Source organism: Xyrauchen texanus, chromosome 41 (assembly GCF_025860055.1).
Source record: "Xyrauchen texanus isolate HMW12.3.18 chromosome 41, RBS_HiC_50CHRs, whole genome shotgun sequence".
Classification (NCBI taxonomy): Eukaryota; Metazoa; Chordata; class Actinopteri; order Cypriniformes; family Catostomidae; genus Xyrauchen; species Xyrauchen texanus.
In genome coordinates this window covers 19568037-19712215 of record NC_068316.1, presented here as the reverse complement: position 1 = coordinate 19712215, position 144179 = coordinate 19568037, and the positions used below count along the sequence as shown (strand labels likewise).

The 144179-nt window shown below is 39.1% G+C and overlaps 1 protein-coding gene and 1 long non-coding RNA gene across 11 annotated transcripts; both read left to right on the top strand.

Annotated features, from left to right (window-relative positions):
* The first annotated feature begins 62281 nt into the window (after positions 1-62281).
* On the top strand, positions 62282-122427 carry LOC127634639 (eyes absent homolog 1). Of its 10 annotated transcripts, none has more exons than XM_052114262.1 (18): positions 62431-62550; positions 69938-70065; positions 71098-71163; positions 73288-73365; positions 75151-75217; positions 76612-76757; positions 78867-79004; positions 86517-86599; positions 87006-87192; positions 87760-87902; positions 90140-90223; positions 96585-96674; positions 109445-109503; positions 110207-110367; positions 110545-110659; positions 116582-116703; positions 117391-117491; positions 121221-122427. In XM_052114262.1, exons 2-18 carry the CDS (start codon positions 69942-69944, stop codon positions 121299-121301), a joined length of 1845 nt encoding a protein of 614 aa, XP_051970222.1. In that variant the 5' UTR covers positions 62431-62550; positions 69938-69941; the 3' UTR covers positions 121302-122427. The 10 variants fall into 10 exon arrangements, with proteins under 10 accessions (XP_051970226.1, XP_051970222.1, XP_051970223.1 ...); XM_052114263.1 differs by lacking the exon at positions 62431-62550 and adding an exon at positions 67750-68013; XM_052114264.1 differs by lacking the exon at positions 62431-62550 and adding an exon at positions 67750-68419 and having other exon boundaries at positions 76615-76757.
* Positions 122428-129951: 7524 nt separating this feature from the next.
* On the top strand, positions 129952-130479 carry LOC127634573 (uncharacterized). Its single transcript, XR_007969353.1, has 3 exons — positions 129952-130213; positions 130290-130392; positions 130464-130479. It is a non-coding gene; the product is annotated as an uncharacterized LOC127634573 (long non-coding RNA).
* Positions 130480-144179: the final 13700 nt, after the last annotated feature.

The window sequence follows — 144179 nt, the reverse complement described above, 5'->3', positions numbered from 1 at the left end:
TTTATATTGCCTCCTCTTTTCCATTGAACTGCTTTACACTGGTGCCGAAAACCCGGGAAGGAGGAGGGATACACCGTAGTAGAGTTCTCACTGCTAACATCCACCAGGAGAACGACTGCCAGGTGCGGGGGAGACCCCCTCTCTTCCCCGAGAACGCGGCGGAACATTCCATCCGCCAGGGGCTGGAGGACTGCCTCCAATCCACCCAGGGAGGTGCGGCTGTCATCCGTTAGAGAGTGGAGGAGTGGCCGAGAACCAAGTTACGGCTTATCGGAGAACTCTCTCCTCTGTCTATCCCACTGCCGCTCCTACTCAAGAACTGGAGATATTTCTTCTGCATCAGACACTTTTCTGATGAAAGCTATTTCAAAAAGTGGTGGGGACAAAATTGGCAATGCAAAAAGTTGTACTTTTGTACTTGGGAATATACTGAGTGCACCTGTATGAAGTAGGCACACGTTCCCGTAGGGCCTACACTATGCGATATCCGCTTCAGGACAACCTTGCGAGGCTGTGACGTATGTATTTATTGTTCATGAGGTTAGCGTGAGGAAAAAGCACATCACTCACTGTAGTATAAAGTCATTACGACCCTCATTGGTATGCTCAACATCACAAGCTCCAGCCACCCCTTATCCCTCTTTCATATTTACCCTGCATCTGGAGTCAGAGCTTTGTTGATAAATGAGGAGAGGGTGGCCAGGGACTCTCTCCGTTAAGGACAGAGCCATGCGATTTATGATGGCGCTCTCATAGACTTCATGATGATTAATATGGCTCCTCTGTCCAACGCAGCTGATCGGGTGCATGGGCTGCACTCCGTGAGCGCCACATGGGCTGTTTGGACAGGCAGATAACATCAAAGCGGCCTGCTGCTAGTGTTAAGAAAATACTGCATTCTGGGTCAGCGCAAATGAATCCACAAGGAGCCCGAAACTCTTTTTAATGGCAGTCCCATCTATATATTATCACTTTTGAGCAGATTGGAACAGAGAGGCAGGTTTGCGGCCTGATGATGATGATTTCACTTCAGGTTTAAGATGAATGTGCTGTGAACTTCAGGTGCAGACATATCTGCCATATTTAAAAACTTGTTCATTATTCCTGTAATGTAATAATGCCATAGCTGAATGGACTAGCTGATTTTTCAGTTTTAAAGCTACTAGTCATTTGGTGTTTGCCAGTAGCTCTAGATAATTACTAAATAATTATTACAGAAGTAGGATATACAGTATGTAATTTCAAATGAGTTTGCAATTTACAGTACATGCCGCTTTTAATGAATTGGCAGGCTTACATGGCTGAGAATGGCCACCCAGCCAACATGTATACGTGGGCCCCACATGGTTTATGCTTGGGCTACGTGGGTACCAAATGGGCATGGTCCCAAAATGGGTATCTTATCTGGGACCCACTTGGGTCAGCTAAGTAGTTCCCACATGGGCAAAAACAGGTGGGCTCCCTATGTGGGTTCTAGTTGGGTCACTAATGGGAAATGAGTGCATGGGCTCAAAATGGGCAACGCAAATGGGGCCCATTTGGGTTTTTCAAATGGGCCAGAAATGGGAAAACACAATCAGTCCCATATAGGCTGCCTACATGGGCCCAATGTAGTACCCAAATAGGTAATCTCTATATGGGTTATGAATGGGAAAAAAACATGGAGCCCACTTTGTTAAACCATATGGGTCAGACATGGGCAAACACAATCAGTCCCATATAGGCTGCCTACATGGGCCCATTTCCAATTTAATCTATTAAATCAAAATGTGCTTCTCGATATTTTTTACTATTGTTTGTTTTACACAATTGCTTCATTCACTACTACAAGTAAAATAGCAATAATTTCTTAATTTTAGAGTTACTACTACTTTTATCAATGGCCTCGGATGTAAACAAAAATTCAAAATGTCAAGTGTCAGTGAATGGCGTAATGGTGTATGGTCAGTGTATGGCGTACAGCCCTTGCCTCATAGACAGTTGATTGGAGAACAGAAAATTTGGTAAACATTTTATATTCAGACAAAATAAAACATTTAAATGTATATTTTTACACAGAGCATCTATTATCACATATTTCTAAACACATGTATGGACACCTGCTACATTTATTTAAGTTCCACTGGCAAGACTGCAGGCAAACAAGCTCTAGAAACATCCATGCTCACATTCACATTGTCCCATTGATGTTGTGTTTCACTTGTGTTTCTGACAGATGTCAACAGTGGTGATAGCACCTGTGTTTGATCTCACCATGCTGGTCAAGTGAACAACCATAGACTGAGGCCATGCTGTCAATATTACAGCATAAAAACCTTACCATTTCTCAGGTGAGCTCATTCCCAATCACCACATCACCCACCTTGCCCATGAATGACTTTGTATTCAGAAATCCTCAACCAATATTACATTTGTGTAGCTGTTTATAGTTACTTTTTAAATTTACTCCAAAGATGGTTAGGTAAAATCCATAAATACTTCCTTAATGGTCATATTTGAAATTCTTGATACTGAAGAAAAAGGAAAAAACAAAGGAGGGTGGGAGTCTGTGCGGCATGCTTTCACTCAAGCTCTGGTATGTCATTAAAAGCAACACACACTTCCTAAAGCTACTGATGGGAGACTTCTCTTTTCCACTTTTTTACCACTACTTATAGCCTCTACTTAAGTATGCCAATTTAGCTGAGTTCATGAAATCAATGGCTCACTGTTAGCTGCCCATTGATGTAGAACTATGGTGGTGACTGCCCTTTCCCATGCTTCCATTCCGGGACCTCTGCGGCCCACAAACAGAGGGAACACCTGTTTCCAGCTAGCCCAGTCCCCCAGCACCTGAAATCTTAGCAATGGCTTGGCTATTGAGAGGCAGCCTCATGATAAGCCCGCCCCAGAGATGGCCAGCAGAAACTCAATAATGAAAGGGGATGCCTAATAGATGAATCTGGTGCAATTTGCCAAAAACACGCCCTGCCTGTCTCTTGAAAATTATCCACACTTGCAATAGGAAGGCCATTGTCTTGGGAGAGTTTGTGCTTTATCTGTGTATTCATTATCTGTATTACAACAGCATAATGGGCCACTGACTGAATTAAAAGTAGCTCTGCTGTCATTGGCATAAATCAGTGTTATTATATCTTGTGGGAAACCCCATTGTTTCCTGCTGAAATACCTTTAGTTTGAAACAATAAATCTCTTTTGCAAAAATAATCAGATGCCTTGAGCTTGCCTTGTGGAGTGGTCTGTGCGTTTGTACATACCTCTGTTTGGTAGTGCATGGTAAACCTCCAAAGTGAAAGGAAATTGATTCAGACATTAAAATCTAAAGTGGTTTAGTGTACGCATTTCTTCAGTTTTGGGTAATCAGAATATCAGAAATCATACTGACAAAGTCAAAGCTAGCATTAAACTTTTTTGTTCCTTTCAATTTTGCTTTAGCTTTTTACAGATAATCCAGTGACATTTGTCAGGAGGAAGTTCTTATAATTAGTTCAATCTTTGCAAAATTAAACACTTTTACTGGCTTTATCATGGAAGTGTATCACATGGAGATGTTTCAGGGTAGTTTGCCCAACAGTGGTTTTATTCTTTTGACATTTACTCACCCTTACGTCATTCCAAACCTGCATTCTTTCTTCCATGGAACATGAGGACAAATGTTGACGCTGCTCTTTTTTCTATACAATGACACTGCTATTGTTTTTAACAATCATTTCTGCTCTCAATAAATCTAGTTTTGGTATCTTTGGAGGTCTGGGTTTTGGAAAGTGTTATGTATACTTTGCCTTGTCTCACGTTTGCCCTTTGTTTGTCATTTTTGTCACTTTCGTAGTTTCGTAGTTTTCATTTTGTCCCTTTTGTAGTTCCATAGTTTTCTTGTTAGCCTCGTGTTCTCTGTTCATTGTTTTCACCTGCCCTTGTTAATTTCCCATTGGTTTCTGTTTATTACCGTTATCTTGTTTGAGTTCTGTTTGTTCATTGGCTCCTCTGTTTCCTTGTCCATGTATTTTAACCCGGTTGTTTTCATTCCCCTTGGTGAATCGTTGAATGTAGATGAATGATTAATGTTATCATGCCTGGTATGTGTTCCCTGCCCGAGTTCTCAGTTTTATGTCATCGTGTTTAGTTTCCTGTTTGCCCATTGTGGCTGTTTTCTTTGTGTTTATTTATTTGTTTGTTTGTTTTAATAAAGTTAAGCTGCATTTAGATCCACTCTCCTCGTCTGCTTCCAAGCCTCCCATTGGTTACAGAATGATTCACCACAAATGGATCTAGCAGCTTATCCGGCGAATTACCGGCTCCTTTGCCTCAAGCAGGGGGACCGCCCTTTGGAGGACCACGTCCAAGATTTTCTGGAGCTGGCACAAATCTCTGAGTTCCCCAACCATGCCCTGGTGGTATTCTTCCGGGGTAGCTTGAACAAGTCTCTGAGGGAGCGATTGCCGTCGACGAATCGTTGCTGGACACTCCTCAATTATGTGGAGGAGACCCTACGAGTCAGCGGATCGCCGCCCACTATGGACGATCTGGAGGATGACGCTACCGCTCTTCCCACGAAGGTACTCCCCCTGTCTGCCACGATTCGTCTCTCCACGCCCGTCCTGACTTACAGGCTGCCAACCTCATCCGCTTCAGAGCCGGTGTGCCCCGCTTCCGTGATCCTCGAGCCGGCGCGCTCAACTTCGTCCGCCCGGAGGAGGAAGAGAAGACGGGTTTCCGCCTCCCGGCCCACGCCTGCCCCGGTCTGCGAGCCAGAGCCCACGCCTGCCCCGGTCTGCGAGCCAGAGCCCACGCCTGTCACTGTGAGCGAGCCAGAGCCTGCGCCCACGTCAGCCACGGTGAGCGAGCCTGCGCCCACGTCAGCCATGGTGAGCAAGCCTGCGCCCACGTCAGCCACGGTCTGCCACGGTCTGCGAGCCTGAGCCCTCGTCAGCCCCGGTCAACCAGCCAGAGCCATTAGCCTCAGCCGTCAGTGAGCCAGCGCCTGACGCCTCCGATGTCAGGGAGCCAGCGCCTGACGCCTCCGATGTCAGGGAGCCAGCGCCTGTCGCCTCCGATGTCAGGGAGCCAGCGCCTGTCGCCTCCGATGTCAGGGAGCCAGCGCCCGTAGCCTCTGACCACAGTGAGCCAGCGCCTGTAGCCTCCGACCGCAGTGAGCCAGCGCCCGTAGTCTCCGACCGCAGTGAGCCAGCGCCCGTAGCCTCGACCGTCCCTGAGCCAGCGCCCGTAGCCTGGACCGTCCCTGAGCCAGCGCCCGTAGCCTGGACCGTCCCTGAGCCAGCGCCCGTAGCCTGGACCGTCCCTGAGCCAGCGCCAGCAGCCTGGACCGTCCCTGAGCCAGCGCCAGCAGCCATGGCCGTCCAAAAGCCAGCACCAGCAGCCATGGCCATCCAAAAGCCAGCGCCAGTGGTCGTGCCCGTCCAAGAGTCAGCGCCTCTCGAGCCTCCCAGGGCTCCTCCTCTTGAGCCTCCCGAGCCTCCTACGGCTCTGTCCCCAGAGACTCCAGAACCTTCTTGGGCTCCGCCGCGGCCCCGCCGTCCGCGGATCATCCTCGTACAGCGTCAGCCTCTCGACGCCCCTGAGCCTGCTAGGGCTCCTCTTCCAGAGTTTCCCAGGGCCCCCTCCTCAAGTCCCTCGAGCCTTCCAGGGCTCCGCCCCTCAAGCCCCTCGAGCCTTCCAGGGCTCCGCCCCTCAAGCCCCTCGAGCCTTCCAGGGCTCCGCCCCTCAAGCCTTCCTGTGCTCTGACTCCCTAGCCTCCTACGGCTCTTCTCCCCGAGCCTCCTATGGCTCTGCCCCCCGAGCCACCTACGGCTCTGCCCCCCGAGACTCCTACGGCTCCGCCTCCAGAGCCTCCCGAGCCAAAGTGACGTCACTTTGTACAGGTCCTGCCCACGACTTTTGACAGACACTACCGACGGACATGTTTGTTTGTGTGTGTTGTGTGTAGCACATAGATAATATTGTAACAGTGTGTGTGTGTGTGTGTGTGTGTGTGTGTGTGTGTGTGTGTGTGTGTGTTTGTGTGTTGCTCATCCATCATTGCAAAACTGCTGAAAAAACTCTACAACAAATAAATAGATTTATCAAATAACCATTCGGAAACTTCCTCATTCTAAAAGTTGTCTGCATCTCTCCCTCATCAGTGTCTGACTCCAGTTCAAACATATAGGGCTGAACATAACTATTTTTGCTGTAGATTGGTATATACAACATTGTTATTGGGAAAAATACAAACAAATTAATGATGATGGCATACCTTACTATGGGCAGATGTTTGAATGGCTTTCACTGCAGACAGCACATGAGTAAAGCAGCATATAAAACAAAAGAATGAATGTGCACTTATGAGTATTTGAGTAGATTTTATTAGTTTTTTAGACTAATAAAAAAAATGCGTGGCAAATTCTTGGAAAATGTGTATACACGAACAATCATACAGATGTAGGTAAATTTGCACCAGCTCACTAACAACTGCACACCGGTGTGTTCATATTGACTGATCCTGACTGAACGCCGTGTACGGGAATTGGCTGCCTGCCTCAAGGTAGGTAGAGCTTCAGGTCACACCTACCGAGGCCACAGACATTTTGGGGGGCAGGGGCTCAAGTGGAAAAAATGGGCACGTCTCATAATTATTTATTTATTTATTAACAAAACATTAAATATATTAACACAACTCTGACTTCCTTACCAATTTATTTGAATTCCCTCACACACATGCAATTGTTTCATACTCAACAGATACAAAATAATCAGTTCACACAGAGACCATGGTCTTCTTTAGTATTCACTAGGTTTATCACAAGACAGGCAACATCAAAGAAAACTATGCCACAATGTGAATGTTTTCTATGCTACTAGTTTCAAGTATATATTTAGACTAAATGACTGCACCAAGGAGAGGGACATAGTTTCACAAATAAATTGTTTCTTTAGCACAAGCCAATTAATCATTTTAATTATTTTGGGATTATTGGAATACATAACACTTCAATGTATGCAAATTAGTGCATTTTAATTAGTTCATGCCTAATTTGGATATCAATGTGGCAAATGTGATGATGTTATTAGACACATATTTTACTGTATTCACCTGTAGTGTCTCCATAAAGTACAGTATATTAGCCTGCATGGCCATGATATATTGCCTTAGCTAAACTTTAGCTAAATTATTACATTAGCTAGTAGCTCATGAGTCAAGCATGTTAGCTATATTTGTCTTTTGGTTTTTGGCTAATTAGCTGTAAAGTCGAGGCACTGGTAGCTTAGTTTTTTGTTCATCACCACTCACCTCCACACAAGCCAAGAAAAACACAACTGGGATAGGAGCTGGGAGGGGCTGCTGCCTGCCTGTCTGTGTGTCTGATGTGCCAATGTGTGCTGCACTGCTGCGCGGAGACATGGAAGGAGGGCATCGGAACTTCCGGATCTCCCAACCTGATATTTTGATTTTTTATTCAATAAATATATTTGTTTTACAGGGATGCTGTATGCAAACAGGAATATATATATATATATATATATATATATATATATATATATATATATATATATATATATTCATTTATTTAAAAAAAAACAAAGCACTTCAGAATATAGGCCATTTTCTCTCGAGGAAGAAAAAGGGCAGGTGCTCAAGCCCTCTTTAATGTCTATGTGTACATGTGCCTGTGGACCAATGGCAGTGAGAGGGTGTTTAACAAACGGTAAGAATTTTTACTAAAAGTTTGCCAAGGCGAGCTGTTAACGAACCACCTAAATTAATGCAAAAGCACCTTCTTTTTGGCCATATTTTGTTCTAAATTATGTTACACCTGTTCGTTCTTCCTTTTCATATGTAGTATATTGGGACCTTGAGGCTGTCAGTCCTCTAACATTCCTGCATAACATCTTTTTTGTTCCACACAAGAAAGAGAGTCATATGGGTCTGAAACCCCTCATGATGTTTCAAGTAAATGATGATCGAATTTTAATTTTTGGGTGAGCTTTACCTTATGTTCATAACTTGTATTTTAAAAATACTAACAACAGAAATTGAGAGCTGCCAAGGGTTTCTGTGTAATTCCTATGTCGTATTGTGTATATGAAGGGCATACTGAATTATTCTCTCAAGAATATTAAGTAGCAGGCTATAATGACAATAGTTTAGACCAAGGCAGTCACATCTGTACAGTCCCATACTATACAATGGCTGGATTGTATAGTACACATAAAAGCCATAGTTTAAATTTTGAAAATGTTCTATTTGACAAGAAACACAAATAGCCTCATATCGTAAGTCATTTCTTTATTGGCCATATTTCTCTAACCCCCTGCTAAGGGTGAGTAACCTTCCTCTTACCTGCTTTGATGTCTACGGGATGTTGAAGCACTTTTTGTAATTATCGCTGAGCCAACCTCTACACATTCAGACTCCCAACAGGCAGCAACTGCACTCTCAAACTCAGATCTTAAGGGTGAACTTTACAACATCCATTACTGTAATGTCAGAAAGGGAGGCTCCCTTGACGACACAGTTGTGTAAATTGCAGTTTAAAAACATGTTTGTCTTCATGATCACTCCTCTTCCACACTCAGTAGTGTGTGCTTAAGAAGAAACGGCTGTTGAGGGGCTCATCACTCACAGATAGTTCAAGTGTTCCCCGACACCTACAGAGCAGAGCAATGATGTTTCAGGCACTATTGAAACCACTGCTTAAGAGAATTGACAACAAATGTTGATTTGGTGATTTTTCTTTTTTTACTCCACCCATTTATTTTTTAACCTCAACTGTCGCAAATAATCAGTTTGGCACTTGAAAATTTGAGATTCAAGAATAAAGCTGTAAACAATTAGATGCCCAACATTATTGTGATTTTACCATAGTTAAGGGATGTTGTTGGGTATTTTGTGAAGTGGAGTGCTTAATACTTTTATACCATGGTAAAATCACTTTAACACACAGCCTCTAGAGGCATAGCATTGCTATGCTGCTGCTAAAGAGTTCTGAGTGGTTTTTATTGCATTATTTGCTTACTGGCAAGTATTTAAAAAAATACACCCCAAGTCTCTATATTCTGGTCCCTTTATATGACTTGGCTCCCTCCTTCAATGTAAGTCTATGGTATTTAGCCATCAACTTCATCTTTATATGTCTGATTGTTAGAAAAATAATAGCACAATGTCCTTCAGCAGGCTCAAATGTATCACAAATGGTGCTGGAGTAAAGCAGATCTGTTCAAAACATAAAAAAAAAAAAAACTCTTTAAATTTAATTTACAAATGACTTGATTGCCATGATTTTTGGGTGATAGCTTAATGTTCTAATAATTAATGTTGTAATTTATTCTCCTTCTCCTAAAAAAACTATTAGTCTGATTTTGTGAGGCATTGAGCTCTTGAGGGGGGAAATCTTGTTGAAGATGACCCTGTCCTCGCATTTCCACATGCCTCTGCTTTAGGGTAAAGACTTTTGTTTGCCCTCTGAAGCACCCTTCCCTGCTGGAATGACTGTTGGTCTGCTGCATGTGTGAATGTGTTGAAGGGCAACTTTAAGGGCATATTCTGAGATATATTGATCAAGAGAATCAATTAAAGAGAGAGAGAGTGATAACCTTTTAACACTGCAGGCACACAGTCATGATAGGACTCATCAGGAGTAGAGGAACAATGTCTAATACATTCACTTGAGAAGACAGAACAGTTTCCCTCTCATTCTCAATATCCTTCCTGTTTCCTACCCAATTAGTCCCTGGGGCTACTATCACTAAGGATACTAACACTCTATACAGATCTCTACATCAAATTCTGCCACCTCTGTACTCTCTCACACTCGTAGATACACTACTAGGCTCTTTATACCTCTATATAAGTATTGTAGATATACATGCTATAGAGGCAGGGCTCCCACGGGACAATACAAAGCTTTAAAATATCTTAAACTCTTTTTTCTCAAATTTAAAGTCATAAAAAGTCTTAAATATTTTAAATGGTATAACAAAAGTCTAAATTATAATTTAAAGATGTATTAATTGTGTGGACACAATTAATTTAGATTAGATGACTGTTCAATGTAGCCTATTGAATATCAGGAATGTATCATATATGTAAACCCTGATATTACACCGCATCATTTGTTTTCTTTAATAGCTGTGCACACAGCATATACACATCGATTGATGGTCCTTATACTGAGACAGAAAGTTCCCCCCACTACTTTTGCCAGCAGGTTGCCAGCTTGAACAGGACCATGACGATCCACTTTCGGGTCAAACCTGCGATATGCACAACATCAGGACCAATAATACAGTCCTATCAGAAGGGCAACTGCTCCCTTTTGATTGCAATTCCTCCTCTTCTGAATGCTTTTATTTGTTAATTAAAATTACAGTAAGCTGGTTATTTTCAATGAATTGTCTCAATAATCTCCCCATTTAACTCAAATATCAGAGGAAAAAAATTAAGGACATCTGGAAGGCGAATTATCGATTAACAGACATTTCTGAATGGAAACGGCTTCAGGGCAGATTTCTTTTGCGATAAACCAAAACCTATGCGACAAAGTGTTTTTTTTAGGCATGACGTCATCATGCAAATCATTTTTATCGATAAAAGGCTATTTGAATGGAAACAGGCATTTTCACTTTGTCGATAACAAAATAGCGTGAAAGGTGTATGGAAACTAGGCTAATGTTGCACATTCTTGAAGCACATGGGGGGCTCATGAGTGTTTGCTTTGGTTGCAGAGCAGATCCCAATATATTTTAGTCTTGTTTTTAGTTAAAAGTTTCGCGTTATGTCTTTTTTCTGGATATTATTGGCATTTTAGATGCACAATAAACAGCATCTGGGATTTAATTTAATTTGGACTCTTGTATCCTCTGTTTGACCCACCATGTCAATGGAAAATAAAACTAAGAACATTTTTAACATTTAATATTGGCTATTACTTAAAAAAAACTATTGGCAGATTAATGTGTTATTGTTATAAAGTAATGGAGCAACAGGATTAAAGTCAATTCTGCTTTACTATGAAAGTTAAATCTGGATCAAACGATGATTTAAATGTAACCCTGATTATTTTTAAACAAAGTTTAAAGTTTGGTGCAACAGAATTATCCGATAAATCTTGATTTTATCCAAATTTAAGATTAATCCTGGTTGGTGCAACCCATATAGTCTACCTTTAATTACTCTTTTAATACACTTTGAATGATTAATATTTATGCGGCTCCCTCTGGTGGACAAACAGTACTGCCTTATATGCCTATAAAAGCTTTAAATACGGTTGAGAAATTAGGTATTTCTTATGTTACAGCCATGCCAAATTGATGAAATTGTGCGTGTTACCTCAGAATGTTTTTTTTTTTTTCAACCATAAAATATGGTCAATATGCCATACCCAAAAACCTATTGGCTCATATCTTCTATACGATTTACCAATTTTTTTTTTTTTTTTTGATGACTTTTTGTCAGGGCGATCTGTAGATGATGTATACCTAATTTTGTTCCGATCGGACTAACGGTCTATAAAAGGAGTTAGAAAAAGTATTTTTTTTATACAAAGTCCAATAAACATAAAAAAGCGAAATCTATATTTGATATCCACCTTTGCCTTTAAAACGCATCAATTCTCCTAGGTACACCTGGACACAGTTTTCAAGATTCTTGGAGAATTAGCAACAGTTTTTCAAACTATTTAGGCAGTCTCGATTGCTTCTGTATCTTCATGTAATCCCAGACTTCCATCTGTTGCAGGGCTCCCTGTTCTTCTTTTCTATTTATTTGCAAAAGGAATGATTTAAGTCTAAAATTTATATTTCCTGTTGACACACTAAAGCTGAACATATTAATAACTATCTTAAGACAAATGTTTTTGTGAAACATTTTATGTGCCTTAGAAATTCATGTGCACATTGACAGGTCAACGTGTACCCACTATCACAACTTCCAAAACAAAATGTATGCATCTCTTTTAAATCTACACCTGCATTAAACAACCTATCATAGGCTTTTTAGCAAAATGTAAAAAGTAAAACAATTATGAGGCACAAAATTATTCATGAAGCAACAGAAATGTAAATAATAACATATGAAAACATATGAAATAATTTTTTGCTAACAAACATTCTAATTGATAAATTGTTTTATAATTACATTATTAATTTATGACAAGAGGTCATGAAATGGATAATACATTTTTCCTTGATATTTAGACGTATAAGATGTAACTGTACTATAAAAACATACTGTACATTTCAGAACTCAAATCTACCTCCCCAGTCTAAAAAGAGCATTTATAGTTGCCACCCTGCTGAAATGTCTCGTTTTGAAATTTGTCAAATTTTTTTGACATCACAAAACATTGCTCATTTGTGTTTACTCATCCCACAACATGCATCATCGCACCCTTGGCCCCGCCCACTGACACATATCAAATCAAGAGAGCAGGCCTCGTGTGGCTAACTATTCCTAACAAAGGGCCTATTAAAATATGCAGTGTCAAGTTACAACTCTGAAAGTGAGAAGCAATTCTCTTTCATTCAGCTGCTGCCTCTTGTTCATCATGGACTTGTTCTTTCACCAATCTGCAATATCTTTAGTTGTTGGTGAATGAAAACATGATGGAATGATACTGGAAAATGGATGTGGATGTGTCTTCAGCATATTTTAGCATGGATTGCATGTTCGGCTCATATCATACCAGTCATAAAATCAATTCAAGCTTTGCAAAGGAACTGTTATTGAAGGTGTTAAAAACACTTGGACCCAATTGCAAAAACTGAAAGTAAACCTTTTCATTCATGAATATTTCATATGTCATGACTGTTTGATAGTTTATGGTGCTGACACCCTGTTTACAATGGGTGTGTCCACTGACGCAACACAGCGGCTTGAGACTCTCTACAACGGGTGCTTCAACACAAACTTTATTGATTTTAATAGGTTGGATGTGAGTGTTAACAGTTGTGCTTGAGATAAACAGTTTAATGTATCCGGATGCAATGTGTTGGATGCGCTTTATGTGTATACCCTGGAATTTTGTTTTATAATGTTTTGGTGCTTATGAATTTACTTCCAAATGAGTTTCAAAAATGGTACTATTTGAGGGGCTGCACAATGTTAGCCAAACATAACAGTGGGCATTTACATTAAAAAAAGCTTTGTCCAAAACCGAGCATTTCAGACAGAGGGCCAGAGACAAAATTATCTTATATTACTAAATTATGACAGATTTAATGCAAAAAAACAACAAACTTTACTAACATTATCAGTGGATCTCAAAGAAGATAATGTAAATATCAAAAAGAGCATTCCATGACCCCTTTAAAACACGTGCCTAGATAGAAATGAGATTTGACTTTCATCAAATATCTTTGTTCTAAGAACACATTTAAACCTTTTGGTAAATATCTGCCTACATAATATAGCTAACCATTGTCTAAATGAATGCCATGTGGTTTGCTTGATTACCCAAGAACTATGACAAAAAAAATTATGATAGTGTAAATTTACTGGGGAGGGTAGAATTGACAAAAATTCTAATCAGTATTGTTTTGATGAAGATTACTGTAGAATTGGAATGACCATCATTCGTAAAGTTCTACACATACTTTGCCTAATTTGATGATGCTTTCAGCTTCCACTACAACTGTAGTCTCAGCTCTGTTTAACACTTTTACCACGTTTAAATAAATTCCAGAGAGTTCTGACATTTTTCCACAAAATCAGCATAGAAAATGTGAAAAAAATAATAATTATCATGGCCTGGATGTGGGTCTTTTAAATGTAAAAAAAAAAAAATGCACCTGTAGATTATGTCTAGCCTAGCAAATGAGACTGGGCCAATTCAGCATTGAACTCTACTTCTTGTTCATAAGCAGACTATGATGCACAAGTGTCTGCTTGAGTGGATAACCATATGCTGTCACAAAAGGCCAACAGAGCCTTGTATTGAGTACTGAGCTGAGCTGGGAGTTTTGTGGGAGTCGGTGAGTGGGAGGATGGGGAGAGATGAGGGACGTCTGGGGTGTGGGAGGGCTTGTCGAGGTTTTTCAGGAAAGTTACAAATCAAGGATTTCTGAAACAAGCCTTCTTTTTGGGTTCACTATCTGGGGTGGAAGTGTGTGTGAGAAGAGAGCATGTTAACTGGGCCGTCCTGCTCTTTATTGCAGCACTCAAATCAATGGCATATGTTGAGGGTGACTGTCTTGCTGAGCTGTCAGAATCTATGCTGCGCCTTCTTCAACTGGCACCAGTCCATTCAGCCACACTCCATCCACCACAACCAGCCAAGAGGTAAACAAAATCACCCCTGCAAATGTCAGAGATGTCAAAGGATGAAAAACTTGTGGGCTACTCAATGATCACAAGAGATTATGACCCAAATAAGAGATAAAGACTTAAAATGTATTTTTATTGTCGCTTGTGTGCTCCAGAGCATTGAAATACTTTATACACATTTTAAACCCCTCATAACTTGTCCATGTAATTATAATGGAGTACCACCGTGTTGGAACCACAAAGCAAGCCAGTGACCAAATCTCATGTGGCGTTGTTTCACAAGAGTAGCATTTCCATTCATTTATTTTTATAATTTTAGGACTTATTTTAGCACAATAATGTTGTCAATCTAAGCTTTAACCTTTTTAAGAATAATGCAAAATTCTGAGACATCCAGTTACCTCAGAAATGAGCACTAATCAATTTTACCCTGTAGATGATGCACTCACTGTAATGATGATGATTTGTACTTTTGGTTTGCCAATTTATGTCTCAATGGATTGATTATCATTTGGGGAGATAACCATATAATTCTAACTTGTTTATGGAAAGACAGAGGGAACACAAATTGAATTTTTTCATTTTTTTCAAATCATGATTAGATCTCAATGAAATACAGCCCTTGATTTTTCACTTCTCATGACTATGATTTTGTTAAAGAAGTAAAAGTAGATTTTTTTTGGTGTGTGTGCTGCATATTTGGACCCAACAGCCTAAATGTTGTTCAGTTAGTTCTGCACAGCTCTTTTCGATGGATAGGCCTCCAGCCTGATTACATTGAATGGTGGGTATTTCCTGTGTTTAAACCCACATATGGGAAGACTAAGAAAGGCAGTGGCTGTAAAAGTACTGTTTTTCTCCACAACATCTTAATTTCTCATTCAAAAAGCAAGAAAGTAATCTGCTCTCTATCTTTATTTTATTTCGCCATGTCTGCTGTCCAACAATAGTGAGATGCTTTGGGCTACAGGCAGTTGTAGGGTGCAGCCAATGCAAATTTCAAGAGACAAGTGTGGCTAAATGTAGTTTTTCCCTCAGGATCCCCATTGATTGAGTCTCTGAGCCACACCTACTGACCCATGGCTTGCAGTATCTTTTACATTATCTTATTCTAATTTGAAGAAAAGAAAATTGTGTGAAACATAAAAGGGGTCTGTTGGAAATCCTCCTTTCCGCAACCAGAAGCGTCACTATCCAACCAGAAGCATCACTATAAAGTTTGTCATGCAGCATGTGCTGACATTGGGTTTTATGACTTGATTGATAAATACTGTGCCTATCCCATGAGTCAGTAGTCTAGGAACAGCCCACCATAAATTTAGCTGTAACCAGAACAGATTAAAAATGATGGTACATATTTAAAAAATTTTGCAAAAGGCAAAATATGTGTTTTGGACAGAGAGAGGCGAACATGACGTGTATGGTAACACTTTAGCCACAATTCACCTGTAGGCTTTGTGATTCTAGGTAGATCATGTTTACATTGTTTTTCATATGTTGTACACACATAATGCAAATGGATGGTAGAGTGAAATGAGAGATTGAGGGTGGGTGGTAGAGCCATTTTGGTTGCACAAACCTCCACAAGGTCATTCAGAAGTAAAATTGATTTACACACACAGCCACACATACTGTCCCAATATTTCAAGATTATTTTATTTATAGTATTTTTGAAATACTGAATTTCACTGTTGAAATGGTCCGAACATTAATGAGCTATTAATTGCCAACATGTTTAATTGTATCTGTATTTCTGTTTGAATAAGCTGCACTCAAAGCCTTTGTAGAGTTCAACAGTCTGGTTCCAGAAGTAAAAATCCCAATATTTTATTTCCATAATGCAATTGATTACTAACAATAACATATAAACTCCTAAAGATAGACATACCGTGAGCTTGTTCCTTGGTAGTATATTCTTCTGCTGATGCAATCAATATGTGATATTTAACTAAGAATTTGCATTTACCGTAATTTCCGGACTATTGAGCGCACCTGAATATAAGCCGCACCCACTGATTTTTAAATAAAATATTATTTTGAACATAAATAAGCCGCACCTGTCTATAAGCCGCAGGTGCCTACCGGTACATTGAAACAAGTTAACTTTACTCAGGCTTTAATGAAACACGGCTTGTAACAAAAATAAATAGGCTTTAATGAAACACGGTGTGGCAGCGGGGGCGTGGTCAAGCGCCGGTCCGGGAGAGAAAAGTGGTAAGGGTGCTTACACCTGAGCTAAATTATGTCTAACACCGGTGTCTAATTTCAGTAAGCATGGGGAGAGCGGCATAAAAAGGCAGCAGCCACAGAGCTGAGAAAGTGACACACGTCAGTCTAGTGTTGGCGCATAGAAGAATTGAGAAACTTTATAAAATTGATTGTAAACATTGCTGTGGCCATTAAAAGCCTTACCTGGAACGTCAAGTGCCCTGCTGAAAACTGTCACACTGGTGCCCGTGTGACAGTTTTCCCAAGAAGGACACGTGAAGCAGGTCACTTGAAATTAGACACCAGTGTTAGACATAAATTAGCGCAGGTGTAAGCGCCCTTACAACTTTTCTCTCACGGACAGGCGCTTGACCACGCCCCCGCTGCCACACACGGCTTGTAATAAAATATTTGCAGTAAATAGTAGCCTACCAAGAAAGTCATTGGTCACTATCTTCCTCCTCTTGTGCACATGAAACCACTGAAGTCATCTCCTTCGGTGTCGGAGTTGAATAGCCTCAGATTTAGTTGTCTTTTTGCACTGAGTCAATTCCTCACGCTGCTGTTTCCAACGTCTTACCATCGACTCATTAAGACCAAGCTCCCGTGCAGCAGCCAGCTCAATCGTCTTCAACTTGAAAGCAGCACCATATTCGTTTCTCCATGTCTTTGCCATGGTGAGGTTGACAAAATTACTACCGTAATCAGAATGATGGGAAGTTTGAGCGCGCTGGATTTAATCTAAACAGTAAACAAAAAAAGTTGTTTTGACCTTAACCCGTTCGGCAATTTCATTGGTCTAATGAAAGCTTCAAGCCACCAAAAAACTGAGCACGTCACAGAATGTTTTTTTTTTATTTTTTTTTATAAAATTTGAAAGCGGGAAAAAATCCATATATTAGCCGCGTCATTGTATAAGCCGCGAGGTTCAAAGCGTGGGAAAAAAGTTGCGGCTTATAGTCCGGAAATTACGGTAATAGAATTTCTGGTGGACAACTACACTACCGATGATCCTGTTGAGAAAGCTCCATCAATCAGAAAATTGCGGCACACAATGCGCCAACAGAGCTGTGCAACGGTGACACTTCCAACATACATTGTGAATGGAGCAATCTAAAAACAAATCTAAATACTCTCAAACTCCTTATACATACAGTATATATATGAATATTTTGCATTAAAATTCAAATATAGATTCAATACTTACTGTAACTGAGCACTTTATAAGGAACACCTTTACACTACTTATTTATGTGATTATTTAATCAGCCAATCATGTGACAGCAGTGCAATGCATAAAGTCATATAGATATGGGTCAGGAGCTTCAGTTCATGTTCACATCAACAATCAGAATGGGGAAAAAATGTGTTTTCTCAATGCATTTTAAGAAGGAATGAACTACAATCTCATGAAACGTTCTGAATGATGTAATCGCATTAATGTGATGATATATAAAATTATAGATTTAAAGTTAATTTAATTTCTGCACCACTAGCGCCACTGAATAGAATTGCAAAAAATAAATACAAAATCATTTTAAAAACAGCGTTCCAAATACTGCCCTTGATTGCAGTTGTTCAAACAATCAGATAGTCCTGCCCCCAACTCATGCCATTGGTTGAGTAAAGTTGTTTGGCCGGATCTAAGCTGGTCACTCAAAACAAACACACAATTTTTTATAGTGCCATAGAAACACAATGTTTACAGTTTTCAAGGAAATCAACCTATTTATGGTTTACTTATAGTTGTCTCTGCATATTAGGCTAGGATAGAAAGCATTTTAACACTGAAAAAATGACATACGTTAGCTTTAAAGATGTTGATTATACACTCACAGAGCACTTAATTAGGAACACTATGGTCCTAATAAATTGCCCAACGTGGTATTCTGCTGTTGTTGCCCATCTGCCTCAAGGTTTAACATGTTGTGGATTATTAGATGCTGTTCTGCTTACTACAATTGTACAGAGTGGTTATCTGAGTTACCATAGCCTTTCTGTCAGCTTGTACCAGTCTCTGTGGATCTCTCTCATCAACAAGGCATTTCCGTCCACAGAACTGCAATCACTGGATGTTTTTTGTTTTTAGCTCCATTTTGAGTAAACTCATGAACTGTTGTGTGAAAATCCCAGGAGATCAGCAGTTACTATCAGCACTACTCAAACCAGCCCATCTGGCACAACAATCATGCCACAGTCGAAATCACTGAGATCTTGTCTTTGTCTTCTTGTTAAATGTTCAAATACTATACTTTTTTGCTTCAAATAAAAGTTTTTGATGTTGTGATTCACCTCAGAGGTGGTTGGTTTGGTTCATTTCTTGGAACACATTAATGAAGGTGTTTAGGAAATCTCTATGGTAAAAATGAGTAGGAAAAATACTACCGGAAACCAAGATGACTGACAAAGTGGGCGAGCTCTGTTGCGCTCTAACTTTGCTGCATTACTCCAGGCTAATGAATTATTATAATACTTGAGGTATACTGAAGAATTGTTTATTATGATCATTATTAATATTATTATTATTATTATTAATAATAATAAAAGTATATCTAAAATTGTAAAATAATAATTTGCATTGTGCCTTCAAACCTTTGTGTTAAAATCACTAAAATGCACAGCCTCTCATGGATTTTAAACTGATACATATACAATTCCAATAGTATTAGCTCTTGGATAGATATAGTATGTCTTCAGGGTAAAAAGTGTAATCATTTTTTAGCAACTAAAGAACATTAATGTTCTTCAGTCAGTATGTCAATATGGTTGGGTTAGGATGCAAACGTCACTGTCTGCTGTCTCCCATGCTATCTAAATGAGACATTGTTAGCTAAGGGTTGGGCTCATGAACATTGCCAGTCAATGCCTGGCTGTTTTTTTCATCACTTTATTGTGGTAAACAGGAACAAGGGGAAGGGTCAAACACAGTTCACTTCTGACTCATCAAGACTTTATAATGGAGCAGAATTCTTAGGTAGATTCTTAAAATTGTAAAGAGTTTTTCTATTGTCTTTTTGATTGTGTTATTTCATTGCTTTGCACACTGCAAAGGAGACTCACTGCTCAATTTAGCAAAGATTATACTTAAACAGCACCCTGTTATTATTTTTCTCTGGGCCAAACAATTATGACACTATTTAATTTGTGGAAAGGAACCTGCTGAATGCAATGCATATTTTATAGATGACATTTCCTAAAAAACACATGTTTATTGCATAATAATGATGATTTAAAGCATATACTGCAGGAGTGATATTTGGTTAAAGTTTGCAGCTCTTTATTTTCCAGTATGGGCCTTGATGAGGTCTAAACTGAAGCACACTTTCTGCTGTGTTTTTCCCTTACCTGTGAAAGTATTTACTTTGGCTCTCAACCCTTACACCACATCTCAAAACCCAAACTAACAGAGTATTTGGATAGGCAAAGCAACTTATTAACATTTCTCAGTGACCTCAACCGTCCAAATGTTCTATGTTACCATTTTTAGCAAATTCCTAACATAGAAATAACATGCTCAGCAATTGAAAATACATCTTAATTATTCTATAAATTAAAGGCAGCACAACATACATTACATGAGAGCAACCGGTTATGATTTTTACATTCAATTAAGAAATGCATGTTTTGCTAATTTTGTATTTTTGTATTGTAATTAGTCTGTTGTTTGTTTGTTTTTTTCCCTCTTATTAAGTCATTGTGTTACAAAGAAATGTATAAACATTTTGATGTTACATATCAGCCTGTGACAAATACACCTTTATTTTATTTTTCATCTACATCAGCCGTTATCTTATGTCCAATCTTGAGATAACATTATCACAAGATTTGCAATTTATGTTTATATCCTTAGGTTGCTGGCAGGTATCCTGGTACGATACACGTGCATGTTTAATAAAAAAATAATAGACTGAAACAGGACAAAATAACAAGGAGTGCTGAAATGTCAAGCGGATTTATCCCTTTTGTGTATGGAAAGAAAATATTCTTGTTGCCAGGTGTATTTTATATGTTCAGAAATTCGATAGATCACTAATTTAAAACACATGCATTGAAAATAATATACAGCATAAAAAGTTATAACTGTGTTGTCTGATTAGTTATGGTAATTGCTCTATTTAGCCACAATAACTCAGGAATCTTTGCTACAAATGTAAACAAAGTAAAAAAAAAAACAGATGGTGCTTCATATTCCCAAATTTAAAAATGAAAAATGCATGTTACTGAAAAAGGCATGTCCAAAACTGTCCCTATCCACTGAAATATATATTGCCATAACTTTGTTATATTTTTACAATTTCACATAAATCAAAAGTTATAGACAAGCTGAGACTAAAAGCGTTCAATCCTCCAGTGCTCCATTTAAGTAGCAGTCAGAGCACTGGGTGATACTTCAGTCAATGTGACTACCTTCTGGTCTCCTCCCATTGAAAAGACCTGATTCAGCTGCAGGAAACAACAAGATCCACACCAGATCAACAAGGACGAGGGAAATTCCCAAGTCTTTTTCTTCTTTACTCACACTCACACTCTCTCTATCTCTTTCCTTTTCTCTCTCGAACGTCTTTTGACTTTGACACATCTGTATATCAACACACAGTAGCAGCGCATAGGAGTATTGCAGACTCATAGGAGTATTGCAGACTCATAGGAGTATTGCAGACTCATAGGAGTATTGCAGACTCGGAGGCCCATAAGCGATTTAAAAGCACTAGATCAGTCATCTAACACTAAGAGGATGGTCTGCAACCGGATACCCGAACATCTCTGAGAACATGCAAACATGCCCACTGATCACATCAATAACAAAGTTATTGATCATAAAGTTCAGACTAATCAAATCGAGCCTTGCTTTGTTTGAAGTTAAATATGTGCTGCAGCGCCGATTATCTGTTCCACTTTTGGACTTTGCTGCTGGCCACCCACTCAAAAGTACATGGAGGGAAAGTGTTATTTGTATTGTTAAATTTACATTAAGCCCATTTTAATTGTATCAGCTGCTAAACAGATCTCACAATAATGGCCCCAACCGAGAAAATAGCGATGATCTGTGGAATGGCCTGCAGTATAATGGACAAACCCAATTAATCTAATCTTGTTGTGTTCCATTATGGCTGCACTTTATCATTTCAACAGATGGAGCATGAAGAAATTAAGAATGTGCTCCTGCCAAGCAGTGCTCACTCATAGACACATTTATTTCTCATGGTACAGTGTATGCTTCTGAGGCTGTCTGTATATCCTCCTAAAGAAGTGATCCCCTTACAGATGAATAATGCAATCTTAACTGATTCTTTGACAAGAGATTAATTGAAGAAAACTTTTTGTTGGATAAGGCAATGGTAGAAAGTTTTGGATCTATGATAAAAAATGACTGGAACTGCTGGGTTCATGCCAGGTCATCCAAGCAGCACTAGCTGTAACTGATGAGGTCTGTTTGAATCGTGATGTTCACAAATAACAATTTTCCTAAAATGAAAACAAAATGATAGATCTGTGTTGATGAAGTTCAACTTTTGGGCCCTTGAATTTGTTTCTTGCAATGAAGATTTTATTTTTAACTTAATGAATGATAAAAACAACTAAACACTTAGAAATAGGTCAGTTATGAGACCATCATAGTTGCATAGGTTACATATTTTGTAACACATTTTAAAGGAACAATCTCTAGGGGGAAAATTTAATTCAATGTTACACACAGTACTGTGGATGGGCAATAGCTTGAAAGCAAGTAGGATACAAGTAGGATATTTTAGCAGTTAGAAACATTTTTGCAATTATTTGAAGTCCCAAAGCCATAACTTTAGATTTTGATTCAATAATATTTAAAGCATAAATAAAATAGCTTTTTGTTTCTAAGACTCTACACATGCATGTAAGGAGCAAATTGGTAAATTTAATTCAATTAATAAAAACCAATCAGAATTACTATAGGATCGGCATGTCTGAATAAAAAAAAATTATAAGCAACAAGATACAACAAATCTGCCTGCTCTCAAAACACTAACCATAACCACTTTACCACAACATGAATAATTAAGAAATAAACATTGGAAGTTGAGTAACAATCTGGCTGAAAATCGTATCACATGCAATTAATTAAGCGAGTAAGGGAACCACTTATATAAAGCACAAATTAAGACTTTTTTTAATCTTATGAAGCAACTCTTCTCAGTAGTACTGCCTGGAATTTCCTGCCATGTTCTTTGAACAACCCCTCAATTTCCAGCTTCCCTTGGTAGTTTGTACTGACATGCTATTGAAATTATAATTTCACCAAGAAGTGTAGTTCTTTTCTCTTTTTTAAAATAGCAAATCACCCTCCCTAAAGCAACGTACCGTTTTAACATAATACTAAACAAGTCACCCTGAAACCTATTTCTACATCTCTTGACAGAGAAAATTGACTTATGTTCTCATTTTGAAAGATACATTTGAGCAGTCTTTGAGTCACCTGAAAAACCTTTTGCAGTGGTAATAAGATGAGTAAACGGTTTTAGATGAGCACTAATAACTCAGACCCCTTATGGAAAAACTTTTAATCATGACCATTGAATTTAGGTTATTTGTAGAAAACATTTGGAAAACAAGGCCTATAGTTTCACACCAGACAATATATCATGAGCCTGAACATAGAGTAGTATAAAATTAAATATTCAAATTGCTAACTAAAAGCATAAATAAAGGGGGAAATGGGAATCTGTGAATGCTGTTTTTAAAACATAGTTGTAGTTATTCCAAGACCAACTGTTCCAGTCTACCTTTATGTTCCGTTTACTTAACTGACAGCTTTATCAATGTATAAATGTAAGTCTTCAATTTAAAAAGTCATAAAAAGCCAAATTTTTAATGAATTTTGAGTAAATATTGTGTAACAAATGTTCATTAAAATGTTTTGGTGTGTAGCTCAATTGCTATCATTTAATTGTAATGCATATTAAAATTATATCAGTCATCAGCCATCCTTCTCTCTAAACATTGCATTGCTCATTGAAAAAAATGGCAGTCAACAGCTATTTTCAGCATTTTTATTTGACTTTACTTACAACATTGAAGGACCTCAGGTTAAAAACAGTTCCATTCACCTGGTTCTTTAGATAATTTTGCCATGTGAACTAACTGGTAATTTGTGCTAGAATATTTGTGTTCTCTCAGATTAGTATGGCATAGGAAGATTGAATTCATGGTATCAGTTTAACTAAACATGTTTTGTCCCACTGTTGCAGTGGTCACTGGGTTTGGTCTCACTGTACCATGTGTGGTTGACACTCTAGCCCTCCTTCTGGTTAGGCGTGTAGCGTCATCAAGGCTATGTGGTCTCATTACCCGGGTGGTGTCATGATATTGAGTTCAAGGTTGGGCTGCAGTAGAAAAGGAAATGTGCAATAATTTAAATTAAGAAGTGAAAGGCCTGGTTTTCTACTTGATCAAACTCAATATATTACTGTAATTTTACTGTTTTTGGTTTGTTTGGTAATACAAATGTCAGGCATAACAAAATTCATAGACTTTGCAAATGTTACAAGTAAAAGACTTTTAGAGTATATTGGGAATTGGTGATATTGTTAAATCAATAATTATTTATTATTTGTTTATAGCCATAAAACACAGTATTTAAGACCTCAGTATTACAGAGTAATCACAATGGGACAACATTTGTATCTCCAAAAGAGCTCAAATCATAGCGAAACATATTTCGATTATCCATGTCAGCTATTAAAGCATTGCAAGTTTTACATTTGGTTTAAATTTAAATACAGTATATTCCAAAATTGTATTTACTTTTCATCCCTTTATCTGTATATGAACCATTATGTTACATTATCATTAAGGGTAATATATGGTGTTATTCTCTATCGGTGTGTAGTTCTGTGTTGGAGAGGGATATACTTGAAGCGCTCAGAGTGATAACTGCATCAATTCCAAGACCCACAAAGCATTTCATCAAATGAATGATCCTAAATCAAACTGTGTTTTGGTACTACTTTGAAGTTTCTTCTTTTTACGCTATTACTGGCTTGCTCTGTTCTCTCTTTCAGAGCAGTGTCCTTGGGCAGCCTTTCATGTACTGTGAAAATAGCATGCTCAATTTATCTTGAACTGTCTTCATATGTTGGGTCTAGGCCTCCATTCTTAAAGACCTCTTCTCTATGAAGACAATGGTTAGCCATTTTCATCCACTTCTGTTGTCAAGAACTGATACAATTTAGAGTTTTTCATGAGCACTTGTCTGAGCTCATTAGAGGACAGATATGTTTGTTACTCATTGATATGATGTGATACTGCGTCATAATGTCAATCACAATTCACATCAAATTGAAGCAAGTTTTGTTATACAGTGGCCCCAAAAGCAACCTTGTCTCATAGAATGAATGTTACTATAACTACATTTTGCAAACTGCCTTTTTACATGCCGTGTTCCATGTTTAGCTGCAGTTTCCTAGTGAAATTAACACTAGAATCATTACAACAACTGTGCGTTTTATCCACTTTCACACAAATCACGACTACAATGGCTAATTATGACTTTATAAACACTTATATTTCACTATATTATTCACACCTGCTATTTTATTAAATCAATTCAGTTTTGAAAAAACAATATATTTTAACACTTGTATTACAGATAGGGTCACCTACATTTACACACTTATTTGATTAGCTACTGTGGTAGCTCACCTGATAGAGTAGTGGACTTTAGACTCACGTTTCGACACCAGTCAAGCACATAAGCTAACACTTGAGATGAAAGTGTCATTGAAGAGTCACAAGATGACGTGTGTGCCATTCATTTCTCATTTTGTTTTGGACACTATTGGTTAAATTATGTGACTGTCGCAACATTTTTGCACAACGAAATTCCGTGCTTCTTACACGTTTGGCTGCAGTTTTTCAGATTGTCCAGTGGGGTGCGCCAAAAGTGAGTGAAATGCTGTGGTAATCAGATGATGTTGTTAAGGTGAATATTAGATGGAGGCTTTAATGAGTAAAACATACTTCCCTTACCTAAAACTTTAACCTAAACCTAACCAATAGTGAAATGAGAGGTAGATACAAAACAGACTTACCATTATACAATAACTAAATGGTTAAGGGTAAGAATGTCTGTATTGTGTCTACCTCTCATTCCATAAAAGATCACTTTTGGGTAGGTTTAGTTTAAAGTTTTATATTAAGGTTTGTTTTAAGCAAAATATCAAACCAAGTTGCATCTGATACTAGATCTTTTCCCAAAACCAACATCGCTTTTCTGAGCCATTTTTGCAATGTCTTTTAACCAACTCAAGGAGTTGTATCCAAATGTCAAGGTGATTTTTAGAGGATGTATGAAGTCAGTTCCCCTTAAGTTCACACAAGAGTCCCTGTAGAGTAACCACAGGTGTTGTTCATCACATTAACCATAGGCATGTTTCACCAACGTTTAACATCTAGACATTTTCCAGAATGTTTATCTTCATTTTGAACAGTATTTTGTAAAATATTTTGCTTGAAAATTGTGTTTGTGTTATCTTTCTTTAAAATAAATGCCACTTTGATGTTTTGTTATCTAATGCAATGGCATTCATACATTTGAAGTGTGACTTAAATGTCCAGATACAGTTTTTTGTGATCACTGTATGTAGCCTGTGAGAGGTTTATAGTAATGTGGCGTTTATGGCAATTTTCTAATTTGGGGTGAGATCAGAGCATTGGCACTGGGCGAAGGAAACTCAGTGTCCATTACATGTCATGGTTTATTCTTACACCCATGTGATCAGCAATAATTCCCTCAAACTACTATTATGATGTTCAGTATGGAAAACTATATACCAAACACCAGATGTATGTTTCAATATTGTGTTATATCTCAATTCGTAGTATTGTCCACGCAATCTTTCATCCATGGTGTTTTCTTTCAGTCTTAAAGTCTGTTGGTTCAGTGAGACTAATTTGCTGTCAGACATGCAATGCTTTTGCAAAAGCAGGCAGACTCCAAAAATTATTTTATCCAAATAACCAAGCCCTCCTGGGCCATTGAGATGGGGACACAGAATGGCCTGGGAAGACAAAGCCCTCTTTTGAAGTCTGGAATGTTTTGACTGACTTAAAGCAGGCAACTGGAATGAACAGATCATTTTTACTGACCCTTGGGATTTTTAACCATTACAGACTCTACGAACAAAACAGAGAAAATGCCTTGACTGATATGTGTAGGGTTGGCAATCATAAGGCAATGAGAGCAATGTGAAATTGATTTGGAGTGGAGAGTTGAGGATATGTTTTGGGGGGTTTGTCAAAAACTGGGGTATAAAAATAATTTTGTGTGGAGATAATGTGGTCTGTAGAACTTTTCTGGAAACATTACATTTGCTTAAACCTCAGTAGAGAAAGTATCGCGCGAATTTAAAATTGACAAACAATTTCTGACACTTGATATATACTATGGATAGCACATATTATCAACTATATTTTGGAATACTTTCCTGTGGTTTGTTTATTCGTGATCTAGTTCTAGTACTGCACTGTAACTGCCAGTCTTCAGGCTCTTTTCCACCATTGGTCTGAACATTTACCATTGTTGAATTGTGCCATTCTGTAACGATCTGTTCTTGTTGACAGTTATAGATTATTTTTTCCATTGTGGTACTGCGAAATCTGGATTAGAATGGACTGACTGAGCAAGTGACCAATCAAGGGTCGCCGCATCACTAAAGCGGTACAACCAGCATGGCTATCTGTCCTGAGTCTGGTTAGCTAACTGTGCCTAGTACTCCCGCTTGGCAGTCACATGACAAGTAATCATACTGTACATACCGAATCATGCTAAAGGGAAAATGCTACTGGAACCGTTTGCTATATTTTTGCAATTAATTTGTCATTTTTAACTTTTAGTTAGTTTTGTTTTAATCTTAGTAGTTAACTTTTATCCTTATCTGCCTGTTTAGTAGTTGTCGAAAATGCATTAAATACAATCTCTGTATTGTAGTTGCTTTTGCAAGAAAGCATCTGCCAAGAAAACAAACTTTTAAAAGAAAACTAAACTAAAATAAAGCGTAGCACTAGTTCAGACAGGTCTTGTACGTCAAGCTCAATGAGGTCTACCAATACAATTCAGACGTTTATTACAGCGGTCCTATTAAATTCCTCCATTTATGTATTGCCTTAGCTGCCTTTCCATTGCATGGATTCAACTGAACTTAACACCTTCCTCCATCCCCAGCTCCTCATCTTGTATGGCAGCTTTACTTTTGAGTTTTCTCTACATCTGTCTTGTTATTCTACACTCTAAGACTACAATTGTTCACCAGTTTGGAATTCCTATCTCCTATGTTTTATTGTGCATTGTTCCTGATTTATTAACTTGATTTAAAGTATTTAAAGTTCTTTAAGTGTCCCTTTAATCTATTATGCAGTAAATGAATGTGCCATTTTGCACTTTCAGAATGTTTAAAAATGGAACAATGTTGTAATAATTCTGCTGTATCTGTTCTGCTACCCCTGGGGGGTTTTATTTGCTGCTCTTCCTGCTCTGTCTTTACATGGCTGTATGGATGGGAGGAGAGTTTACCAGAACAGAACCAACACCAACAGATTGCTTTAATTGTCTATAAGTGTATAAATGGTTTATTCAAGTCAATTGTTGATTTGACAGAAGTGGTCCTGACAGAACATAACTTAATGTTGTTAGAGTTTTTTTGAAGATAATTAATTTCTATTATTTGTTCATTTAAGAAACTTTTGGAAATTTGCACATACCATATTTCCTAATGATAATCAACTGTGTTCAGCAATGTGAAAGCATACTTTCTAAAGGTATTCATTTATTATTTTTATTTAACAGAATTTGTTGGCAGCAAAGGAATAACAGTGAATGTCATGCTAATAAATCATCCTTATTAAATCCTTGTATATGTGACAATTATTGGCAGAGCAGTTTAAACAAGCTTGAAGAGAAAAAAAAAAGACACAAAAAAATAGGCAGCCTTGAGTTAGGGGCACTTAAGTTTCCACCTTAATAAATAATTCACTACTCTACTGTCATGAGTTGCAGTGGGTTGAAATCCCTAATGACAGCTTTTTATAACCTATGACTCAGCTAGCCATTATGCTCCTGACATCTCGACACAGACCACATCCCTTCAGCCAGATCACTATTCTCCCTTTCTCACTACACAGCTCCTTATTCTTGTGTGCATCAATAAATTAGCTAAGCACTCCACTCTGTATATGAACTGAGTGTGAACACTTGCCATTAACGCAGTGAATGATTAAGATGGATGTTTACAGGTTACCAGTACTCTGAGGTATGAGGTATCAACTTTATTTTTGGTCTGAAACCTGAAATGTTAAAAATTAATTATACAATATTAATCACTTGTTTTAATCTACAACAGAAAGCCAAAAGACTAATTTTGACCAAATTGTCATCTTGCTCTTTTAGTTTGTTTCACATAAAGGGTTGTAAGTCTTCCAACAGGACATTTTCATTGTTTAGATCATAGCTAAGGAGACTTATGCAGATCTTTTTCAATTAAGGATCAACTTTGTCTCAGATGTTTCTTTTAAAATTGCTCAGGACAGTTAATAATTGACTCAAATGAGACAACTGTTGACAGTAAAAGTAGAGCTACTAATTTAAAGTGGATAGTATAGCTCAGATAGTTTGGTCTTGGAAGAATTTTATGTGAAATGTTTGAGAGTGTCTTTACCTACTGATTGCAGACTTTGGTATCTTGGCTAATCTGAGCACAGTTTGAGACCACTTCTGAAACTCTAGAGGAGACACAAGAGATAACCGGGGTTTGAAGTTGTTCTCTATTTAACCTAATTTCTGTCTAGGACAATTAATTGAAATTTTAAAGAGATCTCATTTGTTCATTTTATTTGCATGTGTTCTACCCGTACTGAAGTCACTTTGAGGTAAGACTAAAATACTTCCCTGAATAGGTTTGTGTAAATCTTTTCTCTGTTCTCTATTGTGCCATAAAGTTGTTTTTACTTCCCAGTGTTTAATTTATATTTGATGCATATCAACATAAATAATGTATCAAATGAATTATAGTAAAGTTTTAAATGTGATAACCCAATGTTGGTACATCACTGTTAGTTTCCACATTTTTGCCCTTGTAAACAAATAGTGAAATAATTGCCTATGAAAAGAACAAATAACTCTGAGCGTAATTAAGTCATTCCCACAAGTTAACCCTAGGACATAAATCTGGTGGTGGCAATTAAGCTTTTGACAATAAAGTTAGCACAGTGTAGCAGACATGGGCAAATTGGCCTGCAGAGTAATTTACTGTACAGTTTGCAGGTGTGGTCTCCTACTGAGCAGGAGACCACCGTAGGACCTGACAAAACTATTTGCTAGCATAACAGTTCTGGGAGAAGTCTACGGTCAAAGCAATCACTGCTACCGTGCCTGGGTATATATACCGCTCCTGGCTATTACTGATTTTATCCAGTTTATTATTATCTCATTTTTTCATACAAGAGATTGATGACTATTTTTTCAACTTTTTATTGTTGACCTATTTACGTCATTGACCTCTTTCCCTCGCTGCTAACTATTAATTATGAAATACTGTAGGTCTCGGCTATTTCGTTTTACAGCCTCTTCCTGTTAAACTTGGTGTGAAGGGCTGCTGTTTTTAAATAGGTGTGTAAAGTCAATGTGGACATAGTGCCCCCAGCCTCCAATGTCTTGCCCATTATGTCATATAGGGGTGTTAAAAGTAATACGCTCCTGCAGTTTTGTTGTTTACTTGCATTTGTGTGATATCAATGTTCAATTAAAAAAATTATAGAATTATCAGCAACCGTTGGCAAGTTTGTTTCCTTTTCCTAAATCGTATTGTTCATTTTATGCCATAGTTTTTATTGTTTTCTTTTCAGATATTTAAATTATATTTTAAATCCCAGATTTTCAGTGTAGATTAATTTGCCATCTCTTATGGAGTGTGTATTTTGCCCACTGAAAAAATTGTCCCCGAGCACACTGCCCCCTCTGCTGCCCCCCAGTGCCTTTCATGGAGCAGTCAGCTCGCGCAGATGAATATATTGCTGGAGGTAGAGCAGGGATTGTTTCCCTGGATGTCACAGGTTTATCAGCTTCTTGTTTAGGTCACTTCATTTGCTATCCTGCTGAGACCTCTGGAATAATTTATGCAGCCTTGATCCCTACTGTCAGCACCTCTCTTAAAGTGTGAAGTGATTCCAGCAAGGACTCTCACAACTAGAAATGCCTGTGTTTCTCTTTACATTTATTCTTTAAAATGAGAGCGTGAAAATAATAAATGTCATTTCCACCTACTGAGTAGCAAAGAACATTTTCAGCAAGCTGTGTACAAATACGTTGTGGGTACAGTGAAGTCAGAACAAAGGCAGAGCATGAATAAGTGTGTGGTACTTTGCTGTTACCACTTTTAGCTGTCAAGCTGTAATGTTGATGTGAAGCATTTCACCCCTTTCATTTCAGCCGTGTGTGTGTGTGTATACAGGTTTGGGTGGTTTACGTGGAATTATGTGTCCCCATAATTGAAAATGCTTAAAAACATACTAAACAATGTTTTTTGAAAATGTAAAAATGCAGAAAGTTTTTTGTGAGGGTTAGTTTGAAAGTTCTAGGTTCATGAGCAATGGAGGATTCAGAAGGCAGCAAACAGTTCAGACCAGTGTCTTTATTTTTCAGTGGAATAATAGCTGATAGCCAACTCAAACAAAGGGACATTTGGTAGCAGCTTTCTTGCTCGTTCTTGGTGCTCTCTCTCACTGTTTTGATGCCCTGGCATGCCTTTTCAGTTCTCCCTCTGCCATCACTATAATCAGAGACAGGTGTTAGAGTAATCATAACCCAGGTGACGACCTGGTACCTGAGAATTTCCAGAAAATCCAGAATATCAAATAAATAATAAAATGTTTTCCTGCATCGCTTTTCACACCATTCGAAAGAAGCTTTACAGAGAATAGTGAGCAAGCCAAAGTGAGCAAAGTGAGCAGTGACCAAGCCAAAGGTGAATAGTCAGTGGCAAGGAAAACTTTCTTTGTTTTCCATTTAAAACATTTTTGGTTTATATTGATGATATCTCATTTTCATCCAGATGGAACATGTCTGAATCTGGATCAGTCTGTTTATTGGTAACCTCTGATATTAGCATTGTGCACACAGATTTAGCCTAAATCTCCACTTTAACTTTTACATCTGAAAGTCACATGTGATGCCTGTTTAGTTTCACTTTCACATCTTAAAGTGAAAGTAGAGATTTGAAGTAAACAATTACTTAAATATATATATTTCTCACCCACATCTATCATATCTCTTCTGACGATATGGATTTACCCACTAGAGGCATAGAGATTAATTGATGTTTCCTTTATGTGATTTTCTTACATTGTATGGACCAACAAAGCTTATATATTTGTATAAAAATCTTTGTTTGAGTTTTGCTGAAGAAATAAAGTCATATACATCTAGGATGACATGAGGGTTAGTTAATGATGTGAGAATATTTTATTTTTGGGTGAGCTAGCCCTTTAAGATTAACATAAGACATAATAGTAGAGGTGGAATTATCACTGTGCAACATTCTCACTAAAACCCATGTCTCATGTTTGATCTTTATGGTTGTTTGAGTTGTGTAAATCATGTTATTATCATCCAATCGTTCAAATTTATATGGGTGGATCCTTAGAATCTTAAATCTCACAACACATAAGATTATCTTTAACACTAAACTGTAGTTGCATAAGGAGTTGAAACATGGAAGAACTATTGACATAACTGTTTTGCATCTTCACCATGAGTGTTTGTGTTCTCATTAGCTCTTAAATTGGGCTAATACCACAACAAGCCTTTTCTACACCATAATGTTGACTGACAAGTGCAGAGTCTATTTATCCCTTTTGCAACCCCTCTGACCACACTCACACACATAGAGTGGCAGTTGCTGCCTGCTTACTCACAAATCAGGGACCAAAGGCAGCAGTTTAGAAGTTCACTCTTTGGATGCCAGCCGGAACTGCTTAAGGGTGATGTTGTTTATCAGGAACAGGTGGTCAAAGTGACATCATTTTGGCCCAGTTTTGAGATCCTGAGATATTACAACCACATCATGTTGCCAAAAACACTACCATCCTGTCAATACTGTATATGTGAATAATCTGTTATTTAAACACTTTCTAATGTGTGCTTTTAGAATGGGGACAAAATCATCTCTTCAACCATTAATAACTCATTTATTTTGAAAGTTGCACTTCCGCAGTTGAAGACCCAGCTCAGTTGTGAAAAATGCTTTAGCTGAGATAACTATTTATGATCATACACTGTTAACTACAGGCACGTATGTTTTGGACTGGAATGCCATTCAGAATGCAGAAAATATATTTAGTTCTCACCAACAGACAGCAAAAGGCACCAGTGGGTCTAGCTCAACTTGAGAACAGTTATTTTTACCACAGTATGGACTTTCAATTATAGTAATGTGTTTTCTAGCCCCTTTAAGAACACTTAATGTCTCGCCATTTGCTGAAATGAAACATGACTGAAGATGTTCTGACAGATGCAAACACAAATCAAAGACAGAAATCATCAGAGCTACAATGTTGCATTTTACTGCGACAGACAGGATAATACTGTAGGCCATTATTTGAAAATGAAATTAAAGGAATATTCAGAGTTCAATAGAAGTTAAGCTCAAACAACATCATTTGTGGAATAATACTGATTACCATAAAGATACATTTTTATATGTTTTAAAGCAAACATCTTGGTTCCAGTGAGGTGCTCACAATGGAAGTCAATGGGGGTCAATCCGTTAACGTGAACAAACACACTATTTCAAAAGTATAGCAACAAGACAAACAATATGTGTGATAACATTATTTTAGTGTGATAACATTGCTTACTTACCTTTTCTGTGTAAAGTAATAGGCAATTTTACAACGTTGTTGCCATGATGATGTAATGTCATCAAACACTAAAATGACTGTAAAAATTAGGATTTAAACAAATTTACAGCTCAAAGTATACATGAGATTTAACAGAAGAATGAATGTAAGTGCTTTTATAAAATGATCAGAAATTGGCTCCATTCACTTCCACTCTAAGTGTCTAACTGACCTCAATTTCTTCTTTTTTTTAAGAAAAGTAGGGACGAGTCAAAATGACTTTTTTGTGGTAATCAATATTATGCCACAAAATGCTGTTGATTGAGTGTAACTTGTATTGAACTAGGAATATTCCTTTAAAACATTCTAATGTGTATCTATATTCTATTACAGGAGACTTCAACCCCAAGGGGATCCACCAGTTATTGATATCAAACATATTTTGGTAAATAAAGTGTTAAACAATAATGAAATATAATTTGAAATATAACAAAGCTAAAGAAGCTTATTCAGATCACTTTTCCTCCCTCATTATAATGTATTAAGTAAAAAATAAAAGGCATGTTTTAGTCTTTGTACATTTAATAAAGATTATTTTAATGGCTTGCAATGTAAGCATCTTAACAAAGCAATTGTAAATGCATTATGGTTCACATGTTATTATAGGCCAGGCTTAAAATGCAACACTCCATTTTATACCTGTAACAAGGGGTCCCTGCTTTGTTTCTCTATCCTTGTTCATGAAAGGGTTGAAGACCCTTTATATATAAAAATGTAAATAAATGACATTTGTGCATATACAAGCTGTTTTATAAGAGATGTTCATTGATTAGAGGCAGAACGAGGAACAGGAACTAGAATGATGTGGAAATACACAGCAAACTAAAACGAGGGTTATGCTCAGCTGCTGCCAGTCTGAATGTACTGTACAGTATCAGGTGCATTTACTGCCCATTACCTTAAGGTGCAAAGGTCTGATCGAGACTTCACAAGGTGGATTAAGTCATCATTATTGCAAAATACACTGTCATGATATAAAGGGCTTGTCAGGTGTTATATCACCCTGACCCCTCTGCCTCAAATCACCCTTTCTCCAGTACATTATCCCTCTTATTGCATTGAATACTTACCAAATAATAGATGAACATTATTCTAATATGAATTTATCTTATTATGTGAGAAGAAATAGACTACAGAATGATAAGACATGGAAGAAGCACAACAATGTCAGAAATTGGTTGTACAACAATCAATTATACAGTTTAGTGGTCAATATAAAACAATATTATACCATAGAATGCTGTGATTAACCAATTAAAATCAAGTATTTCAGAGGGTCATGTGAAAGAATGTCTGATATTTCTGTTCTTACAATTGACACATGCAGTGCTTTTAGCTATTTCTGTTAGCATATTTCAGTTCATTCTCTTTTTGTATGTCATTGTTCCTTATTTTCATCCTTTCTAATAAAATTTTTAGTGAACTCGCATCTGCAGACAGGGCGACAACAGCAAAACAACAAATCCTTGCGTATTTTAACTGCACCTGTAAAAGTGCTGTCAGTTCTCTCTGTTCTATTCTCCAAAGCCTAGCAAGACCACATGTCAAACATGGATAAATGTGAACAATGCACAGACTAACCTGAATGGCAGGAACACACTACCGCGTAATGTGTACCTAAGCAACTGAAATCCCTGTGTTTGTATTTACTCACACTAAAGCTGTTCTCAAACGTCAGTCATTCTATTTATTTGCTGTAGTAATTGCTTTAGACTTGTCATATTGGCCTGTTTGGTTTGTGTCAATGAGTGGCAGGGCAAGTAGACAACAGAGATCTACAGATTTCATTCACAAGTTCTCACAAAGTCTAGCAACCTAATATCAATCTTAAAGGGATATTTCACCCTAAAAGGTAAGTCATACATACCTGTAAACCAGTATGATTTTCTTCCATGGAGCAAAAAAGGAGAAATTCAGCAGAATGACAGTCTCAGTCACCATTCACTTTGATAGCATGGAAATGAAAGGGGATGGTGACTGTGGCTAAGGCTAAGGCCACGTCCACACTAATGCGTTTTCATCTTAGTCCACACTAATAATTTTATCTAAGTTTTGGCCTTCCATCCACATTGAGACAGCATTTTTGACAGAGAAACTGAGCTTTTTGAAAACGCTCTCCCAAGTGGATACATTTGAAAACGTCATCTTCACGTTGTAGTGTGGACAGGGAAAATGGAGATAACTGAAAACGGTTATGTATTTATTGTCATGTGATGCAGTCATCTGATCCATTCACCCAAAACAATCAAGATGGGGGCCCTTGTTGTAGCCGCATTGTTGTGCCTTCTTTTCACTTTGATAGCATTATTGAAGATAATTGGTACTTTGTACAACCTTCACATTGCGGAATTGCTTTCCGGCGATGGAACACAAGGACAATTGCGTTTCAGACCGTACATGGAATGGTGATTTTTCGCATATGCAGTAAGGGGATTTAATAGTTTTCATACAGTTTCAGTGTGGATGAGCAACTTTTGGAAAATGGTTGAATATGGCAGGGTGGTTGGAGAGCGTTTCGAAAACGCAGTTTTCAAATGTGTCGGATTAATGTGTGCATAGCCTAACATTCTGCCTATCATCTGCTTTTGTGTTCCATGGAAGAAAGTCATAATGGTTTGAAACAACATGAGGGTTAGTACAAGACAACATTTTATGTTAATATTATATTATGTTAATATATATATATATATATATATATATATATATATATATATATATATATATATATATATATATATATATTTATTTATTTTTTTTTTTGTATTACTTTCTCCCCTTTTCTCCCCAATTTGTAATGTCCAATTCCCACACAGGAAAAAAAAAAAAAAAAATAGGTAACCTACAACACTTAAATGGTGGTGTAGGTTACAAGTATTTCAAACTTTTAGAAATCGAATCAACTTCATAAATAATGACACTCAAGGCGAACACTAATTACCCAAGAGCAAAAAATTATTAAAAACACATAAAGAGCAAAAACATCTATTAATTCAAATCAGATTTTATATATATATCTATCTATCTATCTATCTATCTATCTATATATATATATATATATATATATATATATGTCAGCACGCTTTGACCAAACACACTTAAATAAATTCAAGAGCAGGGGATTGTGTGTAGTGTCTTCAGCCACAATGCTTCTCCAGTGTGCATGCTCAGTAGCAGACGCAATAATGTGAAGGTTCCCCAGATTTTGACCCATGAATTTTCAAGACCTTTCCATGACTTTAACAAATCGATAACATCATTAAAGATATGAGTCGAAATCAAAGATTTAAAATCCTATATATTTCCTGATTTTCTGTGGTAGAGCCTGGATTTATAGACTTACAATAGTGAAATTAAAAAGTCAGTTTCACAGAGGTGCACAAAGTTTCAAATAGGGGGATGTTGGAGGGTCAGTGATCAAAGTGAGCATGCTCTAAAGCCTCTATGTTCTACCTTCACCACCAAACATGATATTGCATGTGCTTACTGTTTAAAAATGTAAGGTGCTCTGACTTGAATGGCATGAAAGTTGACTTAATTGATTGTTTTAAGTAAACCACTTTTTGCAAAATGAGATAGTAAAATCAACTTTTAAAATTTGAGCTTGTCTGACAAATCTGAAGTTGGATTTTTTACAGTGCCATGCACTCTAGGTCCTCTTGGTGGTGTAGTGATTCACCTCAATCCGGGTGGCAGAGGACAAATCTCAGCTGAGACAGTCAATCCACACATTTTATCACGTGGCTTGTTGAGCTGAGTTACTGTGGAATCCTAGTGCATGTGGAGGCTCAGGCTCTTCTCTGCGGCATCCACACCCTCCACCGAGTGCGAGAACTACATTATAGTGACAACGAGGATGTTAATCCAACGTGACTCTACCCACCCTAGCAACCGGGCCATTTGGTTGCTTAGGAAGCCTGACTGGAATCACTCAGCATGCCCTGGATTCGAACTTGAGACTCCAGGTGTGGTAGTCAGTGGCTTTATTGCTGAGCTACCCAGGCCCCTAATCTATCAATCTAAAAGCTGCATTTCAGATTAGTGTAGAGGAATTACCAAATTGCCAAAGAAAATACCAACTTTTGGACAGTTCCTTGAGAAACAGAGGCAATGCAATACTGTCACAACCTGAAACAATAAAAGGGTTTTATTAAACACATCGAGAAGTCATACAGACTAACTGCCCGATGAGTTTAAATATAGTATCAAGATTCAGAAAGCCTTCATGCAAGTTAGATCAATTTCCTGTGATTTATTTTCAAGTTTTAATTGTCTTGGTGGAGCCTCCTTATTAGACTTCCAAACCCATTGAGATAATGAAACCTTTACCCTCCAGGCAGGAATCTTTTTTCCAATGACAGTAATTTACATATGATTTATTTAGAGAACAAGAGGCTCGGCTAATTTTATTTGGAGATTTTCCTTTGTTTTAAGAGTCATTAGCAGCTCAGCCTAATCTAATTTTGAAAATTTCATCAGGCCATTTTGGAAAACCTCTCTGAGCTCATCAGAAAGATGCATTTATTGCTAAGTGTGCTCTATTGCATTAGCTCACAATAAAGCGACCAGGGACTGCTACAGACGTTTGAGTGGAATTCAGTTAACACTCTGCCAATTCGTTTTTTATTGGGACGCAATCAATTTTTATTCATTTTAAAACCAAAAGGCCTTCTTTCATTGTATGCCATCTCCAGCTTATTATGAGGCTAAACAAATTACGCTGTTGTTTGGACAAAATGCTAATGTTTATGGCCATGATTTCCTCTTTTAAATTGAAGCATATGCTTGAATATACATTGTGCTGTAATGAGATTCAAAGGCTTATTGCTTAATGTGAAAATTATAATAAATTTGTATATCACACGTACATAAATAAGCTTATACTTACTATATACTTATACAATATACTTAAACTGATTGAGCACTTATAAAGAGATGGCCCAAACCCTTTGCATTGTTGTTTTCTCTTCAACCATGTGCTCAATTAAAACATTACCTGTAACATTATCCAGGTATTGTAATGTGTCATGGCGTGACATTCTCAAACAGTCATGCATGAGTCATTTAAACATTCCTCTATTTGAGCAGCGGTACTGTGACTCGACGTAAATCCACCTGTGTTATGATATAATTTCTTATGGGGTGAGCATGTGTGTGAGTGTGTGAAAAACCTTTAACATTTGATATCTGGAAGGCACAAAATGGCTTCAGCCGGAACATTACCTAGATGTGTATCACAGGCTCAGAGGAATTCTTCGGCTTCTTAAGTGCTCCTGAAGACAAGAGACATGAAAAAAGCTCCCCGCAAAGAAAGCTTCCTAATGGCTCCCACAAGACTGTGATATCATTTATTTTTCGGATCAGATGTACAAGTTGTACCCTTCATAATTTGTACAAAGCCACATTTGACCTCGGTGGAAAAGTAGTCCTATCATAGTATAGTCGTCCTTTTTGTTAATGTTGTTTTTCTTTGTTTTTTTGTTTTTTCAGCATAGCACGCATGTTGGTATTCAACCCTGATTCATTGCTGTTTCATTCCATAGAACAATAGTATTCATATATTATAAGTGGTTCTCAACTGGTTTTGCTTCAGCACTCAAATGTTACAGTACATTTGACATCAAGTCCAAAATAAATGTTATATTATTTGAGTTGTATGTTATTTTACTATGCATAGTTTTGTGGCTTGTTTTTAAATGGATAGTTCATCCAATAATGAAAATTATCTCATAATTTTCTCAGCCTCATACCATCCCAGATGTTTGTGACTTTCTTTCTGCTGAACACAAATTAATATTTTTACAAGAATATTTCAGTTCTGTAGGTCTGTAGGTCCATACAATGCAAGTGAATGGTGACCAGACCTCTCAAGCTCTACACAAAGGCAGAATAAAAGTAAACCATAAGACAAAAAACATAAGACAAAACATAAGATAAAAAATGTGTGTCTTCAAAAGTGACATAAAAGGTGTGAGTGAGAAACAGATCAATATTTAAGTCCTTTTTTCCTATAAATCTCCACTTTCACTTTCACATTCTGAAATGTATAAAAAGTATTGAAATATTGATCTGTTTCTCACCCATTTCAATTAAGTGATTGCATTGTTTCAAATAGATATATTAAACCACTGGATTTGATTGGATAACTTTTATGCTGCCTTTATGTAATTTATATGGAGCTTCAAAGGTCTGGTCACCATTCACTTGCATTGTAAAGACCTACAGAGACCTACAATATTGTTCAGCAGAAGAAAGAAAGTCACATCTGGGGTGTCAAGAACCTGTTCATATTGGCATCTATCTAATTTGGCTAGCTTCTACCAAGTAACAAATACATTTTAGTTTTTTTTAAGTTATATTGGCCTTTGACGTCAGCAACAAAATGTGTTTTCTGTTTAAATATTTTAATTATTTTACAACAATTATATATAATAAGATTTTTAGCTACAGTATTTAGTTACACAATTAAATATTTAATTGCATTTTATTATTTGCATTTAGCATTGTTTTTCCTCTTCACAACAGACCAATGACCAATGTTTGGGTCGCGACCCACCATTTGAGAACTACTGTTTTAAATTTGACGTAGCCTGCCTGATAAGCCATGGCTTTGGAATGCTTTTAATACACTGATGAGATGACAAGTTATTATTGATTTGTTCTTATTCAGAAGAATCCATTAAATAATGTATGTGCCCATGTGTATAACCTCCCACTTGTGTGCCCCCTCGGCCCATTAGCAAGCACAAGTATCTCACAGACCTTCGAGGTCCTTGAGCTTTCATTTAATTAAATTATCTCATAATGAAATCTCCTGTAATGTGATTAATTTTAATTATTCAACAAGGGCTGATCTGAGTGAGAGACAGCTTGAATAATTGATTACGCCTCTAAACATTTTTCAATTCATCACCTTTTGCTTTTGTAAAATGTACAATTTATTATTAAACAGCTGACGGAGCTTGGGGTCACAGAGGCTGGGTGTAGGTGCCTTAAGGGTCAAACAGACCCTTTTAAACAAAATGTAATGTTGTACAACTTAAACTGTGTTTGATTATGTGTTCAAGAGCTACATCAATACATTGAGTTATAGGCTTAGTTTTTGTAAGGTGGCATGGCTCAGTAATCTTTAATTCAGTGTTTATTATTTTGTTTTGGGATCTATCTGTTTGAATGAGCTTTTATGAAAAAGGGGGTAGTAAACATATTTGTAAATCATTTAAAAAAAAAAAATGGGAAAAGTTTGTTTTGATATCTCTGCATTATGTTGTTTACAGTATGTCATAAATATGCTGTTTTGTGTTGATCATGTTACTCCATGTGGCAGGGAGCTCTAACTAGTTGGCACTGGAACCGGTTGGGCGTGTTCCCTTTGCATGATAGATTGCGCCAAGGTAACCTAATATTATATTTCAAATTCTGCTCTCCTAAAGGGATAAAAAATAAGAAACAACTTTTGCACTCTTCTGCCTAATCAGCCACTTTCCTTCATGTATTAGAGATGTGCCTATGGTGGCCATAGACAAGAATGTTGACTGCATAGCAGGCTGCCTCCTTTTATTAGAGGTTTTCAATATCTGTTCAATTATTCAGGCCCAAAGCAGCCGTTCGGTGGGACAGGATTTCAGCTAGCTTGTAATTTTGTAAATAGCATTGTCATCATGTGATGGGTCATTCGTCATGGTGGTAAATGCAGAAGAACCTCAGGAGACAGAGAATTGAGAGAGTGAGGTGTCACTTTGTCAAAGACTTGATTGTGTATGGTCACAATACTTTATAATACTTTATAATAATGCTATATTTGAAATAAGGGATAGTTCACCCACAAATGACAAGTCTGTCATCATTTACTCACCCATATGTCTTTCCAAACCTTTATGAATTTCTTTCCTCTGTGAAACACAAAAGGAGAAGTTAAGCAGAATGTTGACACATCTCTTTTCCATACAATGAAAGTGAAAAGTGACCAGGGGCTGTCAAGCTCCAAAACTGATGAAAAGCTCGATAAAAGAAGTCCACGTGATTTCTGTGCTATGACAAGGTCCCATTCAAGGAAAGTCAGTCCACTTAGCCGCCATCTTGTGAGTGCTCCCAGGGCAGCTATTTTCTATGGTGTCACGAACCCCGCTCCCTCGCTCGTTTTGCTCCCTCGGGCTACCACGCCCGTTTTGCTCGCTCGAGCTTGCACGCTTGTTTTTGCTCCTACGAGCTCACATGCTCATACACTATCTCCCCCCTCGGGCTCACATGCACGCTCCTATGGCCAGAACATTATGACCACCTGCACTCGTCTCAATCCCCCTTTATTCGTTACACCTGTACTAGTCCCATCACCTGTCATTCGTTTCACCTGCACCACTCGTTTGTTCCTCTATAAATATCACAGCACATTCGTCTCCCGCTTGTTGGTTATTGTATTTAGTTTCCCGTGTCTTTGCCCCCCGCTAGTCTCGTCTAGTTCTGAAACTCCTCTCGTTTACCCCTTAGCTTGCCAGCTCCCCTTGTTCCCCTGTCTTTTGCTCCCTCTAGTCCCGTCTCGCTGATTCTGATTACCCCGGCTTTGACCCTACGCTTTCCACGACCTCTCTCTTTGGATTTGCCCCTTTTATATTCTCCGATTCCCCGGCTTCGACCTTGACTACTCTTCACTGGATTTGCCCTTGTTTTGTACTGTTGCCTGCTTTTATTTAATAAAGCAGTTTTTCCCCGACATTGTGACTGTCTCAACTTGTGTTCGCTACAGAATAACCAACCTCACCGTAGACAGTCACAATGGAAACCGCTGAGGATTTCCGCAGCTCATTAGAGCGGATTTACACGGCACTTTCCGCCCAGGGATCTACGGTCGGCCAACACGATCAAACAATCGTGGCTCAGGGACAGCAGATACAGGAGATCCTGCAGACGGTACGTGCGATTTCTAATCAGTTTTTACCTGTTCTGCCTGCGCCTGTCCCTGTGTCCATTGATGTTCCACTGTATTTCCCAGCGCCGCGAGCTTTCAAACCCCCGAGCGGTTTGACGGTTCATCGGAAGCTCGCCTAGGGGTTTTGATGCAGGACAGCGTATATAGTACGAGAGACCCTACCCTTCATGTTGTGGACCCAGTGGCCCAGCTCTTGGTTCTTCGTCAGGGGAACCAACCCATTGAGGCTTTTGTTGTTGATTTTTGTGCCCTGGCTAACCAGGTGAATTTTGATGAGGTGGCTCTAAAAGACATTTTTCAATTTGGACTGAATGAGCCAGCCTCATCATTCATGCCTGGTGGTCGCTGCTCTCTCAACCTGGCTCAGTTTATTGACCTCGACCTACTGTACGCTGGTTCCTCATTTACTGTGGGGGAGGCAGACACTGAACCAGCGCTCCATACCACGGCCCCCATCTTGAAGCCTACCACGGCCCCCGTCTTGAAGCCTACCACGGCCCCCGTCTTGAAGCCTGACACGGCCCACGTCTTGAAGCCTGACACGGCCCCCGTCTTGAAGCCTGACATGGCCCCCGTCTTGAAGCCTGTCACGGCCCCAGTCCTGAAGCCTGTCACGGCCCCAGTCCCGAAGCCTGTCACGGCCCCAGTCCCGAAGCCTGACACGGCCCCAGCCCCGAAGCCTGACACGGCTCCAGCCCCGAAGCCTGACACGGCCCCAGCCCCGAAGCCTGTCACGGCCCCAGTCCCGAAGCCTGTCACGGCCAGCGAGTCAACGCCCATGCCCGCCACGGCCAGAGAGCCAGCGCCCATGCCCGCCACGGCCAACGAGCCAGCGCCCATGCCCGCCACGGCCAACGAGCCAGCGCCCATGCCCGCCACGGCCAACGAGCCAGCGCCCATGCCCGCCACGGCCGGCGAGCCAGCGCCCATGTCTGCCACGGCCGGCGAGCCAGCGCCCATGTCTGCCACGGTCAGCGAGCCAGCGCCTGTAGCCTCGACCGCCCCAGAGCCAGGGCCTGTAGCCTCGACCGTCCCCATGGCCACGTCCCCTGTTGGCCGAAGACGTAAGAGAAGGAAGAGGGCCCCTTCTCCCCAGTCTCGTCTTGTGCTCAAGACCGCAGAGGTTCCCTCAGAGTCTTCCACGGCTCTGCCGGGTTCTGCTCCGCCCTCAGAGTCTTCCACGGCTCTGCCGGGTTCTGCTCCGCCCTCAGAGTCTTCCACGGCTCTGCCGGATTCTGCTCCGCCCTCAGAGTCTTCCACGGCTCTGCCGGATTCTGCTCCGCCCCAGAGTCTTCCACGGCTCTGCCGGGTTCTGCTCCGCCCCCAGAGTCTTCCACGGCTCTGCCGGGTTCTGCTCCACCCCCAGAGTCTTCCACGGCTCTGCCAGCCTCTGCTCGCCCCTCAGAGCCCTCGCGGCCTCCGCCTCATGAGCCTCCCAAGGCTCCTCCTCCCAAGCCTCCCAAGGCTCCTCCTCCCAAGTCTTTCAAGGCTCCTCCTCCCAAGCCTCCCAGAGCTCTGCCTCCCAAGCCCCCCAGGGTTCTGCCTTTCAAATCTCTCGAGCCTCCCAGAGCTCTACCCCTCGAGCCTCCCAGAGCTCCGCCTCTCAAGCCTCCCAGGGCTTCTCTCGAGTCTTTCAGGGCTCCTTCTAAGCCTCTCAGGGCTTCTCCTATCGAGTCTTTCATGGCTCCACCCCTCAAACCTCTCACGGCTTCGCCTCTTGAGACTCTCAGGGCTCCTCCCCCTCTCAAGCCTCTCAGGGCTTCCCCTCTCAAGTCTCTCAGGGCTCCTCCCCCCTCAAGCCTCTCAGGGCTTCTCCTCTCGAGTCTTTCAGGGCTCCACCTCCTTTCAAGCCTCTCAGGGCTTCTCCTCTCGAGTCTTTCAGGGCTCCTCCTCCCCTTGAGCCTCTCAGGGCTTCTCCTCTCGAGTCTTTCAGGGCTCCACCCCTCAAGCCTCTCACGGCTTCGCCTCTCGAGTCTCTCAGGGCTCCTCCTCCCCTCAAGCCTCTCAGGGCTTCTCCTCTCGAGTCTTTCAGGGCTCCTCCTCCCCTCGAGCCTCTCAGGGCTCCGTCCCTCGAGTCTCTCAGGGCTCCTCCTCCTCTCCGGCCTCTCGGGGCTTCATCTCTCGAGTCTTCCAGGGCTCCTCCTCCTCCCGAGCCTCTCGAGCCTTCCAGAGCCCCACCTCTAGAGCCTCTCGAGTCTTCCACGACCTGTTTCCCCGAGCCTCTCACGGCTGTACTCCTAGAGACTCTAGAGCTTCCTAGAGCTCCACCTCCCGAGCCTCCTACGGCTCCACCTCCAGAGCCTTCTACGGCTCCACCTCCCGAGCCTCCTACGGCTCCACCTCCAGAGTCTCCCACGGCGCTACCTCCCTTGGCTCCACCTCCAGAGCCTTCCAGGCCTACCTCGCTAGAGCCTCCCATGGCGCCACCGTCATTGGCTCCACCTCCTGAGCCTTCCAGGCCTTCGCCCCTAAAGCCTCCTGCGGCACCACCTCCCTCTGCCCTGTCTCTTGGGCTCGCCATGGCGCCGCCTCCTCAGCCTCTCAGTGCCCCGCCTGCCGAGTCTCTCACGGCTCCGTCTTCCAAGGCTCCGTCTCCCAAGTCCTCCACGGCTCCGCCTTTCACGGCTCTTCCCTGGCCCCCTGACCCTGTCCGGTGGCCCCCTGACACTCTCCCTGTCCTGTGGCCTCTTCCCTGGCCTCCGGTCCCTATTCCTGTCCGGTGGTCACCTTCCAGACCCCCGGACCCAGTCCCTGTCCTCCAGTCGCCTTCCAGACCCCCTGACCCTGTCTCTGCCCTACGGCTGCCCCCTAGATCTCCCGACCACCCGCCTGTCCGCTATGTTCCCCCTGACCTTGCCTTGAAACTGCCCATTGACCCCATGGACTGTCTCATTTCCCTCTGTGCCCCTTGGACTGCCCTCAATTTTGTTTGTGTGTTTTGTGGGTTGTCTGTTCAGGAGTTTTTTTGTTTGTTGGGATCGTCCAGCACCACTTCCCAGAGGTCGCGCTCCTTGCAACCGAGCGCGGCTGTCAGGAGCCGTCCGTTATAGAGGGGGGAGTACTGTCACGAACCCCGCTCCCTCGCTCGTTTTACTCCCTCGGGCTACCACGCCCGTTTTGCTCGCTCGAGCTTGCACGCTCGTTTTTGCTCCTACGAGCTCACACGCTCGTACACTATCTCCCCCCTCGGGCTCACATGCACGCTCCTATGGCCAGAACATTATGACCACCTGCACTCGTCTCAATCCCCATTTATTCGTTACACCTGTACTAGTCCCATCACCTGTCATTCGTTTCACCTGCACCACTCGTTTTTTCCTCTATAAATATCACAGCACATTCGTCTCCCGCTTGTTGGTTATTGTATTTAGTTTCCCGTGTCTTTGCCCCCCGCTAGTCTCGTCTAGTTCTGAAACTCCTCTCGTTTACCCCTTAGCTTGCCAGCTCCCCTTGTTCCCCTGTCTTTTGCTCCCTCTAGTCCCGTCTCGCTGATTCTGATTACCCCGGCTTTGACCCTACGCTTTCCACGACCTCTCTCTTTGGATTTGTCCCTTTCATATTCTCCGATTCCCCGGCTTCGACCTTGACTACTCTTCACTGGATTTGCCCTTGTTTTGTACTGTTGCCTGCTTTTATTTAATAAAGCAGTTTTTCCCCGACATTGTGACTGTCTCAACTTGTGTTCGCTACATATGGATACAAGTGGCATAAAAGTACAGCTCCTATATACTTGAATAGGGAAAGGCTGAAATCTCCATTGGCTCTTTAATGTAAGAGTCCTTTTCTACATCCACCATTTTCGGTGTTCCCATTTATTTGAATATAAGTGCTCCATCTCAGGCTAAATTATCTCTGGCCACAGTAGCTGTTTGTGAAGAAAAGGCTGAAAATGTAATTGTTATTCACTGATAATCCAACCTGGTCTCAAAGAGTCACATTACTATACCCTTCTGTTTCTGCATAATTTGAGCAACACATTGTACGTATTGTGGCAGTATATTGGTGAAGTAAACACTAGAGTCTCTACAAAAACAATTAATTTTATTGCACACAAGTAAAACGGCAGATTATCAGTTCATAAACACGTACTTTACAGCCTGTTCCTTACACAATACTATTTTATGATATCAAAGCACTTTTACTGTAGCACTTGACTTATAAGGTGATACATTTTATAATTTGCATTACATAACAAAACTACATTTACAAGCTTATTCTAGTTCAGTCAAGTTGTGCGGTAGCTCAACTGGTAGAATGTTGCACTAGCAATGCGAAGGACGAGTCATGAAGTGCATAAGAGTGCACACATGAGACGAAAGTGATATAGAAGCACCACAAAATCGCTTTAGTTCACATTTGCTTGTAATTACATTGTTAGGTTTCTGTTTAAGGTTTAAGGTAGGGAGGTAGGTTTTGTTAAACGAGATAAAACTCGATAAAGGATTAACTTTAACTTTGTCTATTCGGGAGAAAAATTACATTAAACGCCAATCAGTGCACATTTCACCTCATAATTCTTGGAATGAACCACATAATGCCATTTTGCAAAAATGGAACCTAGTCATGTCATTTTACATTTATGCATTTGGCAGACCCTTTTATCCAAAAGCAACTTACAGTGCACTTATTACAGGGACAATCCCCCCAGAGCAACCTGGAGTTAAGGGCCTTGCTCAACTGCCCAACAGTGGCATCTTCTTGAGGCTTGAACCCCGACCTTCTGCCCCACCATCTTCAGGCAAAGGGCAATATGTTCCATGAATAACGGCTTAAGTTTTGGTCTGTTCCTCACAAAAAGCTATGAAACAATTCAGAAGACCTGGAATATAGCCCACAAGTTATATGAACTCACATGGTCATCATTCATTTTCATTGTAATCACCATTTTACCTTTCATCTCACTTTGTGGTCAATTGAAGAAAGAAATTGGATTTTCATGTTGAATTTGGAACAACACGAGGGTGAGTAAATTACATAATTTTCATTATTGAGTGAACAGTCACTTTAATACAATTCTGTTTGGATGGCACTATGTAAGAGGTAATATTTGCACATAGGTATGGTCCAGCAACAGCTTGATATAATGTTATTGTCTGAAATAGAATTAATCCATTTCATCATTCAAAATGTATTTCCAATCTCAAAATGGGCCTTACCTCACTAATCTACTATACTGATATGCTTCTAAAGACAGAAATGACAGCTGAGTACCCATTAACATTAAAGCTGGATGTCATTTCCATTCTTCTTGCGAGTCTAAGCCAGGTGCGGCCAAGAAAGAGAACAATTCCAGTTCAGTGAATGAAAAAACCCTCAATTATCCTGAATGTCCCACTGGTAGCTTTCATTCAAGCAAATGGCTCCTCTAATTGGCCTGACCAGTCCTACCTGTTTCACATCCAAAGCCTGGACTATTCTTCTGCATTGTATCCACAGCAACAGGAAGTTTTGCAACCTATAAAAAGTTGCGAGTCATGTAACCGAGACTTGGCAGGGAGTGTTACCATGGTTCACTTCTCTATTTATAGACCAATGTAGCAGGGAGCACCGACTTAGGCATATACCTCTCAGTTGCTCAAAGACGACACTTTGAATAACCGTTTTCTCAGCATTTGTTTAAAAATGAACTGTTTTGCAGTGTTTTGTTGTTAAGGATTAGACAATGCTAATGCAATGTAACATTAAACGATTACACAAAGAATAAGATGACACAGTTTATTACACAGTTAAGTCCCTCACTTGACTTGTTTGTATAGAATATGATATTTGTGACAAATACATTTTTCCTGTTGGCCTTAAATGTCTTTTTAGGTGTTGGTGGCTATGAGTGTATGCTTAGTGGTACGGATTCATATGTTAGCCATCTGAGTGCACAGTTAGTCATCCTTCTCCACGTTTATCTTCATTTATGAAAGCCAAACTATCGGCATGCGGACAGGCTGTTTATGTTATTGGATGCAGGAGATTTTATAACCATGTCTGAAGGCATTCAAGTTGGCCAGGCATCATCCTTATTCTCTTTTTATTTCCTGTGTTTTTCCCCAAAATGAAAAGTGTGACTCAATGTCTCCAATAAACATTTTACCCACAATAAATCAAATGAAGAGCAGCAGGGATTCTGTGAGCCCCATTATTCAACCTCCAAAAAAACGTTTTGTTGTATTGTAATGGAAGTGTTCATAGTGTCTCTCAGTCATGTTGAACCATAAGGGGGATCTTCAGTCGACAGCTTTTACTTATTTATTTTTTATGTTCGTGAAAAGGTGAAAAAATTAAGCTTCTTTAATCTTAGTTTTTTCCATGTTCAAATATTTCTCACATGCCCTCAAGATAAGATCATGGCCTTCATTAGTTTTCCAGTAGATTTTGGTATAATGTGTGATGGTGTGAATGCTGGTGTGATGCTAATGGCAGCAGGATTGCAGACAATAATTATTTGGTATAAAATGATTAAATAGTACACATACTGTATATACCAAATGAATTTGAAATCTGGGGACACATTCACAGAGATATTAAGAAAACAAATTATTGGCATGAATTATAAGAAGTTTGTAAGAAGGTGTCTAGCAATAAATGTTGATGGTTCATAAACATCAAGTCTTGAACATCATGAACATCAAATCTTTTTAGGAGTACAAAAATATTTTAAAAACTTTTTTAATTAGAAAATAAGAAGAAAATAGTTGTTAAGAAGAATTTGTATAATAAATCTGAATTTCTCTAGAAAATGTAAAGTAGAATTTCCCTGTTTTTAATACTTTTTTATACATTTGTTATAGAGAAGATTAAGAAGTCTGGCTATGGCACAAGCCCAAAATTCTGAAAATGTAACATTTTAAAGAATTATGTAAAATTCACAAATTATGTAAACACTTCTTGCAGAAAATAAATTATGACTGAATGCATTTCAATTTCCATTACATTTAGTAGACGTTTTTATCCAAAGACTTGAAAAATTAGGAAACATTCATAGCAGCCAACAAAGCAGATCTTTTTTTTCTCCAATTTGGAATTCTCCATTCCCAATGCTCTCTAGGTCCTTGTGGTGGCATATTGACTCGCCTCAATCCAGGTGGCGGAGGACGAATCTCAGTTGCCTCCACGTCTGAGACCACCAATCTGCGCATTTTATCACGTGACTTGTTGAGCGTGTTACTGCGTAAGGCTTCACGCTTTTCTTCGTGGCATCCACGCACAACTCACCACATACCCCCCAGAGAGCGAGAACCACATCATAGCGACCACAAGGAGGTTACCCCATGTGACTCTACCCTCCCTAGCAACCGGGCCAATTTGGTTGCTTAGGAGACCTGGCTGGAGTCACTCAGCACGCCCTGGATTCAAACTCACGACTCCAGGTGTAGTAGGCGGCGTCTTTACTCCCAAAGTCTATGTAGGAGTAGGAATTAAAAGAACTAGTCTCCCCATAGGTTGCATATTCACTGCAATGGGCATTAAATCTCATTTAATTTAAAGGGGTCATATAATGGTACATGCACTTTTTCAAGTTGATTGTACTGAAATGTGTGTTGGCTGTGCCTGTACACAACCATCCTATTATGATAAAAATCCATCCAGTGTTTTTGTTTTAATCTCCTTATATATTTTCCCCTGCCTCAAATCGAGCCGTTCGACCGTGTGACGTCACACGGTCAGACGCCCCTCCCAGGATTGTTGATTGACAGCAGTGTTTCAACACAGACCGCCCTCGCTCGTGAGCGAGCTGTCAATCATAGTCCGTCATCATTGTTGATACACTGGAGCAGAATGGCGCCTAAGCGATTGTGGTGTCCTGTTCTTCGGTGTAATAATGAACACAGCAGTCATTTTGATGTTCCTAAATCTGAACCGCTGAAGACACAGTGGCTGAGTTTTGTTTACGATGGGAATATTCCCCACGAGCAACGTCAATGCGTTCATGTTTGCGCGAATCATTTTTCACCAGACTGCTTTATAAACGAGGGTCAGTATAAAGCTGGTTTTGCTAAGAAGCTGCTGCTGAAAAAAGATTCGGTACCAACTATTTATATTCCCTCTGCACCTCCAGAAGAAGTAGGTGTAACGTTTTATTAACCTTTATATTAATCTTTGCAAATCGCTTGCACGCTTCACAATGAATGTGGCTAATGTTTACACTCAGGGTACATTACGGCATGTTTTCCATAACGTTACGACGTTCTCAATATAATTCATAATCCCACGTTTATAATGAACAACGCGTTATGGTTATTGTGTTATTAAAAACTGTGTACGCAGGTGTTACAGTTAACATGGTAACACTAAGTTACACCTGGTTTACTTGTATGTTACTGATTAAGAAGTAATGTCAAAAAAACTGTTATACGGAGAATAACTCCAGAACGGAGGGGCGGGATGACCAAAGCTCATTATTATTTAAAGTCATATGCACTTAAAAGGCGTGATGAAAACAGAGCTGTTTTTGAGCAGGTAAAATTAGTGTTTTCTTAAAATACTAATGAGAATTTTTAATAAAAGTATATTACAAAGCTTTCATATAGACCCTAAAGATTCATATTAACTTGTACAAAAATGGCATTATATGACCCCTTTAAACTCCCATCCTCACAAAATAATAATATGCCGGTTGACTGTTGCTATTCATTTTCCTACAGCAATCGTGAAGCTGCATTCATGATTCGCATCAGAGCGTCAACACCAGTGTCAATCATTGCTTCGAAATACACATGACAAGTGCTTGCAGACAAAAATGTCTCATTCTGCATTTTGGTGATGGTTAAGAAATGATGTGCTTCTGTGGTAATTAAAATGTGCCTTACATATACTGAAAAATACTTGATTTCTATCACAAGTCCCATCTGGGCTTGTTTTGTACATCAGAGCTCCTTTCTCCATCATTTTATCACTGACAGGGCAGAGTGACTCCAAGCGACACACAACAAAGGTTCCGCTCTCCCAACCAGTGTTTATGCTGATTTATGCTGTATTATTGGTAAATTGATTCATTGTGATTAAGAACATTTTATGTGTTAAACTTTTAAAATTAATGGATTACATTAACACATTACTGCCGACAGCTATAATAATTAGATATCCCTTTAAAATGCTTTCTTTCCCTTTTAAAATCATATTAGGGTACAGGAATGTTTCCCCAAATTGAAGAACAAACATTTCATATAGTTAGCATGACCCCTAAATGATGTGTTTTCCATGACGTTTGTCACTTTCCCCCACCCTGATGACTGCTTCCTGTCAGCATTTTGTTGTTATATTTCCATAAGCTGACAATCAGAGTACAGTAGGAAATGTTCAGTTTAAGTTCAATAGGGCCTGTGAAGAGGATGTGTCATCAGGTAACTTCAAAACTGTTTTGAAACAACTTTTCCTCTTTGGTGTATCCATTACGAGGAATCCACCCTGAACATCCCATTCAGACGCTGTGATCTGATACACCCCAGTGAAGTCATAGAGCAAGTATACTACATGCAACTGAGCAATAAAACCCCTTTCCCTGTGGTTTAGAAGCCCAAAAAGAAATTTTATGTGATCATTTGTGATTGTAAAGAAAGTTCAGTTGATATGGACATCTGGAAAATGAACATCTCCGCTTTATTTGAACCTTGCTATAGGTGCTCTACTTTTAAGTTTGTTACTCTTCAGAGTATGTCCGTGGCACCCCACTGGTGTTGCAGTGGGATTTGGGCCATTATTTCAATCATTGGGGGGTCTGCATATATAAGACGTGGTTTGACATATTTGAGAAGAGTTCAAAGAGTGTTGGCCTGAAATCCCACAGTGCTATTTCCATTTCCTCATAGAGGAAATCACCTTTGGAGCGCTGCGGCAGCTATGCTGAACACGCGAAGGGGAAATATGGAAAGTCGGCACGACAATCCGAGATCTCACAAAAACAGTAGAGGGAATTCACTAAGAATTAATTGTGTCTGCTGATAGCGTTGTTTATTTGCATGCACTGGCTGCATTGTTTTAGCGCCTGATTCCTTAAAGTAACGTTGCAAACATGCCCAATAACGTTTTAGCAAATGTCATTTTTGCAGTGTAATTCCAGATCTTGCTGGTCAGTTCAGAGTACTAGCTTGTGGAGAATGCAGCAGATTACTGTAATCGGTTCTAAAATGCAAAAAGTGTGCTCAATACATCTCTTTTTTCTAGAATATTCTGTTGTTAAAGGAGGCATGTTCGCACTGAAAAGGATGACAATGAATATTCATGGCACAGTGCTATCGCAAAGCTTTTAGTGACTGGTGAGAACATCTATTTTTTTCGACTGCTGGCTATTAATGAAAAATGTGTGCAATTTTTTTTTGTTTTGTTTTTGCACAAAAGTGGCACAACTGTCTCTATAATTTTTTATGTAACATGTTTGGTGCACTTGCCCTTGCAAATTGCTGGGTGCTAGATTTTTATTCTAACTAAAGGCAGCAGTCTCAAGTTTTGCCAATTAAGTAGACAAGACCCAGAGCAGTTTACGAAGTCACGAAGAGTTAGGCCACATTGGGGGATGCTATTAGCATGTGTCTTAGCTCTCTCATGCATAGTCCTAAACTGTTATTAACCTTTGGTTATTTTTGAACTTCTGGTCATGCTTCAAGTCACTTTATATGACGCCAGCATGATGGGAGACAACCGCTGGCCAGGCGAGCTGCTAATAGTTCACAAACTTCAGGGGCCGCTGCAGCATCTTGCTTGTCCTATAAAATGAATAGCATTCCATTTCCAGATGATCCAAGTGTTATTTGAAATGCATCTTCATAAGGATAAAGAGGCAGGGAAGATCAGCTGTTAAATGTCTAACATAGAGTTAAAAATGATCCGAAATCTACTATCCGATAGCAACACGCCCAGCCATTATATATGGTAAACAGCACTGAGTGATTTAATTATACTTCCTATATAGCCTACTGATGAGCAAGTGTGGGATTCTTTTTTATTTTTGTATTTTTTAGTACAGATTGTTTCCAGTTGGTTTCTGGATTTGGTAGGCCAAAGACACTTCCTATAGTAGTCCTTGAACAAATAAATGTTTGAAGTTTTTATTATTATTATTATTATTATTATTATTATTATTATTATTACCACAGAGGTGTGGTTGAAAAAATAAAATATTACTGTACCTCACGATACTCTATCTCACTCTGTATCTAAAGGCCAACATTAAAATGTAAAAAGGTTAATCATACAGTGGCGTTAGGTCAACACAAACTCTATTATCTTTATTTGACCAAAATTACATTTGTCAAAAAGCTAATAATATAAATGCACAAAGCACAATGCAGATGAATGAGAAACAATACATAAAGATTGAAATATACTGTATATTACAGTTTTAAACCAATACACTAAACATAAAAAATTACAATGTTACACTGTAAAATCTAATTAGTTAATCTTACTTAAAAATGCATGTAAACCGATTGCCTTAAAAAATCAAACTAAATGTGCTTATCTGGCTGAAGTAAAGTGAACAGTGAATAGTCCACTTTACTTGAGCCAAATAAGTGTATTTACTTGATTAATTGGTTTCCTCACTTTCTTTAAGTAAAGTCAACTTATTACATTTTACAGTGTATAATATCATGGCTCAGATATTGATATCATTTTGCCATAAAGTACAATATTATTACCATGTTATTCTTTGAAGTACCATGTAAATACCATGCTTTATAAATATGCTAATTATCAGTATCATGGTATATAGATAATTAACATGTCGATAGACTTCTTTTTTTTATCAACATCAAAATTTTAGGTTATAGAAAAAATTATTTTAATTTATAAATATGTATCTTAGGTCCGAAGTATCCAAGTTTTCCCAAATATTTAGTCACCTATTTGAGTTTGATATTTTCTTTTAAATTGTTCTGCAGTGGGACATACATTAAATCAGCCACAAAATTAAAACCACCTGCCTAATATTGTGTAGGTCCACCTCGTGCCAAAACAGCGCTAACCTGCATCTCAGAATAGCATTCTGAGATTATATTCTTCTCACCATAATTGTACAGAACTGTTATCTGAGTTACTGTAGACTTTGTCAGTTCGAACCAGTCTTGCCATTCTCTGATGACCTCTCTCATCAACAAGACATTTCTGTCAGCAGAACTACTCCTCACTGAATGTTTTTTGTTTTTGTCTCCATTCAGCTATAGACTGTTTTGTGTGAAAATCCCAGGAGATCAGCGGTTACAGAAATACTCAAACCAGCCCATCTGGCACCAACAATCATCCATGCGATTATCTAATCAGCCAATCGTGTGACAGCAGTGCTGTGCATAACATCATGCAGATATGGGTCATGAGCTTCAGTTAATGTTCACATCAACATCAGAATGGTGTAAAATGTGATCTCAGTGATTTGGAGCGTGGCATGATTGTTGGTGCCAGATGGGCTGTTTTGAGTATTATTGTGACTGCTGATCTACTGGGATTTTCACGCCCAACAGGCTCTAGAAATCACTCAGAATTGTGCCAAAAACAAACAAACAAAAACAGCCAGTGAGTGGCAGTTCTGTGGACAGAAATGCTTTGATGATGAGAGGGGTCAACAGAGATTGGCCATACTGGTTGAACTGACAAAGTCTACAGTAACTCAGATAACCGCTCTGTACAATTGTGGTGAGAAGAATATCATCTCAGAATGTACAAATGCGTTGGTGCTGTTTTGGTGGCACGAGGGGGGCCTACACAGTATTAGTCAGGTGTTTTTAATGTTTTGACTGATCGGTGTACAGTACATTTTTAAAGGTAGAAATATTCGTCATGAATATTAATTCTAAAAGAATTAGCAAAATACTGATTAGAATAGTTTCAAAGGGAGTATTCTATGTCAAACCACATGGCATGTCAACTTCCCTTAAGTATTTCATCAGCTAACCACATATTAAATTACCCTAGTATTACCATCTGATATCATCACTGTACCATAGTACTGGCTCAGTACCTTTTTTTAAAGGGAAGTGTAATCAAACGTCAAACATTTGTTTATACAGACAGATTGATTATTTTGTTCATAGAAGGTCTTTCTTAGTTTCAAAATGCCTGCGTTGCTTTAACCTATATGACTACATATCAATGAGGCAGTTTTCTAAGCTGTGGTATCATCTAGCAAATTTACACTACCCGCTGGGGCACACACAAATTAAGTTCTCCCTTACGCCAAGATGCAGTCATAGTCTCCCTTGTATTCCTCCCATGTGCCTTCCCCTTCCTTGGAACTGCTTACTGCCATTGTGCCCCAATCAAAATGGCTTTCATCTGGCCATTTTAAACAGACAGCCCAAACCAGACATATGCCTAATGTGTTTTTGTTATGTGGGCTCCGGGTTTCACAAATGTCAGCCGGCTGGGAGGAAGCAGTGGCTCTAACCTCTGTAGTTCCAGCGCCCTTGCCCCGCTGGGAGTTCTGCTGGGCTGAAACTAATCCAACCGTCGGAGAGCCGAAGTGTCCTCTCTGCAGGGGGAGAACCCATTTCGGGGGCCAGGGAGCGGCGGTCTGGCCACGACACTCTGCTGACCTAGACCCAACTGGGGGAGGCAGCTGTGAAGGCTGGGAGTGCCACATTTTTGACCATGTCAATTGAGAGAGAGCTAGAAAAAGTAAGGAAACTTAGACAGTTGGGCCAGCACTGACAAATGTTCCTATGGACGTTGAGGCACATGCTTGCGTAGAGTCATTAGAAAGGGGGCTTGAAAATGTATTATGAAATGTACTGGTATTTCAGGGTGCAGCTGATTTAAATTTAGTAGTCCAACAGTCTCTCTCTTGCAGGAATTCATGATTTCAGTTATGCTTTACCCGGGGATGAGTTTAAAAGGTTCAGTTAGTGGAGGAAATCAATAAATTATTCACTTTTATGTCTGTGCTCTATGCTCGATATGCATTCTAAAGAAGTCAATAGGTTAACATGCTGTCTGTTATTTTAACCCACATGTTCTGTTGAGATCGACTTTATGTTCTTTATTTCTTGGGGTTCCAGAGATCCCAATGTTGTACATTTAAAAATGATCATAGTATTTTTTTTTTTTTTTAATTAAGCAAATCTAACTATCAGGAGTGTCATAGTCTGCACATCTAGAAAAATGTTAGCACGTGGAAATGTATTACATTTATTCATGTATTATATGTGGAATTTCTGAGTAACCAAATATGAACAAATACATGGTCATTTAGATTTTCCATGGAGGATGATTTACTGATGATATAACACTGACATTTCTTTTTTTAAACAGGATTTTTACATATGCATATGACAAATGTAGTGCCATATCCAATAGTTGTGTTGTTGTACAGATAAACTGCAGGATACTATTATGTTGTGCTTGTGTAGAAATTGCTCAATAAGAAGCTACTCATGAAGGCAGTCTTTTTGTTGTTGTAGACACAGCTTGATTCCTACACTGATGCATTGTGGGGTTTCATATGTCTGTGAGCACATTTGGTAGTTTAGTTTGTCAACAACATCAGCTCTTCCAATAACAGTGGAAATATGATCAGAACATTGTAACTATAAAAGACAAATGTTTTTTTTTTCAAATGCATAGTCTAGGATTGTCTTAATTGTAAAAAAAATAAATAAAAGATGTCAAGGAGGCTACTTCACTCCTAGCCATTTTCCCATTTCTCTTTAACATCAGCCAATGGCCCTTGTACGGCATTTAAATAAACACTCTCCAATAGGGACTATGTCCTGTATATCACCAAGATCCTCTGTGATGTTTCATTTTGAGTAATAGGTCTCTGTAGTTTGCTTGTTTAGCCTTTTTTCAGAGCCCTGGAGAGTAATAAACTGCCTTCTTAAGGATCAGAGGGCCCTCATAGAACTTCACCAGGTGTGCTTGAATCCTCATAAAGAGCAGCCTGCAGTGCACTCATGGCTAGAAGTGTCCTTTGTGCTGCTCTTAATCAAATGCTCTTATGCTGCTGGCTTTGACTGATTCTGCGTGTCACAGTTGTATAACCAAACCAGCCTAATCTGGTTTGCTGGTCATGGCTGGCCTTCCAACGTAGTCAAGCTGGTCCATTTCCTGATTTTAAAGGGGTTTTGTGCACTTGTCAGGCTGGGAGACCAGCTAGCCCAGCTGATCCCAGCAAACCAGGCATTTTTTGTTAAACGGAACCTCTCCATATTCAAGATGTACAAAACATCAATGCATTTTGAAAGTCATACTCATGAGTTTACAAAAGAATAAATGTAACTCACATAATACAAAACATATGTAGTATAATCTTTTGGGTATCTCTCCAGTTTGTCTTGTCTGTGATTGCAAATGTTGAATTATTCCATGTCCTTGTGAGGTTAACCGGCTGAAATATTGTAATGAGGAAAAATCCAGTTGTATTTCTGCAGCATAAGTATGAACATACTTTCAACAAACCTAGCATACAAGACAGACAAACCTGATGTTTGTTTATAGAATAAAAGGGCTTCACTGCAGCTTTCATTCACCACTTGAAAGCTCTTTGCTTGCTACTAATTTACCTTCAGGGGCTTTAAAATTATCTGTCTGTTCTGTCAAAATCTTTATTGTGGTGACAACTTGTCATCATCATCAAAGATTGCCCCCGAGTGAAATGAAGACAGTATTTGAAAAGCGGGCATGGTGCTCAGCGAGCTGATTTCATCTGATTGGTTCTCCTTTCTTCCAGTGAAATGAATCTCTGCAGGTTGGATCAGCAAATGGAGTTTTGGAGATTGATGGTGCAGTCTGTGAAATCAGACAGGAGAAGAGAAAAACACCCACTGATGAGGCTGTGTAATCCATAAACCTTCTTGTACATCGTGTTCAAATTTAGCCGTGCCCATTACTTATGAATGCAATGGTACAGGATTGGGTTTTTCGATTAAGAGTTAGAATCCTTTTTGTTTTTCATCCCAATGCATGATATAGAAATGATACACGCTATATGTCATGATGCAAGATGCTCTGAATCGAAATTACACAACACTGCAAAATGCATATATGTAAAGTGGGATCTGCAAACATCCACAACGTCCATATCACAAAGTGCCATAGAACAGGGTTCTTCAACAGGGGGTGCACCAACTCATTTTTTATTAAAATATACAAATACAAGTTGAACCAAAATACAAAATAAGAATGCTAACATTTAAAATCTAATGTTATGCTAAATGTTTTATTGTCCCTTTCATAATAATATGTTAATGGTTTTGAAATGTAAGCATCATAATAAAGAATGTTATGGGCCAGGCTTAAAATGCAACACTTTATTTTATACTGTACCATGTGCAATACAAGAACTGTGAGGGTAAAACTTATTATAATACTGTAGACAGTATTGCATTTCACAGTTTATCTCAACTGTAATATTCAGATACTATTACATATATGACAAAGTACATGGCATCATACACTCTTTCTGATTATATAAAAAATGGTCTGTGGTTTGTGTTTCATTGAAACTACAGGCACCATCAGTTGTGCTGTAAGCAGAAGGGTTATTGTTTCTCAATACTGAATTATCTGAAATATTGCAATACATAATGTTGTTCCTCGCGCCTGGTCACACACGCTCATTTGTAAGTGTTGATTTTAACTTAGGTGCCATTAGCCTGATCTTCTGCGTGAGATTATCATATAACGATTGTAATCCAGTTCTCTCCTGTTTCACCTATAGTTGTCTTTCTTACATTGTTGAGAATGAAGTTGCACTCAAGGGAGTTGTTTGTGCCTTGGTTATTCAGTGCAACAACAAAAAAAATCACTATGATAGATGAACCAATAGCTTCTCAACTGATTGAAAAATCACCTCTCAGCAACCTCTCCCAACTTCAACCTGTTAGAGGCCCTGAAACTTGTTTTCTTCTCATCAATAGCAAAACATTTCACCTGTATTTTTTTTTTAGGTAAAATGTGTAAAACTTGTTTTCATTAGACAAAGCCTGGAGTTCAAGTTTCCTATCTTGGGGGAAGCATTAGAGTGTTATGTTCTGGGACTGCAGGCAGAAAAAGGAACTCGATCTTCCCCAAAGTGTGACATTGTGTAAACACTTTTGTAGCAGTATGCAAACAAATGTATGGAATATACACGTTAAAATATAGGAACTGTGATGCTGTGGTACTAGTTTGTTCTTTTAATAACAGTGTAAGATCTCTGATCACAAAATAATCACTGTGTATTTTATTACAAAGTTTTGTCAGCTTGCTCTAAACACATATTGTCAATAATCTGAAGAAGTATAACCAGGCCCAGACAGAATCTACATATTTTTCACATTTTCTGCACTGATTTGGGGGGGATATGTGTTATGTTTGTAGCTTAGAGAGAGTGCTACACATTTATTGGTGTCTAAAAACCTAATCCAATTAGCCAAAGTATTTCATAAACATAATCGCAATAGGCAGGGGATGTGAGAACTTTGTTAATGGTATTTTAATTCTGCGGAAATCTGCGGAGCTTTCTGCACAATGATTCAATGTGGGCCTGAGTATAACTGAATGCACATAGAATCTGCTATACAACAGCAATAATGACATTCCAACAGGGCATCCGTTTATTGTCCTTCAGTTGAAGTACTTTAGTGAGTAATGAGTAGCTCATCTTCTGGCAGTTGGTTTTAGTGGCTCAGCTGTGGGCAATGCATGAATCATAGCATAATTATGTATTTGTGACATAATTTCTTGATAAACCCTGTACAATACAGGACACAGTAGATCCCCCATGTGTCTACATTTCAAATAGGCATCTCTGCAGCCTCCCAGCAAGACTGCAGGGTCCCATCAAGATAATCCTTAATAAAGAATGGCTTCACTTTTAATCTCACCCACTTCTCATATTTCTAGCTTGATATAGTGTTTGGCAAGTAATGTTTTAGCACTGATGTCAGTCTAGGACTATCAATGCATCTTTGTTAAATTAATCATAGGCACATAGTAGGAACATTTCAAGCCTGATTGTCTTATTCTAAAGGGCCATTTTGCTAAGCTTATTTTTCTAGGGGAAAAATAAGTCTGCTAAGAAGTGATATCTAGAAGTGATATAGCTCTTACAGGTGGAAACTAAATCAACAGTTACATTTTCACACACACACACACACAAAAATACAATTACAAAATGTTTGTGCTTAATAGTTTAATTTCTAAAAATGTATATATTTATAAAACATGTATTATTGTTTTATTACCATTTAATAAATGTATGCTCTCACACAAAGCACACCTCTTCTCCCCCAGTCCATATTAAGTATTATAGAGTGATAAACAGTATATGAGAACTTTATTATTTATACCTATAAACTAACAACTTATTTTTCCAAGATTTAAATTTACTTTGAATTTAGATATGTTTTTTTATGGTAATTCACACTTTTAATGAGTCTATATATCTTTCAGAATTTTTATCTCAGTCTTATTGAATATGTGCTATTTATAGTTTATACGGTACAGTAATGTGAAACATACCTTTCAACATCTTTCTGTTGATGAAGATGACTTTGCTTGAGGGAAAATGAAAATGTTTGCTTGGGAGACATAAATAACTTGGGCTAATTATTCTGTGCAATTTCAAAATAACTGCAAAATTACATTGAAAGTTAATTTTATATGAGAGAGAGAGGGGGCTATAACTCGATTGGTGTATACACCCCTCAGCTACGGCAAATAGTTACTTGAGATTCCCTCTGCATTTATTAGACTATTGAGTTATCAAGAGCCTCTTCAAAATGCAATATATTTAATTTTCAGAGGCTGAAACGTGAAACTCTGGGTTTTACCTGTAGGCACATCTGTAGCGTAATCGCGTGTGCATTTGCATCTCAACTGCTTTAGTAGCACAGCCCATCAAGACGTGCAAAAGTCAAGCTTGGGTCTATTTATACTGAGGTGAGAACAGCAAAGGTTTGCTCGTGTTGACCTGCTGTCCCTTATAAGGCTGCTGTTTAATTGTGGCAAACCGACATCTTCAGTGTGTGTGTGTGTGAGCATGTTACCACAACCACCAATTGCAAATTTTGTTATTTTTATTATAGCCCCATAAATATACTAAAGCACATACTGTCTTTGTACAATATTGTTTTGGCACTTTATTTAAGTTATTATAATATTTTCTCCTAAATGTCTGTCCCTTTGAAACTTTTTGATAGGTAACTTTGAAATACTATACCACAAGGTTTTATACATTTTTTCTTCAATTTAATCTTTATTTATTTTGATGTTACATTTGCAGTCCTTTTTTTCAGAAGAAAAACATTTGCATTTTGTATTTAAATGCACAGCACATCCGCAATAGTAATATCTGTCTTACAGAATGTGATAGATTGCATTTTATAGTATTCCATTGTGTGGGACTAGAGAAGGTAAACTTTTGAAACAAATGAAGTAATAAGCTGGAGCAGACAGACGGCAGTCATTACCTTGCAAACAGCAGTGAGCAGTCTACTTGTTGATGGAGGGCTTCCACTATAACACTGATCGGACAAGCCAGTTTGTTCCAATAAAACAAACTCCATCATTTACCAACTACATTTACTGAATGCATACCTACTGGGAATCTTTGTCAGGGACAAAACAGAAAGAATCAGCCACAAAAAAAGAACTGAACTGAGTTGTGGCAGAAAAAGGAAAATAAAATTAAAATTAAGGGGAGAGGAAAAAAGCTATGCCCTGGGGTTGTGTGTGTGCGCGGAGCCACAAGATCCAGAAGACTATCAGAGATGCATAAAGGCTCTGCCATTTCATTGTCTTAGGATCACTGATACAATCTGGGGAAGAGCTATATTGCTTAAAGCTGTGATTGAATGACATATGGAGGGCTAGTGTGAAGAAAACTCCCCAGTGCGTCCTCCAAACTAAAGTCTTCCTGTGAGAGAGAGCAGCAAGCAACTTTTTGCGCTTTCAAACTGCAAGATCACTCCCTCCCTCTCTCTCTCTCTCTCTCTCTCTCTCTCTCTCACACACACACACACACACACACACTCCCTACCGGCTCTCTCTCTCGTTCACTCTTTTTTTCTCTTCCTCAGACACAAGCTAGTCACTGCCTGCAGCAGTAATCGGACAACTCTGTCTCTTGAGATATAGCATGGGGCTCCATGGCTTTTTACCCTTAAAATGAAAAAGAAAAAAGTTATCTTCTATCTGTAATCTATGTGTTTCGAGTCAGAGAGAAGTTTTTTCAAAAGTTCTTCATTTGCTTTGGAACACACAGACGCTCAAAAGAAGATTGGGAAAAAAGGAGGAATAAAAGAAAAAGTGCAAGGATTCTACCATAATTGTAGTGAGTACCTTTTTGATCATTTACTTACAGTGTTTTTACTTTTATATTTGGCACTTTGAGTTTCCAGTCTTGTTTCACTTTTAAACTTTCTCTGTCATTTGCAAACTTTGTACTTAGGCAAATATAGCTCAGAGTATTGAAACTGCCCATAATCAGAGTGCTTTAAAATTGATATATTTTTGAAAGCATATTTTTATGCACATCAAATATCAAGATGACAGTGATTTTAAACCACTAATAACTTATCAGATAGACAGAGCAAATTGTTATTAGTGATCTCTCAGCAAAATATATACATCTAAAAACCCTGCTTAATCAATCTGATGTATAGTTTGGACCTAAATTGTGTAAATTTACTACAATAATTTATAAAAATATTGTTTAATAATAATAAAGAAAAATCTGGTTCTGACAACCCTGTCAATAACACCAATACCAGAAAAGTAAAGAAAAATGAATATATATATATATTGCCGAAGTGTCTTTTAAAAGATCATTTATTAAAGGTTTTTTATAATTAATATTATTATTATAGCTATGTTTACATATAAATTATATAATAATAATAAATATATATTTTAATAGGACTGGTATTTTATGGTATACCGAGTTCACATTCCCACAGTTATAATATTTTTAACACTTTATTTGTAATTTTCTGATAAAGTAGGCACATGTGTTCTATTTAAGAATTAATTTTACTGCAAACACTTTTGATTATAAAGTGTTTTAGAGTGTAAGACAACATGTTTCTGTCACAGTTTGCCGCTCAAATTTAAATCCCCAGTGACCCTCTCTCACCAGAGAGTTCACGCACCTGATTCACACCTTCAACCGTTTCGAATTAAAAAAATGTCCCTCTCCTTGGCCTTCAGGTGAGGAGTGTCTTTTTTTAATACTTTAAAACAGGTGAATGAGTCCCTGCAATTATACATTTTGGCCCTCCTTTGTAGTCTGAAAATCCTTCTGCTTAATAATTTTCAGTTTTTACATCCAACAAGCAAAACACAACAGGCTACCCACAGAAGACCCCATTCAGCTGGCAGAATAAACAAAACCAGTTCAGTTTTAGCAGTTGACATGTAATGCCATCTGGTGCAGGCAGGAATGCTTTAGGGTAGACAGACCGGCAGGCCAGGGTGCAGATTGGTGTCTTGTAAGATATCGGCAGACGGCCACCGCAATACCAACAAAACTGTACATTTTAGAAAGAGTCTTGTTTTCTATACAAGTCTGTACATTAGTTTCTATGAAAATGTAATGTAATGTTTTTTTTTTTTGTATTATGGTGAAATGTGTAATTAAGCTTTGCTTGCACATTTTTTTCAAAGCTAAAATAGAATAATTCTATATTTTATTTGGTAGTTTTGACATAGTGACATAGTGTGCACTAATTAAGTAAAAATCACTTTGTCAAAAAGTCCCCTTTTTAAACATGCTTTTATTGTCATTTTAAAAATAAAATCTTACTGTGGCAGCTGCTTTCAAACTCGCAATGTGTTAACAGTGTTGCCTTAAGCTACCCCTTTCATTTTCTTTTCACACAATAACCCTGTTTATCTAATTACCTCATAATGGGTTGCTTGATTCGGATTGTTTACACACTGTATTTGTTTTAATAAGGCATAAGTCTGACTGCATTAAGCTCTTCCTGATAAGCCCCCATTTGTTCAGCTCCACAATGTGCCAATGTTTGCCGAAGGCCCAATGTTTTCCGTATGTGTGCGGCCGGAGCCTGTTTCCGAGCTGGAAATAGAGTGTGGTGAAATACACAGGGTTAGTTAAAACTGCTACGTTCCACTGTTTATGAGATAGAGACAGCGGAAACCGATTGTGGCAATTAGCTGTTTGCTTAATGCAGGAAAGTGTTATTTTGCTAACATGCCACTGTTTGTCTCAGGAAAACGTCGCTCAGGGAGAAGGAAATAAGGGCTGTGAAGCTCAATTGATTATGGCTCTTCCACATTCACAAATTCCTTTGTGTTTGTTTACATGTAATCAAGGAGTTTGTTTAGTTAAGCAGGGGAGCAGAGGATGAGCTAAACCTGGACATCATTTTTTCTCTCGCTTTTAGGATGTTTGTGTAGATGAAGATTTTTGTAGTAAATTTAAAAAGCAATAGAAAAATATTTTTACCATTACATATTAATTTGTGCTTTCAAACATATCCACTTTTTAGTCACTGACATTCCAATCTGATTATATTTGTGCCTGTTTTGTTTTAAAAATGTATACAATTAAATAGGCTTTCTTCATATCGTATTGTATTAAGCAGTATTTATTTAGTATCTAAAAGGAAAAAACAAGAAATGTATATAATACTACATTAAAAGTTAATGCTTTATCAATACAAATGTACGTGTTTGCAGTTACATAGAGGTCAAGTATTTTCCCCCGTGCGCTGCGGTGGGGAGAACATGATCAGATGTGTATCTTAAATCTTCTCTGATGGACACTCAAAGCGAATGAACTTCTGGAAATAATTTAGCAGGTTGAAGAGCTCCGAATTAACAGATTTAATGTAGCTGCGCTTTCCATCGCTCGAGCTCCATGTCAGATTGAACAAAATGGAAGAGACAAATTGCGCATCAACAAACCGCATCACACATGTTAAGAATTAGCATTTTAATTATATATACATTTCAAAAAAATTTTTATGTGATATTACATTTTAAGTTAAAAAATAAACGTAGTAATTTTTCTGAGTTTGTGTTAAAGTGTGCTTTTTGGATATATGTGATAAATATGTGTCCTTGGCTTTGGGATTATAATATCTTAGTGCAAGTCCTGTTTACGAACCTCATACAGCATCTATGGGTGTGTCAAAATGTATTGATTGTCTTGAGTGGATACTTTTCATGTCATAATTTAATTACATTTTGTCAGTATTTTAGTACATTCATATTTTAAATCCATAATCCAGTTATGTTTGGGGGGGGGGGTGGGTAAGGACATGAATGCATGTACCTGCAATAAAATGATCTCCGATGTTACAGTCACACATTTATAGTTCTTTCTCAAATGTCCATTTTTTGAATAATCGAATCAGTGTTTTGATGGTGGTGCACATTTCTTTGCTACATACTCTTGAGTCAAGTGAAGTGTAGCATTTTGTAGACTGTGTCTAATTCTCGTGACATCTGTGTTCAATTGTTGTCTACATCGACATTCTTTGCAAGTGGATTTATTTTTCCTGGGCCACCATGTGGATTCAGCTGACCAGCTTAAGTTAGGATTAGTTGTTTTATAGTTATTTTGATTAAAGCATTGATTTTCAAAACAAGTAACTTGCAACACATGGTTGGCATAGTCTACATAAAAAAAGGAATATTCATGTCTTGCCCTATAAAATGAAAATCTCATAAACTGTGCTGGAAAGCAAGCAGGAAAATTAGAATAAACACTAAGATTTAATTAATAATTTTAGAGTTTTGAAAAAAATTATTCTGCTTTTAATATATATATATATATATATATATATATATATATATATATATATATATATATATATATATATATATAAATAAATTCCAATTTAATCCTAAAATGGTGTCATAAAGGAGTGTCATAAAGTTTTCCAATGAAGTGCACAAATATTTGTGCCCTACTTGTTATTGACTGTTGTAAGAATTAAAGGATTCAGGACAGCCCGTCTGCTCTATAATGATCAGTATTAAAAGCCCAGCAGTGTTTGCCGATGGAAACGCAGTGCTTGAAATAAGCAAAGCGAGACAAAAAGCCGTGCAAACAGTTGTGAGTGAAGCGTGTTTGGCTTTTTTGATGACACTTCCAATGCTCTCCTTTATTCTGAGATCATCAAAGGCAGCTCGGTTCAGGTTGAATTAAAAAGAACATCAAAGATGCTGAATGCAGTCGTCTTTCTGTTTAAACAATAAATATGTAGCAGTACAGGAGAAGGGCTTGTTTTTGCTTTTAAAAGCCCCCCTCAAAACCCTCCCCTACCTTTCCTGTTCACCTGGCGAAATCACCTGCTGGATGAGAGGCTCTGCCATGAGACCAGCATGCATAATGCTTCAAAACTTCTCAGCTCAGAATACAGGTGCACCACAATCCACTAAAAAGTCCCTGTTTCTTTATCCTGCGCTGTTTCCTTAATCTTTCTTTCCTGAAATGTATGCTGTACTTTTTATACAATTTCAGAAGTTTTGCTTTCAAGCTTTGGACTACGTTGGGAATATACTGTATGTAGACTATAAAAGTGTGTTGATATGTTTGGACAGGGTTGAAAGATAAAGAAGAAAGGATGAGGGAGAAATTCTAAAACTTGACCATTATTCATCATGGCTCAGCCATAGTGGGAAGAGCTGGGGGCGAAAAAACACACCAAGACCAAACATCTCAGGTTACTACATCTCATGAAAACAGTCCACCATTAAAAATTCATCCAGGGATTTTTCAGACTTCTAATATTTTTGGTGGAAAAGAAGAATAAGCGTGACCTAGATCCATCCGTAGAGCAAACATTTTGGCCCTGGTCTGGTCTAGTCTGATATTGAGTTTTAGCGCTTCAGTTATACAGCTTTTCTGATGTGCATTGCTGTGGTTGGAGTGGAGGAGGACAGCAGAATGTAATCGTGAACTAAAAAGAGTAATAGTGCCATTTAAAGTGCATATAAAACATATGTGTTGCCATATGTTTGCATTGTTCTTTTTCCCAGCCTTACTGTAAGAGATGAACAGAGTGGTGTCTATAGTGGTTCTGTTGTTGCGTTCTCACTGGTCGCCCCCTGCATCACTCAAAGCCTCAGGCAAAGTCACAATCATCCCCCCTGACCAACATTAAGAACTGTCAGTGTGCCAGGAGAGGGGGAGCAGTTAAATTTCAGATAGTGTCAATTGCAGATGAAAGATCTTCTGAAGATGCTAGGGGTGTCATGCTTGACTAGCTTCTGTTCAACAAACTCCCATCTCCCCCCCAGTGGCAGTGACCTCAAGCAGGCGCCCCCACCTCACTCACCCAAAACTCAAACTCCTGGAACCATACCCCCCTTGTTTTCCTGCTTACCTTGGCTAAGCTGCTTTGCATGTTGATTGGGGGAGGACTAATCCAGTTTGCAGCTGTCGTAGACCAATGATGAATCACCTTTCCGTCATTCGGCTGTTCTCTCTCTCTCTCTCTCTCTCTGAGGGAGGAGGGAAGACATGTAGTAGGAAACAGCGGTGGAGGGGGTGAGCCTACACACAATCTGCCTTTCTGTTTCACCAGCTTCTCTCTTCCCATTCTGCGCGAGAATAACCGAAATGTTTTCTCAGACAACGTATATTGTGTGACGGATGGCTCTTCACAATGACAACGAGCTGAAATAACAAGGAGTGATATTGGTTTTTAGGGTCCTGGCAGTTGGACATAAAAATAATAGAGAGGGAGAGAGAGAAATAGAGAGAGAGAAAAGAGAAAAAGACATTATTTGACACAGATGGTTCAGGCCTATCCAGTTTCAGGTAAGAAGGGAGCTGATTTGCCGCCAGAAGCATCACTGAGAAACAGTCACTTGTTTAGCAAAGTCCTGCCGTTTTCCAGAGGCGAATCAGGTGAATTTAGTGTTTAAATCCTCGGGACATGTAGGAAGTGTCTGGAAGTTTTTGTAAACTGCTGTAAGTGTAAAAAAGTCAAGAATTAAGGAAGAGAGATGTCGAAAAATATTGCTAAAGGGGAACCCACTCCGTTGGGGAAATGTTAGCAGTCAATGCACCAATTTAGGCAAAACATTTGACAGTTCTCGGACAGGGGCGTTTTTTTGAAGTTCTGTTTTACAATCTCCATGGCTTGGATTCTTCTTTTACTAATTTTAGCTGCTACGATGTAACGGATATGTTATAGCGGATTAAGAACAACTGTTAAAAAGAGGTATGATAATCTACACTGATAAAATGTTGCTTATTTCCTCCTCTTTGTGAAAGTTAACAGGTTTGTTGATAGCAGCGACATAACCGTTTCTAATTGACTCTGGCAGAGTAGCGTGCAGGGCATTGTGTTTGTGGCGTAATTAGCACAATAATGCTTTTCTGGAGACTAATGTGTGTTTTAGTTTTGCGGCTGTGCTAACAACACACACAAACACGCATGCATTCATCTGACCGCAAACACACACTGGCCTGACCTTCCATTTGCTATGCATAATAAAATCCTGTGAGTGTACAATGGAGCCAATAGAATAATGTTTTCAGTGGCGTGGCTCTTAGTACATAAACAAAGAAACAATTAAGACGCTTGCCAGAGCAAACAGCATGCTTTAGTGAACTCTTCATTCTGTCTCATTGAGGTTTAAGGCCTCACAATCACACCGCGATCGCTTGAGAATATGATTGTATGAAAATTGCACTGCACGCTATGGGGCCAGTGGTGGTTAATTTTAAATGCTTAAAATGAGAAAGTCAATCAATCATCAGATGTCTCATTAATTGTTAAATTTGTGTCAAATGTTGTTTGATGTGCCTCAGGGGAAAGCATATTTCTCTGAGGAGCCACTGGAATGCTCACATTAAATGTAGTTTATGTCTTTGTAAAAAATATTTTTTGAGTTAATTACCTAATTAACGCCCTCATGATTTGTGATGCTCTGTAAAATTATGATTATTTTGTGGTTAGTAATTGCTTCTCTGTCTCTGAAATATTTTTATATTTTAAACTACATGAGTATAATTATGAATTATAATTATATATATATATATATATATATATATATATATATATACACACACAGTGTGGTTCAAAAGTCTGAGTCCACACGGCAAATCTGGGATTCAAAATCGAATTTAAAACTTGAAATTAACATAGTTTAATGATTTTAAAAACATTAAAACAAAGAAATGTTATAATGTTAAAAGAAGAAGAAATCATAAAGATTCTGCACTATTTATAGGTCATTGAGCAAAAAAAAATCTAATTTGTTACACTGACATTTTGCTGGAATAACATAATCAGGTTATGCACAAATGTGTGGAGCTAAAGACAGCACGAGTGAATTTTGTCATTAAAGTAAAACGTGGACATACCAAATACTAAGACATAAATAAAAAAAATTCAAATCCAAATGTCCCTCAAACTGTTATGCTGATAATATAATTTATAAAGAAATAGCTGTATAATATTTTAAGCCTAGCCAAATACTGTAATGTACAAACATACATAATTCCTTTCTTCTTCTTTTTTTATTTAACTTTTAAAAAATAAATGCAGTATCAAAATCACTATTTATGATAAAATAATTTACTGTAAATTAGCATTATATTTCATACACCTGGTTGTGAGGCTAAATGTTAGTTTTCAGTAGTGTGTGTGTGTATGTGTGTGTGAGTGTGTGTCATTCAGTGCTAATGTCTGCTGGTCTGTGTATGACCGTATCTGTGTCTGTCTTCCTCCCAGGTCTATGGAAATGCAGGATCTAGCTAGTCCACACAGTCGAGTAAGTGGAAGCAGTGAGTCCCCTAACTGTCCCAGCATCGACAACTCGCATATAAATAACAATTCCATGACACCTAATGGCACTGAAGGTACGTCCCTCCTGCCTCTTGCAGGCCGTATACCTTCATGATTAATAAGTGCTATAGCACACGGTTTCTCTCAAGTTGAGCACTTTTTAACCCGCACATTCCCTCTTTGTATCGTTTATGCCCCTGTTAACATTTATAAAGTTGAATCTGGCTTGTAACTTAACTACAATGTAAAATGTAGAAAATGTGCAGTTGTTACCTTAAGGAGGTTTTTATTTTTTATCTAATCCTTAAAATGGTTTTGTTGGCATAACCTAAAGTATTAAAGCATATTTTTGAACTGAACAAAATTTTAGCCTAATGAAATGTGCTTCACGTGGTTATATGTAAATTTATTGGTTTGATTAAAGTCAAAAATATTATTTAACATGTCTGAAACAACCTAAATTGGTATTAGGTTACACCAACAAAAGTCATTTTAAATTGCACTTTTTACCGTGCAGGTTACCTGACAAATATTTTTTACAGTGTACTTAGCTTTTTTTCCCTCAGCAGGTTACACATTATTGTTATATTTGAGTGAAAATGTATTGTATATTTTCAAATTACACAGAATTTTTTTTTACATAAAAATGTGCTTCATTCATCTAAATTAACTGGTTTGAATCAAGTCAAAAATATTACTTAACATAATTGAACCAGTGATCAACCTGAATAAATTGAGTTACACTTACAAAACTAATTTTAAGGGTTAGATCAAGTTACTATGTCTCTTTAAGGTAACAACTGAATGTTACTACTTTTGACATTGTATACATTAACTAAATTCTTTTATACATTTAATGTTTTAGAATCTCTTTACCAGTGCGCTATAGCATTGCATAAATACACTTCTTTATGTTTGGACTATATAAACTATACATTTCATAATTTTTAGAGATCATTTTGCAGGCTAAATGATTTTTAATCAGTTCCGAAGTAGTTTACATCATGTAATCTTGACTGTGGTTTTGTTCCATTTCTTTAGTGGTAAGACCCAAACTGTGACAGTACAGATTGTCATGTGTTCTGTCCAATTCTTTCTCCCTATAGGTGATAACATCACTATGCTTACCACAGCTGACTGGTTGTTAAGTTCTAGTTCACAGTCCGCTGCAGGTTTGTGCAGTTCTGGTGCAACAATGAAAGGACAATACTTGGCGTTATATCTGAATTTAGCACTTGTTATGCATTCATTTTGCCCTATGGCAAACACAATTTTATTTAATTATATTCACAATTGTGAAAACCCAATTCAATCTACGTACTCTGCTTCAACTATTGTGCCTTTCATTCGGAGTCTTGTTTGGCATTTTGTGTTGTGCTCTGGTGAATCTGTTGAAAGCATGGTTTGACACTTTTTGGCTATGATTCTAGACTGTCAATGAATGGTAAAGCTGTGGGCACGCGTAATGTGCATTTAGCTCTTTATTTGGTGTTCAGCAGGACAGTTTTATGGTTATGTGTGGTATGTGATAAGACTTGACTGCGCTAGTTTCTGCATGCTCCATGCCACTATTTTCCTGTATCCCTTCAAGAGGGGAGGGGGTGTTGGTGTGCATTCAAATCACTTCCCATCGACATGTGTTTCCTTTGAGAGACGAGCGTAGCTGCAACATGTTCGACATGACAAGCTGATGGCTACCTTAGCCATGAGGGATTTCAGTGGGCATGACTCTGTGCCCACAGAGGGAATAATGTTTTCATTAAAGTAAACCCTCCACCCCACCCCCTCCTGAGACAAAGATGAATTCATTTCAAAAATCCAAGCCTGTCTAAACGCTGTGAAATAGTCTCCGGGTTGCCCCCATTGTAGTTTGGAGCAGTTGGGTCAAACACATTTTATATATCATGCATTGCCTTGACATATCAATTATGCTGCACGTCCATGCATTCCACAGTTTACTCCTGCCATTAAATTCCACCTTTTTTTTGCCTGTTTTCCCTTGATGCTACATAAAACCTTTCCGGTAAGAAATCACGTGACTAATTGTGCAATAATAAAGCAATAAGCCACAAGGGGCTGTGCGTTACAGTGATTTTACTACAGTAAGGGATGTTCTGACACATGATAAAATCACTGTAATGCACAGTTACATTAATTCATAATAACTATTGGTATGAACAATCTAATGTAGTTATCCTAGAGTAACTGTAGCTGTTTAAAGTTGCCAAGCAATGTAGCACCTTGGCACATTAATATACAATGTGCGATCACAGGTGGCCATTTATAATAATTTTACAATGGCTGCAAACATAGTTCATCCAATCAGAATTTTTCGGAAAAGATATGTATTTGTGTGGATGTAGCCTTAGATCTAGGAAATGACCACATTAATACATTATTGTTTCATATCACATTCATTTAGTTACATTTACACCTCTCATTCACACTGGAACAGCGTTTTCCTCCACCAAAAACAACGAAAATGTTGAAAAAAGAAAACAGAATGCATATTTTGAAAATAAAGGTTTTAAACTGAAATGAATTGGTGTGGTCGTGGCCTAAGGTTTAGATCACATCCGAATGAATATATTTGTGTATGACAACGCACTGATTTTGGTACGTTTACAGCTCTTATTCACACTGGAACGGTCTAAATCGGCACATAACTGACGTTAGACAGCTGAAAACTTTTCAAACTTAAACAGATTAGTGTGTACATGGCCTTAGAATAGATGATTTGGCACTAACCAAAAGGTCAATTTTAACTGGAAATTATTATATATATATATATATATATATATATATATATATATATATATATATATATGTTCTATATTTGATTTTCTATTGTACTCTCAATTAGTATTTGTAAAATACGTCTAGTAGATTGAAGAGGTTTTTGGATATAAATAAGAGCATTCAGTATGGCTACCAACTTTAAATCAACAGAAGAGCTGTGTGAATTGGAAGCAAGTGTCCTTCTCTTATTTATACAAGAGATTAACTTTTCATTGGCAGCCTCTTCCACAGTTTTCCACAGTGGGTTATAGCACCCTTACAAAACCCAACCTCCTAATGAATACTGTGATCCATGCCACATTGTCAGCCAATTAAACGTTTTGGATGAGTGCTTTACAATCTTTTTTTCTGACATGTTTTAAATTTGCACATTACCTGAGATTAAGTATAGTTACTTTACAAGCACAGGGGCCACAGGGTAGAGAAAGTATGACTGAGTTATATAAAAGTATTGGGTAAGTGCTGTGTCACAAATGCAGCTCTCCTTCTGTTCGCAGTTAAAACAGAGCCAATGAGCAGCAGTGAAATCGCCACCTCTGTAGCAGACGGCTCTCTAGACGGTTTCTCAGGATCAGGTAAGACACACACACACTGCTGGTGCGAGATGATCTCAGAGATGGGTTACTGATAAGCAGAGACCCAGGAAGTGTCCCTGTGGCTGGCTGGAGCTCTAATAGCACAAGTCACTGCCTCAGTTCCCATGCCAACAGGCATTGAGTTATGACCCCCCCCCACACACACACACACACACACACACACACACACTCTGCCCTATCCCTGTGGCCCTCACACCCAACGTCAGCTGTAGTAGAACACCACAAAGCCAAGATTCTGAAACCTCGAATTGCCTTCCAAACCACGGTATGCATGTTTATATTTACAAAATATTAAGTAACATTTTATTTATTTAAAATATTAAATATTAAAAATGTAAACCAAATGTATATTTTGATAGATACAGAAAGAGACAGATACTGTAAATTAAGTGCCTATTTTTGCTTCATTTCTAAAAAAAAAAAAACACACAACAGAGCCTTTTGGAGCCACTAAAATAGCTCACTTGCATCGTGTCATAAACGTTATACACTCAATGGCATATTTTCAAACTATAGCATATCATTTTAGGTAGGTCTACTCCGTGTTATAAAGTACTCCCATTACTTACTATGAAAATGCCAGAGAATGTGAGAACTCTTCATGGAGTATTACATTCCTGCTAATTTGTCTTGTTTCCCTACCTATTTGACTAAGTACCCAATACCTTAATTTTAGACTCATATAAATCATGGCCGAGACTTCTGTCTCTGACAATATGAATGAAATTGAGTCATTTGAGACTGTTTTATACTCAGGGGATGCAGTAGTGCAGCGGTTCAATGTTTGTCCAGGCACTGAAGTGTAGGGAGAAGCCCTCCGTCTCAGGGTGTAAAGAATACAGTTACATAGAGCAAAAGCTCCTTAACTAACCCTTACTTTAGATGTCACAGCCAATTATATACACAGGCAAGAGCTTCATAACATTCATAATATTTCCCCCTAAAGAGAGACATCCGAACCCTACAAATGGTAATGCGCAAAAGACCTCGGTTTATATTTAGCCATCAAAAAACTTTAATCCTGAACATAGTAGTAATAATAATAATAATATATATATAATTATAATGATGTAAAATAATGTTCAATGGCAATAAATAAATTAGAAAAAAAATATTTATTTAATGTATATTATTTTTATGTTTTTATTATTCTTCATATTAATAAACATTAAGGGTTTCTGTTTAGTTTTTTGAGAAGAAAGGTACCCTTAAAAGCACTACATTTTGAGCCCAAAACTCCACAGTTCCCAAACAGAAGTCTTGCATTCACTGGCACATCAACAGTTCTCATATTGATCTGTAGTGTTTGTGTGAGTTAACTGAGTGGCCCTCCACAACATCATTAAGCGCAGGGAACCACAGGGCTGGTGTGTGTCTAATGAAAGCTTTTTATGTGTAGTACTTGCCTGTAATCAGGCCTGCTGATTTCTTATTGTACTGTACAGTGCACTTAAAGCCCTTCACTGACCGCTGCTATACATCATTCCCTGCTGTATGTGTGTGTGTGGACACCAGGCCTTTCCATTGTGTGTAGGTTTTTATGTATACAGTCTGCAGAAAACCCTCACATTTTACCTGATTATTTTCCTTCGTTATTGCTCTTCGTTTTTCCACCTAAAATAAGGTTAGCGAAATAAATAGTGTAATGCAATGTAATTACTGTTTCCTTGGATTCCAGAAGTTCTGTTGGCAAAGAATAATATTTACCTTATTTTTTTAATGTTTGAATATGCGCTTGCCTCTTTTCTTTTTAACTCTCCACAGCCATTGGAACCAGTGGCTTCAGCCCAAGACAAACTCACCAGTTCTCTCCCCAGATTTACCCTTCCAAGTAAGGCTTCTTTTATTTTTCTTTAAAAAATAAGCAGCATCCAACTTCATTTGGGCCTTTAATTAGATCCTTCTGCCAGATCTTGGACTCTGCTGCTGCTTTGTTTTCATTGATGTCTGCAGCTTGCATACTCCAAAATCTGTTGTAATTATTATCTTGCAAAATCTTCCACTACAATACATTTTTCTTTCACAATGTATATCAGCTGCCTAATTTTTCTCAATTTCACAGCTTGAAAAAATATTTATTATTAAGTAGCTAGTGTTGTCACGGTACCAAAATGTCAGTAGTCGGTACTCGATAGTAATTTCGATACCACAGAAAAATTGTGCTTATGTGATAATGTGCTACTGAACACACACCTTCAGCCTATTTAAAGTTACATTTCAATGTAAGTAATATATTCAAAGATATGCGCGTTTTCTTCAAGTGTTTCTAACTTTTGTTTGTTTTTAAGTAGGGCCCTACTGAAATCTGTTTTATTTTTTCCCAAATCCTTTTTTTCCCTTTTTTAAAATAATTTTTCAAGAATTCCATGTTTTAAAGTTTAATTTAATTACATTATCAAAATGGTGTCCAAAGCTTTAACAAGTATAATAATAAAAGTACTCTTGCTTGTGATGTATTGCTTAATTTTTATTATTATTAAAATTATTATTAATTAATCAGTATTTAGATTTATTATTATTATAATCATTAATACTATATCTGCAGTTAAAAATTTACATTTTACTATCCAGTTATAATATATTTCTGTTGCCATTTATTCAATATAAAGCATTTCGCTTTTAAGATTGTGCTTTTATTTTGATGTGCATTTTATGATGGAAGTTTAACTTCTTTGACAAACATATATACATTTTGATACATGGCTCAGTGTGATCGTTGAAGCGCAAATGCTGTGATTTAATTACATCAATTATATAAAAATAACACTTCAGAGTGGATTAGTGCTCTGCTCTGTCATCTCTGTGGATTAGTGCTCTGTATGAGTGGTCTTCTTCACACATTCATTTAAAGCTCATACAGACTAAGATTACAGCATTTTGCTGTTTAATAATCACACAAGGACATATCATGATTTTAATTTGATTAGTTGTACATTTAAGTATAAAAGGAGTAACGGAGTACACGCTCAAATAAGCATGTGAGCATTTGAAAGCAATCGTGTGTCAGTAAGACCGAGGTACCGAATGAAGTGTGTGCTCTGTACTACCAGTACTGTAGAATCACTGGTATCATTACATCTTTTTTATTTTAGTATCGATTTGGTACCGAAGTACCGGCACTTTTGACAACACTATAAGTAGAAGAATCACAGAGAATTTGACGAAATGGGCTTTTGGGTAAAAACAAATGTGTCTCCCTTTTCTCTTATTTTTGCTCTCAAATAGCAGACCTTATCCACACATTCTTCCAACTCCTTCCGCCCAAAATATGGCCGCATACGGACAGACGCAATACACCACAGGAATGCAGCAGGCTGCTGCCTATGGCACATACCCCCAGCCAGGCCAGCCCTATGGAATTCCAGCCTATGGTAACAGCAGCAAGAGAAAGGGCATTTCAGTTTATTTTCTACATTTTAAAGATCTGTTATCCAGGTTTTCATTTGCTCTACACTTAAGCAGACAAACACAAAACAAAAATGTACCATGGTAACAATAGTTTTTGGCAAAATACCATAGTTACTAAATGTATTGTTACTACTGTAAAATCTAAATAAATTGAGATGGTGTCTCCTTTAAGCAGTGTAATACATTTTAAGAACCTTTGCAATTGAATATATGTTTTTATATATATATATATATATATATATATATATATATATATATATATATATATATATATATATATATATATATATATAAACTTTGTGGATAATACCAAGCTCCCTATGATATACATTTAAATGCAGTTTACCAGTCACTATGATTTTTGTAACAATGGTATTTATTGTTTTATTCAATGATCATTGTCCATTTTAATGTAGATAACTGAAACTGAAACTCAGTAAATGTGATGCATAGCTTAATTTTTAGCAGTTAGCATTCAGCAAGTTTAGCATTTTGCATGTAGCATAATCAACTTAGTGTAGATAAAAATATACTGATAAATGAAATTAGGCCGACGTTTATTTCAGGCTTTTGTAGCTTCTATTCACACCATCAACCAAAACTTAGAACTCTGCTGAACTTAATTTTTTTCATCTTCAGACTCGTCCAGACAGTTTCTTATTTTATGCTAGTTTGACACATATTACGAAGATATGAAGAATTCAATTAGAAACGAGACATTTATAGTGGAGTTACACTATGAGAGCCCAGCTAAACCTATAAATGTCCTTTGTTTGTCCAAGGGATTGAACGTACTGAAACCTTTGCGAAAATATGCGCACAGATAATGTTGTTTAGGTAGAACAACCTCGAATACGCTCTAGAGAGTTCCGGTGTTTGTTTGAGTGGAAGCAAATTGCAAACCTGCATTGGGCCTGATTCAATCTAATCAAAAGACTTTGAGTTTGTTTTTGTAAAGTTTGTTTTTTATGTGACCAGAAAATTCTTGGAAGCCTTTGCTGAGATTGGTACAAACTTTACAAAATCCTTCAATTCAAAGTTATTGCTGTTACCTCTCAAAAGGAATGGGCGTATCAGCCCTTAAAGGGATATTGCGGGTTCTCTACAAGTTAAGCTCAATCGACAGCATTTGTGTCATAATGTTGATTACCAATGTTTATTTCTACTCATCCCTCCTTTTCTTAAAAAAAAGTAAAAATTTAGATTACAGTGAGGCACTTACAATGGAAGTGAATGGGGTCAATTTTTGGAGAGTTTAAAGGCAAAAATGACGAGTTTCTAATTTTATAAAAGCACTTACATTAATTCTTCTGTTAAAACTCATGAATTATTTGACCTGTTAAGTTTACTAAATCATAATTTTACAGTTGTGTAAAGGTTTGTCGACATTACATTGTCATGGCAATAAAGTAAAAAAAAAATAACTTTACACAGAATATATTAGTAAGCAATTTTATAACACACATATTGTTTATGTCTTGTGGCTGTACTTTTAAAAAAGTAAGTATTTTAACGTTAATGGATTGGCCCCATTCACTGCCATTGTAATTGCCTCACTGTAATGCAGATTTTTGCTTTTTTTAAATACAATTTATTTTTGTGGTGATCAATATTATCCCATACATGCTGTCGATTGAGTTTAGCTTGTATTGAACCCAAAATATTACTTTAAGAAAATAATTTCTTTTTAATAGAAATTTTATTATTTATTTAGTATGAAAGTAAACATTTGTAAAAAAAAAAAAAAAAATGTTGATATACATTTATAGAAGTCTTTAGGCCTATTAAATGTTTAAATGATGGCTTTCATATCACATGTTAAATGGCTATAATTATCCTTTTTATTCTCCATTTAATAGAGGTATCGTTACTGGTATTGATGTTGCCGATATTAGCTATTGTATCGAAAAGAAAATAAGTAGTATCGCCCATCCCTACCTCTAGTACTTTTTCCATAGCTTGAACCATGGCCCAGTGAGAACTAAGCCACTGACTTTTTTACTTTAATGACCTAGAGGAAGTAACACTGAGGATTGTGCATCATGCTGCTCTGGTGTCACTAACTGATTTAGGTCCATTGTGGGCAGGAATCAAGACAGAGGGTGGACTAACCCAGGCCCAGTCTCCAGGCCAGAGCGGCTTCCTCAGCTACAGTTCCAGTTTCTCCACGCCTCAGACGGGACAAGCACCTTACAGTTACCAGATGCAAGGTCAGGATCTCCCTTCTCCTTTTCTCTTTCCCTCCTCTGGTGGAGTGGCAAAATAGAGCCGTGATTCCTTTCTGGCCCCCTTCAAAGGAGGACACAATTAATGGCAGATACGGACCAATTCATAACATCCCCGAGCAGATGGTTATATTGTGTTGTAGTTAGACACAGTCTTTTTTGCATTAGGCCTTAAGAGAAACAACACAGATGGAAAAAAATTGTTGCCCCCCAGTTTAAGGTCACTGCATGGAAGTCAATTGAGCCCTTGTGAACTGAGATTTAAATCTAGTGAACTATCTACCACCCAGAGATTTTTTTAGAAGACATTGTCTCAGACATTGTCTTTCTCCTTTTCTCCCTCCCCTTCTAGTGTTTTCCTTCATGCCTCCAACGGTTAGCGCTGTTTTGAGCTCTCAAATCTCCAAATAATGTGTGACAGTAGAAACATCTTCACGTTTTTGAAAGCTCTCCAGAGCATCTCACAATAAATAATGTGTCATCTGCGGTCTGTGGAAGCTTCTTTTCCATGCCTCATAAGTAAAAACTGCTGCTATAATCATGCTTCAACACCAGGCCTGTAAATGTTGTGCTGGCAGGAATGCTGCAGTCTAAAGGTCTTTTCAATTCCATTGAGAGAAAGGGTTCCCAGTGTCATACACAATTTTTGCACCAAATCTATTCATACTGTTAAATGCAGAATTTCCTTGGAATTGAAAATGCTGTCATTCTCTTTGTTATTTGTGGTGGAATTTTTGTATTATTAATAGTTCTTTGATTTGCTCAAAAATAAAAATAAAAATAAAAATGTTATGATTTACTCACCTTGGTTTCATTTCAAACTTGTATGGTGGTTTTTTTTTTTTTTTTTTTCTTCCATGGAAACCAAAAGGAGAGATTTTAAACATTCTTTACACTGCTCTTTTCCATTGAAAAAATCTTAACATCCAAAAAAACACCATAAAAGAACCATAAAGGTAGTCAAAGCTCATGTGTAGATTCAAAAAGAGTTTTTTAATGTCATTGACACCAATTTCCATTGGTTCTATTGTGTGTTGAGCTTGGAGCACCAGTTTGAATATGCAAAATGGAGCATGAGATATTAGCGCTAGAGCAAAGGGAAAGATTTTCAGCAAATTATATTAATTACTATTACATATATTTTGGTCTGTTGAGTAAATAATGGCAGAATTTAAATTTTTGGGTGTACTATTCCTCAACTCTGAATGACATCACTTGTCACACTTTGCACTGAGTTTGCTGTAAAAATGGGCCATCCTATACAGAGGTGGTAGTAGCGCACTACATTTACGTTGTTGAATTTACTTCAGTAATTTTCTGGGAAAATTTTACTTTTATGAGTATATTTAAAGGTGGGTACTTTTCAATCTTACTCAAGTAAATTTTTTATGAATTTGTTTTTTACAATAGGCAGTGTTCCTGTTACATTACTGATTTTAATTTAATACATTTAAATAAATGTGTAATTTATTGAGAGATATTTGAAAGGGATTTTACGACAGCAGAACTTCAGAGCAGAGCTCTGTCACTCGAGTCAAGCTCCTCACTGCAACTGGAGCAAGCATGCCAAATAAAAACTTTCTTTGCTTCACACCATGAAAAAGTGTAGTTTCGTCATGCAGAGCCTTTATTTTACACCAAGACAAGCGGATATTTCAAGATTAAAATTGCAGCATGGTAAATATTGACGATTATGATAACGTGGGCTTGTCTGTGTCATTGTCATTTTCAGGGTGATTTTGAAACTATGGGCTCCTATGACCTCAGTTTTTAAGTATACATTTTGATATCATTGTTGCAATATATCAGTTCCTAAATCCATGTAAACATCTGCATTAAGTGTAAATGTGTCATGCTTTGCAGATTGTTAGCTTGCATCCTTAAATTGATTCAGTTCAACCATAAATTAATTTTCTGTTATCATTTCCTGCACTTATGTTGTTCCAAACCTGTGACTTTGTGTATTTTGTGGAACCCAAAAAATATGTTAGACAGAAATTTAGAGTCTGACAGTCTCAGTCACCATTCCCTTAAAATATGGAGGAAAAAACATGCAGTGACAATAAATGGTGACAATAAGGCTTACATTCTGTCTGTTGAAGAAAGTCATATGGATTGAAACAACACAAGGGTGTATTATGACAATTTCCATTGATAATAATAATTATTAGTAGTAGTAGTAGTATAATTATTATTCTATAGTACATGTTAAATGTGTATTATGTAATGGAATATTGGGGCATAATCGTCCATTATATGGATGTAACTAGTTAGTTACTAGTTTCTTCTTGAGTAATAATTTTTAAAGTAATTGTCCTTTTACTTGAGAAAAGATTTTGGGTACTCTACCCACCTCTGATTCTCGGAGGCCACTGTGCCTTCTGTTCAATCTGCCATACATAGCCCACACGGCCATAAAATACATTAGCCCCTAACTGCAACAGCAGATGACAGATGACCATTAACCAGGCCAGTCTGTCCCTATCGGCTTCCTCTCAATGACTCATCGATTGGGCAGGTCAGGGCTCTGAGGAAGAGCCTGAACATGATGGCCAGGCCTAGACCACCATCTATACGATACCAACTGCTGTCCTATTAACCCAGCAGAGCCAGCCTGCACCCAGCTGAGGGAATGCAATTAAATTAATGTTTTTTTCCATGCTCTTTCATGTCTAATGGAATGGTGCTGGGTGTCTGTGATCAGGATTCAAAAATTGAACACATAAGTACCTTCTTGGCTTAGGTCTGGTGAGGTCTTGGAGTTGTCGCGCAGTGTTGCATTACTAGAGATTGCACGAACTAGGAAGGAATTATCGGAATTGTAACCAAACTATAATAACACAATTTCAGAAATAAATACTAATTAATTACATGGCTGTAATTGTGTTTTACTTAGTGGAGATTAGGGGATTACATATATTCATGTGGCGCTGATTATATCTCGATTAACTACAGGAATTATGCAGATCAGGCAATGGCGCAAATGCACAGTTCTGATTTTGTAGACCGATTCTGAACGCCTTATAGCATAATCTTAACCATTGTGGTTAAGATTGCATTAAAAGAAATACCAGTAAAGTCTTCGATAGCATGGAGGCCCCTAGCGGATTGGGGGCCCTTCACAACCTGCATAGTTTGTGTTAAGGTTTGTGTCTGTTTTACTCTTGCAGTGGAAGTATGATGAAAATTGCAAATTTTTGTGAATGAAACACAATCTATAATAAGGCTATTTTGCATTAAAAGGAGGTGTGTTTGCATGGAAAGAAATGCCAATACTTAAGATGCAGAGCATTTTCAGTGCTGATTGGCCTGCTTAAACTTGACTGCGGATGGTTATTAAATAAGACAAAGCAAAGGTTTTTCTGCTTAAATACCATGCACAAAAGGGATGCAACTGTTCAGTGAATTCACACCACATGGTTATTGGACCATCATAAGTGGAAATTTGCTACATGCCGATGAATTTGATGACTTCTCAACTGTTTATTCACTTAAAATATCCAAACATAAATTCTGAATTAATTTTCCAGTTCACACCGGTTTGTGCTTTGCTTCCTTTTCCATAAGCCTAATGGCTCTACTGCATGAGCAGAGTGAGAGAGACAGGCTTCTCTGATTTTCACTCAGAGTAGATGATAATTACAGCAACAATTGGGCCTCCCTCCATTCTGCACACAGTGTGAGAGGAGCAGCAGACTGCTTTTTAAAGAAGCCCATCTGGACTTGATCGCTTGCTCCCTAGAGAGGCCTACAAAACTTCTGCTACAAATATTGTGCACTGATGATAGACATAGCCCATGGCAAGAGGACTGATCAAGCACAGCAAATGGACTCCCAATTGGCGAGGCCATAAGGAGAGCCAGTGTCTCGTCTTGACTGAACTAACTGGAGCAAGACAGAGTGAAAGTGGGGGAGGAATGGGGGCTTTTTGCCCCTGGGAATGACCAGACCTCTCCCCAGAGTCATTCTTTAGGGACCGGAGGGGGTCTTGCTTGGCTTTTTTTGTGGCTCCATACTCTCTGAAGTCAACTGCTATCCTACAACTCCTTGCTTTTATGACTTTTTGAACTGTGGATTTAGCTAATTTCTTGTGCAGTGGGAGTTTAATGTGTCTCGCTTTATGTAAAATGTGAGGGCCCAAGTCTAGAGAGGCACATAATGATTTTTGAAGTACCTCTTGCTGGAAAAAAGAAAGACAACAAGACAGAAATAAACAAACAATAAATAAATACAGTAGCTGGATGTTCCAGTCACTCATGTAAATAGAAGGCTTTTCTACATTTGTTACAGTCTGAGGGGGTTTCTTGTAATTTTTTGAGATTATCAGAAGTTTACTTCTGTTTGTTTTGCTGAACAAATGTGCATTTACGCCTTTATTTTTACACATTGCGTTCATTTTGGTGGCATTTCACATTTAGATGGTTGTTCAGTGATAATTGACGGCTCTAGTGAACCAATGAAGTTCCTCTTACAACCTTTTTAAAAATGTGGGACTTCAGGGACAGCAGACAGCTGTTCATTAGCTTAGAGCTTGTTAATATTAGTTAGCTAACAAAAACTGCTGGAAAAAATGTATGAGAATTTCAATGTGATTTGAGCTCTGTGAAATTTGTTGAGGTCCCATTAGTAGCACTTAGAATAGCAATGGTGACTTTATGTACATTCAGGCTGTCTCAGTCTGTATAACTCATGTCATGTATGTTATTAAGTCATTAGATGCTATCTCTCCTTATAGAGATTTAATTACCCAGAAGGTGCTTCTTTTGACCAGTCCACCCTTCCCCTCTAGCACACAACAGTTGCACTGTCTCTGTCATTGTAAAGGTAGCAATGGATGAAATAAAGGACCCAACCCCCTTTCCTCTTTCTAGCCGAGATCTAATCACATGGTGGTGCGGCTATCCTTACGAGGACTCTCCATAGACATAATTATTTTTTACTGTATGAACTATAGATTCTATCCCCTAACTCTAACTCTAACCCTACCCCTAAACCTAACCCTCACAAAAAACGTTCTGCATTTCTTCATTTAAAAAAAACACATTGTTTAGTATGTTTTGTTTAAGCGATTTGAATTATGGGGACACTAGAAATGTCCTCATAAACCACATTTATAGCATAATACCCTTGTAATTACCAGTTTTTTACAAAATAAATTGTCTTCGCAAATCGCCCTAACCCACCCACCCACACACACACCCCTCATGCTATAAAACCTGTAATGCTATGTTTTAAAATGCTTTAAGTTGGTTTAGCTTTTAACATAAAGTCTCAATTATTTTTCCCAGATAACAAAGAGTTTAAATGGAGATTTACAGAGGTCTACTGCTTCTCCTGTGAAAAAGACTCCTAATCTCACATATGTTTTACCTAGACTAGAGTTACAGAAGAGATTAGCCAAAATACCAAGTGTGCAATCAAAAGTCAGAGATTTTAATATGAACTCATGAAACATTTCTCATCAAAATTTCCCAAGACATAATTATCTGAGCTATACTGTCCACTTTATAGTTCTGTACTATTACTGTATGTCAACAGTTGTGTTTTTATTTCTCCAAAGGAATTTTAGGAGAAACATCTGAAACAAAGATGATAATGGAGTTCTCAGTTATGTTTCACTTAAAGCTGCACTACCTAGTGCTCTCTAGCGACATCTGTGGTTGAAACTTAAAATTTCAATCAATTTGAGGAAGAACATTAAATGTGATTTATGTTCTGGCACTGCTCTTCTGGCTGATGAATCTCATGATTTGAGCTTTTTCTGTGTTTGCTTTAATGAAGATAAACAACACTCATATTCACATATTTTGAATTAATTAATTTAACATTTATAGCCCTTTTCTGAGACTACACTCAAAGTGCTTTTACATAAAGAACAGGGGACTCAATCTCCTCAATCATTACCAGTATATTTTAATATGATTTTTCAAGTGTTTTATCTACTATTATTTTTTGTATTGTTATACACTTACCAATTTAAGAGGCGAAACTCGTGAAATGGCTGATACGAGTTCAATGGAAGATTTTCTTATTGTTATATTATGTTGTACATAATAAGGTTAAAAAAAGTGTTACTATGAATGCAAATTTTAATGCAGTGAAAAAGACTCTGTTAGCATAAAATAAATATAAATAAATAAAACATTTCCAACATCCTTTTGAATGTCCATGTACTAAAATAAAATATTTGATGTCATAAGTGTACCTTCATTTACTATTACTATTATTTTGAATGGCCATGGAAAATGAAGCAATCTGATAACAATTTTACCTGGTCGCAAAATGTAGACCGTTAATTTACATGATGAACTTTCACCTTTTACTGACCCTTATTGCTTCGCAGAGCTAATGTGTGCTTCTAAATCACTTGCATCTTTATTAGCAACTGACACATACGTGCTTGGTTTACATAACATACATTCTGCTTCTCACGGATCTTGACCTGGACGAAAGCATGGGAATTTTGTGCAAATATTCAGTGAATTTGCACTTTCGTTTGGGCTTTATTTCCACTCAGTTGTCATTTGCTGCTATTGTCAAGCAACTGTTGGATGGCGAGCACAACAGCACTTTACGCTTTCGCGAAGAGATTGACAGGCAGGAATTTGGCCAATAGTTGTTGCAAGCCTCTTGTAAGGGAGAAGGCTGGACTTACAAAGATGGTTTAAGCAATGCAAATATACGCACGCACACAATGAAGTACAAGTTTAGATGCACATCATAATGCAACTAAAGCTGAATCGCAGACATTTTCATAAATTTCGAAATCCTGGCCGGACACTTTTTTAAGGTCCGAAAAAGAGGACGTCTGGTCACCCTATTGTTGTGATGATGTCCTGAACTGTGTGAGTGTAACTGACTGAAATGTAGTTTCTTTCTTCTTTATAACGGCTACTCACAAACTAAAATGTGCATTACCATCATCTACTGTTTACATTGGAACGAGACAGCCGGCTCTTCTTTCCTATGTTCACGGACATGACATAATGACGCAAGGTTGTCATGCTAAAAGAGATTTCACCACAAATCGAACCTGACAGCTCAAAATACATATACTTTTTATAGGCTTACCTGATTAGGTGAATCAAGGTAATGTAAGAATATTGTTTTGAACACTGATTGTTTATGTACTCAATCAATAATGACAATTTGTTTCTTTTTAGCCAAAAAATCTTGCATAGTGCAGCTTTATGTCTTCTTGGCTATTAAAGAGCAACCTCTGAGCAATATAATGGTCTTTTGGGTTGCTTGCCCCCTAACAATTTAAAAAATGCCATTAATTTTAAACATAGTGTTATATTCTACAACCTTTTTCAACCTGTCTGTCATTATCTCTCCATCATTTCATTGTTTTTCATTTTGTACAAAGCAGATCACTTGAATACTAGCCTCATGTCTATCACGTCTGATTAGATTTTACACTATCTTACTGTGCTGTTTTCATTTTATCCTGCTGCATTTGTAGATAACTCACCATTATGTCTCTTGCACTCGTAGGAGGCAGTTTTACAACAACTTCAGGGCTGTATGCAGGAAGCAATTCCCTCACAAACTCAACTGGATTCAATAGCACACAACAGGTAGCTGTAATTACATTTTCATCTCTTTCATCTATTTAGTCTGTAGTGTGTGTTGAAATTGTATTTCCTCTGTCTCAACTGTAGCCTGTCGCATTTTGGCATATGCACACAGTATTTTCTCCTACCTCATGGAAGCCTTTATAGAACATATGTACGTTTGCATTATTCACATGATATGAATCAATTTAAATGTCTTGACCACTGTATGCAAGGATTACCTCTTGCTCTTCGTGTCTATGAATTATGCCACAAGGCGAGGATAAAGAAAAAAAAGTGAAGACAGATCACTGTCCAGATGTAGCACACAGAAGACATATGTTCACGTTTACGTCTTGGAATATGCACTGTAAAGTAGCAGCGTTGTGATGCTGCTATCTCACATTACGCCCTTGATGTCTTGTTGCAGGAATACCCCTCCTACCCAGCCTTTGGGCAGAGTCAGTATGCGCAGTATTACAACAGTAGCCCCTACACCTCTCCCTACATGACCAGTAATAACACCAGCCCCACCACACCCTCCACCACTGCCACCTACACCCTACAGGAGCCTCCATCAGGGATTACCAGCCAGGCCCTCTCAGAGCAGCCTGCGGGTAAATGGGGTTTGGCAAATTAATCTGGAAAAAATGAGTTATGGGATGACCTAAAATGTCACGTTGTTATTATTCTGATCCGCAATTGGCTAATTTGGTGAAACAAAACCCTGGTGGCTACCCTTTGCAGCTTATTGCCTTTATTGAGACAATATAGCCAGTTATTTTGTTTTGGTTTGGTCTGCAAATGAAAATAGTTGCAAAAGAAGCCAAAGCAGGATTAACTATTGAGTGTTGCTGTGAACAGTGAAACGTGCCAGTTCAGTTATGTTGAATATCAGCACTCTTTGGATGCAGCTTGGCCTTTCAAATTAGAAGACCAGAACCATCTGTTGTATAATTTCGATTTATTTAATTCAAAAATTGACGTTATAGAGCACCACACCCCAATTCCATTACTATATTCTGAATCTGGGGTGTAAACTGACCTGATAAACAGCATCTTAGAGAATGTGGGAAGCAGCTACTGGAAGAGGTAAACAGATCCAGCCACAATGTTGAGCTGTGAAGGTGAAATACTTTTTTATTTGCCTCTTTTGATATACTTTTTGTCTTTTCTTCTTTCAGGAGAGTACAGTACAATCCACAGTCCATCAACCCCCATTAAAGATTCAGATTCAGATCGATTGCGTCGGGCCGCGGATGGAAAGTCACGTGGCAGGGGAAGAAGGAACAACAACCCATCCCCACCTCCTGACTCTGACCTTGAGGTATTGAACCACTGCCACTATGTCAATGTGTCTCATACTGGCTGGAATAGGAGTGTTAGAATGAATTACACTTAAGAAACTTTAAGTTATGTAGAATCATTGCTTTAAATCAGGGGTCCATGAAGGTACTTGTTGAGTGTTGAGGTCCCATTAGTAGCACTTAGAATAGCAATAGAAAACTGTGAGGCTCATGTTTTTAATGAAGGTTATGAAGTATTACTGAGAAATTCTAGTTTTTTTTTTTTTATATTGGGGTCCTTGGGTTGGTGAGTTTTTGATTGGGGGGTCTCTGGGTATGTTAAATGTGATAACTCCTGATCCATTCTACACACTAATTCTTCTTAAAAAAATGAATTGACATGTTTTAAAGTGCTTTATATATTAGTTCATTTAAGTTCACATTTAAACATTATATCAGACTTTGTTGGTTGTTTTGTCCCCAAATCAGTTTGTTCCAAGCAGAGAATCTATAGTACCACTTTAGTTATTTTTATCATACAACCCCAATTCCAAAAATGTTGGGACAGTATGAAAAATGCTAATAAAAACAAAAAAAGAGTGATTTGTAAATTATATTCACCCTTTTCTATACTGAATTATTTTTTTTGGAAAATGTACAGTAATTTCAAATCAGATAATTGTAACACACTCCAAAAAAGTTGGGACAGGGGCAATTTATGACTAATAACAATTTCAGGAGTTGAAATAAAAAGGCGATGTGAAACAGGAGAAGTTAAACAGGTGAAGCAATCATGTCATAGTACTGTATACTGTATAATGTGCCTCCAAAAACAGCCTAGTCCTTCAAGAGCAAGGATCATTCGAGATTTGTCAATTTGCCAACCGATGCTTCAGGAAATAATCTAGCACTTTGAGAACAATGTTCCCCAAAGACAAATTGGAAGGATGTGGGGCATTTCACCCTCTACAGTGCACAATATAGTTAAAAGATTCAAGGAATCTGGTCAAATCTTGGTGCGTAAAGGGCAAGACCAAAACCACTTCTGAATGCGTGTGATCTCTGATCCCTCAGATGTCACTGTCTTAAAAAGAGGCATTCATCTGTAATGGATATCATGAACATGGCCACTGCATCCACAGATTCAAGTAGAGACTTTGCTATGCAAAGCAGAAGCCCTACATCAACACTGTCCAGAAACAGTGTAACTGTGTTTTGTGGTACAAAGAGTCCACATTTCAAAAGGTTTTTAAAAAAACACAGCGGTCGTGTTATTCGAGTCAAAGAGGAAAAGGACCATACAAGCTATAATTAGTGTCATGTCCTAAAGCCAGTGTCTGGATGGGCCAGGGGTGTGTTAGTGCCCATAGCATGGGTAACTCGCACATCTGCAAGAACACCATGAATGAAGAAAGACATGTACAAATTTTGGAGGAACTGCCATCCAGCACCATCGTTTCCAGGGATGTCCCTACATTTTCCAGCAGGACAACTTCAAACCACATACTGCCCGGATTATAAGTGCATGGCTGTGTGAGCAGAGAGTGTGGGTGCTAGATTGGCATTTATACAGTCCTGACCTGTCTCCAATTGAGAATGTGTGGTGCATTATGAAGCACACCATGTGACAATGAAGACCCGTACAATTGTGCAGCTACAGACCTACATAATGGATAAATGGGGGAAAATTCCACTTTCTAAACTTAACAAACTTGTGTCTTCAGTGCCTAAATGCTTAATAAGTGTTATTAGAACAAATGGTGATGTTTCACAGTGGAACACACTTGACTGTGTTGCAGTCATCTGATTTGAAACTACTGTACATTTAAAATAAATAAATACATGAAATTCTTTTCAATTTATTGCTTTCAATATAGCAAAGGGTGAATACAATTTACAAATCACAAATGTTTGTTTTTATTAGCATACCAACAGAATTGGGGTTGTATGTTGATCTGTATAATTCAGAACATTGTTATGGCCTTTTCATTGACATGACCTGAATTTCAAGAAGGTTTTGCCCCCATTAGCAAGCTGGGATCATAGCATGTTAACAAACCCAGTTAATTAGTTTGTTGCTATTGATTGTGGTAATGCATTGGGGGCAGGAGACGGATGGTGTGCTAGTGGTTTTTCCTGCAGTTGTTGGGTGTGATGGTGACCATCAGTGCTGAATATCTGCAGATCCCAGAGCGCTTAATCTATGCAACCTTCTTATTGACAGTCAGATCATCTCGCATCCTGAGTGAGCCATTGATTTTGCCCTTTCTTTTCCCAGCGTGTGTTCATTTGGGACTTGGATGAAACAATCATCGTTTTCCATTCCTTGCTCACAGGATCTTACGCCAACAGATTCGGCAGGGTGAGATGGATTTTAACAGAACACATAGGAAAATATTGCAACAATGTTTAGAAAAGCTTGCAGAAAGAGGAACTGTTTGAGTACAGCTTCGAGAAACTCAGCATTCGGGTAATAGTTTCTTTATATATAATAAGGCCTCATAGGCATTCAGCTTGGACTGCAGCTGTCTGAGTTATGTGGCTGGTACAGGCGTTGATTACAAACCAGTTGCACAGAGAATGTCCATTGACACTTCTTAAAGGTTTTTTGTCCTTCAGAATTGCTTAATTGTTAGGTTTAATTGCGGGGTTCCTGCGCATCCTTAAAATGTCTTAAATTCAGTTTTCAAAAATGTAAGGTCATAAAAAGTCTTAAATATCTTAAATGATTAATAAATTCTTAATTTTTATTTAAAGAGGTAATACATTTTAATTAGCTAAATAAAATTAGCTCATGATATCAGCTAATGTGATTATCAAACTTAAAAAGAATATGATGTAATTAAATAAATGTATGCGCTGCACTGGTGTATTTTCTCCAAGCATTAAGCCATATCATAAATTTATGACAAGCGATCACTAATGATCATCTGTTGATGATGATGATGTAGTGTTGATGAAATATGATAATGTTTACTTTTAATTGTTTATATTGTAATATGTTTTAGATTATTGTTGGAGAGCACATTTTATATCTCTTATCTGTTTGAATGAGCAGCTGGAAGCAGTGAAGCGCAAACATTTCAAAATAAGAGTCCCTGGTCTATTTCAATTTAATGTGATATATATGTGGAAAACATGTCCTGAGTATTTTAAACTTGCATATATCCTACCCTGTTTTATTGGTAAGCAATGTTATGGCCATGTAGAATGTGTGCCCCTGCCTGTTTAAGTAAGAGTCTATGTTTGTGTTGGTTTGTTTTGGTATGAGTATATGGTATTAATTGTATTTATTCAGGTCTTGAAAAAGGTCTTAAAAAGTCTTAAATTTGATTTTAAAAACTCTGCAGCAACCCTGAAATGAATAAGTGTTTGCCCTAACTGCAGTGGGGTTAGTCTGTTATAGCATAGCAAGAATAGAGAATTTGGTTGAAGTCTGTAAAGAAACATTTTCTTTAGATTTGGACTTAAATATATTAATATTAATATATTTATGTATAAAAATTATAGTGTATTTGCGTTATTAAAACCATCTTATTAAGGCATACTACCAAATTTAGCAAGTTCAAAAGGGTTATGAATATGAAATGAGAACATGTTTACTTCTGCACTCATTGTATATGTTATTTGATATACAGTAAACCATCATAGGCTATATTTGAACTTTCAAAACAAACAATTTGGGAAGTACGTTAGTCTGCAATTCTCAGGCTTTGTCAATGATCTCATCGCATTATTTAACTTGGGGCGACTGCTCCCCGAATTCACCAGATTACAAATGTAATAACACATTTAATGCATCTGTAATCTGAATTCAATATGCATGTGTTTATGAATTCTCTCTGTGTCTGAAGAATGTAGAATTTAGCTGCTTTCTTGTTTGAGGGAATAAATCACAAAGTTGGCACTTTTTGGCTGGGGTTCTTGAAGGGTTTTTCTTTGTGGTGACTGTAGATGACAGCAGTGCTCATATGTCAGTGGAATGGGGCCCGGCGGCTGGTTTGTTCTCTTTGTTCCTCAGGCAGGGTGTTTGATGGGGGTGATGTTTTGTTTTAAGGGTGAGGGAGCCCTGGCCCTCGACCCTGCACTGTTTATTTACTTTATCTTGGCTGAGCATGCTGGGTAAAGAAGCGAAACTCTGAGAGTGCCTCAACACAACACTCAACAAAAAATCTGAACACTCTCACACACACACTTCAACTGAGCACATATTTCAGTGCATCCCTCTGATTTTAACCAGTCATCAGTTATATTGTGACAGCAATTTTTTTCTTTCTTTCTTTCTTTTCTCTTTCTTTCTTTCTTTCTTTCTTTCTTTCTTTCTTGCTTGCTTGCTTCTTTTTCTTTCTTGCTTACCTTTCTTTCTTCCTTCCTTCCTTCATGTCTTCCTTCCTTCCGTCCTTCTTGCTTGCTTTCTTTTTCCTTATTTTCTGATTCTTCTTTTCCTTCCTTCTTTCTTTCCTTCCTTCCTTCCTTTATAGCTTTCTTTCCTCTTGCTCCCTTCCTTCCTTCCTTCCTTCCTTCCTTCCTTCTTTCCTTCCTTCCTTCCTTCATTCCTTTGTAGCTTTCTTTCCCAGATTCCTTCTTCCTCATTCCTTCCCTTTTTGCTTTCTTTTTCCTTCCTGCCATCTTCCTGCCTTCCTTCTGTCCTTCCTTCCTTCCTTCCTATCTAGCTTTCTTTTCCTTGCTTGCTTCTCCCTTTGCTTTTTCCTGCCTTCCATCCTTTCATGCTATTTTGCTTTCTCCTTATTTCCTTCATTTCTTTCTTGCTTTGTTTTTCCTTCCTTCCGTTCTTCCTTCCATTCTTCCTTCCTTTCTTGCTTTCTTTTTCCTTCCTTCCTTCCTTCCTCTATTTCATTCTTTCTCTCCTTTTTTCTTTTGTCTCTTCCTCCCCCTGCATCCCTTCCTTCCTTTGTAGCTTTCTTTTTCTGCTTTCCTTCCATCATTTCTTCCTTCCTTCCTTCTGTCCTCCCTCCCTCCTTTCCTTCATTCCTTTGTAGCTTTCTTTTCCCCGCTTCCTTCTTCCTCCTTCTTTCCCTTTTCATGCTTTCCTTCCTTGTTTGATTGCTTTCTTTCCCTTCCTTGCTTCCTCCTTGCTTTATTTTCCTTCCTTCCCTTTTTGCTTTCTTTTTCCTTCCTACCTTCCTTCATTCCTTCCTATCTGGCTTTCTTTTTCCTTGCTTGTTCTCCTTTCCCGTTTTTCTGCCTTCCTTCCTTCCTTGCTATTTTGCTGTCTTTCTCCTTATTTCCTTCCTTGCTTTGTTTTTCCTTCCTTCCTTCCTTCCTTCCTTCCTTCCTTCCTTCCTTCCTCACTTGCTTCCTTCCATTCTGTTATATGTCCTATTATTTGTATGTCTATTTATACTCTTACCTTGTTTTATATTCTGTGTCTCACTGTAATGTTTTGAGTGCACTTGTTTCTCCTATCACCAAATAAAATTCCTTGTGTACATGAGAACACTTTGCACTAAAGCTCATTCTGATTCTGATTCCTTCCTTCCTTCCTTCCTTCCTTCCTTCCTTCCTTCCTTCCTTCCTTGCTTCCTTCCTTCCTTCCTTCCTTCCTTGCTTTCTTTTTCCTTCCTCCCTCTTTTATTTCATATTTTCTCTCCTTTTTTATTTTGTCCCCGACCCCATTCTCAAAATCGGATTACACATTGCCCTCCTACCAGAAAGGGGCAATCAGCAACATCACAAACCACATAATGCTCTCTTAAATCATATCAACACACTCAACTCAAACCCTTACATTGAAATCCAAGGTGCTTCACATTTCTCAGATATGAGCCTTATATGACATAAACAGTAAGAAAACCCACCAGGCAGGCTGTTGAAGAAGAGCTCTATAAATAGAGCTGTGCTGGAGAGCTTACTGCTTTGGTTATCAGTTATCCTAATTGGCATCAGAGCAGCTCACTCCCATAAAGCTGATGGCTCAGGCCAGCTGTGTGGCCATCAGCCTGGAGGGAAAGTGTTGGGGAAGGGAGGGGGTTGGAGGGGAGGACTTGGCGCCCTTTGGGTGGCACTGATGTGTGGGACAGGTGGCTGTGAGAGCAGAAGACCCTGTGGCACTCTGGCCTACATTTATTCTTAACACTCCTACTGAATGATTGTTTAGATTTAATTGGAGAGCATTCGTAGGGTCGGAGAAGTGCACTTTGTATACCTCTCACCACCAAACCTGATTTTATTAACTGTCAGATATATATGCAGGTGTTAATATGAAGTTGACTGACTGGCAGGCTCAAAATAGGTAGGAAGGTTGGAATATTCAAAACTGTTGTTTATGCTGAGTGCTTTACAAACAAAGGACCTAGTTTATGCTATATACTCTATCTAAAAGTTGTATAACTTTTATATCTAAAAGTTACATGAGAACAACTCATTAGGTTAACTTCATGTTCGGTTTGCTGTGTGAGAGACCCCACAGCCCTTTAATAGCTCAAAAAGCATACTTAACATTTAAGCATAAGGTTAATTATAAACAACATGTTAACTAGATAACTTGCTATAAACATCCTCCATGGTAAATATTCTGAATTATTATTATTTTTACGTTTACATTTTTGGGGTCTCCAGGAGCCCAAAAAAAAAAAAGACACATAATAAAGTTAATCTCTATTGAACATAAGGGTTCATTATTTATGTATTTATTTTCCACCATGTGTATGACATCAAGCACTTATTTGTGTGGAATCATCACCAATATATTAATTTCCAAAGATCCAAAGGTCCAAAGGTGTGCGAACATTCTCTTAATAAACCCATCAGTGGCATTGCTGGTGTTCTGTTCTACTTGTGTGGTTTTCCCTCCTGCTGTCCGCAGTTAAAACATTTTAATTGTTAAGTATGACATGTAATCAGTAAAAAGCTCAGTCATTTCTTCAGGTAGCTTTAAGCTTTAATCCCTGAAGCAGAGCTTTCTGACTCAGCACGGCCATTCAGACACTGGATTAAATCCCTTCCTTCAGTTTTCCTCCGTGTTCCACTCTCCTCCGCGCACTCGTTGAGAGAGTGGCCACTGATTAGAAAAATAAGCCCATGTGCAATGAAGATTACAAAAGATGATTGTAAACTGACTACTTGACTAATTTATTAATATCTGTTTAATAAGCCTGGTGGCCTTTTCAAACTTGTCCTACAATGTTTCTTTGTCTCAACAGTGTATACTGACACTCTAAATGCAATTAATAAAACAAATGTTTGCAGCTGTTTGCAGACAACACATGAAACTAAGACAAGACAGTAAACTCTAAGTGACCACTTTGTAATCGAGCAATATATTTAAGAAATTACAACATATAATAAACCTGACAGATGCAGGTAGTAGATGCTTAACATGTCAATGAACTTTTTATTTTTAATCAAGATTTTAGGTGAAATTTTATATGAATGTATAAAGGAAAGTGTATGTTTTAGGTGCTGGCTGGTTATCATTCCCTTTAAGTTTTTCACTGTTTTTTATCATTATATTGCCTTCACTTGATCATTTAAAATGGTCCTGAGGTGTGACAAATCAACTTTTAAAAAGTATGAATATTCCAAGCAGTCTCTCAGTTAATATAATGTCTTAAAAGCTGCATGCATGATAATAAATAATTAGCTAAATGCTGTTTAAAATATTCTTTGAAAGATAATCGCATTTTTATACAGCAGTACATGTCAGCTTCCTAAAAGTATTTAAAGTCAACCACATACAATTTTGTAATTATGAAAACGTGATCAGTGTTATTTTACAATGAGCTTCTTCAATGAGTGTTGACTAGGTTTTAAAGGGAAAAACACTCTGCAATTGACTCGTTAACAATTTAAAGAGCAGTCACTCCCATCATTGTCAGCTCTAACACAACCACTGAGATCACCATTACTGCCAGTATTGCATTACCATGGAAACTAAATACAATTGAAAAAAAGTCCATTATATTTTAAGTGAGTAATCCATTTTGATTACTGCCACTGCACAGGTTAATACATCACTTGGTAAAGCTGTTCAGTGTAGGAAAAAATGTGCATCTTCCTCTTTCGAAGTTTCTATTAAATTTCCAACGTGAACCTTTTATGAATAGTTGGAAAAAATGCTCAATTTTTCTCTGATATGAGCAAATTGTTTGGGGGAAATGGGGTGAAATGCATCGGTAATGCATAGAAAGATGATCTAGGGTCTGAGGTATGTGGACAGTGATGTATTTATGATGACACATTGACCTCAATTTCATTTTAGCTCATCGGCTCATGTAAGACCAGTTTTACATTTACTGAGTGGCTCACCCATAGTTTACCCAAAAAGTAAAATTCTCTAATAATTTACTCTTACTCTTGTGTCATTCCAAACCCATATGACATTTTTTTTCTTCTTCTTTTTCTTCCATGGAACACAAAAGAGGTGTTAGGCAAAATGTTAGAAACTGACAGCCTTTTAACCTGTTAATTTTATTGTCAGAAAAAAGTAAATGAAAGTGAATGGTGACTCATTCTTCCAAACGTCTGCTTTTCTGTTCCACGTTAGAAAGTCTTACAGATTTGCAACAACACAAGGGTGAGAAATAATGACAGATTTGAATAAAACTTTTTGGGTGAACTATTTCTTTAAGTACATTTCTAGATCAGCTAGAACATTCTATATATTAATTACAAAGACATTATATACTTTATATATTCGTTATTTTTTATTTAGAATATATAATTAATTGCTGGATACATTTTTGTTTTGTTTGTTTTTTTAGGATCCACCAACGTCAGTGTCATTGGGACTAAGAATGGAAGAGATGATCTTCAACTTGGCCGACACACATTTCTTCTTCAATGACTTGGAGGTAAGTTGAGCACGCTTTATCACTTTAGGAGATATCCCTATTTGTTTGTGCTTAACATCGCTGGCTACATACCCTGCGTAGCATTCTTCTAAGGCTGTGATTACTTTTCCAGCTTGCTCTCGTTGCGGCAATATTTAAAATGCAGCCCCAAGACGTGAATAACTCATAACTGAGTGTATACATTACATTACGAGCAAAAGAGCAGTCCATTAAAATTTAAGCCATAGCATCAACAACCATTTAATAGCAGGGTGCCTATATCTCGCTAACGTCCCTCAGTTTTGAAGTATTACCTTGTAGCCCACGGGACACAATGAATTTTACATGTGCTGTCAGTCTCCCCAGCCTGCGACCCCCCTTCTCCCTGCCGCCCAGGCCAATTTGTCAGCTTCTAATATTTCTGTACGAGCTCTGACTGTCTGCGTGTCACGCTGTGTGCTTCGTGTCTCTGTCCACCCCGGCCGCAAACTCTCAGTCACGGTCTGAAAACTGCTTCTCTGCCCGCTCAGCCTGATTCATGTTGGATCAGTGTAAAATCTGCCCCTGGGGGCAGTTATTGAGAGGGTATCTAGGTGTCTGTCTGCCCCGCCTGGTGAGAGGTGAAAATGAGAGCGGCGGGGTCACTTATACCAGTGATTGGCAGCGCTCCATATGTTCATAGAAGTAAAGTTCAGTGTGACCATATCTGGTGTTGCTCAAGCTAGCACATAATTCAAGGTTTTGGACGGATCATTAATGTAGCCAATTGAAATGGCATCAGGCCTGAAAATATGCACAGTGAAATACTTTAACAAATCTATGAACCCTAAAAGGAAAGGTTCATACAAAAAAAAAGTTATATTCTGTATTTATTTACTCATCCTCATGTCATTCCAAAGTTGTATTACCTTCTTTCTTTGTGGAACACAAAATGCGTCATTTTTAAAAATGTTCTGGTCACTTTATTACAATTACATGAATTGCTTTAAAAACGATGTGAAAGCACCATAAAAGTGTCATTAAAAGTGCCCTATCTGACTCATGCACTATATTACAAGTCACCTAAAGCCAAACAAAAGCTTTTTAAATCCATGTCCGATTCATTAACAAATGATTCTTTAAACCTCCTGAGACTCAAGCTTGACTCCATTTCCCTTTTTGATTTGTAAGAATTATCACCTAATAAATATGCCAAAAAAATATTAATCAAAATACAAATCTTGAGCAAATAGTTGTGAAATTTTAAATAATACCAAGCTATAGAAAGTCAGATTTTTTATTTCATCAAATAGTTTTTTATGTTTCCAGGAGTGTTGGTTATTCATGTTTTTGAGACATGACAGACATTACATCAGAAATTAGCATAATTAATTCTGATACAAGTAATGGCTAGCATCGTTCAATCACTGCCAACCATGTTAACATAAAGTTATACATTATAAATTCTGAATCTATGTACTGATTACCATTGTCCCATGTCTGCCAAACAGGTTCAGTGGTCCAAACATCATCTGCAGCCTGAAACTGAACTTTTGGTTGGATTTTTGGAGTGAATGCACTTCTAAGCTATAGGGTGCTCCCTTGCTCCCTTTTTAGTGAATTACTTAACCTACAGTGTGCTGTCTGTCTGCACTTGTCTCAGAATAGTTTGAAATGCACCTTATTTTCAATCTTATAAAGCCTCTGAAAGCTAAAATGTTCAGCTTTTGGATGAACCCATTGATTCTCAATGTGATCATACACAGTAAATATAGGATTTCTAAGCAAATAATGTGCTAAAGTACACATTATTGTAGATTGTGTTTAGTAGCGTGTCATTTCGCGATAAATAAAAAAAAAAATTAAAATGGCATATCGAATGAAACTAGAGACTTAAACATGTTTTCAGTGTAAAATCTTAGTAAGGTTTCTTACCAGATGTCGTTTTGTTGACGTTTCTCCCAAAGACAAACTCGCTGTGATCGGCACAATGTTGTTTTGTGACATGACTCTGTACAAAAAAAGTTTAACCTTTTACTGACATTCAAGAGTCTTCTGAACTGACATCAGTCGGTTTAAATTATGCATTGCATATAGTAAAGTCAAAATATTACAACCACACATGTGTATGTGGGGTCGCATGAGGTTATGTCAAATTTTTTTCATTAAATCGGTTGATTGTAATATTTCATAGTAGTAGTCCATACAACTTATGCACTAAATTCCAAGTCTTTTGATGTAATATGATGGCTTTGGGTGAAAAACAGACTAAATGTAACTTTTTATTCACTGAAAATCTTGACATTCACCCTTGTGCGTTCATTAGAGAAGTAGTTATGTCGGATTCGTGAAGAAATTGTCCAGACCAGATTTGTGAACCGGATTAACCAATTAATTGGAAATCTTATTTAGAGATGCATTATAGAATGGGATGTGGGTTTATAAAGCTATAATTTGTCTTGAGAAGACTATAGTGCACGAGTCTACTTTTATGGCACATTTTCATTATTATTTTCTAAGCTTGAAAGCTCCAGTCAACATTCATTTTAATGCATTGAAAAGATCAACCAGTACATTTGTTCAAATTTCTCCTTTTGCGTTCCACGGAAGAAAGAAAGTCATACGGGTTAGGAACGACAACATTTTTATTTTTGAAAATCAGGAACGTGAACTATTCCTTTAAAAAGCCTTGCCCATTCTGCTCTTACTAAGCACACTGCACCCGTCCTGGCCGGGACACCACTGGCGAGCCGCTTTACCTCGTCCCCAGAACCCAACACCACTGACCCAATGATTTTCCTCTGTGTCCTGCTCGCGGCTGACCCTGCAGAGGAGGAAATGTTTTGTTTGATACTTAAGTGTGAGGAGAACTGTTGCGAGTCTGCCAAGTCTCATTAGTCAACGGCCCTGCTCTGCTTTTCCTGCCACAAGAACCATGGAGAAAGAAAATGTTTGTGCTGCCAGAGACAGACGAGTGACGGGGAGATTCCAATCGCACTCATCTTGATCAAAGTTAATTGGCAGCAATTGGCTGTTAAATATTTCAGTATGTTTGGCTACATCGAATTGTGCATGCTGTACATTGTATAATGGATGTGCCCCTGCCATTCCAAAAAAATATATATAAAAATGACTTTTGTGACAAAGCTTAAATGTGGCTTTTTCACAACATCTGTCCTGTATTTTGATTTTGTTTCATGTGTTTAAACTGCTTGCGTATGAATTGGCTGTCCAGGCATATTGTAAAATGATTGGATTGTGCAATGCACAGTTTTTCCTGTCTGGTATATCTCAGCAATGGAATTATTACATTTCATTTTGACACTTTAAAGCTAAGGACGTTCTCTTAAAATTACAGTTGCGTGCATGCAATACCAGAATACTTTGCGTTCTGTAGTGTAAACCGCAACAGAATCTTTTCTCTGAACTGAAAGGGATGTTCAGAGGAACAAAGAAAGGAAACAGAACTGAATTGGAGGAGAATTCCAAAGGAATCTAAACTGTAAATATCACCAGAGCAGATGTATAGTTGAGCATTAAAAAAAATGCAAATGCACAGTCTAATTTAGTCAAAGCCATAAAGGGATTTCCCTCTGCCTTCAAAGATACAAATGCCTAATGGTGTTTGAAACGCCAGATTGACAACTGCGTGACTCGTACACAAATGTGCAAAGGCCAGGCAGTGTAGTCCTTAAATACACAATCAGCCTGATTGATACACTCAATAGCTTGTGTATAACATCCTTTCCCTTGCTCCTTAGCTTTTGGTTCGTGCCAAGCCATTGCAATACACAGTTTTGGGAATAAAGTAGCTAGTAAGAAGCTTGTAAATGCTGGTGGTGTGTAATCCACATAGATACATTTTCTTGTGGTCATGTCCTGTCTGATTAAAGCATCGGTCTGTTTTAGTGATATGTAGGGTCATGTTGCATTGTGTTATACTATTAATTGCAGTTGATGGGTTGTGTTATTTGTTTGCTGTTTTCGCCCACTTTCTTGAGTGTGTGTGATTCAATTTCCATCTGTGCTGATAATTATTGATAAAGTTCTGACGTGGAAATGGCATTCCAAAGAGGACATAAAGTATCTACTGTACTTTACAAGTACTTTACTGTACTTTACAAACACACACACAAAACACTCTCTACTGACCTTGTAATACAACACTGTCAAAGTATAGAGGCAGAATCTTTAGAAAAACAGACAGTCTTGTTTTTTTTGGCTCACTTAATTATTGATATTGTACAATTGCAGAATATATTTCATGCTTGTCAGCAATATGATCCTTGTATTGATTGCAGTATATTGATTTAAATTTCTTCCTGAGAGGAAGATGTTCGTGGTTATTTTCAGGAACTCAAAGTTTCATACTAAAAAAGAATGTGCATAATGTCCGTTGAAAATTTAGCAAATTATATGTTTGACATTTTAATTGAAATATGGACCCTGTGCAATCCTTGGCTCACATGTGCAAAATATTTCTTCCAGAAATGACCATGCTCATTATGATTTTTATATTTATAAATAGAAATGTGTAAATTGTACATAATTAATTATTAATTGTAAAAATATTTTAAAAGGACATTTATAGAGTAATATTTATGCTCTGTTCGTTTAGTCATTATTTTAATCTGAAACTTTAATTGAAACTGTATTTTTTTAACTTCTTTATGTCAGTTTTATGTATTATACACACTACTGTAATATTATTATATTCTCAACTATTATAGTCACTAATATATTTTGTCGTAATTGCATTAAATAAAATACATTCCGTGTCACTTCACAATTTTCCTTGGAAAGTACACCTCAGTAAAACTAAACAAATTTATTATTCTTTAATTTGTTTTTATATTTTGTGGTATTTATGAGACAATATAGCACAATAAATATTATTTTTAATATTTATTAAAAATAACTTCATTACGGAACCTACAGAAATGTATTCTGTATAATAATAGATCAAAAGTTAGTTTTACAGGATCAAACACTTTTTTCCATCGCTAACTTGACAATAAATGATGAATTGTTTAAGAGCACAGAAAGAGGCTCTGTTTTCTTGGAATGATTCTCTTTGGTTATACCACAACTGGTTGTACCAACACTCTTGTACGCAATTACCCCTAGCTTTTGCGATACGCTATGTGCCGTACCTGAGAGTGTGTACATTTTAGGGATGAAAGCATTCTTGTGTTTTCGGTGAGAGGTGGAGTGCGGGTTGGTGTGTGGGAATGTGTGTCTCAGGGGCCCGGCCGTGCTCCCTCTCAGCAGGGAAGGGCCATGGCTTGCCAGGAGAGAAAACAACACAGAGCCGTCTGCAGGACAGAGTTCTCCTCCCTGACTCTGAGCTCTGGACGGCTGAGGTGGGAACGGTTTCAATTATCCCTGGCCATACCTCTGCAGATGCATACCTAAAGCCAACCCAGTGACACTGCAGAGTCTGGGACATTTTTCAGCACCCCAGGATGGTGGGGCTTCACTTATCATTTTACAATGAGCAAGTGGGATTGAGGAGAGGTGTGAAGTTCGTGTGTGATTGTATGAGGTTAAATGTTTTTACAGTCAAAATTAAAAATATATTTATTTACACTAAAATAAAACTTTTTTCACAAAAATTTGGCATTAAAATGTCACTTTTTGGAATTTGAAGAAATAGTTCACCTAAAAATAATTTACTCACCTACATGTTATTCCAAAATCTAATTACTTTATTGACCAAATTTAATGACTAAGCAATATGTTTGTATGCATCTTTTTCCCTTACAATGAAAGTAAATGGTGACTGAGGCTGTTTGATTCCGCATAACCTCTTTTTTGTGTGTCACGGAAGAAAGAAAGTCAAACTGGTTTGGAACACGATTAGGGTAAGTAAATAATGACCAAATTTTCACTTTTTGTCTGAACTGTCACTTTAAAAGCATCAGCGTTTTAGTATAATATTTTCCATTGCAAATCAGCTATCTTAGTTTAGTTCAACTCTGTTCTTGGTTATCTTTATTTAATATACAGTATTTCTGGCCAATGCCACAAGCAAATGTTCCATTAGAATTCCTGGAGCTCTATGGACCAAACCAAAATAGAGGAGTGACTCTTTTGAAAGTGAAATAAGTCATTATCATAACTTTCCCTACGCGTGTTATGTGTTTGGGAACAGGATTTGACTGTGTGGATTTAATGTGTTTTTGTGTCTAGACACAGGTAGTGTCTGTTGGCTGTCAGTGCTCCAGAGGTCCCCTGGCAGGAGCCCTAATGTGTTTTGGAATGACTAAAGAGAGAATGGAGAGCTTTTAAAGTCAGCCTGTCTATCTTCTCTCAGCTTTGGCCCCTCTTACCAACAGCCCACAGTACTTGGTCCTAAAAGCAATAAGGGTTGTGTGTCTATGGAAGATGTAGTGTTACAAACAATGTGATGACAAATGATGATTTAGAAACGGATTGCTCATCCTCAATGACTAACTCCTAACACCTGTCTAGAAGTTTTTCAGACAAAGAAATGTTTGAAGGCTGCTACAAAGTACAGTAACTCTCAGTAAAAAAAAAATATATATATATATATATATATATATATATATATATATATATATATATATATATAATTTAATATGTCAATATAATCCTTATGTCATCAGAGCAATAAGAGCAAGTTTTTGCTTGTCTTTCTAGTTGGATAGACATTTGTTTTAACTGGCATCCCATCTACAGGATAAGACATCAGTGCAGTATTGCGCAGTGGAACATTTGGCTTTAGTACCTGTGTATTGAGTAGACTCTTTATTATATGTCTTTACTACAGCATTTTTTATTTTATTTTTTAAGCATTATGTGGAGTGCTCATACCTGCATTATTATTATCAGCTGAGCTCCATACAACTTTTCCATAAAAGTCTCTCCAACAAACTCACTTGACTTGAATCGACTTGACTATTTTCCATTTTAATATGAGAGTGTGAAAAGCATTGGTTTTAGGAAACCTATGTTTCCAGAGAGCTTTGTTTTACCCGGCTGTTTGAATTCCATGACTGTTCAAGCACAAACTGTGGATTGGAATGAAGTGGGTTTGAAGAACTGTCTTTGTTCTCCATATCCTGTGTCTGACCCACAGGTAAGCTACCCCCCTCCCTTTCTCTCTCTACCTCTCTATCTCTCTCACCCTTGCGTGGGCCAACTGTGGTGGGAAAGTGAAGGGGGGGCCAACACTAGGGACATGAACCCCCCCTCATAGTCAGGGGATGACAGACCCTGCCAATGGAGTAGTAGCATTGAGAACCTGCGAACCATGGATTGGGCTTTTTCACATGGACTTAGCTTGTAGACTTGGAGGAATGTTGTGTTGATGGCTGTAATCACTCACACTGTGCCTTTGTTACCTGGGCTACTCACCTGTGTGGGGAGCCGTTTCCTCTCCAAACTCAAGCTCTGTTCCAAAACCTAGTAAGCTGCCTCTGGAGGCAGAAATTTAAGGTATCATAGGTGCGCTAGTGTCGTAATTGCTGTTCAAATGTTGGGTAGCTTAATTATGCTGTCTCCTGTTATAGCTCATTTTGGCAAAATTCAAAGGTATCATCTTATGCTTCTTCGGTAAGGCAACACCATAATTCAGTATGATTATAAAGCTAAAATGAGGAATGAATTGAGAGAAATTTTAATTTTAAATATACATAGAATCCATTCAGTATTGAAAAGTATTCTAAAAAATGATTAAACATAATAGAAAACTCACTATTTTACCCAAAATGTATGTGCTACATATATTTATGCACATTATATATCGCATTGTTGCTCTCGTGTCACTTTTGCATTAGGAGTGATATTTGAATGACTCACGAAGTTGCTGTCTATGTAGAGGTTTCCAAATCATTCAATTATGATGTTCCAGGACAGTTAGGGGCCATTCACACCGAACAGTCTGTGCTGATTTTCAATTGTTTCCATTAATATTGAAAAGTTGATAAAAACCCAGTGCGGACAGACCGCCAAATTTGTTTACTATTATTCCAAGGATTATATGAGCAAGCAAACTTGTGAAATGGTGTGTGGAATTGTCACTTATTTAAAGCTCACCAAATCAGTCACTTATGAGGTTCACTGACAGTTAGGGGCTGTTCACATCAAACGTGTTTTTGCTTTGATCCATGCTGTTTTTCTATGTAAACATGTGATAGATGGACATCTTTGACAGTTGCGTGTGCACGACTCTGTTTTTTCTTTTTTTTTGCATATAATGCACAAGTGCCACATTTTTAGACATGGTGTCAAGTTAAAAAGATCTTGTCTTCATACACCTGTGCTCTTTTCTATTTGTTGCGCTGCCTCTAGTGTTTTTTGTTTTATTTGGTTTGGTTAAGTGCAACAACGTGTTCGGTGTAAATTAAGGCCATAGAAGGCCTATGTAGGCAGTGATGCATGCTCACTATGTTTTAGAACAGACCAAAGGGAAGCCATAGAGCTTCAACTGAGTTTATAGTCTGTTGGAAGGCACGAACAGGGATGAAAGCTTGTTACCTCCTGTGCTAAGTGAAAAAAAGAAAGAGCAAGGAGAAACCAGGAGGTAGCCAGAGAGAGTAATGAAATATAGATGTTTCCAACTTCAGCAGCAGGACGAAAGGGAAAGTGAGGTCTGTAGTTTTAAATGATCATTTTATTTTTGACATTCTCCAGCTCACTTCTGAGTAGTCAGCAGCAAAGCCCTTCCTCTGGCCAACAGGAAGAATCAGCCAGTCCTGCCTGATTGCTTAATGACAGATGCCAGGCAAACAAAGAAGTCTCTGATAGCTTGCATAAATGAAAAGGTTTTCTAGACCTGCATGGTCAGAGGAGGAACTGAAAGGAAATGAGAGTGAGAGAATGGAAATAGAGAAGAGCTGATTTAGAGGTGTTTATTTAGTAGTTTGTTATGCCCCTCTTGCAGTTTCCCACAGTTATGCACAGTAACTCTTTATGGATTCATTTCTTTACATTTCTATCTTCAACCAGAATCTTCAGACAGTTGAATGAACAAGAGAAATGTATAAATAAATTAATAAATAAATAAAATAAAAATAATGAATTAAACAGAGGGACAAATGGTTTGTATAAGACATAATTATGTATGGATTGCAGAGGAGGATCTTTACACAGCCTACAGTAGAAACATCTGGTCTTAGTTAGGAGCAATTGTAGGTTTTGTAAAAACCACTAGTTGGTGAAGGAGGAGTGGAGAACTACAATGAAGACAACCAAAGAACAGACAGACCTATTTGCACTGGATTAAGCCTGGTTTCCATAGCCTCTACCATCTCTGAGCACATTATCTCAATTGACTTCCTAAAACCAGCTCTCAATTAACCTACTTTGAGGTATACATCATGCAATATTTAGAGCATTTATATACCCAAGATAACACCATCTTGAAGATACCTTCAGCCACCCTTGAAGATCAACCACATGCTGTACTTAACCACTTAAAGCTGGCCCATCCTTTGTTATTAGGCTTAACGGTGTTTATGAGTGCTAAAGAAGCTACCCTAATGAGTCTCGTGAGTTACTGTAAGACATTAGAACCAGTCAGCTCCATTAGAGGCTGGGAGCAGCTACCAGAGTGGCAGTCAAGTGGTTTATGTGGGCCCCAGCTGTGTGTAGTAATTGCTAGAGGCTCTGAATTCTTTCTCTGCCCTCACTTTCATCCCGGAGGTCTAGTAGCCCACAACACAACTGTTAATTGTGTGTCGTAATAACCATTGAATTAAACATGCGGTGGTCCCGACAAAGTTGGTGGGATAAGTGAGACTCAAACATGCCAGCTGCCCACATTCTAAGGAACTTTTCAGATGTGTTGCAAATGGCACTGCATACAGGTGTCCTGAGATACATTTTCAAACGTTTAAGTTCTTTAAACTTGACAGAGCATCTACAAAAACGTAAGATGTTGAAAAAAAAAAACCTTTTTCACCCTCGTCTAAAAAAATCACGTTATTATATTATACATGGCTCATGGTTGCTTAAGCAATTGCATTTTTCATGAAACACATTTGCTTATATTACACTATCATTTAGGATTAAGGATTGGGATAGGAAGGAAGGTTTTGTTGATTTAAAACTCGATAGAACATCAACACTAAAAACCTCTAACTTTTAGCATCACAGAGTCGGTATTTCACTTCGGAACTCACGGGATGAATATAATGAACCGCATTTTGCAAGAATTTCCCCAAAGTCATGCAATTTTTATGAGATATGGCTATATTTGTATTGTTTTTTTATAATCAGGATATCAATAACTTGGACATTACTTTTTCTCAAATAACCATACACGAACACATATCACATATTTTGTCATCATAAAAAAATCACTACGCTTTCCAGTGAGCAAGCCATGATTAAACATTGTAACGGAGGCCCCAGTTTTCTGTAATGATTTTAGCCTTTCCAAAGGTCCTCTCTTTAAAACAAATTGGGACTTCACAAGTATTAAAGATCCACTGCTGACTATCTAGAAACAGATTACACAAATAGCTTGAGGTGTTCCTGATCTGTGGCTGCAATTGGCAGTCCATCTTTTGGCCCTGCAACACTCCCAAGTTCTCCATGTGAGGTCAGCCATACTCCCCCCACAAACCCCCCCTCCCCCTTATCTGAGCTTGTGGAGCCCGGAAGAGGAGGAGCAGGGCACAGGGTCAAAGTCTTTTCCTCTTTGGATCTCGAGGCTTGCTGGGAGAGGCTAGGCGAGAGAATGGCTGCATTAGAGCCGAGGTTGGGGGTCAAGATTTTAATTCTGTTAAAGAACAGCTGGTTTGAGTTTCTCATCACGTCGGTCTCCCCTCCCTCTCCCCACAAATCCAGAGAGATGAAAATTTGTTCAGAGGGGAGCTAGTAAAATAAAAAAAGTTTACAGTCTGAAGCTACCCCTACCCTGCTGTAGCATTAGACAGGAATGCATTAACGTCAGCATTTGGCCAGGTTCAGATTTAGTTAAAACAAGGAAGTCCTTTTTGTATTTCAGTGTCTAAGCAGGCCATTGAAACTTAATTAAAAGGCTTCAAGTTATGGAAAGGAAATATTCAACAATAGCTAAATGGAAATACCACTTTCCCAGTTTCGACTATCAAGTGAAGTGTTGAAATACGAGTGGTGGTTTAAAGCTTAATTGTGTAATTTCTGCGACACTAGTGTCACTAAAAGGTATTGCGAAATAATCACTGTTTTCTAACATATTCTAGAAAACTCCACCCATCCTCCATTAGTTGTACAAATTAATTATCCTGCCCCAAACTCACCCCATTTGTCAAGCCAATGTGGCCGTGTCAGGCCACTCAAACAGGAATGTTTTGACACTTTCTGCTACACTTTTAGGGGAAATAAACTAACAAATGACTTACTTATAGTTGGGACTTCATACAGTATTATGCTGGGACTCTTTATTCTGGGACTTTTCATTAATTTACATGACAAAAAAATATATATACACTCACTGAGCACTTTAGACCTACTTATTCATGCTGTTATCTAATCAGCTAGTCATGACAGCAGTCAGTGAAATTTATAAAATCATGCAGAAACAGATCAGGAGCTTTAGTTAATGGTCACATCAACCATCAAGATGGGAAAAAATTTGATCTCATTGATTTAGACCATGGTATGATTGTTGGTTCCAGATGGGCTGGTTTGAGTATTTCTGTAACTACTGATCTCCTGGGATTTTCACACAAAACAGTCTCTAGAGTTTACTCAGAATGGTGCCAAAAGCAAAAAACATCTAGTGAGGATCAGTTCTGCGGACAGAAGCACCTTGTTGATGAGAGAGGTCAATGGAGAATGGCCAAACTGGCTTGAGCTGAAAGAAAGGCTTCGGTAACTCGAATAAACACTCTGTACAATTGTAGAGAGAAGAATTGCATCTCAGAAAACACAACACGTCAAACCCTGAGGCAGATGGGCTATAAAAGCCAAAGACCACTTCGGGCACTTTATTAGGACCATAGTGTTCCTAAAAAAGTGCTCAGTGATATACATACAGCTGATTTTTAGAATGCCCAAGTCACTACCTGAAATTTCTTTGATTTAAATGCTCAAGCCCAGCTTACTAACATCAATGCAGGGGTGCAGGGAGAGGGGAAGGCCAACTATAAATGGAAAACTAATAACAGATTTTCAGTCTGCTTTCTCCAAAAAAGCTGGCTTCAGGCTGTGTTGGTGTGTGGCTCGGCAGCAATCAGAGGTCATAATTTCATTGGCGGTTAGCATCAGGTTCAATTTTTCTCATACGTTACATTTACCAGAAAGTCTGGTTTGTGTTACTGTGTACACTGGCTGAATTGGCTCTTGAGCTGCTGAATCATTCTGCTTCTCCAAGATGTGGAGACCCTGAAGGGGGTTCAGAGGCTCTCATTATCTCACAGCTATCTCTTTGTTCAGGCACCACTATGGAATAGCTGACCTAACATGGAGAGAGAGGCCACTTCTACCTTCCCTAAATGTACGGCACACTGGTCCTGTCCCAATTGATTTTATGTACCGGCAGATGTATATATCACAAGATACCCCTAGTGGTAGAGGCCAAATAGGTTGGGCCCCCAGTCCCCTGATGATGGTGTTTATTTTTATTAAGATTTAGCAGGTGTGGGGGGGTTAGGGGCTGGAAGTGGTTGAGGGCTGATTTGAGCTTTCGGGAGAGAGCTTAGGCTTCAAATGGGAATTCCACAGTTGTTGACATTATTCACTTCATGGATTCAAGCTGCCAAATCACACCCAATTTTGCACATAAAACCATAAATCAAAACGGTGTATTTTAATTAATCCTGGCTTACCATGTCCATCGTCTGTTTTTCTTTATCCAGGAGTGTGATCAGGTTCATATCGATGATGTGTCATCAGATGACAACGGCCAGGATCTAAGGTAAAGTTGGCACCTTATAGTACACATTTCTCAGTTTTGAGATCCCTCAGGCAGCAGCCCAGAGATTTGTATTGCTCAAAGGTTGCTCTTTCAATGCTCTGGAGACTTCATTCATAACTCTATGTTTTATTTCAGTAACAACTTTGTCTCAGTTGTTTTCCTAAAAATCTATTGGAGAAATACAAATAGATTTAAAGGAGTGTTGATATACAAGTGATATTCAACAAAGTTGGTGTTCAGACTGAATGCATTCTTGCATTAAAAAGCAAGAGGCAGCTCAACAAATGGAGCAAAATGCAGATCACATTTTTAAAAGTTTACATTTTTTTGACTTGACATGCCGTTTTAAAAATGCAGCACTGACAATTGTGCAAAAATCAAAGATATCTGCATGTTTCCAAAGAAAACATGCAGAAAGAAAAACAATTGGAAAAACAGAAGGATACATTAATGTATTCAGTGTGAACAGCCCCTAAGAGTATAGACCAATACAAATAATGTGTATAATAAAGTGCAGATAATTTGACAAATGTTTGAGTTTATATTGAAATTTCTGGATAACCTACTTTGGTATTTGTAAATGTGTGAACAGTGAGAAGTCTCTGATATCCTTTAAATCTTTTTATTTAATATTTAAATATTAAAAAGATTTCATTTGTGATTTTTCTTAGCTCAATAGGTATTCTCTCTCCTTTCTGTTCAGTACGTATAATTTTAGCACAGATGGATTTCATGCTGCTGCCACTAGTGCCAACCTGTGCCTGGCCACTGGCGTAAGAGGAGGTGTGGACTGGATGAGAAAGCTTGCATTCCGCTACAGACGAGTAAAAGAAATTTACACCACCTATAAAAATAACGTTGGAGGTAATCCCCCAATAAACTGCTTTGCTAAAATTGCTGGGGAGGGCATGGTGTGTCTACATATGCACTCAGTTTTTCTAAAAACCTCTAATGTAGAACCACTTGGTCAGGGTAAATTTAAACATTTCTGAAAGTATTCACAGGATGGTCCAACTCAAACAATGTTTCTGTTCATTTCAGGTCTGCTTGGCCCGGCCAAAAGGGAAGCCTGGTTGCAATTGCGAGCAGAAATTGAAGCCTTGACGGACTCCTGGTTAACACTGGCACTGAAAGCACTAACATTAATCCACTCAAGGTAGGCCTTAGCACAAGCAAATTATATAGAGCCCATCTCTGTTATACATAAATCAGCAAGAGGCATGAATAGTATTGGTGAGTTTATACCTCACTAATACTATATAGTAGTATCTCAAATACACCTCTCTAGACTCTCTAGCCTCTTTATTATTTTGAAAGATAGCATTATAGAGCACAGTTTAAAGAATACTTCACCTAAAAATGTTTCCATAGTTTATTCACCCACACGTCATTTCAAACCTGTATGACTTTCTGATGCAGAACACAAAAAGAGCTGTTTTGATGAATATCCCAGTCTGTCTTTTCAATACATGGGCAGCCAATCATGACTCACTTTGAAGCTTAAAAAAGACCCAAAAGTATCATAAAAGTAGTCAATCCAACTTATGCGTCATATTCCAGGTCTTCTGAAGCATGCGATAAGTTTTGAAATTTAAGTAGCTTTTCAGTAAAAATCTTGACACCTAATGTGTGTCATCAGCACAGAGACTTGTGTGTTCACTTGAGAACTTTTGCTTAGTGTGAAACACAAACCACGCTCAGTGAACTATCAGTGAACTCAACAGAAGTCAAGATTTTCACTGAAAAATTACTTGTATGCCTTCAGAAGCCTTGAAATATGATGACATTTTCATCTTAATTACGACTTTTCATCGTATGCCTTCAGATGACTTGAAATATGACACAATTTTCATCTTAATTTTGACTTAATTTTTAACTTATACCTTCAGTGTGATGACATTTTCTTCTTAAAGCTGGAGTATGTAACTGTAACGTTCGGGTAAGTCAGGAAAGAATGAAGACCGGAATAGACGAGGATGAGACAATGACGAATTGTGAGCCCAAGTGCAGCTTTATTTTAGAAAGTGCAATAAATCCAAAAACATGAATCCAAAACAAAAAAAACATAAAAGACTTGACTTGACAACATTACATCAACAATACTCGACAAAGCATGAGAGAACATGAGAGCATTAAATACACAGACAAGGTAAACAAGTTAACAAGACAACGAATGAAAATACAAAACTGATAACAAGACAATGAAACATGAAACGAGAACAAGACACATGAACAAAAGGCAACCAGGTTGATCACATGACTAGACAAGGAAGTGAACTAATTTCAAAATAAAAGACCTGAAAACATGAACGGCTGATCCAACGGCTGGTAGGAACTAATGTGTTTGTTAGACGAGTATGTGCATTGTTGTAGTCTGGAGCAATCCGAAGAGAGTCCATTGAAACTGGTGTGGTGCGAAGCGAAGCCCAGATGAATCTCCTGAGATTTGGGCAGATACCAAGGAATCCACCTCCACAGTATTGGGAACCAACTTGTGAGAGTGACCGCACACAGGCAGGTAACCGCACCTCTATAGACAGGCAACCAACAGATACACGAGTAAGCTCCAACTACAGAAGAGAGAAATTATAGACATGACGACACTCTGTACAGCGAACAGTAACAGTGAACAATAAACTGGCAAAGAAAGAGGGGAAACACTAATAAGTAGGGACTAATGACCTTGGCGAAGGGAAATGGTCTGATAAACTTGGGGCCCAGCTTATGTGAGAGGAGATGGAGTGGGATGTCCTGGGGGGGACACCTAAACCTTTTACCTGCACACTTAAGCCATGGGCCCACTGACCTCTTAACCCAAGCACCAGTCCTTAACCAGGCTTCTCTGGTGGCTTTTCAGGTATGTCAGCACCTCTGCAAAAATGTATATACAGACGGGACCTGAGCATCGGGCTGTTGGGCAAGGAACAGTGGAGGCTGGTAGACGAGGCTACACTGGAAGGGTGATAACCCCGTAGACACAAATGGCAACAAGTTATGAGCGTACTTGACCCAAACCAAATTCTCGCTCCAAGAAGAAGGGTTTCTGGAGGCCATACACTGCTTTTCCAGTTCCTGGTTCGCTCGCTCCACCTACCCATTAGTCTGAGGATGAAACAAAGAAGACAAACTAACTGTTGCCCAAGCTGTTGACAGAACTCTGCCCAAAAATATGACACAAACTGTGGGCCTCTGTTAGAAACCACGTTTAATGAGAGGCCATGAATACGGAATACAGGATTTTTGACCGCTACTGCTGTCTCCCTTGCTGAGGGTAATTTGGGGAGGGGAATAAAATGAGCCACCTTCAAGAACTGGTCCACTACAGTCAAAATGACTGTATTCCCATGCAAAGGGGGGAGACCAGTTACAAAATCCATGGCTATGTGCGACCACGGTCTTAAAGTCACTGACAGCGGTCGGAGGAGCCTAGCTGGTGGGTTACAGGAATTCTTATTAGTTGCACAAATAGGGCATTCCGTGCAAGCGATGGCCACCAGAAACGCTGTCTAATGAGAGTTTGGGTACGAGTATCCCCTTGGAGGCAGGCAATGTTAGACGAGTGACCCCACTGAAGGATGTGGATTTTGCCCGCTGGGCAGATGGTGGGAGACACAGTGTGTCATATCGCTGTGCAGACTTTAGCCTCCACCTCTAAAGATACGATGCTCACCACTCGAGGTGCAGGCAGGATGGTATCAGCTGGGGCAATGGAGGTCTCGATTTTGAATCATCAAGATAAAGTGTCAGGCTGGATGTTTTGGAGCTCAGAAGATACGAGAGGGTGAAATAGAAACCAGTGAAAAATAACACCCAACGAGCCTGCCTAGTGTTAAGCCGTTTGGCGCTACATATGTACTCTATGTTCTTGTGATCAGTCCAAACCACAAAGGATATCCCTGAACCCTCAAACCAATGACACCCCTCACCCAAAACCAACAGGATAGCCAGTCATTTGTGGTTACCGATGTCGTAATTCCATACCATAGGGATCCGTCAGTGCGAAAAGAACACATACAGATGCATCATTCCATCTGAGGGAGAGTGCTGAGAAAAGACCACTCCAACACCGACCTCAGACGCATCCAACTCCACAACGAACTGGCTAGCAGGGATGGGTTATTTCGAATTGGTGCAGTGGAAAACCGCTTCCTAAGTTTAGCAAATGCAACTTATGCCCACGGGGACCAACTAAAGTCAGTGTGCGTGGAGATCTGTCAGCAGCGCAGAGAGTTGGCTAAAGTTGCAAATAAATCTCTGGTAAAAGTTGGCAAAACCCAGAAACCTCTGCAATGCAGAAGAATCTGGGGTTGGCCACTCTGAGACAGCTTTTACCTTAACCAGGTCCATACATACTCCCTTGGATGAAACAAAGATCCCCAAGAACGGAACCAACTGTGTATGAAAAGCGCACTTCTCCACCTTGACAAACAGCCGGTTCTCTAACAACTGCTGAAGCACCTGCCTGACGCGCTGCACATGGTCCTGTATATTCTGGGAGAAGATCAGAATATCGTCAAGATAAACAAAGACAAAACAATCGACCATGTCGCTACGCACGTCATTCACAAGACCCTGGAAGACTGTGGGGGCGTTGACCAATCTGAAAGACATGACCAAATATTAAATGTGCCCCCAATGAGTGTTAAATGCCATCTTCCTGATATGAACCAGGTGGTAAGCGCTGCGTAAGTCTAACTTCGTAAAGACAGACACCCCCTGCAAGTGTTCGAAGGCTGAGGACATCAGCAAACAGTAACAGCGAACAATATACTAGCAAAAAAGAGGGGAAACACAAGGAATAAGTAGGGAGTGCAATCAGAGGGAAGCAGGTGAAAGCTGGCATATAATTCATCATGGTAATAAACGTCTCCCAGGGATCGATGAGCATTCCCATGGAAACGCTGGTCACGCATGCCGGCTCCAATTGTGAGACACGAGGAAGAGAAAAACAAGCAACAGAGTGAGCTTGAACTTATGCCGGAACCGTGACACTATCTCTTTGTCTGAACAACGGCATATTCAGAAAGCTGTTTTGAAAACAATGTGTTATTTTTGCAATTCCATTTGGTGCCACTAGTGGGGCAGAAAATACATACTTCAGCTTTAATTTCGTGTTCATTTGCATTGTATGCCTTCAGAAGATGACACACAATAACTTGATTTCTTTTTCATTTACACATTTTCACACATATGCGTTTTTGATTGATTGGATTGCTATTCGACTGTTTAAGCACATTCCATTTACACTTGGACACATAAATTTGTCTCTGCCAAACAGATATAAATTTCCCACACTATATGCAACTAAACGGAGTTTGCTTCTGTTATTATGCTAAAGCCAGGCAGGGAATTTAAAAGATATGATTTATTATTTGATTCCAAGTGACTTTTCCCAGTGTGTGTGTGTGTGTGTGTCTGTGTATGCACACTGTGTATTTTTCCCCTCTGGGCTTGTCATAGGTAAGACATATCCATGCGTGTCATCTGCTCTCATTGTTAGTGTTTAAGTGTAGTCTGCAATCTGCATCAAATAAATTAAGTATAAAGTTCTGTCACTCTTATAACGCGCATCTGTTTCTTAAATTGGCATTATTTTTGAATGATGCGACCCCTATGCAAATACTCGGGAGCACCTATTATATTTCACATTTCCCATATGCTGACGTAGCACTCTTTGGGCGGAGTAGAGTTTACATTTGTAGCTTGAACAGCCAGATGGATTTAGACATGACCACATTTCGAATGGAATGCGTCTCAAACCACCTCCGGAGTGATCGGATATATATCCATTTTGGAGGACATTTAAACTTAGCCATTTCATTCTCGGATTGCTATCCAATCATTAAAAAACAGAGCTGACAAAATTAATGCATTAATGCATACGATTAAATAAAACGTTTAACGCATACATTTTTCTTAATTGCAATTAATGCATTTAACGTTAATAAAGCATAAACCAGCAAAAATACTGGTGGGACTAGGGTGGAACTTTTGTGATGTGTACGCCCGAGTCATTACACTGACGGACACACCACAACACACACAGCAGCGATGGGAAAAGGTCTTTTAACACAATTTGTATATACAAAACAAGTATATACTTGTTTTGTATATACAAGGCCCAGATGGGACTTGTGTACAGAAAGCAAGCACTATGCAGCCTCTGTAAGACACAATTTAAATACCACAGAAGCAGGTCAAGTCTTAACTATCACCAAAATACAGAATGAGACATTTTTGTCTGCAGCACTTTTTATTTGGTGATCAAAGCTGTACTTGACACTGGCATTGATGTGCTCACGCAAATCATGTAGCAAAGCAGGTAGCCACAGTCTCCCGGGTGATTAATATTGTGGAGGATGAGAGTTTAAGTGATTTAATGCCCATTGCAATGAATATGCAACCAATGGGGAAACTAGTTCTTTCAATTAGTTAACCTCCCACTTGACTTTGGGAAATGTTTAATGTTACTTAAATTGGTGCTATTGTAGTCCACTTCTGTCATTATAATGCGGAAGGCTTTGTTTGGAAAATGTCAATTAAGCTTTTGCTTTCATTATTAAAAATTAAAAAATGCATTTTGACAAGAAAATAATGATATATAGAGTCATATTTCAGCACTTTCTAAATCTGTGATTAATTGTGATTAACTATGAAAAGTTATGCGATTAATCACGATTAAATATTTTAATCGACTGACAGCACTAGTAAAAACACATGAAGTGACCAAGTGTAAATAACCCTTTTGATACTTTTGGGTCCTTTTCTAAGCTTTAAAATTAGTCACTATCAACTGCTATTGAATAAAAAAGACAGACCAGGATATTCTGTAAAAAATATAATTTTATGTTCCGCATAAAGAAAGTCAAAAAGGTATGAAACAATTATAGAAAGTAAATTATGACAGAATTATCATTTATGGGTGAAATCATTTGCAAGCAATTAAAGATCCATGAATCACAAAATGACTGCCTGCTGTGTTTTGGATGACAAAAGGAATGCCTTGTTATTTGTAAAGCCCCTGTTATTGTCCACCCTCCTGCACTTTAGCTTGACAGAATTTACCTTTCAATTACAGGTCAAACTGTGTGAACATCTTAGTGACCACAACACAGCTTATACCTGCCCTTGCCAAGGTCCTCCTCTATGGCCTGGGAGTAGTATTTCCAATTGAAAACATTTATAGCGCCACAAAAATAGGTAAGTGTTGTGATGTTGGCAGCAATACTATCTACTGTACATGTGTGTGTCTGGGTCCTGAGAATGGACTCTTCATGTGGGCTATTGGAGTGTGGCCGTAATTACTGTGATATTATGTGTAAACAGCGTGAGACACATGGCATGGGATTGGGTTAGGCTGCAGAAGTGGCGGACACACGAGAGGGTTGATGTTCAGGAAGAGGCCTAATCAGGCTGAGATTATTTTCTTGGAGCTCAGCCTGAACTGGGCCTCAACATTTCAGGTCTACATATGAAAGCACTTCGGCAAATTTATGTCATTCCACTTTCTTCTTGGCCTCCACTTTTTTAAATGCAAAATAAACACCAACCTTCACTTTTGGGCCTTAGTCAACCAGATGCACCACTTGCACAAAATCCCGTGGTTGCGAGCATCGTGCCTCACAAACTGGCATTTGCATGTAAGGCTGATTTAGCTTGTTAAACTCCATTTGTCCCAGATCCTGGGAGGAATAAGACACACTTAATGCTTTTCAAACAGACTTTATCTGGGCATCGATCTTATCGAATCTCCAAGCCAAGGCAATGTGTTTACACTGCGTAATTTTGTGTAACTTATTGCGTATTTAAAGAGCCCTCACAAGGGCTAAGTCTTGGATGTGACTTCCATGCTTTCCACAGCACTAAAACTGTTTCTCTTCTCCCCAGGAAAAGAGAGCTGCTTCGAGAGAGTAATTCAGAGGTTTGGGAGGAAAGTTGTTTATGTGGTGGTGGGGGATGGCGTGGAGGAGGAGCAAGGCTCGAAAAAGGTATGAACCATATACCTTTTTTGTTTGTTTTTTTTTCTTTTAAACCTTTAATTTCTTTAGTCTGTTCCTGAAAATGAATCTAACATTGTAATCAGCTCAACTACCCTGACAGCTCAAATGTAAAGGCAGGCAAGTTGACATAATTACATGTCCTTGCCTGCGACTATGCCATTTTACTGTGTGTAATGCAAGACAATTCCTCTCAGGCATGTTAGAGCGACCAGCTCATAAATATAGCATGAATTTAAGAGGCTTAAATCATTGTTCGATATGTTTAGGATATTTAGTTCAATGATAAGCATTGAGGAATGAAGAACAGAGATATTTAGGCAAGCACTCAGTGTTGTTCCCCACCTTTTGTTGTTCAAACCAGAAGATTTATATTGCCTGGAGTTTGTTGACGAGAAGCGTGTATTCAGAAGTTTTTATGTCTACCCAGAGTCTTAGGTATAAACCACAGAACCTTAAATTATTAAGTAATTAATTATCAAGGAAACTGGCATGTTGTTCAGACAGGTTAGAAATAGACAAATAAGAACGAAAGAGTGTTGACACCAGTCTTTATTATATTGTGCCAAGTGATTAGTTCCATGTTTTCAATTAATCATGCAAGGAATGCGAACAGAGGAAGTTTAGAGAGGGCAAAGCTGCTCGTCAGTTTTACATGTCAGTCCCCATTTCCTCTGAGACTGAGGCCTTTAGTGTTTAGTTGCAGAACAGGAGATTTTAATAAGTCCTTGGCAATTTATAGAGTGCAATGTTGAAACCCAGGCAAATCTGGCTTGATATAAAATGGCACAGTTTTGTCAGATACAAGACGAGTGTCAAAGGGTGACTTTGTATGAAACCAGCAAAGCAAAGTCAAACCTTTGTATGTTTTTTTTTTTTTTTTATCCTCTTGAAAGAATCCCAGAAAACAATTCCCCTCTAGTTAATAACTTGACCGAGGCAAAGTCAGATAACATCTTTGGCTTTTAAAGTTAAAAGCAAAGACAATTTACAAAACAAAATAAAAGAGTCTTTTAAGGGTTAGTGATAACTTCTCTAAGTGGAACATATGCCTGAGAGAGGCTATACCTTCGATAAGACTCAGTAATGGTTTGTGTGTAGAGGACTCAGAGCTGACAAGCTTCTTTCATTCCGACAGAATCATATTTCCCTCTGGCCTCTCCCAGGACAATGCCTCATTTGCAGTGTTGTCTCCAGCTAAGTTTGTGCAGAGGTGCTGTATATACTGTAAAGTGCCTTTAATAGTTATTTCCCACCAGGCCTTTATGCGATGTCCTGAGAAGTAGTAAGCCTTTCACACCATAACACTAGATTCATATTTCTAATGGGACTTACCTACTTTTTAAAAGATTCTTAAAGTTTTAATGACAAGGTCAAAATGTCTGAATAAAATATAATGACATATTTTTATAACTATTGCGCCTAAGCGCAACTATCAACATTTTAACACACACTGAAACACAGAATTTTTTTCTAATGCGTTTTCCTTACTTAAACTTCTAAGAATACAATTTTACATAATAAATGTGGACATATTTTTTTGTAACATGAGCCTCTAATTTTAACAATCAAAATGTTATCTCACACTGTAGTACTCTTATGGGCCTCCCCATGGCCTCTTTCTTCAACTTCAAAAAATGTCCTAAAGTGCAAAATATCAGATAAACATTTTTTATAATACATGAAAGGGCATATATAATACATACATATATATAAGGTTTATATATAATAATAATATATATAAAAAAGGTTTTACATAGTAAATATAATGGCAGTTTTTGGAATTAGAGCACCTAAGTGCAACTATAAAAAATATACTGTATAAATATTTAATCATATATATATATACTGTATACACTGCCTGGCCAAAAAAAACTTTGCCGTTTGGATTTAAAAAAGCAGATACCTTAGAGACTATGATTGTATCATTATTGCTGTGGTTAATATGTTTCTGCTGGCAACAATTCTTTTAAACCTGACTGATGCAATGTGTAGCTTCTCATTTCTTGAAAAAGTGAAAAAGATGTTACTGTGTTTCAGAAGGGGGCAAATTATTGGCTTGCATCAAGAAAAGAAAACAACGAAGGATATTGCAGAAATAAATGGAATTGGGTTAAGAACTGTCAAACACATTATTAAAACCTGGAAGTATAGTGGTGAACCATCAGCATTGGTGGAAGAAATGTGGTCGGAAAGAAATCTTGAATGATCGCGATCAGAGGTCACTAAAACTCTTGAAGTCACATTGTAAAAAATGTACAGCAGAACTCACGGCTATGTTTAATAGTGAATGTAAGAGCATTTTCACACGCACAATGTGATGAGAATTTACAGAATATGAACTAAACAGCTGTGTGGCCTCAAGAAAGCCACTTGTTAGTGAGTCTAATCGGAAAAAACGACTTCAATTTTCTTGGGAGCATAAAGATTGGACTGTGGAGCAATGGAAAAAGGTCATGTGGTCTGATGAGTCCAGATTTACCCTATTCCAAAGCAATGTGTGTGTCAGGGTAAGAAGGGAAGCACATGAAGCGATGCACCCGTCATGCATAATGCCCACTGTACAAGCTTCTAGAGGCGGTGTTATGATCTATGGTTGCTTTAATTGGTCAGGTCTAAGCTCAGCAACGTTATCCAGCAATAAAATGAAGTCAGCTGACTACCTGAATGTACTTAATGACCAGGTTATCCCATCAATGGATTTTTTCTTCCCTGGCAGCAAAGTCATATTCCAGGATGACAAATCCAAGATTCATTGGGCTCCAGTTGTGAAAGAGTAGTTCAGGGAGCATGAGGAATCATTTTCACACATGAACTTACCACCACAGAGTCCTGACCTCAACACAATGTAATGTGTTTGGGATGTGCTGGAGAAGACTTTACAGACTCTCCCGTCATCAATACAAGATTTTGGCCAAACATTAATGCAACTCTGGACGAAAATAAATGTTGTGGCATTGCATAATGCACGCCGTGTTCAAGGCTAAAGGCAGTTCAAACGAACATTAGAGTATGAAACTTTATTTGGCCTGGCAATATATATATATATATTTTTTTTTTTTCTGTATTTTTCAAATAGAAAATCAAACCTATTTTAGGGGCAATTTTTAACATTGTGACATACATTTTTACAACAGATTTTTGCCCACTTCTCATTACAGCGGTGGAAAAAAGATGGTTATTACGATATTCTCATTACCGCAATGTGAATATTTGTTTAAAATGTAACGTTTTTATACATCATAGTGGTACATATTTTGTACATTTTAATTTTTCAATTTCATTTTCTCATATTTTAATTTGAAAATTATTGTACAACAGCATTTTTCTTATTGTAATACAGTAAAAACGACTGCATTACGGTAATGAGAATCATCATTGAAAACAATGGGAATAGCATTTATTTTCCATAAAATATGACAAGAACATTTTCTTGACAGGATTAAATTATTTTATTTTAATATTTATATTATTAATAACATTTAATTTTGTTTAATAAAATATGATTAATATGGCACAGAAGCATCTGTATTTTCTCAATGATATGGTGCCACTAGTTTTAAGAAATGTGTGTGATGTTATGGGCTGTTGAGGATGTTCAGACACCACTCGTGTCATGGGCATGATTGTTTTTCCAAGTGAAGTGTTCATTGGAGCAATTGTGTTTGCTTACTCCTTTCTTTAATTTCAAACAATCTCTCTCTCTCTGTGTCTCTCCAGCACAACATGCCTTTCTGGAGGATCTCTAGTCACTCTGACCTCATGGCCCTGCACCACGCTCTGGACCTGGAGTACTTGTAGCACTATGACAGCCATACCTTCCCAGCACCACTTCGGTGCTATCGCCCGGCCTGTGCGCAGGCCCTGCAGATCCACACCCCACACCATCATCAGCATCGCCAGCCCGCTGTGTCGCCCAAGTGTCTGCGTTCCAGTAGTACCAGACCCCCCAAATAATGTAATATAACATAGAGAGAGCAAAACCTAAGCGACACACTCTGCGTGTTGACATATGGCTGCAATTCGTCTTAACCCTAAAGCTTTTCCAAGTGGAGGAGAGTGAATTTATGGCACTGCAGCTGCTGGCCCTGGTTACTGTGAATTGGCTTTTTTTCTAAAGCCATCAAAATGTTTTACAGCCCTGTCTGTGCGGGGGACTCGGCAAGGGTTCACACCTGTGACAAAAACTGAGCTACCGATGCCTTTGGAACTTAGCGGGAGTCCGATCCCTCTGTGACGTGGTGTAATCTTTCTCTCTGTTTTGTGTCTTTATGTCTCCATCTGTCTCAACCAATGGTACAAAGACAGTAGGGCATGGCCCCCCTCGTTTTTCACGTTCCGCCAGCCCTGGTTTGATAACCATTGCCCTGGATGTCCTGCGCTTCTTATTTATAATCTGAGACTTTGTGGAGTGGCACTGGCCTAAAAAAGCACCCGATTTGAGTGACTTGTGCCTTTTCACATGACAAAGTACTTTGATTCCACTACACCAATAAGTTTTAATGGAGGAAAATTGATTTTCTGGTAATTTAAGGAAAAATGTTATTTACATTGCGGAGACAATCGTGTACAGAAGACTTTTTTTTGTGTGTATAAATTTGTAATCACTGGACTATTCCTTCCTATATTGATTAAGGTACATGCTGTGGAAAGGTGGCGATGTTTTTTTCTTTTTCAAGGAAGTACATAAAGGCATTAGCACACAGTAGCTTCTGCAAAGCCTGAAAGTGTTGATGTGTTCATGGTTTCATTCAATAAATAAATGTAGATAAGGGATTTTTTTGTGATAATTGTTTTGTCATGACCAAAAGCATGGATGTCAAGTGTCAATACTTTCTTATTTTCTTCAGTGATGTTTGTTATTCTCCTTTGTACCATTTCCCTTCTCAAAGTCATTGAGAGATTGTGTCCGAATAGAGACAAGAGAATCTCTCCACAATGAAAACTCTTTGGTTGGGATTTAATATAGGACTGATTTCTAGAGTGTTCACAGTCCCAAAAGTAGCTCACAACACAAACTCCATAGAAGAACCATCAAGGATTAAATAAGCAACTTAATAATAAATATGCATTAAGAACTTAATTATTTGAATGTCAAGCTTCAAACTGAGTGTAAATGTCTGTATCCCCAATACTATCTCCTGCCTGGAGCTGGGCATTAACCCTTAACAGGCATTTCAAAAAAGCTTAAAATAGGTTTTATTATCTTTTGTACCAGCGCTAAACAGAAATTATTGTACAGCCAGTGTAATTTTGTATGAAGTAGTCTTTTTATTTTGATTTTGAAAGGTGTTCTGTGTCCACTCAGAAATCGCTGTAGTCATTATGCGTATTGAGAGTGCTTAGGTAATTGTGGACTGGGAAACTAGCTCTTGGACTTTAAGAAAGAAAGCCACTACTCACTGACACGAGCACACATATGCACCTATATACACACACAGAACATTCAAGTGCTATTGACTGTGAATTTCTCCAGCTAACTCAATCTGTTTTTAATTTTCCCTCCCGCCACATGATGTTGATCAGCTCCTGCAGGTGAAATCTTCTTCTCTAGCATAGTTTTTCGAACCACATTTACAATTTCACCCCTCATATTGCATCCCCTCTCACCCCACCTACGCTCTCCACCCCCCATATTGGGGAATCACGTTTTGCTGCTAGAACATGGTAACAGTAGACATGGGAAATGTTTTCTGGGTTTAACACGGCAAGCTTTAAAAAAATATGTTGCAATCATAATGCAAACTGGAAATAATTGACAATATGTGGGCCTCATGGTTAAACCGTTTGTTGTGTCTGAAAAAAAAAAGATGTGTACAGATTTTTTTGACTTTATTATTTGATTGTTTAAATTAATAAAAAACTGATTTGTGAACGGTTACAGACATTTTTTCCTTTGTGCAAGTGATTGAAATAGTGGCTCTGCAATTTTCTGCTATGAAGGCTTTATTTATTGAGTGTTTTGTCCTGTGATCAAATGCCCCTAAAAGAAGGTGCTTTAGCTATTTTTATGGAGGGAAAACTTGCTTATATAAATACATAGGAATAACTGATGTTAGTTTTAAGATAATTATATTAACATTTTACAAACAGACACACTCACACACACACACAAAAATCATATATACACTACCGGACAAAAGTTTTGAAACAGTTGACTGAAATGTTTCTCATGATCTCAAAAATCTTTTGATCTGAAGTATGAAATGTGGATTTGCACGGCCTCATATGTTTGTCTACGATTCAGCAATTCACCTTTTGACAGATTCTCAGACAACACGACGTGTATTGCACTTTTGTTTAAAACATCATAACTGATGTAATGCTATATAAAGTTCTCCTTTCCTCTTCTGTCTTTACAAAGTAGATCATTGAGTGGGATTTTAAAGTGTACATTTATGTGTTCAGTTTGCATGTAAAGACAGAAAACAGAATATCTGCAGCATTTCTGTATTTTTATTAATAATTTTGTCTGGTTGCTATGTCTAGTGACTCTTCATACCATATAGGAATCCTGCAGTCAAAGACCTTGCACTGTGTTAATAACCGGTCATTCATTTTAGGGACTTGTGACACAAGATATGATGGATAGATATTTCTGCAGTCTAAAATTATCACAGTAACACATTGCAAGTGTGATGCTAGACAGAAAAACTGCATGCACTTTAAGTGTTTTTGTGTGTTTTTATTATTCAAAATCAATATATTTGGTTTACGAATGTCTTAGTGGTAACTGGTCATAATTAATTTTACATACATTTTACAGTAAATGGTTTTGCAGTGTGACAAATTCGTTTTTCAAAGAAAATATTTTGCATGTAGTCTCTCAATTAGTAAGATATCATAAAAGCTTTATCATTTGTAATCATTTGTAAAATGCTTTTAAAAATAGTTTTAGCTGGAGTACAGCATTTCATAATTGTGGGACGTGTCAACTTTCCTAAAGTATTTAATGTACACAAAACAGCCCATTTATTTTTGTTCATGAAAGTTAGGCATTATTAACTACAGAGTCTAAATATAATTTTTTATAGCAATGCAAAAAGAACCTCTGATTTTTTTCTTTAGTAATTTCTGAATTCAGAGGTGAGGAATGAGCAATAAGCATACTACATGGCCACCACAGATTTGTCAGTAGGGCCGTTTGTGTTATTCTTGGGCAAAGTTGAGCAAGGTGAATCCGTCTCCTAATTGTGATTTTTCTTTGCAGCTTAACAAAATGCTTCCAATAACAGCTCCTCTCCACAAATGTTTCCCTCAGTCTCTGTGTGTTTTTTCTAAATGCACAGCTCGGCCACTTGCAGTTGGGAGTTGAGTTGGTTTATATAACACATGAAAAATATTTATGAAGCTGATTTTATGAGATGGCCAAAATGAAGATGTAACAGGAGACTGGCAGAGGAATAGAGGCTTTTCTGCAAGAAGGGCTCTAAAGAATTAAGCATTCATGGAATCTTATTTTAAACAGATCCGTTCTTTAAAATTGAAGGCAATTATGTTTTCAGATGGCATCTAAGCGATATTCCAGGGGACTCAGAGGCAGCCAGGAGCAGCAGATACTGTAGGGTCATTATCCATGGAATGTAACAAAACAATACAGCTTTTCCCACTTCTCAGCAGCTGAAAGATGAAATACTGTCTTTTGTTCCCTATGATTTCCTATCTTCTGTCTGCACTACTACTACAGTTTGTTCTTTCTTTCTTTTTCTTTCCATCTGTTTTGTTCATTCTTTTTGCTTTCCTTCCTTTATTTCCTTCCTCCCTTTCTTCCTTTCTTTCCTTCCTTCCATCCTGTCTTTAATTTGGCTTTTTTCATTTCTTCCTTCCTTTATATTTGTTTCTTTCTATAATTAGTTCCCCGTCTGTCGCTCACGTCGATGCTGATCTATGAGAAATGGCCAATGAGAAATTGGCAGACAGAATTTGCATGTCCCGCCCCCGGACATACGGGTATAAAGGGAGGGAAATGCGTCTGTTTCATTCAGAAATCTTCTTCAGAGCCGATCGGCAGTGAGCTGCAAGTCACACACTGTTCCTCCCATCTCTATGCGATTGCTGTTGGATCTACGGCGCATATCAGCAGCTTTCTCCTTCTCTGCACGGCAGTGCAGCTTTGCCCCTGGGCGCTTCAACAGCGCAGTTAAAAGAGTTATTTCTCTAAAAGAGCAAATACACAACTGGCGTTGAACGTCCTTCCGCCCCTGTGTAGTTCCTGGATGCTGTAGAGTGCTCTCTGCTCCTGACGGCCACATGCGCTGTCTCGTGTGTCTGGGCAGCAATCACACCGAGGCAGCGTTTGTGGATGGCTCGTGTTCTCATTGCGAGAACATGACCATGGCAACGTTGCGGTCGCGGCTTTCCTTCCTCAGAAGGAACGCAACTCCAGCCACCCCCTGTGTCGCTCCTTCTTCCCACGGGATTGAGGATGACCCAGCTGGCAATGGAGGTGATTTGGGGATGGCAGCGTACGCGGTTTTGCCGGGTACATCCCCGCAAACCACCTGCCCCCGACACGGTCGTTGACTTCCGTCCGGGCTCGAGGTAACAGCGACTCGCCTCATGGACAGCCTGCCTATCCTCTTGAACCCCCCGAGCCGGATGAGCTCGCCACTGCATCGGAGAGTGGTCTGGCATCTGACGCGGATGACTCAACTGGGCTGCCGCCTTCGGGCCAGCACGCCCAGTCTGAGGCTGATGCCCAGATGTCCGACATGCTTGCCCAGGCCGCCGTTTGCGTGGGGCTGGATTGGAACCCTCCTTCCTCCCCACAGCCTTTGCGGCTGGATGATTGGTTCCTCGGGTCTGCGCGCCACTCACAGCCAGGCAAGGCCCGGGTTGATCTGTTCGCCTCCCGAGAAACCTCCCACTGCCCACTCTGGTACACCCGAACGGAGGCTCCCCGCAGGGCAGACGCACTGGCACACAGCTGGCCAGTACGCATTCCCCCCAGTGAGCCTACTTGCACAGGTGCTGTGCAATGTCAGGGAGGACGGGGAATAAGTCATTCTAGTGGCTCCCTATTGGCCCACTCGGACTTGGTTCTCGGATCTAGTACTCCTCGCGATAGCCCCTCCCTGGCGAATTCCCCTGAGGAAGGATCTTCTTTCTCAGGGACGGGGCACGCTCTTGCATCCGCACCTAGATCTTTGGAACCTCCACGTATTTACCCTGTACTGGAATAGGTGCTCCACAGGACGGGCTCCCACGTGGTCCTTTCCCCCTGTGCGTATTTTCCGTGTCCGGGGGCGGGACATGCAAATTCTATCTGCTAATTTCTCATTGGCCTTTTCTCATAGATCAGAGATGCAAAAGGCTCTCAAGAGAGACCCCTAGCGTCGCTTCTTCAACACAACGTCTCGTTCCCTCCATCAGGGAACGGAGGTTATATCCGTAACCTAGATGTTTTCTTTTCTTAATTTTTCCTTCAATCCTGTCTTTCTTTTTGCTTTTCTCTTCCTTGCTTTTTTCTTTCATCTTTTTCTTTCTTCATTCCATCCTGCCTTTCTTTCAATTTGTTTCTTTCAATTTTTTTTTTCTATCTTTATTTTTCCTTCCTTACTTTCTTCCCTCCTGTATTTATTTTTGCTTCATTCCTTCCTTCCTTGCTTCCTTCTTTTTTCTTTCTAATCTATCTTTCTTTCTTTCTTTTGTCTTTCTTTTTCTTCCTTCTTTCATTCATTACTGTCTTTTTTCTTCGCTCTCCTTTCCTTCCTTCCTTTTGCTTTTCCTTCTTTCGTTCCCTCCTGTCTTCATTTTTCCTTCTTTCCTCATCTGTAATTCTTTCTTTTTTCCTTCATTATTGCAGCACAATTTTTCCACACAAATTAAAAAGAATATCTGCCACCTTTTTAATACTGTTTTTTTTCTTGAAGATTAAATTGATTTCATGCTAATTTACATAGAAAGAGCCACTCCTAGTGCATCGTAATTGTACTAATATTATATTACATACATATCAAACATTAAAAACTTGTTCCACATGAGTTACTTTACAACCAGAGGGTCTATTAAAAGGCCCTTGTTCCCCCCAGATGTGGTAGCTAATGTGTTTCAAGCTGAGGGAGTTCACTCTGTCTTGTACACTGCAGACAGGAAAGAGAGAGAGAGAGAGAGAGAGAGAGAGAGAGAGAGAGAGAGAGAGAGAGAGAGAGAGAGAGAAAGAGAGAGAGAGAATATGTAATAAAGAACTTGCACAGTACATTCCTCCATCTATTCTCCAACAGTAACATTATGAAACTACATAAGTCAGTGGTGCCTGTCATTTTACTGCCATCGCCTTTAATTATGATGTTTGCTTTTGGGAAAAGAAAAACACATTTGAAGTTATTGTTGCCTCTCTTCATGGTGCGTTTTGGACAGGGCGATTTAGTGCTCAGAGTAAAGACTCACTTAAACCCTCCCATGGAGAGACCATTACATTTATACGCCTTACTGCTAAACTGGGACTTTTTGTTTGTTTGTTTTTATTGTGGGGGTGGGGGGTTACTTTAAGGCACAGCAATCTGCAGCGATTGCCATTTACACTCGGTGTAAGAAAATCTTAGACAACATTGAACATTTAGGATTCAAAATCAAATTTAAACCTGGAAATAAATATGTTTTTAGGATGTGTAAACCAAAAATGTAAACCAACGAAATGTTATGACATAAAAATGAAGAAGTAGGCCTACATGCTGTCATTAAAGAAAAATGGGTACATATTGTACCTAAGAAATTCAACAAATGATTTGTGATACAATTTTTTTTTTTTTTATTAAAATGATAAAAATGCTAAATACAAGCATTCTCACTACTGCTCGATGACTTTTAGAGAATATAGAGAAAAATGTCTTCATCCATGAGGAACTTTAAATTTGGCTCAATCAGCATATCTTTGATTTATCAGTGAAGATGTAACTTCACAATGGAATGGTTAAACAAATCCTAGAGGATGTTCTTCAGTGCGACACCAAAGTGGTGCTTTGTTAGACCTGTCCTCCAAACCCTCCGCTGTGTAAACATCACAGCTTATTACAAGGGCTGGTCCTTGTTTTATAGCAGGCAAGTGTTGGGCCTAGTCATTGGGGCCTGTCATAAGCTTTACTCAAGTTGTTACTCATATTTGTGAGAGCGTTCGGCATTGGCTTTCCCCTCTCCCGTTCGCAACCTCCACCTGCACTTGCGGTCAAACTGCACACTCAGTGTTATTTTGTAGGCCCACCAAGCAGCGAGTGGCAGTGAGTTATATGGACAGCTCTGGGTTCATTTTGGCAGCGTCAAGCCGATGACTCTGGCTTCCCCTGCTTTGAGATATAAGCTTTTACATCTCCCAGGACTTAATTTGGCCAGCGAGCTGAGCTCAGACCTCCCGGTCTGGTGTTAATTGGTCAGACTTTCTCCCGTTATGGCTCGGACTAGCTCCAAGCCCTTTCTCAGCTGGCCCGTGTTACAACCTCTCTGTGAGTTTAATAAACTTTATGTCGTCCGGTTAATAAAACAGCGTTGTGTCCCGTCTTGGCTTGTTTTTCCTCGATAAGTCATGGGATTTTTCCTCCCTCTTCCTTTCTCCTGTTTCTCTCTCACACTATGTCTCTCTCCACAGCCAATTTCAGAGCAATTGCTAGGAGGCTAAAATACACTCCGTTAGAAGTGGACCACAGGTCTTTTACTCTCTCTATAAAAATGTATCTCCTACTGCCTTATTCTTCTATTGTGTCATGCAGGGGTGTAAAAATTACTCAGAAATTGTGCTTAAGTGAAAGTATGGATACTGAGTGAAAATTGTACTCAAGAAAGTTGTTAAATTTGATTGCTTTGTTAAGTCGCCTTTTTAATGTCTCCGATGACAGTCATATTTCTCCCCCAGTGGCATTCGCAACCTTTTCAAAGAATCATGTTACAATCAGAGGTGCAAAAACCATATATGCAACACATAGGGGCACCATGTAAGGAGTGTGGGGGGGGGGGTTACATGGATACATGGCACGTAAAGGGAGATACATGGGGTGCAAAATGAATACTTATAATGGACAGCACTCCAACAACAAGTCACAGTTGCCTCCACTTCTGAGACTGTCAATACATCCATTTTATAACGTGGCTCATTGTGCATGACACAGTCTGGAGGCTCATGCTAATCTCCGCAAGCCCCACTGAGAGCGAGAACTACTAATCGTGACCACGAGGAGGTTACCCCATGTGACTCTACCCTCCCTAGCAACCGGCCAATTTGTTTGCTTTGGAAACCTGGCTGGAGTCACTCAGCACACCCTGGATTCGAACTCAGAACTCCAGGGTTGGTAGTCAGCATCAATATTTATTGTTATAATTAATATTTGCCTAACAACAACAACAATAATAATTCAGCAAATAGGGAGTAGAAATACATAGATATGATTTAAATATGAAGGGAAGTTTAGAAATACATGTACACATTTAATTACAAAGCCTATTGTTTTATATATATGTGGCAGGACGGGTTATCACCCCTCCCACTTGTTTGAGGTTTGGCCAATGGCCGGGCACCTGTTGCGTATAAAGAGCACGGGCTACCAGTTCATTGATGTGCGTCATTTTCCGGGGCCGTGACGTCATCTGCGCGCCCTGCTGTTTTCATTGCTGGAGTGCAGTGTTGACTGTGTTGATCGTAAAGACCGCTAAAGCTGCTTATCCACTGGCTGTGCTGTCTACTGAGTGTGTACTCCTGGGAAGTCGAATGCGGACAATCGAGACAGGTAAGGGAAGGGTTGTGTGCGGCGCTTTTGGGGTACTTTTGAGTGGGTAACTGACTAATCTGTATGCTTCATGTAGTGTAAGCTCTATCGGCGTTTCCTGCCAATGAGTTTTGTCGGAGACATTTGGCTCCATCCACCGCATAGTTTGGGATAGTGATCCTGGGACAGCATGCTTTGCTGTGAGTATATTGCTCGAGCGTGAAGCTAAGGGTGAATTAATTGCAGTATAACATCTTCTGTTTCGTTTTAGGCATGCGCTAAGGGCAATAGCGGCGTTCGAATGAGTATGTGCTCTGTGCCTCATCATAATGTGCTGATTGCTCCAACACCTGCGCTTCAGCATAAGTGCTGTTTGCTTTGCTTCATCATAGACTGCTGTTCTGTTTCCACTGTTTATCCCGCATCCAGCACGGGACTGATACGCTGCTCACGAGCTCTCATGTGTCTTAAATTGAATGTTTTGTACTGGGCGCAGTGATTTATTTAGTGCTTGGGGTATCTTTTGTGTCTTTTGTTTATTTCTTTAATTGATTTCAATGGTCAAGCAAGTGTTAAATTTATATCTTCGTTTTGAATTTAATGGTGATTTAGAGAATTACTGTATTACAGTATTACTTATCAAAACAGTATAAATTTGTAACTCAAATTTGGTTGAGTTACACAGCCGAATCCATTTTGACCATTTGTTTTATTTTTGCTTTGCGTTTATATTGTGTCTTGTCATTTTTTGGGGTTTTGAGTTGGGACCAACTGGTTGGTTCCTTCTCGGGATTGTATTAATTTATTATATTGTTGTATGTTGTTTTCTTTGCATACCCATGCTCTTTCTTAATGTCTTTTTCGTTTGTTGACAGGACCTGGGCACCGGGGGCAGACGAGTGATCTTTTGGTGGTGGCATACTCACTGTGTGTCGTGGTCTGCTCTGAGTGAGTTGCTGAGTGTGTGCTAGTGTGTGTGTGTGTGCACTGGTGAATAGTGATTTTTCCTAAGGGTGATATCGTGAGACTGCCCCTGTTGGTAAGCCCGGGTTCCTCTGTTGCCCACGATAAAATGAACAAGTGGATGAGAGTGATTGTTGGTCAATGCCTTTTTTTAATTACTGTGTTTTTAACTAATTAATAAACTTTTTGTACGATTACCATGGTCTCTGATTCCGTCTATGATTAGGATCTGCGTGTGCCTTTAAGTTAGGGGTTGTTAAATTCTTGGGGTGAAATTCCTCAGGTGGCGTAGTCGGAAATAATATCAACCGGAGTTGAGCGTGGGTATAACTTTTTGCCCGCCCGACTCCATCTATAATAGAGCTGCCCTCACGCGCTTTGCCACATTTGGCGTATAGTCGGCAGGATTATCGTTGGACTGGGTCAGAGACAGTGGGTTTTCGGTGTGTTTGTATTGTCCTTATGGTTTTGATTTTTCTTTTTTGGAAACAGAACAGCAGCGTGGTGTAATTTCGGGGTCTCCTTCTCTGGGGTGGTAAGTTTCATTTAAATTCTTTCAAAATGGAGGAAGAATTACAGGAGTTGCGGGAGTTGGTAGCTCAGTTAAGGGCTGATAATGCCAGGATGCAGCAGCTACAGGTGCCTGTGGCTGGTGTTTCCGGGAGGTTGAAGCCTTGCCTAGCACCTCTACTGCTCCACCTGTAGTTCCCCAACTTTCTGGTGCTAGTGCACCGGAACGATTGGTTTTTGTGCCTCGAGGCGTCGGTGCCCGAAATTTAGTGGTAAATCTGGTGTAAGTATCGATGAATGGGTCGAGGAGGCACGGGCATGCATGAGAGCGTGGTATATGGGGATCAGCTGAACAAGCTTTCTTTGTATTTGACCACTTGGAGGAGAGGCCCGAGAGGAGATTCGATATCGTCCTGAGGAAGAGCGTGGAGATCCTAATAAAATTATTAAAGCGTTGCAAGAGCTTTATGGGTGTTCACAGTCATACGTCACGTTACAAGAGGCTTTCTTTTCAAGGAAGCAACAGGAAGGTGAAACCCTGTTGGAGTTCTCCCTTGCGCTCATGGCTCTTTTAGAAAGAGTTAAGACCCAAGCACCTAATGCTGTTGCAAATTCTGAAATTGTATTGCGGGATCAATTTGTGGAGCATGTATCCGATAATACTCTGCGGCGTGAGCTTAAACAATTGGTTCGGTCGTCAGCCCACTATTACGTTATTAGGAGTCCGTGGAGAAGCAATTAGGTGGGAACGTGAGGGGATGCCCGGGGTGCAAGGGGCGTAGTCAGTCCGTCCCGGTAGCCTATGGTCTTCAGTATGGGGTAAGTGGGGGAACCTCCGCTGGTAGGCAGAATTCCCCACAACAGTCTGAGATGAGCTGAACTGCGGGAAATGTTTCGACAGCAACAACAACAGTTAAACCAGCTCACACAGACCATTGCTCGCCTCCAAACCCCATACGTGCATAGTCGGTCACCGCGGTCGGGTCCGGTTATATGTAGACGGTGTCAGCGTCCGGTCATTTTGCTCGGGAGTGCGATGGGGGCGGGCTCCCCACGCCCTCCCCAGCTTGTAGCCGGTCCCTCTACTAGTACACATGGACCACCGCATTCTCCTCGGCCGGCGGAAAACTAGCTCCCACCAGGTCGCAGAGTCACGACCTTGGTGGGGAGGTAGTTGACTCCGTCCCACAGACGTACGTGGCCCATTCTCTCGCTTGATCTCTTCTTGTCCGCGATTTAACTGTCTCCATAGGAGGAGTGTTAGTACCCTGTTTAGTGGACACCGGGTCAATGGTGTCGACTATTTCAGAAAGTTGTTTTCGTCAACACTTTGAGCCTTGGGGGCGGGATCGTTTACAGGACTGTCAGTGGTTGCAGCTTCGAGCGGCTAATGGGCTGGAGATCCCGTACATCGGTTATTTGGAGTTAGATGTAGAAATGTGCGGCAGGTTGATTACGGGGTGTGGTGTCCTGGTGGTTAGGGATCCTCCTGGTGGGCTGAGTGTAGATGTCCCCGGGTGCTGGGGATGAATATACTTGGCCGGTGCTACCGGGAGCTCTTTGGCCAGCATGGCGCGCGCTTTTGATCTCCCTGTGGTTATGCAGCTTCCAGGCGTGTCGAGGGCTTTTCAGTATTGTCAACACGTGAGTATAAAAGACCACTCCCGACAGGTGGGTGGGGTGAGGATGCGTGGCGTAGGGTGCAACGCATTCCTGGGGGTACCATTAAGTGGGTTGCTACAACCTGTTCGGCCCAATACTGAGGGCCGAACTGTGTTGTTTGAGCCCCCGAGTCAGGCCTTCCTGCTGGGCTCTTGGCCTCACCAGCCTTGGTACAGGTAAATCGAGGTACTGCATATGTGCCCGTGGTAAATGTTGGGGCAGCTGATGTAGTGCTCCGCCCTACCACAGTGGTGGGAAGTATGAAGGAGGTTTACTTAGTTAACCTGCCACGGGGGTCGTTGAAGTTAAGGCCACAGTTGCCACCGTACAGTCCCACAGTGCAGGGGGAGTCTCCTTCGTTCGACCAGATTCAGTCCCTTGACTTATCCATTCTGCCTGCAGCAGAGCAGGATCAGGTTAGGAATTTTTTACGGAAGTATCAAGCGGTGTTCTCTTGCCATGAGGGAGATTTAGGTTGCACCCGTTTAATCTCTCATGATATACCGGTGCTGGACGACGCCCTGTGCGCCAGCGGTATAGGCGCATTCCTCCTTCGAATATGAGGTAGTTAAAACTCATATTAACCAATTGTTGGAAGCCGGTATAGTTCGTGAGAGCAGTAGTCCGTATGCATCGCCTATCGTGTTGGTGAAGAAAAGGATGGTAGTCTACGCATGTGCGTAGACTACCGTCACCTGAATGCCAAAACTAGGAAGGATGCCTTTCCCTCCCCGCATTGAGGAATCGTTAGATTCGTTGTCCGAGGCCCGCTGGTTCTCCACATTGGATTTAGCCAGCGGTACCTACAGGTTCCGTGACAGAACACGATAGGCCGAAAACCGCATTCTGCACACCCTTCGGGCTATTTGAATTCAACCGTATGCCGTTCGGCCTCTGCAAGCGCCAAGCACGTTCCAGAGGTTGATGGAGCGCTTGTTCGGTGACCAGCAATGTCAGTCACTCTTGTTATACCTTGATGACATCGTTGTATTCTCTACCTCAGTAGCCCAGCATCTACAAAGGCTGGAAATGGTCTTGGACCGTTTAGAGAGAGAAGGGCTTAAGGCAAATTTGCAGAAATGCGCTTTTTTCAAACGTGAGGTAAGGTACTTAGGGCATGTCATTTCGGCTCAGGGAGTAGCGACCGATCCGGGCAAAATTGAGGCTGTGGCACAGTGGCGTTGCCCAACAACTGTCTCTGAATTGAGGACATTTCTGGGGTTCGCGAGCTACTACCGGCGCTTTGTTGAGGGTTTTGCCAAGATGGCGGCACCTTTACATAGACTGGTGGCTGAGGTTGTTGGGGGTAAGTCAGGGAAGAGGAAGGGGCAGAGTTTAGTTCAGGTGTGGACGCTAACAGTGTCAGGTGTCGTTTGAGGCTTTGAAGGGTAAGTTAGTCTCCGCACCTGTGCTAGCTTATCGGATTTCTCCCGAACCTTCATATTGGAGGTAGATGCTAGCCAGGGGGCTTAGGCGCTGTACTCTCCCAAGAATGCGACGGAAAGGTGCGACCCATAGCTTATGCTAGCAGAAGCTTGAGGCCCACTGAGCGTAACATGAACAACTACAGTTCCATGAAATTGGAGTTTCTGGCGCTTAAGTGGGCCATGGTGGAGAAATTCAGGGAATACTTGTTGGGACATAAGTGCCTGGTGTTTACTGATAATAACCCCTTGAGTCATTTGACCACGGCCAAGCTTGGGGCCACGGAACAGCGCTGGGCAGCTGAGCTAGCTGCCTTTGATTTCGAGGTGAGGTATAGGTCCGGGAGGAGTAATGGCAATCGCGGATGCCCTGTCCCGACAGAACCCCGTTAATCTGGGTGATGTTGAGGGCTTGGCCGCTGGTATCCCGGTGCCTGAGTCCCTACAGCAAGCCGTGAGACCAGATGGCGTGGTGCAGGCCATTGCCAACGAGATGACTGTCTTACCTAGTTATTCTGTTTCTGACTTGTGCGTTATGCAGGAAGTTGATTCCATCATTGGACCAGTGTTGCAGTTCTGGGGACGGGGTAAGCGTCCCATGCCTGAAGAACGGCGCCAGTTGGCTAAGCCCATTCTCACATTGCTGCAACAGTGGGACCGATTTGTGAGGAAGGAGGGAGTATTGTATCGGCAAGTTTTCCGTCCTGATGGGGAGAAGATTGTTACCAGTTAATATTGCCGGAGGTAATGAAGCAGGAAGTTTTAGAGCAGCTGCATCAACAGCACGGTCATCAGGGAGTCGAACGGACTAGTGAGTTGATTAGACGTCGGTGTTACTGGCCGAGTATGTTTGCAGATATTACTCGCTGGTGCAAGGAGTGTGAACGGTGCCAGCTTGCGAAGGAGAGTCAACCGGTGGCACGGGGCTATATGGGCCATTTGTTGGCTTCTAGACCTAACGAGGTCTTGGCCATCGATTTCACGGTACTTGAACCTTCTCTGTCAGGCCAGGAGAACATTTTGGTCATGACTGATGTATTCAGTAAGTTCTCCATGGCAATACCTACCCGTGACCAGCGAGCCGAGACAGTGGCTCTGGTTCTGGTTGAGGAGTGGTTCTTTAAGTTTGGGGTCCCGGGCAGTATTCATTCCGACCAAGGTCGCAACTTTGAATCTGCCCTGATTCGGCAGCTCTGTGAACTGTATCACATTAAGAAGTCTCGTACTACACCGTACCATCCGGCCGGGAATGGCCAATGTGAGCGGTTCAATCGCACGTTGTATACCTTGTTGCGTACCCTGCCTGGCCCTAGGAAGAGGGACTGGGCTTCATGTTTATCGCAGGTACTCTTCTGTTACAACACCACCCCTCACCAGGGGACAGGAGAGTCTCCTTATTACTTGATGTTCGGTCAAGAACCTAGGTTGCCGGTGGACTTTCTGCTGGGAAATGTGTCAGAACCAATGGCAGGTAGTGTTCAGAGTTGGATCGTGGAACATGGAAAGCGGTTACAGGTTGCCTTTCAGGGGCAAGGGAACGCCTGAATGCAGCTGCGGATCGTCGAAAGGAACGACATGACTTACATGTTCGTGACTTACCTTTGTCGAAGGGTCAGCTTGTTTACCTACGAGATCATTCGTTTAAGGGGCGGCATAAGATTGCAGACTTGTGGAGCCCGGTGTTGTTTCAAGTGGTTCATCCTCCGGAGGCGGGAGGTGTAGTGTATACTATCGCACCTGTGGAGGATCCAAGTAAGGTCCGATGCGTCCACCGCTCGTTATTGAAGGCTTGTGGCCGGAAAGAGGTCCTGCCAGACGGTCAGCTTGGGGCTGGGGTAGAAGTTCAGGAAGAACCGCCGGTAGATGAGGCAGATGATGTTGACTTGGTTGTGCTTGTGCCGGAGACCCCTGGCGTTGCTCGAGCGACTGGTCGTCTGGCATGCGACAATCCTGGTACGAATCGAGTGCCATTGGATCCTTCCCTTATAGGTGCAGATGGAGGAGAGTCAGGTGACCTGGGCAGGGGACCGGTGGTGTCTCTTGGTTCCCAGGGTGATATGGTGGTTGCCCCTCGGCGACAGGTCGAGTTGGAGCGGGTCGGCATGGAAACTTGCACCATCTTCCCGGAGAGTAGGTGAGATAGGAAGTAGGGTCGCAGTCGGCTCTGAGTTAACTACTCCTGACATCCTGTTTAGGCCTTGGTCATGAGTGATGTTGGTGGCTCTGTATTGAGTCTATCGTCGGGCGCCGATACAGAATGGAGGGAAGATTGTGGCAGGACGGGTTATCACCCCTCCCACTTGTTTGAGGTTTGGCCAATGGCCGGGCACCTGTTAGCGTATAAAGAGCACGGGCTACCAGTTCATTGATGTGCGTCATTTTCCGGGGCCGTGACGTCATCTGCGCGCCCTGCTGTTTTCATTGCTGGAGTGCAGTGTTGACTGTGTTGATCGTAAAGACCGCTAAAGCTGCTTATCCACTGGCTGTGCTGTCTACTGAGTGTGTACTCCTGGGAAGTCGAATGCGGACAATCGAGACAGGTAAGGGAAGGGTTGTGTGCGGCGCTTTTGGGGTACTTTTGAGTGGGTAACTGACTAATCTGTATGCTTCATGTAGTGTAAGCTCTATCGGCGTTTCCTGCCAATGAGTTTTGTCGGAGACATTTGGCTCCATCCACCGCATAGTTTGGGATAGTGATCCTGGGACAGCATGCTTTGCTGTGAGTATATTGCTCGAGCGTGAAGCTAAGGGTGAATTAATTGCAGTATAACATCTTCTGTTTCGTTTTAGGCATGCTTAAGGGCAATAGCGGCGTTCGAATGAGTATGTGCTCTGTGCCTCATCATAATGTGCTGATTGCTCCAACACCTGCGCTTCAGCATAAGTGCTGTTTGCTTTGCTTCATCATAGACTGCTGTTCTGTTTCCACTGTTTATCCCGCATCCAGCACGGGACTGATACGCTGCTCACGAGCTCTCATGTGTCTTAAATTGAATGTTTTGTACTGGGCGCAGTGATTTATTTAGTGCTTGGGGTATCTTTTGTGTCTTTTGTTTATTTCTTTAATTGATTTCAATGGTCAAGCAAGTGTTAAATTTATATCTTCGTTTTGAATTTAATGGTGATTTAGAGAATTACTGTATTACAGTATTACTTATCAAAACAGTATAAATTTGTAACTCAAATTTGGTTGAGTTACACAGCCGAATCCATTTTGACCATTTGTTTTATTTTGCTTTGCGTTTATATTGTGTCTTGTCATTTTTTGGGGTTTTGAGTTGGGACCAACTGGTTGGTTCCTTCTCGGATTGTATTAATTTATTATATTGTTGTATGTTGTTTTCTTTGCATACCCATGCTCTTTCTTAATGTCTTTTTCGTTTGTTGACAGGACCTGGGCACCCGGGGGGGCAGACGAGTGATCTTTTGGTGGTGGCATACTCACTGTGTGTCGTGGTCTGCTCTGAGTGAGTTGCTGAGTGTGTGCTAGTGTGTGTGTGTGTGTGTGCACTGGTGAATAGTGATTTTTCCTAAGGGTGATATCGTGAGACTGCCCCTGTTGGTAAGCCCGGGTTCCTCTGTTGCCCACGATAAAATGAACAAGTGGATGAGAGTGATTGTTGGTCAATGCCTTTTTTAATTACTGTGTTTTTAACTAATTAATAAACTTTTTGTACGATTACCATGGTCTCTGATTCCGTCTATGATTAGGATCTGCGTGTGCCTTTAAGTTAGGGGTTGTTAAATTCTTGGGGTGAAATTCCTCAGGTGGCGTGAGTCGGAAATAATATCAACCGGAGTTGAGCGTGGGTATAACTTTTGCCCTGCCCGACTCCATCTATGATAGAGCTGCCCTCACGCGCTTTGCCACATATATATATATATATATATATATATATATATATATATATATATATATATATAAAATAATTTGATCGCTTTTATCTACTTTATAGCTGTCCTATCTGTAGAAGTAACAGGACTTTAGAATAAAGTTTAGCACAAAAACCGCCAGTGTTTCTCACTTCGTGCTCATAGTTTTGAAAGAATGCATCACATTCAATTGGGCGATCACATACGGTCTTAGTCGCACATATATTTCAATAATTTCAAGGCTCAAATCAGGCTTCAGTCTAGTAAGATGAAAGAAAATGATCTGGAAAAATGTAATGAGTACTTTTCAAGTTTCAATAAAATTGTATGGAGTAAAAAGTCAAATAATTTATTTGGAAATGTAATTAAGTAAAATTACAAGTATTTAGTTTAAATTACACTTGAGTAAAGTACAAATCCCCCAAAAATAATAAGTATAATACTCAAGTATTTTTACTCAATTACTTCACACCCCTGATGTCATGCTCACTGGGTCTCACAATAAAGCATTACATTAAGTCAACTTTAGATATGTAAAATGCTTCCTTTTCTTTCTTTTTAATATATATATATATATATATATATATATATATATATATATATATATATATATATTATTTTATTTATTAATTTATTGTAAGAGCAAATGTAATTCTTTTGCACTAAGAAAGAGATTAAATTTTTTTCAATTTCCCATCCCTGCCCAACAAACCCAGAACAGCCTGCATCAAGAGAAATCATATAACAACAACACTAGCAATAATAATAGTAATATGTATAATAATAATAAAAACAAGTTATATTCATAATAACAAGTTGTAATAATAATAATAATATAACAGTAACAGATAAGTCATATTTTCCCAGCTCTTTTTCCCAGTTACTCTTGATTTTATCCGTTCCTACATTATATATAGACATGAGCATTGTGTATACATTTCAAATAGAACCATCAAAAGCAGGGGTGCTTCTAGGAGAGAATCTGCAAGGGACCTCAATGGAATATTCAGGAATAAAGGAGTGTTAGTGATAACAAAATGACGGACTTGAAAATAACGAAAAGATCTGACTGATTGAGATTAAATTTGGAATGCACATAGTTAAAGTTAGCAAATGTGCCATCTATATAAAGATCACCATACCAGGCTATACACTTGTTCTGCCATTGTATAAAAGTGGAATCTAGTTTGGAAGGCAAAAAAGTATGATTCTGAAGAAACTCTTCCGGATCCTAGGAACTTTTCCATCCCATATAGATCTACAGTGCTAAAAAAGCTTTTAGATAAAAAAAAATAATGGGAGACACTATACTATATGTATATATATATATATATATAGTATAGTGTCTCCCATTATATATATATATATATATATATATATATATATATATATATATATATATATATATATATTTTTTTATTATTTTTTTTATATATATATATATATATATATAATAATATATATATTTTTTTTTATATAAATATAGAAATCTATGAAGGACAGTCATTTTTACACAGTTCACCCAGCCCACTAAAGACAAATTAATATGTCTCCATTGTTGAAAGTCAGATTTAAGTTTGGTTAAAAGAGGAGTAAAATTATTTTCATAAAGACCCTTGAAGTTACAGGCAATGTTAATGCCCAAATATTTAAACCCAGACCTCGCTATGTGAAAAGGAAGAGCAGTATCAGGTATATTCTTAGCAATATTTTAACAGGCATACACTCATTTTTGAAGATATTTAACTTGTACCCTGAAAAAATACCAAAATTGTGTAAGACATTAATAATGTCAGTGATACGTGATATAGGATTTGAAATGTATAGAAGCAAGTCATCTTCATATAAGGAGAGCTTTTGCTCCTTTGAATGCCATAAATAAAAGGTGAAGCCTTAAGCATCAGGGATAATGGTTCTATTGTAATAGGGAACAAAAGTCTGCTTAATGGGCACCCCTGACATGTACCCCTTGACAGGGGGAAATTTTCTGACCGCAACTTATTTGTAACTACTGAAGCCACTGGACACGTATAAAGAAGACTGATTCATTCTATGAATTAAGAGCCAAAACCAAACCTTCCCCTTGCAAAGAAAATATAGTCCCGCTCTACCCGATCAAATGCCTTTTCTGCATCTAAAGACTTCAGGGATATTTCGAGATGAGAGAGAGTGTAAAGGACAATAAGAAGATGACGGACAGTCTAGTCGGTCGAAATAATATTAGCCATGGGGGACTAATCGAATAGCTAGTAGTTTCGCTAGAATTTTGATGTCGGCATTTAACAAAGAAATTGGTCGATACGAACTACACATAGCTGCCTCCTTACCAGGTTTCAGTAAAAGTAACAGTGCTTCAGTAAGAGACTTTGGCAGGGTACCTTGGGATAGAGAATGTTCAAACATATTGAGTAGAAGGGGAGATAATTTGGCATTTAAAATCCTTAAAAGTGTTACTGATTGTGAGGGTATTAAGATACAACTCACCCGTTTCATCTTCATTTTGGGAATAATGTTGCGCTGCCACTCTAGATCTAAATTTAGCTGCTCTGTGTGAGATGCTGAGAGTAAGTTAAATTGGGACTGAAGTGAAATCTGTTCTTTATAAATTTCAGGTGTAGGAAATGTAGAATATTGATGATCAGTTTCAAATATTGCATCTATTAGCTGTTGCTGTTTTCTTTTCCTCTCTTTATTAATGTAACTGGGCTGCCGTAGGCAGGGATTGAACCCGGGTCTGCAGTGCTCGAGTGTTTGGTGTTCTACCACTGAGCTTACCACTGAGCTCTACCACTTAAGCAGATAGTTGAACCGAAGAGCAGAAGAGCAAAGAGTCTGGATACTTGTGTTTCTTCCAAAAAATATAATCCTTTAATTGTTGAAAAGAGCAACATACAAATAAACTAGGAAAGCCGAGCTTCCACAAAACTGAGAAATAAAATAGACACAAGGGTCAAGAAAGTACATCAAAGATTTGACTTAACTTAAGAGCAGGTCACTGGAGGCACAAGGTACATAGGCTCAAGACTGAACATAATGGTAGAAAACAAACAGACTTATAGGGCTATGCACAGGTGAAGGGAATGAGGGTTAATGAGCAGAGGGTTGAACCGGGTTAGGGGCATTGGTGCCATCTGCAGGAGTGGAGAGGAGCATGGCACTGGAGCTCCAAGGCGAGCGCCTTCTGCTGGTCTGGAGGGGAACAGCACCCTAAAGAGGAGATACCTTACAGGAGTCCCTCCCCAAGGAACGGCTCCTGACGTTCTCCAGTCAGTTCCCTCGGGATCGGAGAAACTCCATGATGAGACGGATCGAGGATGGTCCTCTGGGCCATAGCCCTCCCAGTCAACCAGAAATTGGGTCAAGGACAGTGGCCATCAATGATACGAGGTACTGGGGCAGACTTCCTAATTGGAGACAAAGTGGAGCAAACAACAGGTTTTAACTGAGAAACATGAAAATTGGGATGAACCTTCATGGACCTGGGCAGACGGAGTCGATAGGAAACTGGGTTGATATTCTTGAGGACCTTGAATGGACCAATGTAACGTGAGGCCAGATTTCGGGATTCAACCCGCAGATGAAGATCTTGGGTTGATAGCCATATTCTTAGACATGGGCGAAGCGTGGGTCCCCAGAAGACAGGCCGATGGAAGACCCGATGAGCCGACCAAATGCCTTCCAGAACTGTGACGTGAACTGTGGGCCTCGGTCGGAAACTATATCCTGCTGGGAACCCGTGGATCCTGAACACGTGCCTCATCAACAGTTCTGCTGTTTGGTTTGCTGTGGGGAGCTTAGGCAAAGGTAATAGGCGATAAGTCTTAGAGAATCTGTCCACCACCACCAGAATTACCGTATTACCTTGAGACTGTGGTAAACCTGTGATGAAATCCAGGGAAATGTGGGACCAGGATCGGGATGGGCAGTGGGTGCAGCAGGCCTTGAGGGTGGGCCTTGGGTTCCTTGTTCTGGGAACAGATGGGGCAAGCAGCGACGAAGGCCCATATGTCGCACTGCAGTTTGGGCCACCAGAACTTCATCTGGACAAGCTTGCAAGTCCTGGTAGTTCCCAGGTGTCCAGAAGGGAGGGCGGCATGAGCCCACTGCAAAACCTCAGAATGGAGACGATTAGGGATAAAGAGGCGCCCTGGAGGGGCATTACCTTGTCCTGGTTGCTGCAATTGGGCCCTCTTGACAGCCGTCTCAATATCCCACTGGATGGAGGCCACCACCCTGGAGGTGGGGGAGAATGGGTTCTGGACAGGAATCCCCTTCTGGTGACTCAAACTGTCTCGAGAGCATCTGGCTTGAGATTTTTGGAACCTGAGTGATAGGAAAGAGTGAAATTTAACAGGTTAAAAACCAACAGGCTTGTCAGGAGTTCAACCTCTTTGCCTCTTGGATGTAGGTGAGGTTCCTGTGGTCCATCCATATGAGGAAATGGTGTTTGGCCCCCTCCAGCCAATGCCTCCAATGCCATCTCAATGGCCAGCAGCTCCCTGTTCCCAATATCATAGTTCCTCTGAGTTGGGGTAAGCTGATGTGAGAAGAAAGCATATGGGTGAAGCTTATTATCACTCTTACCCCTCTGTGACAGGACGGCTCCTACACCCACATCAGAGGCATCCACCTCCAATACAATGGGTATCTCTGGATCAGGAAGGGTAAGCGTGGGGGCATATGTGAAGAGACGCTTTATTCTGTTGAAGGCTTGGTCTGCTCTGCTGGTCCATGTAAACTGTCTGGTTGATTTCTTGGTGAGTGCGGAGAGAGGCTCTGCAACAGAACTGAAGTTTATCATGAATCTTCTATAAAAGTTGGAGAAGCCAAGAAAGCACTGTACCTGCTTCACAGAAGTTGGACAGGGCCAATCCAAGACTGCCCGAATCTTGCCAGGATCCATCTGGAGGCAGCCATTGGACACGCAGAAGATGAGGAATGGGACTGCCGGGACATGAAATTCACTCTTCTCCAACTTCACAAAGAGTTTATGCTTAAGTAACTGTGCTAAGACCTGCTGAACATGCTGAACGTGTTCTTGTGAGATGTGGGAGAAAATGAGAATGTCATCCAGATACACAAACACAAATTTATACAGCATCTCTCTGAGGGCATCATTAATAAAGGCCTGGAAGACGGCTGGGGCATTCACCAGGCCGAATGGCATTACCTGGTATTCATAGTGGCCTGTCGGGGTGTTGAAAGCTGTCTTCCACTCATCTCCCTCACGGATTGTAACGAGGTGATATGCATTCCGGAGGTCTAGTTTGGTAAAGATGGTGGCACCCTGCAGGATCTCAAAAGCCGTGGACATTAGGGGGAGAGGGTACCAGTTCTTGATGGTGATACCGATACCTCTGTAGTCTATGCAGGGTCAGAGGCTGCCATACTTCTTTTCATCAAAGAAAAACCCGGCTTCTGCAAGAGAGGTGGAAGGGCGGATGAACCCACTGTCCAGAGATTCCTTAAGGTATCTTTCCATGGCTAATCTTTCAGGACCAGCGAGAGAATAGAGCCTTCCACAAGGTGGGCAGGTACTTGGAAGCAGCTCAATA

Excerpts from the sequence above, each read along its gene's own strand:
- LOC127634639 (XM_052114262.1), top strand. The coding sequence starts at position 69,942 with ATGGAAATGCAGGATCTAGCTAGTCCACACAGTCGAGTAAGTGGAAGC. Across the intron at positions 71,164-73,287 it reads TAGTTCACAGTCCGCTGCAG|TTAAAACAGAGCCAATGAGC; the intron begins GTTTGTGCAGTT and ends TTCTGTTCGCAG. Across the intron at positions 87,193-87,759 it reads CCTCTCAGAGCAGCCTGCGG|GAGAGTACAGTACAATCCAC; the intron begins GTAAATGGGGTT and ends TTCTTCTTTCAG.